A 144,179-nucleotide genomic window follows, 5' to 3' on the forward strand; every position below is an offset into this window, starting at 1 on the left:
TATCTCAACCAATCAATCTGTATGTGGGGTGAATATATCTCCCTGTCACACGTCTCTAAGAGCTCTATCTTGTCTACATGAACCCCTCCTAAATAACTAACACAATAGTAGAGGCATCATCTAACTGTTAAATTGAACTAATAATAATAACCTTGGATGACCAATCCCTTGGTCCCCCCACACATAGTGGCAGGGTTATTTTGCTCCTCTAAGTGTACAGCAATGGGGTCCTACACAAATTCATGCTGCAAGTGACGGGTGGGATTTACAACTGCATTCAATGCAAGGAGGGCTGCAGATGATGAGGGCAGAAAAGACAGTTGCTCTAAACCTCAATTTTGTAATCCCTCCCGCTCCCAGGGCACTGTTATCCGAGAGGAGATACAAATGTGTGGGGACGGGGAATACACCAACTCTTAAGTACTATTCCTAGGGGTTATAGTCCCTATCTATTTTAGTTATAGTCTACTAAGCTACAGGGTTCTACTAAGCTACAGGGTCCCTTTAATTATTATGCTAAACCATAAGGAGTGGTCATCCAGATCTCAGCAGAGTAACAGTGTAACACATGAACAATATTGATCCCCACAAGTAGTGCAGGAACCTGAGTAAAACATCCACAATCAGACAAAGAAAAACATCATCAGTAGTTATGAACAATCTCACCCATCTTCATATATTAATGGTACAGTGGTATCAGTCCAATAGGTCGATATTGTCCTTCAATCTGTATTCTGAGATGGGGAGAAACAAACAGCAATCTATTGATCTATAACTCAATTACTAGAGTCTCGCACAGCACAGTTCTTATCTTGGGGTAATGAGTTCCTCCTCTGTTTGCTTCTAGATCTCTGAGGGAGGGGTCGCCACTCCGGGGCCGAGGCCCATAGGCCTCCCTCAGCGTCTACTCTCTGTCGGGTCTCAGTTGGATCTTGTGGTACAAATCCCCATCTTTGTAGCAGTTCTCGGGCTTGCTGTGGGGAAGAGGCGGTGAACTGTTGTCCTTCTTTGGTGATGTGCAGCTTAACGGGGAAAACCCCATCTATAGTTTATGGCTTTATCTCTCAAAACTTTGGTAAAGGGCTGGTAATGACGACGTAACTGGAGGGTGTGTGGCGAGAGGTCCTGAAAGATCTGCACCTCAGCATACTGTTCTGGGAGTGTCTTATCTCCTGCCAAGGTCCTCAGTAGCTTCTCATGGAAGGTGTAGTAATGTAAGCGGGCTAGGACATCCCTGGGCTTGTCTCCTTCCGCTGCCCTTGGTCTCAGGACTCTGTGTGCTCTATCAATTAGAATTTCTTTTTCAGCATCTGAGCCCAGTATGGCCACGAACATCTCTTGCAGATATTTTTCTAGGTCTTGAGGGGGAAAGGTTTCAGAAATACCTTTCACCCGGATATTAATGCGGCGTGTTCTGTCCTCTAAGTCTGCCAGTTTAACCTCAAGGTCTGTGATTTGTTCCACCAGCCCTTGTGAATAGCTAAGCAGATTGGAGTGATCAATCATCAAGTCTTCTTGCTTACGCTCCAGGGCGTCTATCCCTTCTCCAATGGTCGCTATATCCCTTCTTAGGTCTGTGTGACCCTTTTCAAATTTTTTAGATAGGGAATCATGGTGTGTAGCTAGGAGCGATTTGATAGAGTCCATCAGATTGTTGTTGGAGGTAGCGTCTGCATGCGGCAGGTGGCCAGTAGATTGGGTTAATGTCACTCTATTGTGTATTTAATTGAGGCTACTCGTATAAGATGCTTCGTCGTCAGAACCAGTTTGGTGTCTTGGAGTGGGTTGGCTGAAATGATCAACCACTGTTCTTTTTGGGGTAGCATGATGTTTTTGTTTTCTCTTAAATGCTTGGGGCATTTTGTGTTTCTGCATAGACTATGACATATATGGAATAGAAATGTAGCACTATGAAAAAAACCCTCTATTTAGCTGACTGGGGCTTTGGCACTATGTTGTAGGTTACATATTCAGAACCAATTTGCGGTCAGGTTTAGAACGGAGTTACAGCTGATCTCGGGTTGGGCCACTTCCTTTTAGAGAATCATATGCCTAGGCCTTGGTTTCTGGCCTATCCCAATTCGCCAATGCTTGGGCTGATTATATGACTAATCAAAGGGCTTTGTGTTGCACCCTGTCACTTGTAGGTCTCAGTCCAGGCCCAAGGTCTCTCCCCCAGGGAGTTGCCCCCTAAGGACGATGTGGGAGCAGGAATGGGGGTATGATCCGCAGGCAATCAGGGCCGGCGGGAAAGGAAGGGGAGAAACCAGCACTGTAGTTCAATCCGAAGGGGTAGCCACAGATATCAGGACCTCAGTGCCCTCTCTCTAAGGCGGCAGGGGTGTAAGGCAATCTGGCTAGGGCAGTCTGGGGATATCGGGATCCTGTCTTGCAAGAAATCCTATCTGCCTCCAGTAGTGGTACACTCTCAGTACCGGAGTGGAACCCCGACCCCCCGGTTCGAAAGTCCTGCTGGGTATCCTAGCTAAAACTGTGTGAGGCCTAAAATGTCACTTTTGGGTTATGAGAGGACCATTCCCCTGCTACAGTCTGCTGAGCTTAGAGTCCAGTGAGGCTTCTCTCTCCTAGTGTCTCTCCTAATTTTATAGCTTGTCTGCTAATGTGATGTGGTCACTATCCCCTTCAGAGTGGAGTCCCAAGCCCCTGCTAGTGTGTTTAGTTCTGCTCGTAGTGCACACTAAATTCTGGGCTTAGATTCTCCCACAGCCCTTATGCTTCCCAGGGTCAATAAGACAAGTGGATTGATCTTTTATGTCATGGGCCATCATAGGCAAGCATCAGCTTGAGGAACTCCCCTGAGGCATAGGAGTGCTTTGATTGGCTACCAGGGTCTAAGGCTGTGAAGGCCATAATGCCACATGGGAGAGTAATTTTTTTGTGTAGTGGCAGCCGGTTAAATCAGGTCCTTTGGGAAGGTAGAGTGGGGATGTGTGGATCGTCTTACCGGCTATATGTAGTGTGGCAGCTCTACCGTTAGATCTCCTTCTCCACCTCTTACTCAGGATTCTCTCCGGACCAGTAGGCTCCCGACACAGTCAGAGACATATACGCCGGATCCTGTAGCTGCAGGGTAGAGGCGGTCCAAGAGTCAGTGAGGCTGAGGTGCAGATCAGGTGTCTAAAAGTCCTAACGGACCCTTGTGTCCTCGTATGGGTGATCTCCTTAGCATCCCAGGAACTGATCTGCCTCTTGGAGTAGGGGTGAAGCTGCAGGGAAGTTGGCGGACTTTCACGCCAGTTCTCTGATGGCGGCGATCTCTGTGAAGTCCCGGGCAGCAGAATCAGACAGTCTCAAGATGCGGGCGGGTTCTGTGTTTTACCCTTAACTGTTGCTCCGGAAAGAAATGTGATGCCACTTGCTCCGATGGAGCCTCAAACACAGGTTACCTCTTCGGTATAGATGGGCTGAACACTGGCCTGGAGTCTCGGGTCCGGAATGTAGGAGGAAGATCTGTCACTCATCAATGGCCTTAGATGTATTGATCTTCTGCTCCGGAGTGGATCCCCGACCCTCCAGAGCCAAGGGAGGCCACTCCTGCCCAGCAGTAATGAGACCGGACTTGTGTTGACCTTGTTTGGGCACTGTAAAGGTCCAGGCTCCACAAATATCAGTTAGGATTTCCTTCCCCAAAGTAATCTGTTAGGCTATCACTTAAATGGTCCCAGAAATGCGTTAAAAAGTAACTTTTGTGTATTTTATGACTGAGAGCTCCCTCACAACACGTTTGCTCTCTTTGGTGGTTAACTCTGCCCCCCCCCCCCCTTGAAAAAAGTTGTTTTATTACGCAGCCAGTCATCTACATTTTCCTGGGATGTTTCATGTGAGCATGAGAGTATTGTGTGTGCAGTGAGAGAGTGTAAGACATATTATATATGTATCAGCAGAGTACATTACTAATGTTATGTACTGTATGTATCAGCATAGAATATGAGTAATTTTATATATGTATCAGCATAGAACATCAGTAATTTTATATACGTATCGGCAGAGGATGCCAGGCATGTTATGTATGTATCAGCAGAGTGAAGCATGTTTAAAGTTACTAATCAAGCAGTGACATTTTTCTTTAAACACAAACACATTGAACAAATGCTTCTAATTATAGTTAAAATGTACTTTGGACATCTGAGCCACCCTCATGAGCCAGATATTGGGCTAGATTACAAGTAGAGTATAAACAATACCACGTACCCTGTTTGTCGGCCCATAGAAGTAAGGGTCTCGCCACCAGCGAGACCTCCCTGCCTCCTGCAGGCCTCTTGAAATGTAAAAAATAATCAAGCGTCATAGAAAGGAGTTAAGAGTAAGTGAAGAACTTTGCTATTTGACCTTCAGTTTAGCTCACCCCCATAGAAGTCTATTGTGTGAGGAATTTAGTGCACCTACACTATCCGATAATCAAATCTTAGAGTGCCTTAGACTTTAGCTCAAATGCTAATATGCTACTTTCAACTATTAATATGAGCACAAAAATAAAAGATTTTGATTTAACTTAAGAAATGTTGGTGCACAATAAAGCAAACATTTTGAGCTCCACTTGTAATCTGGACTATTGTGTGCAATGTAGCTATATGCCTTTGCTGCTCTGTGTACATTTTTTTTTTCTTTTCCCTCTTTTTGGTCTCTCTCAAAACAATACATAATAAAGTAGAGACTAGGGGGCATGCTACTTAAAGTGTGTATAGCCCCTCAGCACCCTCATAGATCTTACAAAACTTTAAAAAGGTAACTGAAAATCATACAGATATAGGTAAAGGTTATCCACAACTTTGTGATTAATATACTATGAGAGTACACATTGCTGCGTCCACATTATTATACACATATAAAGAAAAATACCATAAAGCACTAGCTGAGATACTACTTTCCAAGGGCAAACTGTGAATTTCTGCAATACTGGATCATCTTTATGCAAATAATGCTGAGAGCGTTATACACAGACTGACAATGCCAGTCATATTTATGGGGATACTCTATATTTATGTTGTTATTTATTATTTATTGAATCCTAACACACTCAATCATAGAACGGTTATGGTTTCTAGTAGAGTTTCATAAAGCCCTATCTTACATAATTCATGGATAAATTGTTTGAAATGTAAAGCAAATGGTAGTTTGCTGTGGAAAATAATACAGCTTTAATTGTAATTACTCTCAACATCAAAATAACTGGTATTCCTCATTCTCCCTGCAGATTAGAATTTCATGCCTACTGAATTGTTGTTTGAATGAATGGGCATATAAGACAAACCACTGGGGCATTCCAACATTTAAATGACATTACACAGTACATGAAATAAAAGCACTGTTATGGAAAATCCTTCCAGCATACAGATGGTAAAAAAAACACATTTACTTTAAAAGCATAATCCTGTAAGGCTAAACTCCCGGGAAGGATAGCAGTGTTCAACAAAGTTACATTTTGGAGATTAGTGTTTAAACTAGGGCTAAGGTGAGAATGTGGGCTTGATGAGAGGAAAATTACAACTACAGCTTAAAGGGACATGAAACCCAAAATGTTTATTTCATGATTTAGGTAGAACATACAATTTTAAAAAACTTTCCAGTTTACTTTTGTTTTCAAATTTGCTTCATTCTCTTGACATCATTTGTTGAAGGAGCAGCAATGCACTACTGGTTTCTAACTGAACACATGGGTGAACACATGGGTGAGCCAATAACAATCAGTATATATATATACAGACACCAATAAGCAGCTAAAACCTAGGTTATTTGCTGCTCCTGAGCTAGATAAACCTTTCAGCAAAGGATAGCACAAGAAGGAAACAAATTAAATAATAGAAATAAATTGGAAAGTTGTTTAAAAGTGTATGTTCTGTCTAAATCTTGAATGTCTAATTATTACTTTACTGTCCCTTTAAATGCAGAAGGAATGCAATTTACAGGGAAATAGCTTATTAGGTGCAAAACATCTATTAAAACTAGAATGCTCTGTGGGCTATATAGGACATGCAGTACTCTAAATGCACATGTATACGTGGTATGAATAGGGCAGCTACACAAGACGACCAGCTAGCTGCTCAATACATAAACTGGATCTGGGGATTTTCCTCATCTATAGCAGAAGTGCAACTTGGACTACTTGTACAACTTTATAAACGTTATACACATAAGGGCAGATTACAAGCCAAGCACAATGCTAGTGATCCAGAGCTTTAGGAACATTTGTATGCCATCCATACATCGCATTCTATTGGCTGTTCCGATCAGCCAATAGAATGCGAGCTCAATCTGATTGGCTGATTGGATCAGCCAATCGGATTGAACTTGAATCTGATTGGCTGATTCAATCAGCCAATCAGATTTTTTTAACTTAATTCCGATTGGCTGATAGAATCCTATCAGCCAATCGGAATTCGGCGGACGCCATCTTGGATGACGTCATTTAAAGGTACCTCATTCCAAGTTCAGCAGTCGGCCGGGATGGATGCTCCGCGGCGGCGGAGCGAAGAAAGAAGATTGAAGATGCCGCCGGAAGAATGAAGACTTTGCTGCCGCTTGGAGGAAGACGTCACCGGAGGAAGAATTCTTCTTTGCCGCTTGGAGGATGACATCGCCCGGATCGGATCAGGAGTTCGGCCCGGTGTGGTGAAGACAAGGTAGGGAGATCTTCAGGGGGGTAGTGTTAGGCTTTTTTAAGGGGGGTTTGGGTGGGTTTAGAATAGGGGTATGTGGGTGGTGGGTTGTAATGGGGGGGGGTATTGTATTTGTTGTATGCAAAAGAGCAGAATTCTTTGGGGCATGCCCCACAAAAGGCCCTTTTAAGGGCTGGTAAGGTAAAGAGCTTTGAAATTTGTTAAATTTAGAATAGGGCAGGGAATTTTTTTTATTTTGGGGGTTTATTATTTTATTAGGGGGCTTAGAATAGGTGTAATTAGCTTAAATATCTTGTAATCTTTTTTTTATTTTTTGTAATTTAGTGTTTGTTTGTTTTTGTAATTTAGTTTAGTTAATTTAATTGTATTTTTAGATAGATGTTTGTAGTTTATTAAATTTATTGATAGTGTAGGTGTATTTGTAACTTAGGTTAGGATTTATTTTACAGGTAATTGGGTAATTATTTTAACTAGGTAGATATTAAATAGTTAATAACTATTTAATAGCTATTATACCTAGTTAAAATAATTAACAATTTACCTGTAAAATAAATATTAACCCTAACATAGCTACAATGTAATTATTAATTATATTGTAGCTATCTTAGGGTTTATTTTATAGGTAAGTATTTAGATTTAAATAGGAATATTTTAGTTTATAAATGAATTAGATTAATTTAATATAAATTTAGTTAGGGTTAGATAGAGTTAATATAGTTAATATAAATACTATAGTAACTATATTAACTATATTAACCCTAATATAATTAGGGTTAATATAGTTAATATATATAATGTAATATCTATATTAACTATAATATACTTAGGGTTAATATAGATAACATAGCTGGCGGCGGGGTAGGTAGATTAAATTAGGGGTTAATCATTTTAATAGAGATGGCGGCGGTGTAAGGGGCTTACATTAGGGGTTAATAATTTTTATATAGGTGGCGGCGGTGTTAGGGGCTCACTTTAGGGGGTTATAGATATAATATAGCTGGCGGCGGGGTACGGGAGCGGCGGTTTAGGGGTTAATAACTTTATTAGGTTGCGGCGGGGTAAAGGAGCGGCGGTTTAGGGGTTAATAGCTTTTTTATTGTTAGGCTAGTGAGGGGAGATAGCGGATAGAGGGTTAGACAGTGCGGGCTATGTTAGGGAGGCGTGTTAGACAGTGCGGGCTATGTTAGGGAGGCGTGTTAGACAGTGCGGGCTATGTTAGGGAGGCGTGTTAGACAGTGCGGGTGTTTTAAACTTTAGTCAGGTTTTATAGGCGCCGGCAGTTTCTAACGTGGCGCAAGTCACTGGCGACGCCAGAAATTTGTACTTACGCAGATTTCTGGACATCGCTGGTTTGTGAGACTTACGGCACGTTAGCATCTGACGGCGACCTATATGGGATGGCTCGAGTTGCGAGCTGAAACTGCGGGCGACGCCGGTTCCCTCGCTTGCGCCGCAAACTGCGATCGATATCGGATCGCGCCCCTGATGTCAATGAGTAGTCATTGTGTAGTAGTATGTTGCAGCATCAGTCATCATGCAGAATATTTATGTAAAAAATCAGCAATGAATATACATTGATTTACGTATTATTATTTTTTTGCTATGCTTAAGCAAACATGTTATGGGGAAATAAAATATATTAAATTTAATAAAAACTAATTCGTTATACCTTTATAATAAGATTTGATCTGCACACAATGTCATAAACACCTGAACATAATTTAAACCTGCACAGATGCATACAATATATTTTTAAGCCTTATGGGATTGTGTGTGTTCAACTGCCAGGAAATGAACTGCATACAGTAAATTGAAGTGAATGCTGATTACTGTCCCTTGCTTATTCATGTGAAACAAAATAACTCAGCGCTGATGATGTCTCCTGCAGCGGTACCATCTCCCCTATTAGTTAGGTCAAATGGGAGCGGAATGACCCTACTGTCAAAAAGATTCTTCAGAGAAAACTCTACACTGTTGCTACTTCTGAAGCCTACAGTTCATAAAAGGCACCGTGCTGCATGCACCATGCATATTTGCATACTGTTACAACTTACAAGAGATAGTTGTGATGTTGTGAGACAGAAACCCAGCTTCCTAGTCCTACCTTACAAGCAACTTGAATTGAAGCAAGTCTTCTTGCAGGCAAGTGCCAAGCACAGCCGATCAGACGCAGTCAGTCAGATCAGTCACTCACGCAGCACAACAGACAGGCAGCAGACTAGAAAGATAGCAAGGAATTCAATTGGATACACAGGCAGCCCGACGAAATGAAGTCAGTCAAGTTACTGGCGGAGCGCGGAGTTAGAATTTTAAAAAAACTGCTTTTCTGCATTGGGTAGCAGCAGCAGCCTAAACTGTGCTACTAAAATACTCCCTCCACTCTGACTTCAACAGTGCTCACCTGCTGAGTCTGGCTACTCTTGTCGGTCTGCTTCTCTGACTGTGACGGCACACGCTGCGTGTCATCAGTGCAGTGCAACCGCGTATCAGTCAGAGTCAGCAGAGCAGCATATAGATAGCATGTGCTGTGCGTCCGCCGGCCCGAAATAATTTATTTATTAAAAAAAAAACTTTATCAAATAATGCAGTGGGCGGGACTTAGCTACCACGCGGCGTACCGGGCATTTGCCCAGTATGCCCAATGTTTAGTTCGGGCCTGCTTCTGAGTTATTAAACACCTGTGCAAACATATTTTCTTAAAAGTAATTGCATTTCACTTCCTACTTTCTTTAGTAAAGTGCTAAATAACATTTTCATGATATAGTATCAAATATTTGTTGTTCTTTTGCATGGTTTGTTGAAATGCATACATAGGTAGGCTTAGGAGTAGGAATGTATAACTGGAAGCTAGCTGGTGATTGGTGCCTCGACCCAAAGAGTGATGATTTCACTGGTAGTTAAGTACACTGGATGAATATAGGGCCCCCTAATATTATATATGCACATATATTAGTCTATTAAGAGGACACTGTCCAAACATGTGAAAGGGGTAAATACCCCAAATGTACATCAGACGACCGCTGCCTTCAATACACAATCCCTATGTGTGAAATATGTTCCACATAGATCTGTTAACGTAGCCTAACTATAATACTAATTGCTTGGTACTACTTGTTTTGGGCTTTTCCCTTAAATATTATTAGTGTTATATTAGTATTTTTAGTGTGTGTGAAATTTGTGCCACACTCGGATTAGGCAAACTATACTGGGTTTGTCTCTGTGTATATCTCTCTGGCCTGTTTGCTTTATATGTAATTAGGACTGTGTCCCCTCTATTTTAGTGGTTGAATTGTTTATACAGTTTTACATATCCGGTTGTGTGAAAATTGTTCCACATTTAGGATTAGGCCAGTAACTCAGGGTCTATTTGTTTGTTCTTTGTTTTCAATGACAGATTCTTTTTTCAAACTCAGGGAACAACCATGGGCTCCTCGTGCGCCCCCACCTACGCTAACATCTATCTAGGGTAGTGGGAACAGGAAATGGTATTCAATGACAAACTTACGAAATATACTGATAATGTAATATTATGGCTGCGTTACATAGATGACCTGCTGAATCTATGGAAAGGCAGCAAACATTTGTTTAAAGAGTTTTTGGACATTCTGAACTCTAATGACAAATTTAAAATTGACTTGCTCTATTAGTGCAAATGAAGTTCAAATTCCTGGATGTTTAATTAACAAATGATAGTACTGGACAAATTAAATCAGATCTCTATAGGAAACCCACGGCTACCAACTCTATACTGGAGTTTAGCATTTGCCATTCGTGGCACACTAAAAAGGCAATTCCTGAGACTGAGGAAGAACTGCTCAGACCGCAAAACATTTTTCTTACCATCCAAAGAACTTAGAGACAGACTTAAAACCAGAGATTATACTTGTAACGTTATTAAAAAAGCGTTCCATAGAGCGCTATACACGAACAGAAAAAACCTACTAGTAACCAAAAACAAAACCACTGGCTTTGATCAGAAAGTAAGGTTTATGACGTCTTATAATGAAAAACACAAAGAAATCACGAATATTTTGAATAAACATTCCGATATCCTCAGAACTGATGAGGACTTGAGAGATGTGGTTGGTGAATATGTGGCAGTTAGCTGGAAAAGAGCTCCAACTATTAGCAACAAATTAGTGAGAAGCCACTTCACAAGTAAGAACCAGAAACAAGCTTTCTCAGGAACCCACGGCTGTGGGTCAGATTCATTCACTTTATAAAAACATGCATAACCGGAAAGAAATACAGACGTTCCGAAAAGGTGTAAAAAAAATTGACAGATTTTGCTAACTGCAGAACCAAGAATGTTATATACTGTTTGCAGTGTGACTGTAATAAATACTATGTTGGGAGCACAACAAGAGAGGTACGCACCCGGCTGGTTGAACATATTAACAACATTAAAAATAGCACTGAGGATAGCAATAAAGGGAAAACCTTAACAACAGTAGCCAGACGTTTTCTTTAGCGTCATAACGCCAAACCATCAGCAAAACTGACCGTCCACCCTGTTAGCAAAACAGGGATACGGGGTGGTAATATCGAGCAGATGTTATTACAGGCTGGATAGTTTGGCTCAATTCTATGACACCTAATGGCATGAATGAAAATAATGGCTTTCCTATGAAAAGCTAGCTATGTTACTACTATACTGTTGGGCGTATATATAATTTGCAGATATCACTAACATCATATACCCTATACAATATTGGGCTCCAACAATATCTTGTGCTACTTTTTTTTTCTTTTTATATGTCTGATTAAATGCATATATAAACACTGGTTAAATAACATTATGTTCCCATGTACAGATAAATACTTGCGCACATTTAATGTAGGTTGATTACAGTCATAATACCTGCCTAACATTTGCAGGAATCTATGCTGTATGGTTTCATATATATATATATATATATATATATATATATATATATATATATATATATATATATATATATATATATATATATATATATATATATAATATGAGTAACTTTCACACCAGTGTTATTTGTTTAAAACTGCTATAAGGTGTTTGCCATAGCCACACATGTGTGACTGCTACTAACATCAATGACATGTAATAGGATTATGTGGTTTATTATGTGATAACCAAATATGGGATTTATTTCACAATAAGCTCTGACAATGTTTACTGTGTAATCTAACACACCCATGTCCTGTGATTCGTGAATTATAAATGCCATCATTGATGTCATCCTCTGTAATCACGTGACATGTTCACATGACTGAATGGACCAATTGGTTCATCATTTTATCGGATAGGCTAAGATAGGGGTGTCTACACAATACCCCATTCTGATTGGCCACTATATGCTATATAAGGGTAGGTAACCCTACATCCTGTTCGCCTTTGAAAAAGCTAGGCAAAATGTACATCAGGCAACCGCTGCCTTCAATACACAATCCCTATGTGTGAAATATGTTCCACATAGATCTGTTAACTTAGCCTGTTATATTAGTATTGTCCGTGTGTGTGAAATTTGTGCCACACTCGGATTAGACTAACTATACTTGGTTTGTCTCTGTGTATATCTATATGGCCTGTTTGCTTTATATGTAATTAGGACTGTGTCCCCTCTATTTTAGTGGTTGAATTGTTCATACAGTTTTACATATCCATTTGTGTGAAGACTGTTCCAAATTCAGGAACAGGTCAGTAAATCAGGGTCTATATATAGGCACCCCTTATTGGGGATTTACCCCTTTCACATGTTTGGACAGTGTCCTCTTAATAGACTAATATATGTGCATATATAATATTAGGGGTCCCTAAATTTATCACAGTATTTAACTACCAGTGATATCTTCACTCTTTGGGTTGCTGTTTATAGGTATCCATCTGTGCCGTTTTTAACACTATAATAAAAGCTGTCAAAAAGCCCTGCACTAACTAAACAGTCATCCATCTTGCTGCTATTCGGCTTTTTCCCAGCTTTATTTATATACTGTCACTAAGTACCGCTCCCGAATCCCACCGCAACTCTAATAAACTTATTAACCCCTATTCCACCACTCCCCCACACCCCCTATTCCTCCGATCCTGGAGCCCACCGCAACTAAATAAAGTTATTAACCCCTAAACCCCTGGCCTCCCACATCACTACCACTTACTAAACCTATTAACTCCTAAACCGCCAGCCCCCCACATCGCCATAAACTAAATTAACCTATTAACCCCTAAACCTAACAACCCGCTACTTATCAAGCCGTCAACTTACTTGCATTCGGCGGCACCAATATGCTCGCCTGACATCGCCTAACATTGCGGCCACGGACCTGAAAACGTTCTCCATATTTATAATAAAAGCTGTCAAAAAGCCCTGCACTAACTAAACAGTCATCCATCTTGCTGCTATTCGGCTTTTTCCCAGCTTTATTTATATACTGTCACTAAGTACCGCTCCCGAATCCCACCGCAACTCTAATAAACTTATTAACCCCTATTCCACCACTCCCCCACACCCCCTATTCCTCCGATCCTGGAGCCCACCGCAACTAAATAAAGTTATTAACCCCTAAACCCCTGGCCTCCCACATCACTACCACTTACTAAACCTATTAACTCCTAAACCGCCAGCCCCCCACATCGCCATAAACTAAATTAACCTATTAACCCCTAAACCTAACAACCCGCTAACTTTATATTAAATATTAACTCATCCCTAGCTTATAATAAATTAAAACTTACCTTTAGATTTAAATTAAACTATATTAAACTAATAATTAACCTACCCTAACTATTATACTAAAATTACATTAAACTATATTAAACTATTAATTAATCTACCCTATTAGACTAAATTTACATTAAACTATATTAAACTAATAATTATTCTACCCTAACTGTTATACTAAAATTACATTAAACTACAAATTAAATTAAATATATTATATAGTTAAAAACCTAACCCTACTCAAATAATTTAAATCTACTATTAAAAGTTACAAAGTTACAAAAAATAACAACTAAGTTACACAAAACAACAAACACTAACGCCTAGATTTAGAGTTCTGCGTTAGCTGTCAAAACCAGTGTTAGGGGCTCCTAACGCTGGTTTTGGGCTACCGCTGGTATTTAGAGTCGTGTAGGTAAAGGTCTAACGCTCACTTTGCAGCCGCGACTTTTCCATACCGCAGATCCCCCTACGCCATTTGCATATCCTATCTTTTCAACGCCGGTATTTAGAGTCTTGGCTGAAGTGAGCGTTAGAAATCTAACGACAAGACTCCAGCCGCAGAGAAAAGCCAGGAGTTAAGAGCTTTCTGGGCTAACGCCGGTTCATAAGGCTCTTAACTACTGTGCTCTAAAGTACACTAACACCCATAAACTACCTATGTACCCCTAAACCGAGGCCCCCCCACATCGCCGCCACTCTAATAAAAATTTTTAACCCCTAATCTGCCGACCGCACACTGCCGCAACCTACATTATCCCTATGTACCCCTAATCTGCTGCCCCTAACACCGCCGACCCCTATATTATATTTATTAACCTCTAATCTGCTGCCCCCAACGTCGCCGCCACATACCTACAATTATTAACCCCTAATCTGCCGACCAATCGGAATTAAGGTAGGAAAATTCTGATTGGCTGATGGAATCAGCCAATCAGATTCAAGTTCAATCCAATTGGCTGATTGGATCAGCCAATCAGATTGAGCTCGCATTCTATTGGCTGATTGGAACAGCCAATAGAATGCAAGCTCAATCTGATTGCCTGATTGGATCAGCCAATCGGATTGAACTTGAATCTGATTGGCTGATTCCATCAGCCAATCAGAATTTTCCTACCTTAATTCCGATTGGCTGATAGAATCCTATTAGCCAATCGGAATTTGAGGGACGCCATTTTGGATGACGTCCCTTAAAGGAACCATCATTCTTCGGGAAGTCGTCGGCCAGGATGGATGTTCCGCGTTGGCGGGATGAAGATGAAACCAGAAGAAAGAAGATTGAAGATGCCGCTTGATAGAAGACTTCAGCCGAGTGATGGACCTCTTCAGCCCCCGCTTGGATCAAGACTTCAGCAGGATGATGGACCTCTTCAGCCCCCACTTGGGCTTGGATGAAGACATCGCCCGGATTGGATGAAGACTTCGGACCCTCTTCTGGACGGATCAGTGATACCCGGCGTGGTGAAGACAAGGTAGGGAGATCTTCAGGGGCTTAGTGTTAGGTTTATTTAAGGGGGGTTTGGGGTAGATTAGGGGTATGTGGGTGGTGGGTTGTAATGTTGGGGGGGTATTGTATGTTTTTTTTTACAGGCAAAAGAGCAGAATTCTTTGGGGCATGCCCCGCAAAAGGCCCTTTTAAGGGCTGGTAAGGTAAAAGAGCTTTTCAAATTTTATTTTAGAATAGGGTAGGGCATTTTTTTATTTTGGGGGTTTTGTTATTTTATTAGGAGGCTTAGAGTAGGTGTAGTTAGCTTAAAATTGTTGTAATATTTTTATAATGTTTGTAAATTATTTTTTTATTTTTTGTAACTTAGTTCTTTTTTTATTTTTTGTACTTTAGTTAGTTTATTTAATTGTATTTATTTGTAGGTATTTGTATGTAATTAATTTATTGATAGTGTAGTGTTAGGTTTAATTGTAGATAATTGTAGGTAGTTTATTAAATTTATTTATTGATAGTGTAGTGTTAGGTTTAATTGTAACTTAGGTTAGGTTTTATTTTACAGGTAATTTTGTAATTATTTTAACTAGGTAGCTATTAAATTGTTATTAACTATTTAATAGCTATTGTACCTGGTTAAAATAAATACAAAGTTGCCTGTAAAATAAATATTAATCCTAAAAATAGCTACAATATAATTATTATTTATATTGTAGCTATATTAGGGTTTATTTTACAGGTAAGTATTTAGCTTTAAATAGGAATAATTTATTTAATAAGAAATAATTTATTTAGTTAGATAAAAATTATATTTAACTTAGGGGGGTGTTAGTGTTAGGGTTAGACTTAGCTTTAGGGGTTAATACATTTATTAGAGTAGCGGTGAGGTCCGGTCGGCAGATTAGGGGTTAATACTTGAAGTTAGGTGGCGGCGATGTTAGGGAGGACAGATTAGGGGTTAATACTATTTATTATAGGGTTTTTGAGGCGGGAGTGAGGCGGTTTATTGTTTAATAACTTTATTATAGTAGCGGTGAGGTCCAGTCGGCAGATTAGGGGTTAATAATTGTAGGTAGGTGGCGGTGACATTGGGGGCGGCAGATTAGGGGTTAATAAATATAATATAGGGGTCAGCGGTGTTAGGGGCAGCAGATTAGGCGTACATAGGGATAACGTAGGTTGTGGCAGTGTACGGGGTGGCAGATTATGGGTTAATAAGTGTAAGGTTAGGGGTGTTTAGACTCGGGGTACATGTTAGGGAGTTAGGTGCAGACTTAGGAAGTGTTTCCCCATAGGAAACAATGGGGCTGCGTTAGGAGCTGAACGCTGCTTTTTTGCTCAAACTGCCCTATTGTTTCCTATGGGGGAATCGTGCACGAGCACGTTTTTTAAGCTGGCCGCGTCCGTAAGCACCGCTGGTATTTAGAGTTGCAGTGGCGGTAAATTATGCTCTATGCTCCCTTTTTGGAGCCTAACGCAGCCCTTCTGTGTACTTTAAATACCAGCGGTATTTAAAAGGTGCGGGGGAAAAAAGCACGCGTAGCTAACGCACCCCTTTGGCCGCAGAACTCTAAATCTAGGCGATAGTTACACAAATATTTAAACTAATTACACCTAATCTAAGAGCCCTATGAAAATAAAAAAGCCCCCCAAAATAAAAAAAACAAACCCTAGCCTACAATAAACTATGAATGGCCCTACCAATGGCCCTTAATTTGGCATTGCCCCAAAGAAATCAGCACTTTTACCTGTAAATAAAAATACAAATCCCCCCCAACAGTAAAATCCACCACCCACACAACTATCTATCTATCTATCTATCTATCTATCTATCTATCTATCTATCTATTGGGTTATTGTAAAGCGCGGCTATTCACCCGTAAGGGTCTCAAGGCTCTGAGGGTTGCAGTTCAGTCGAAGAGCCAGGTCTTGAGGTCCTTTCTGAACTTAGTTAGGGCGGTAACTTGTCTGAGGTGCAGCGGGAGGGTGTTCCAAGTCTTGGCTGCCAGGTGAGAGAATGATATGCCTCCCGCTGTGGTTTTCCTGATGCGGGGGATGACAGAGAGGGCTTGGTCAGCCGATCGAAGTTGTCTAGCTGGGGTGTAGAAGGTAACACGGTGGTTCAAGTATTTGGGACCGATGTTGTGGAGGGCCTTGAATGCGTGGGTGAGAAGCTTGAAGGTTATTCTTTTGTTGATGGGGAGCCAGTGCAGGTCCCGCAGGTGTTTGGTGATGTGGCATTGACAAGGGATGTCAAGGATTAGTCTGGCTGAGGAGTTCTGCATGCGCTGTAGCTTCATGGTGGTGCCGGCATAGAGTGCGTTACCATAGTCCAGTTGGCTGCTGACAAGGGCATGAGTGACAGTCTTCTTGGTCGTGGTTGGGATCCATTTGAAGATCTTTTGCAGCAGGTGAAGTGTGTGGAAGCATGCAGAAGAGACAGCGTTGATTTGCCGGTCCATGGAGAGCGATGAGTCCAGGATGACGCCTAGATTTCGTGCATGGTCGGTGGGGGTTGGAGGGTGTCCGAGGGCTGTGGGCCACCAGGAGTTATTCCAAGCGGATGTGGTGGGAAAGAGGAGGAGGACTTCGGTCTTGTCTGCGTTCAGCTTTAGGCAGTTGTAGCTCATCCAGGTGGCGACTGCTGTCAGCCCTTCATGGACGTTTCTCTTGGCGGTGGTGGGGTCACTGGAGAGTGAGATGATTAGCTGCGTGTTGTCGGCATAGGAGACGATGTTGAGGTTGTGTCGGTCATGTCGACGGTGAGAGGGGCCATGTAGATGTTGAATAGGGTGGGGCTCAGCGAAGAGCCTTGGGGTACACCGCAGCTGATTTCTGTGGGCTTGGAGGTGAAGGGTAGGAGTCTAACTTTCTGGGTTCTGCCGGTAAGGAAGGAGGTGATCCATTCCAGCATCCTCTTCTTTCGACGTCTTCCTCAGAATGAAGGTTCCTTTAAATTACGTCATCTAAGATGGCGTCCCTTAGATTCTGATTGGCTGATAGATTTCTATCAGCCAATCGAAATTAAGGTTGAAAAAATCCTAATTGTCTGTTGCAATCAGCCAGTAGGATTGAGCTTTCATCCTATTGGCTGATCCAATCAGCCAATAGGATTGAGCTTGCATTCTATTGACTGATTGGAATAGCTATAGGTAGGTGTACGAATAGGTGTAAACATAACTTTTATTCTTCCATAGGAATCAATGGGATATTGGGCAGCAGCGAACATAAGCTTTCACTGCTTTCAGACTCCCATTGATTCCTATGGCATCCGCTGCCTCCAGGGCGGCGGATTGAAAACCAGGTACACTGGGCCGGAATAGTGGCGAGCGTACCTGCTAGATATTTGATAACTAGCAAAAGTAGTCAGATAGTGCTGAATTTGCATTCAGAACATCTATAATGACGTAAGCATCGATCTGTGTTGGACTGAGACCGGCTGATCATATGTTACGTCACAAATTTAAACTTTTGCCGGTCTGTAGGCTTTGATAAATGAGGCGAATCAAGCTCGCCACAATTACGCTGCAGAATTCCAGCGTATTTGCGGTTGACGGCTTGATAAATAGGCCTCTATATGTTGTTTGTATTATCCATCTCCTATGGATTTTTTTATTTCTTTGATCGTTATTAAAAGTTATATTTTAATGATAGGGGTGTCTACCTCCCCATACTCTCTATAATTGAGTGCTGCTATATGTGCTTCTTTTCCATTTATATTCACCCATTACTTTTGGCACTAAGCACACCCTCCATAAACTTCCTTTGTGGACTAATATAGGATACTTGTGTTACACACACTCTCCTTTTTCCCATGAAAGTAAAGCTGTTATGAATACATTACAAATGTTTAGTAAGGTGTTCCTCCTTTCCAAGTACTTTGCTTGGAAAAGCGAGCTTCAGTTAGAGATTGTACGTACTAAATCGCTATGCTCTGTGTGATGATAATTTAACTTTACCTTAAGATTCTATATCAATGGCCCTAAGACCCACTGAAGCTACATCACATATTTCCTGAGAGATTAACTGCTTGTTGGGTAATTGTGGCCAAGTCGGCACCACAGTTCATATTTGGTGGAAGTGTGTGCAGATTTGTCCTGTCTGGATTTAAATATTTGCCCGGTGGCATCTGTTTGCACCAAACCTCCAGCACTCCCACAAACTGACCTTTTTTATCAAGGGGCTATATACATTGCCTTTGGCCACTAGCCACATATGCATCTATTTACTTTTAGTTATGAAATTAGCTGTTGACCACAATTAATGTAATATTTGGCACAACTGGACTTACATCCTTAGAACTGTTCTGTGCATTAGATTAATAGGGAAATATGTGTTATTTAGCAGCAACAGGGGAGATATCAGCTGAAACCACCTAATCTTTTAGGTTGCATAAAAAACACCCTGGAATCATATTGTAATTTTTGCTATTGGGGCCTTGAGGATGTGACTTCCTTTTTTTCCCCCTACTCTTCATTCACTCTCTTGGGCTTCCCCATTACTTAGGAACAGGGCTCCCTTTCTGAACTCAGATTTAATATAGTTTTCATCCATAAAAATTGATAAAATAGAAACTCATTTAAAGGGACACTCAAGTCAAAATTAAACTTTCATAATTCGGATAGAACACACATTTTTAAACAACTTTCCAATTTACTTCCATTAACAACATGTTCACAGTCTTTTTATATTTACACTTTTTGAGTCACCAGCTCCTACTGAGCATGTGCAAGAATTTACAAAATATACGTATATGTCTAAAGATGTATATGTATGTATATGTATATATACAGTATATATATATATATATATATGTATATATATATATATACAGTATGTATATATATATATATATATATATATATATATATATATATATATATATAAATGTGAACATATGTAGTTATTTATATGTGCATATATGTATTTATAGACACATAGATACTTATGTACAAATATGTAGTCATATATACAATTGCATTGGAGCCCATTGCAGAAAAATAGATGAAAACCTAAAAAAAAATTATATTTAATAAAGTGTTATAGTATATACTGTAAATATTCCACATTCCAATGTTCTGCACATAGCATAATATAATATGTTCTATGTATTTATAAAGAAATATTCCTATATATAGCTGTATATATCTATACCTATTTATAATCATCTATATATATATATATATATATATAAAAATATATATATATATATCTAAGTATAAATATATATTGTATAAAAAAACATCAAATATATATATAGAAATATTTATTTAGGAATAAATAGAACAGTTTCTTCTATGTGAAGAACATTGGAATGTGAAATATTTGTATTTTCATACGCGATCGGGTTTGGGGAATATGTGAACACGCAAGTGATATTCTAACTTTGGCTTTTTGCATTCGTCGGGTTAGCACGCAAGTCAAAACAGTATAGACATATGGCATACTCTAAATACAATTTTGTACAATCGCATATGCATATAATTATATTGAAGAAGAAAAAAAAAAATAATAATATGGAAGAAAGCAACACTCTCTCAAACAAAGTTTAGTCTTATGGCTAAATATCTCTACAGAAAAACAAAGTGGACCAGATTACAAGTGGAGCACAAAATATCGCTTGCATGCAAGCAATATTAGTGCCCCACTTTGTAATACCAGCGCATTATAATGTGCACTGGTATTACAAGTTAATCGCAATGCGAATGCGAGCTCAGATTTGCATTTCTAGGAAGCATTGTGCTCACAAGAGCGCGTTTCCATAGGTTTTTTAGGCATTGAAAGAGGTAAGTAGTGCAGCGATGGGCAGCATTTTTTAATATATATGTGCATGAATATATAAATATATATTTATGTGTTTATATGTGTACGTATATACCCATATTAACACATAAATATATATGTATATAAGCCTATACATATATATTTATATTGCAGTCTAAGGAACACACAGTTCCTATAGACCGCAATGTAAAGGCACTTTTCAGTGCCGTTTTTTCTTAACACCCCACTCCCACCAAAGTTAAAGCCCCAAAACTGCCTACTGCCGGTTTTTTTTAGTAAAAAACTATAATGCCCTCTATTTTGAGGGCATTTGGGGAACTTTTAGAAAATTAACCATAGATCTAATCTCTAGTTAATTTTCAGAGCACTAATTGCTACCATGGGCTCGTGGTAGCAATAACCAGCCACTTTAAATGGCTAGTTAATTATCGCACTCCCGCAAACGGGCCAATTTGGCCAATTGCAGGAGCACAATAATTTAGCACTCCACTTATAATCTAGCTCAGTGTGTATAAAACAATATAAACATATGACAAATCAAAATAATGCACCTCCTTTTAATCATGGCCATTATAGAAACTAGGTTACACTGCAGGTATCTGATTGAGAGTTGTTGCACGTGTGCAAACAGGTCAGCACTGGAAGGTAGTGAAAAAAAAATTTCAACATAGCAGCACCCATGACTAGAGAGGTGGGGAATAACCTCAATACTTTGCCTATAAAGGGCCAGACTACGAGTGAAGCGCTATTTAACGCTCCCGCTCGAGTGTTAACTGCACTAGAAGTAAAGGTTTTAACTATGTATTTAGTGTAAATATTTCACATGCCAATGTTTTGCACATAGCAGAAAATGTGCTAAGTATTTTAAATAGATATCCCTATTTATATCTGTATATATATATATACTGTTATCAATAATCATGCATATATAAAATAAAATACACCAAAATACCATCAGAGTCAGCACTGATTGGCTAAAATGCAAATCTGTCAAAACACTAAGATAAGGGGGAAGTCTGCAGAGGCTTAGGGGCATATTTATCAGCGCATCATGTCCACCACACATCGATAAATGCCGACAGCATATGCTGTCGGCATTTATCATTGGACCACCAGTTCTTGTGAACTGCTGGTGCAATGCTGCCCACTGCTGATTTGCGGCCGCTAGCGGGGGTGTCAACCAACCCAATCGTATTATATCGGGTTGATTTCTGTCCGCGGCCTCAGAGCAGGCGGACAAGTTATGGACCAGCGGTCTTTAGATCGCTGCTTCATAACTTCTGTTTCCAACGAGCCTGAAGACTCGCCGGAAACAAGGGGCATCAAGCTCCATACAGAGCTTGATAAATAGGCCCCTTAGAAACAAGGTAATCACAGAGGTAAAAAGTGCATTAATATAATCATGTTGGTTATGCAAAACTGGGGAATGGGTAATAAAGGGATTAGCTATCCTTTTAAACAATACTAATTCTAGAGTAGACTGTCCCTTTAACGGGAGCTCTGAGTATGTGCTAACCCGACGAGCGTTAACTTGAATTGAGCTCAAGCAATCGCGTTTACTTTCAACTTCTAATATGAGTGATAAACCTATTATCGCTTGTGCGCAAATGTTAGTGCTCCACTCGTGATCTGGCTTAAAATGTATTTAGTGTTTAATGTCTCTTTTAATGTTGCACCATTATCTTTTCTTATTTTGAGGTTCAAGAAATTTTTTGAGATGATTCCAACCCAGTAGAGCCTTTATCAGCCTGGATGCTAATATTATTGATATCTCCCTACAATATTGCACCATCTATTCTCCTTTTTGTTTCTGAGGTCAGCAACATCATTGAAGCTTTCCTAAATACCTTCTAAATATGTATATGTATACAGTATATATATATATATATATATATATATATATATATATATATATATATATATATATATATATATATATATATATATATATAAAAAGTGGGGGGTATATTGTAGGGGGTAAGTCCCTACAAAACTTAGTTAGCGCAGGAAGTGGCTTAGGTTGCAGGGTAGGTAGGGGATTCAGTAGTGGCAGCCGTATATCTCAAAGAAAGGGGGGATGTCCTAGGATATCCCTCCAGTGGCAGAAATGGAGAGTGAGGGGTTTAGAGAAAAGCGCCTCTATAGGAATCTATTCCCACATTCCCTGTATAGGTTAATATACAAACAAAGTTGTTTAGTATAGAAAATATACAAGATTGGAATTTGTACTGTATAGAATTCCAACTAATAATACAATGTTATAATTTATAGTAATCACTAATTGTAGTTAGTACACTCAATTGTGTGTGTTTGCATATGTTCCATATAAATCACAATAACAAGGAAGTCCAGCCACAAATTAGATGTGGAAGAATAAATGTTGCAAATGCAATAAAGCTTAACACACTCTATCCAGTAGGTATTACACTTACTAGAACAAACCTCAATCGTATGAGGTAAGTTGCCGCCTCTTGTAAGTGAAAAACTTCAGGATTCCAGTAGTGTGGGTAGATATTTGGCCGTCTGTGTCTTGCCTTCTCCTCTCAGAGTATGGGTTCTGTATGCTGTATCTTTTCCTTCTCCTCTCAGAGTATGGATTCTGTATTCTGTGTCTTTGCCTTCTCCTCTCAGAGTATGGGTTCTGTGTTCTGTATCTTTGCCTTCTCTTCTCCGAGTATGGGTTCTGTATACTGGTGATGGAATTTCTCCAAGTTCCCCGCAGTATTTATATGGAAATAAAGGCAGAAGAGAAAAACATAGTGTAAAATCGTTTTTATTTAGATAAAAAGTAATATAAAAAGACAAGTGGCCACTCACATGTTCAATCCTCAAACATATGAGGTATGTAAAAGACACTCAGTATTAACCTGTGTTGCTCCACTTAAAGGATCTGGTGTGCAAGTGTTTTTCCTTTCAATTTCGCGGAAAATATCTTACAGAGATGTTTTAAAACCACAGATCCAGTGGTGTCCGTTTTTTTAGACTCAGGTAATACAGCATAGTAAAAGCAATAATATATGCAAAGTCAAGATGGTAAACTCATGGAGTCAGAATTGACTCCCAAAACAAACAAACAAAGTCTTGTAGTGAAATTCCCTAAGGATCCTTCGTTAATACATGCCAATGTCTTTTGAGGATCTTTTCTATTTCCCTGGCCCCAGTATTGTACGTGGTTATAAAGATGACTCCTGGATTGAAGTTTTTGTTATTTCTATTCTTGTTATTACATAACATTTTATTCCTATCCATCTTTTCCACCTTGGTGTATGCTGCTATTAGATCTTTCTCCTTATAACCTTTATGTAATAGTTTTGCTGTGAGACTAGTAGATTCTTCCTTGAAATCACCAATTACAGAAAGACCCCCAGTTACAAATAGAAACCCCACCAACCCCATTCTGGAGGCAGAAAACAAACCCCAAAAAAAGAGGAAGGGGAGAAGAAGAAGGGGCTGCAGAGAAGGACGAGTGGTCCAACTCAAAAAAACAAAAAGGGTCAAGATCAACAAAAATGTAGTAGAAGAAGAAAACTGTATAAAAATATTTAATCTTTCTACAAAAACACTGACAAAGATTGAAAATGATGTACTTCTAAAAGGTCTTAGTTTTGCACCCAAAAAAGGACCAAATGCCTTTGAATTATTCATTGATACACATAAGTTTATGAGGAAACTAACCCTACATAGACACTTCGAGAAAATAAAAAGAGATCGAATCAAAAATATGGAGAACATAAATGTAAAAAATCTAGACGATCAGGATTTAGAAACTCTAATTAATTTAGAAGAACTATTCCTAGAAGGAGAAAGGGTAGGAGCACAACAGGGATATACAATAAAAGACTCCAATATAGTTAAATTCAGTCCCCATACCAGCTTTAAACCTCCATCTACGTTCTTCCCAACCCAATCCAAAGGCTACCATATTGACTTAAACAAAATGTGTAATCAACATAAGATTAAATATGATAATTTAACCAAAAAAGAAAGAAACATCTTAAATCAACTTAAAAATAACACTGAAATTACAATTAGGGAAGCAGATAAAGGTGGCAGTATTGTTATACAGGACAGAGAAACATATATCAAGGAAGCAGAAAGACTACTTAAGGATGAAAATACTTATAAAAAGATACAAAATGATCCCACACCAATGTTTTCTAAGAAACTACAATAGTCATTTAGATACAGCAAAAACTGAAGGTGTACTCAATAATCAAGAGATGAAATTTCTAACCCAAGAAACACCTAAAACAGCCACTTTCTATCACCTGCCAAAGATTCATAAAGATCAGCAAAACCCACCCGGCAGACCAATAATTTCAGGAATAGGTTCTTTAACAACAAAACTTTCTGAATATGTAGACTCATACCTACAACCTTTGGTTCCAACTTTAAAAGCATACATCAGGGATACACCACATATTATAGAGCAACTGAGTAAAGTGGAATGGAAGAATAATTACAAATGGCTCACATTAGATGTAAGCACCCTATACACAAACATACCCCACAATAAAGGGATAGAGGCGATAAAATACTGGTTAAATAAAATAACAGATCTAGATGAAAAGAAGAAAGAATTTATCAAAGAATCAATCAAATTCATTCTTGAAAGAAATTATTTTAAATTTAATGAGGATTACTATGTACAGATTGGCGGTACAGCGATGGGGACTAAATTTGCCCCAAGCTACACCAATCTGTACATGGGTCTCTGGGAGGAGACGTTTATTTGGAACAACAATCCATACATTTCAAAAATAGTGACATGGGCCCGCTTCATAGATGACATTATTGTCATATGGAGTGGGGATGACATGGAACTAAAAGATTTTGTGACATACATTAATCGTAATGATTTTAACCTTACATTTACAGACAAAAGCAACAGAGAGGAGATAGAATTTCTTGATTTAATTTTATTCTCAGAAAATAACGTAATTCTAAGTAAACTGTACAAGAAACCAACAGATAGCAATGGCTATCTTAATGCCAAGAGTGGTCACCATCCCAAATGGATTAACAATATACCATTTGGACAGTATCAGAGACTAAAAAGAAATTGCTCAAAAAATAGTGATTTCAAGGAAGAATCTACTAGTCTCACAGCAAAACTATTACATAAAGGTTATAAGGAGAAAGATCTAATAGCAGCATACACCAAGGTGGAAAAGATGGATCGGAATAAAATTTTATGTAATAACAAGAATAGAAATAACAAAAACTTCAATCCAGGAGTCACCTTTATAACCACGTACAATACTGGGGCCAGGGAAATAGAAAAGGTCCTCAAAAGACATTGGCATGTATTAACGAAGGATCCTTAGGGAATTTCACTACAAGACTTTGTTTGTTTGTTTTGGGAGTCAATTCTGACTCCATGAGTTTACCATCTTGACTTTGCATATATTATTGCTTTTACTATGCTGTATTACCTGAGTCTAAAAAAACGGACACCACTGGATCTGTGGTTTTAAAACATCTCTGTAAGATATTTTCCGCGAAATTGAAAGGAAAAACACTTGCACACCAGATCCTTTAAGTGGAGCAACACAGGTTAATACTGAGTGTCTTTTACATACCTCATATGTTTGAGGATTGAACATGTGAGTGGCCACTTGTCTTTTTATATTACTTTTTATCTAAATAAAAACGATTTTACACTATGTTTTTCTCTTCTGCCTTTATTTCCATATAAATACTGCGGGGAACTTGGAGAAATTCCATCACCAGTATACAGAACCCATACTCTGAGAGGAGAAGGCAAAGATACAGAACACAGAACCCATACTCTGAGAGGAGAAGGCAAAGACACAGAATACAGAATCCATACTCTGAGTGGAGAAGGAAAAGATACAGCATACAGAACCCATACTCTGAGAGGAGAAGGCAAGACACAGACGGCCAAATATCTACCCACACTACTGGAATCCTGAAGTTTTTCACTTACAAGAGGCGGCAACTTACCTCATACGATTGAGGTTTGTTCTAGTAAGTGTAATACCTACTGGATAGAGTGTGTTAAGCTTTATTGCATTTGCAACATTTATTCTTCCACATCTAATTTGTGGCTGGACTTCCTTGTTATTGTGATTTATATGGAACATATGCAAACACACACAATTGAGTGTACTAACTACAATTAGTGATTACTATAAATTATAACATTGTATTATTAGTTGGAATTCTATACAGTACAAATTCCAATCTTGTATATTTTCTATACTAAACAACTTTGTTTGTATATTAACCTATACAGGGAATGTGGGAATAGATTCCTATAGAGGCGCTTTTCTCTAAACCCCTCACTCTCCATATATATATATATATATATATATATATATATATATATATATATATATATATATATATATATATATATATATATATATATATATATACATATATATATATATATATATATATATAGTATGTATGAATATGTATATATATATATACTGTATGTATGAATTTATATATATATATATATATATATATATTTATTTGTATATATATATACATTTATAAACATATGGGACATATCCTCTGAATGACTTTATTATTTCTTTTTACATTAATTTTTGTTATGCTATTGTTATTGTGATATTATACACTTTTTCTTTTTATAGTCAGCTATGGTTGTGACTGTTATAAATATATAAACTACATATACTAACAATATTGTTCTTAGTACAGAGCTCCACAGTAAAATAACAAAATAATAACTTATACAAGGAATATGACAAAATCATCTGTTTAAAAAAATGCACCTGCTATGCTATGTCTAACTTAGATTTTGAAAGATCTACATTGACTGAGCTTCAGCAAATTATCTACTGTCAAATGGAAAAAAATATATATCCAGGGAATGAAATTTTGTTTTTAAAACAAATAACAAGAGAATCACTTATTCTAATATAATAAAAAAAAAAGTCATAAAAAAACACACCTGCAATCTTATGTCCAAGTTAAATCTTGAAACATCCACAGGGAGTGTGATTCAGCTCATTAGCTGCGTTCAAAGGAAAAGAAAAGCTATCCTGGGCGTGAAATTTAAACCTAAGGGATTTTGCATAAAAAGGCATATATTAAAATTATGATAGGCATTTCGTTTCAGCATGTACTTAAAACAGCTACTGCTAGGATGGAGATTTCTGTTTTTAATAAGGATTGTAGCCGAAATAAAATACTACCCATCCTGCACCCTAGATGGGCAATATGACCTGCCAAGTATAATTAGGAAGGGGGATGTGGAACTTGGAGGAATATTTTCTATGCATAATATGGATGTTCCTCTAGACCTATCTTTCAGAAAACATCCAGGTACATTTAAATGTGTTGGGTAAGTATCAAAATTATTTTATTAATTAAATTAAAACATAGTGAGCAAATACATTATGTAGTTCTTGATCGAATTATTAAGGGCTAGATTAAAAGTGTTGCGCAAACGTTTGTGCTTTGATATTCACAATAGTTTGCGTGCAGGTTAAATTGCGCTCATATTACAAGTTGAGCACAATTGCGTAAGCGCTGTCTTGATTTAAGCTAGAATCATTACCACGATCTCAGAACTGTGGTTAAATGTTTTGCAAAATTAAGAAGTTGCACAAAACACATGAAAAATACATTACAAACTACAGTTACACTCATAATAACACTGTCTAAAAGAAATTATTTTAAAAAATATAGCACACAAAGTTATAAAGGCTCAAAGATAGGAGATCTCAGGCAAAGGACTTTAACATTGAGATACATACTTTACATGTTTAAAGATGTATATGTATGTGTATATGTAAACCGATATATAATCATGTATATATATATATATATATATATATATATATATATATATATATATATATATATATATATATATATATATATAAATAAAAATAAGTATATATATATATATATATATATATATACATATATATATACTCTCCAAAAAGCAGGCAGCTCACTGGTCTTTGCAATAAAACTCGAATTTATTATATCAGATTAAAAAACAAACGTTTCGGCACTGCATTGTGCCTTTGTCAATGTTATACAACAACAAGTACAAGGACAGAGTGCACCCAAGCACCCAGGATCAGCAGTGGACTGATCCTGGGTGCACTCTGTCCTTGTACTTGTTGTTGTATAACATTGACAAAGGCACAATGCAGTGCCGAAACGTTTGTTTTTTAATCTGATATAATAAATTCGAGTTTTATTGCAAAGACCAGTGAGCTGCCTGCTTTTTGGAGAGTATAGTTATGATATTAGCAGTGCACCGTGGCATTATTTAAAGTATGATTGTGCTATCCTATCCATGACATTATATATATATAGGTAAAAAATATATATTGTACCAAAATACCATCAGATCTATATAGAAATATGTTTTTATGAATACATGGAGCATATTCTGCTATGTGCAGAACATTGGAATGTGAAATATTCATATTTTCATGTTGTTTTAGTGCATATGAGAATAAGAGTTTGGGTCCATCTTTTTCTACATTGACATCTATGGAGGAAGAGGTTATCTTTTGCATGACAGTCTTATTGGGCTGGTAGTAACTTGCTTGTGAGTATCGGGTTTGCGCAAGCATAATAACTTTTTACTTTCAACACATAAAACCAGCACAACCTGACGCACGCAAAAAGTTTACTTCTAGCGCACCACTTGTAATCTAGCCCTTAATATCCAAAATTGTCAAAAAACTAAGAGAACTACCCAAAGGGTCAGAAAATAAAAATAAATTCTATAAAAACATTCCTTTCATGAACCTATGATTTTCAGTTTTATTTTTACAATAAATAACATTTGCTTTTAGTATAACTAATATAATAGTATGCTTTTCTGTTAATGATTACAAAAACAGGGTCTTATTATTTCCTTCCTTTTTAAATGTCCCTGAAAATATATTTTCACATATTCATCAAAATAACATCAGATATGACACACAATTTGTAGTCCATTCTCCACAAAAGACAAGGGGGACCATTTATCGATGTCTGGCGAACATGATCCGCTGATTAACATTGCACAAGCAGTTCTGGTGAACTGCTTGTGCAATGCCACCCCCCTGCAGATTCACGGCCAATCGGCCGCTAGCAGGGAGTGTCAATCAACCCGATTGTATAGGATCAGGCGGACTGATGTCCACAGCCACAGAAGCAGCGGACGAGTTAAGGAGCAGCGGTCTTAAGACCGCTGCTTCTTAACGCCTGTTTCCGGTGAGCCTAAAGGCTCAAGCGGAAACAGGGGTATTTGGCCCCATTCAGGCCAGGGGTATTTGGCCTTGTTTGGGCCATGATAAATCGGCCAAAAGGTGTAAAATGAAACTCCAACTGAATAGTAAAACCTTGAAAAAAGAAAAGTTTGCTTTTTTTTTTTTACGAGTAAAGAACAAATATACATTACAGAAAAAAATGCAATCTTTTTTGTTAAAACTTTGGGTTATAGACTAGTGAAAATATTATAGGTTGCAAATTCTCTTGATATAATCATTTATTTAGATATTGTTTTTTAAGGGAAATTTGTTAAAATCTCTAAAATATTCTTAATTTTAAAAAAATACTGTTAAAAGTGTTTTAAGGCTCAATAGCAATTTATTAATAACTTTTATTATAATTCATTCTACACATCTTTTAGTGATATCAATAGATATTCAACAAAGTAAACATTACATTTTAAAAGGGGATTAATATATTATTTATTTGTGGTTATAAAAGATAGGATTTTAAAAATGTATTACTGTCATAATAAATGTGTTTAAAACAGTACACAGTATTTGTCTATCAAGTTACACGGAAAACAATTTTTTTTAGTAATGTATTTGTGCACAAACATACACTTCCTGTTTCGAAATCATAGCAAACAGCTTTAACATTAACTTTTTAATGCAAAATATTTCCATATTTTTAATGTGTTGTATCATATGCATAATATAATGTGTTTAATGCTAAGAGACTATCATTAGGAGAGGAAGTTTTTGCTTGTTTGTTTGTTAATGTAAAACTGTATAAAACAACTATACAATTACTACTCTGCTTTTGATCACATGATTTTTACAAGGATCCAACACATAGTAACAGATGTAACTATTGGGATCTAAAGTATTTTATACATTTTACTGGTTTGCTACAATTATGTAATACTGAGATAGCTTATATTTTGTTTTCTTTTAAGCAGGGGAATATCTAGATATTGCTAAGCCTCAGGGCAAAAGCTGTGGCTGGCCCCCCATTTCATAGGCACTCTTTCTGGCTATTTGTAATCAGTAGACCTTGAGCTGGCAGCCAAATTGGAAAAAGAGTAGCTGCTTCTTTATGAATGACAGTCATCCTTCCATTTGAATAGTCTGTGCTAGATGATATGCCCAGCTTTCCTGTACAAATATGGCTGCATGTTTTTCTGTATAGAAACTCTGTGGCAGCCATCTTGGAAACCCTGCCACTATATTGTAACGGCTAATTCATACACTTTTCTTAAACTGTAAACCTGGTTTACAATCAGAGGGGCCAGATAGGATGCAAGTGAGGTGATGCCAATACTGATTGCATGGCCTAATGTGACACATAGAGGTGTGGCTCCAGTCTCATTTGGGACCTCTGAGACCACAGTAGTTATACCCTTTGTCTTTAACATGTTACAGAGTGAAGATATCTTGGGGTCAATGTATAACTGGTTATTTATTGATGTATTATTTACCTGAATTATTTTACAAGAATATGACATTAAAATCCATCTTCCTCCTGTATTAATTGGTTTTGTTTAGTCTGTTTTATGTATCTGTATTTCTCTTTTACATTGATTCATAGCCTCGGTGTACACAGATTTTAAAAATACATTTCCATATTATTATTAGGCTAATATTTGCTTTGAATAAATAAATATGTCTTGCATTTATTTTGTGTTTATCGTCTCTTTAAGTCATCAGATCGAGTTCTTTTCCCTAGTATCGATCAATCTGACGTGGCCTCTGTAAAATGCTACACTTATTGTGTCTATTCAGACCAAAGAAGCGAATAGGCTTGAAGCAGAGGTTTACTAAGCCTTAAATAATCTTAGATAGAAAATAAGCACCTTTTCTTTAATTACTAATGTAAAGAGGTATATTGTCTAACACAAAACTCTTTCAGTTTTAATTTAAGAAGTTTCCAGTTTGTACAGTCAATGAGGTTTGCCATTGAGGAAATAAACAAGAACATAAAATTGCTACCTAACCTGACCCTGGGGTACAGAATCTATGATGGATGCATTACTCATTATCAAGCAATACGAGCTGCACTGTCCTTGATTACCGGAGTTGGACATAATACTGACAATTGTACCCACCTGCCATTAACACCAGTAATCATTGGAGGTTCAAAGTCTACCCAATCTATTATCATTGCAAAGATCGTAGAGGTTTTCAACATGCCAATGGTATGCTTTAGTTTCATTTTTAATTGTATATTTTGATTTGAAATATAAAGTGTTTTTTTATTATTTTCTGGAACATTGTCATATAAAAGCAGATTTTATATTTATGAATAAATTAATTAATAGTTAATCAAAAGTCAAATCAGTAGAAAATATAGTTGTTTTTTTTATGTAACTTGTACCATATATAGCTGCTAAGTAGGACCTGCCAACTTGATTGTTTGAAAAATCAGATGCCATGTCAAGTCACAGGAATGTCCAGACCAGCTATATACAAATCCAATTTTAGCCCAGTTTAGCTGACTTTTCATCCGACTTGCCAAAACAGTTTTCTCATTAGCTGTGAAGTATTCCTTAAACTTCTTTAAAGTTCTTTGAAACACAATTCTAAACTAACTTGGTAACCAACACACAACTGAAACCCAAACATGTGTTAAATTAAAATATTGTAATAGTGTATTTTAAACACAATCATTTTATTAAAGGGATTCGATAGAGCTTCACATTTTAAACAACTTTCCAATTTGCTTTCATTATAAATTTTGATAGTTGCTATAGTTATATTTTTAAAGGGACATTAAACACTAAATACATTTTATAGGAATAGTATTGAGATTTTGCCCCACCCCCCTGTAGTCATGGGTGCCACCATGTTGAAATCTGTCATTTACTACATTCCAGTGCTGAGATGTTTGCAAATGTGCAGCAACTCTCCCTCAGATACAGGAAGGTGCTGAAACTTGCCTCCTTTCCATGGCATTATAGTGAGACAGGAACATGTGACAGGAATATGTATTGTTACAAACTCTGTTGCTATATAGTGCTCAAAACACGTACACTGTCTGAGTCAACCTAGGTTTGATCTTATGGAAAGGAACTAAACTTTATGGATACCAAGAGAAAGAAGTAAATTAAAAATATATAATAAAATACATTGGAAAGCAAAACATGCAGCCGACTTAGTGCACATGATATGGAACTGTCCCAGAATCAGACAACTCTTGATGAAAGTAGAATTTTGGCTAAAAAACATACTCACGGTTCTCCCTCTTGAGCTGACATTGCTATATAGTGTGTTTTTAGGGAAGGTTAGGGGAAAAACTACATCCTCAGTATAAAGTAATCAATATGACCATTCTTGCAGTCAGATATTTAAAGTGGATGTAAATTTTTAACATATTGACCTTCCAAATCTGTTCTTATGCACTCTTTTATTAATACCGCATACTTTTTTTCTTTAAATGTAGAAAAAATAAGTTAATATTTACGTTTGTAACTCGTCTCCGTTTTCAGGCAGAGCTCCTCCCATCCATAATTTCCCTTCTTTTCAGCGCATAACGTCTGGAGCGGTCCCACCCGCTCTCTGACGTATTACCCTTGCGCGTTCACGATGGCTCCTTTTTGTGCGCATGCGCTTCTAATTTAGTGCCGAATATGCGCATGCGTGTACTCTAGACTTCCTGAATTGCGCATGCGTTTCTAAACTCGCGATCGTGACTTCAAATCTTTGTGCGCATGCGTTGCTAGCGGGTATGTTATCAAAGCTTCGAAAGCCAGCTGAAGTTGTTTTACGCATGCGCTTATAAAAGACACATGCGCATAAATTCACAATGACGTTAAGAAAAAGGGGCTGGACGCCACGGGGTACGCCAAATTATTAGTTTAGGCAAATGTCAATCACTGTAAGAAAAGCGGAACAAAATGGCGGGCGGAGGGAGAAAGCAAGACTTTTTTAGTTATAGAGGTATATATATCGATATAATATTATGTTTTTACAAAATTGATGACTTAAACTTATGCTATTTTTGGATGATAAAGCAGTTGTGACTGTCGACTAGCAGTGAGTTTACATCCACTTTAATTTTCAAGAAGTGGAAGATGAAAACAATCCTATCTGTTGCTGAAGTCAAAAACCATTTGAGAAAACAATGTATATTAGAGCAGATAGATACCACTATGAATGATGAAGCGGATATCAGGAAGTTTTTCACAAAATGGTCAGTTTTTATTAAAACCCTACCTCCAGCTGAAATATACTATTTGATTTTTCCATTTAGGAACTCAGAATTAGTGTTATTGGGAGTATGGTAAGGATATTTTTCTTACCAAGTTATCCGGCCCAGCTGTGAGGGGAGGGGGAGAGGGGGGGAGGAGAGGGGGGATGGAGAGGAAGGAAGGGGAGATATATATTCCCCCCCCCCCTATTTTTTTTCCTACTTTCTCCTTCGTTCCCCTGGTGGAAGAGGGCACTCACTAGGAAGGGAAAAAGGAGGAGAGGGGGGAGGAGGTGAGAGGGAAAGGTGAAGATAAGACTGTTGGTCAACACATAGGGGTAATTCTGAAGTCCTGTGAATTACTGGAACAAGGTATAAGGAATTTGGATGGGTTAATTCATAAGGTAAACTTCCATGTTACTTGTATATTTTCATGCATACCCCTCATATATTCTGTGGACTACAATGTAAATATCAGTTTGCGATATTGGGTTATATTATGTTAGAGGGAAATTACTATAATTGGTGGCTCTTGGTTAGTTAACAACCAAGCAGGGAAGCGGGTGGCTGAGGGGCAGAGGGGAGGGGGGATATTGAAAAAAAGAGAAAATTGAACTGTTGGTAAACATCCAGGGGTAAACATGTAGTTCTTATGAATTATTAGTACAAAATGTCAGGATCTGGGTTGTGCTATCTTATAAGGTAGAACTTTCAGGTTTTTCTTTTTTGATTGTTTAAACTGTGGATCATAAAGAAAAGATCAGATTGTGACATAAATATAGCTGTACAATTTAGGTTGGAACTCAAATCTGCATAATTTGTATGTATTTTTTCTAATGTAAATATTGTGTTGTAGTATATCCCTTGTCCTTTATTCTTTTGTACCCTGAATCAGATTACCAACTTAAAAATAAATTTAAAAAAAACAAAAAAACATTGGAAAGCTTTTTAAAATTAAAATTAAATAGCATCTGAGAGCGTCACACTAAATGATAGAGACATCAAACTCAGCATAGAATCTATCAGCAGTTAAGTACTGTGTGGCATGAGGCAGCAGTGACTGCAACATATTCTAGAGGAAGAGTGGAGCAGTTCTTCAGGTAAGAATGCACTTTTTAGTTAAAATTTATCATAATTTTAAACAGTAAGTGGCAATGTAGCACCTTTTATTTCCCCTTCATCTTGAAAAGTTTCAAGTGGCATACCAAAATATACAATGAAGCTTAATTAAAATTCCTAGTCAACTGTAGATTTATTTCCTAATTGTTTTGGTCCATTACTATTGTAATTAGTATGTAACACTCATATGCAAAATATATAAGGGATATTACATCATTTTTAAAACTACTCTAGAGGGTTCTCAAAGAGGAAAATATAGATTACTAAATCTTAACTACTGAAAATGAATATTTAAATTATTAGTTCATTCTTATGTAGTATTGACATTGTTTTTCAGGTGTTTATATATATATATATATATATATATATATATCCTTTCTAAAACTAAATGGCTGAACCTCATAGGCCATCACATTTATTATGAATGCAATGAAATGTAAATACTAACGTCACTACATTAGATTCCATTAAAAAAAAAAGTCAAATTACACAAACAGAACTAGAATCAAATACAAGTTAAAACATTGGGGATGATTTATCATGTCCCGTACAGCCCCTAATGCCTCTGTTTTCGTGTGAGCCTTCAGGCGGTCTTAAGACCGCTGCTCCTTAACTCGTCCACCTACTCTGAGGCGGCGGACAGCAATCCGGTATACGATCGGGTTGATTGACACCCCCTGCTATCGGCTGATTTGCCGCAAACCTGCAGGGGGCGGCATTGCACAAGCAGTTCACCAGAACTGGTTGTGCAATGTTAAATGCCAACAGCGTATGCTGTCGGCATTTAGCGATGCAGGACAGACATAATTCACTATAGCGAATCATGTCCGTCCGGGGTATGATAAATCTACCCCTTAGGGTTAATATAAAAAAAAAAAATGATATACTTCTCAATTCATTATTTGTGTAATCAGAGCACAGTTTTAGGAACACTGATATTCTCTTCTTTTATTACTCTGGTGAAGGTAATTGTCACTGCAGTATTGTCACAGCTCACATTACCCACCCACTTTAACAATAATGGCTATGGAAGACAGTTATATAAATCATATTGCATGGGCTGACGTATTGTTTTGTACTACTATCCATCACACCTTCTAAAATGTCATACAGAAATATTACTACTGCAACATTTTTTCAATGGCTAACTGCATTAATGGTAACTATGCATTGGTGTTGCATTTTGCTGCACCATTTGCATCTTTGATGATCACAAGCAGGACTGAATGCCAAAGATTATATTACTTTAAAGGGGATGCCTTTTGTATTATTTATTAGCCATGATACAAGCTCATTAATATTGTCTCTCGTTCCAAAAGCTTAGAAGCAGGAGTGATGTGCTTTATAATAGAACTAAACTAGCAACATATTATCATTTGCAAAATTAGAAATAAAATGTCAGGTAAAGTTAGGTGTTTGCAAACTACCCTCTAACAAACATTCAACTGAACTTCATCCACAGATAAGCTACTTCTCAACTTGTGCATGTTTAAGCAACAAGTACGAGTATCCAACATTTCTTCGCACCATCCCCAGTGATTTGTTCCAGTCTCAAGCTTTAGCACAGCTAGTTAAACATTTTAACTGGTCATGGATTGGTGTAATAACTGAAAATAATGACTATGGCTCACATGCTGTTAGACTGTTTAAAGCCGAGGCTGAAGCGTTGGGAATATGTGTGAGCTTTACTGAAATTGTACCTACGATTATTTATCCAGGAACAATTTCACAAATTGTAAAAAGTATCTCCATACACAAAGCAAAAGTTGTTTTAATGGTCATGAGTGAAAATGTTGCAGCCCTGATATTTAAAGAAGTACTTTCTCAAAATGTAACTGGAATTCAATGGATTGCAAGTGAGTCTTGGGCTACCACAGAAATGTTTTTTAATGAAGAATCATACCCATATTTTGGTGGCACAATAGGATTTGCTATTCAAAAAGCAGAAATACCAGGCCTGAAACAATTCCTTCTTCAAATTCATCCATCACAGCAAACACACAACCCCTTCATAACTGAGATGTGGGAAGATGTTTTTAAATGTTCTCTGAAAAGTGACAACAATCTATCTGATGTGAGCAAATCACCATGCACCGGCACTGAAGATTTACACAAAAGTGACAGCATTTATCTGAATATGAATAATCTACGGATATCGTACAGTGTTTATAAAGCAGTTTATGCAGTTGCTCATGCATTGCATGATATGCATAACTATTTATTAAATAAAACCTCAAGCACGCCGTTCAGGTTGGATCTTTGGAAGGTAAGATAAAAAAAAGTACATCAAAGTGAGTTCAGTTAATTTGTCCAAATACAAAAAAACTAAACAATTTAAATTTACTTCTTTTGTCAAATTTCCCTTTATTTGTATTGTTTATTGAAACTTAACTCCTTTCTATGAGAGAATATTTAGAGCATGGACTTTAGCACTATGGGCTCCATTTATGAAGCTGTGATGTTAGCTTCTAAGCGCAATGCGAACAACAAGTTAAGAACCATAGGTATTAAAGGGAGAGTCAATATTAGATTTTTTGTTGTTTAAAAAGATAGATAATCCCATTATTACCCATTCCCCAGTTTTGCATAACCAACACAGTTATAACAATACACTTTTTACCTCTGTAATTACGTTGTATCTATGTAGACTGCCCCCTTATTTCAGTTCTATTAACAGACTTGCATTTTAGCCAATCAGTACTGACTCCTAGGTAACGCCCTCTAGTGGTGAAAAACTGTCAAAATGCCTTCAGATTAGAGGCGGCTTTCAAGATCTAAGAAATTAGCATATGAGACTACCTAGGTTTAGCTTTCAACTAAGAATACCAAAAGAACAAAGCAAAATTGGTGATAAAAGTAAATTTGGATCATGAAATTTTGTTTTGGACTTTAAGGCTGTTGTTTCCTAATCCGATCAAACTCACACTAGATTGATCTAACCAGGGTTATTGACTGCCCTAGCTCTGGCACATCTGGTTGTACAAGAGCAATGGGAGGGATGGCACAAGAGAGTTATGGTTCAATCATAACTATATCCATCACTGAGGCAGGCTCCTGTAGTCAGGTTCTGTGCATGGGAACCTAGTCTACCTGCATCTTAAAAAAAATAAAATACACACATATATATATATATATATATATATATATATATATAAACAGCAGGCAGGCCAACACTCACAGTTAATATTTCATCCACCCAGGGTGCTTCCAAAGTATTGATAATAGTGAAGAAAAGGGATGCACTCGCCAGGATTTTCAAAGTTACCATTTAATGTAACGTTTCAGAGTGTTACCCCCTTCGTCAGACAATACAAAATAACAATGGAACGTTACATTAAATGGCAACTTTGAAAATCCTGGTGAGTGCATCCCTTTTCTTCACTACTATATATATATATATATATATATATATATATATATATATATATATATATATATATATATATATATATATATATATATATATATATATATATATATATATATATATATATGAACAAAAAGAATGCAGACAACTTCTCCAATGTCCAATACTCGATTTATATATCTTTGTTAAAGGAATTTTACAAAAACACATGCACACTCCTGAGCATATCTAAATCTGCTCTCATGAGAGAGAGTTGAATTTCAACCAAGGATTTAAAGACTAAGAAGTATATTGTATAGAAGAAGGATACTAAATAGTTTATGTATTCACAAGCCATTAATAACAAAAAAATATTATTCATCTTTATTTGCTTTTACTTAATTGTAACTTTTTTCTTTTATACCAAAACTGTTTTCATGATATTCCAACTTTTCTTTTAGTTCAATGGGCAGTAAAGTCAATTTTAAACTTTAATGATTCAGATAGAGTAAGCAATTTTAAACAACTTTCCAATATATTTATATTAAATATTTTGCTTTGTTCTCTTGTTATCATTTGTTGATAAGTATACCTAGCTAGGCCTCAGGAGCAGAAATGCATTACTGGGAGTTTGCTGCTGATTGATGACTGCACATATATGTGTCTTGCCATTGGCTCACCTGATGTGCTCAGCTAGCCCTCAATAGTGCATTCCTGGTACTTTAACAAAGGATACCAAGAGAATTAAGTGCATTTGATAATAGAAGTTAATTGGAAATGTGTTAAAAGTTTGTGTCCTATTTGAATCATGAAAGAAAATGTTTTGGGTTTGGCCAGTGTTACATGAAAATTATTTGCGAACGACCCACTTAAAAATAGTAGCAGCGCTAGTACTACCAGCATTGCTACTGTGACAAAACCACCGGATTTGTCCATAGCCTCCTCCAGCAGATCTTAGCCTTTGAGCACTCTGCAATAAGTTAAAAATCGCCCTTTCACTTCCCTCCCTCCCCCTAAGAATGCTGGTTGGCTAGAAAATGTCACAGTTTCTCACTGTCAATCTACTCTGTTGCTCCTTCCTGGTTTGCAAGCATTGGATAATGCCTGCTTGCATCATAAAAACAGCATACAGCAACTGTCCTTGAATATTCGTTACAACATTTTCATCCCACCAGGTGCTGAACCAAAGAAGCTTACATTCCTGCTTTTTCAAATACAGATGCCAAGGGGATGAAGAAAAATTGATAATAGTAGTCAATTAGAAAGTTGCTTAAAATTGCATGCTCTATCTGAATCATGAAAGAAAAAAATATCAGCTCAGTATCCCTTAATATTGTTCTAATGGCTTCTCAAGTTTAATATACTCTTTCAGCTCGTAGAGCAGTATTAATATAGGTTCCTATTAACTTTGCTGTACATTAGCAATATATATTACATTACCTATTATCTTGTATTTGTTCAGTTATATAAATAATTTTATTTGTTCCCTAGTTGTTTCAATTTCTGAAAAATGTAAACTTCACAATGGGTGCTGGCGACAAAGTGAACTTTGACCAAAATGGAGATCCATATCCATCTTATGACCTTGTGAATTGGCAAAAATCAAATAATGGAGCCTTTATTTTTGCTCATGTGGGAACATTCAACAAAGATGAGAAGTTTATGGTAGATGAAGATAAAATTGTATGGCAAGGAAGTCAAAAAATGGTAGGGGCTATGTAAAACAATGTTTAGTTATCATTCTACTTTTAAAATACTTGATGCTGTTGGATGCTTCTCTTTAAAAACTATTATGATTTTTACATTATAAAAGAAAGGTTTGCAGTAAATTAATATTTTACTAACTGGTTTTATGTCAGCTGTGCATGTCGATCACATGCACATTAGAGTAGGGTTGCCATCCGTCCCTTAAAATACAGAACACTTATAAGTTACACATGCTGCAGGGTGTGCAGGGAGGAATATGAATAGTGCTGTCCAGAAACACAATACATGTTCCACCCTGCATACCCTGCAGCATGTGTAACTCATAAGTGTCCAGGAAAACATGGCTGAGGTGGCAACCCTACATTAGAGGGACATATAACCCCAAATTAAAATAGGGCAATACTCTCTTTCAAATGAGGGGTCTCATCCCCCCTATAATTAAATCAGATGAGGATACAGAGGCAAGTGATCACCATTTTTAACAGTGATCATCTGCATTCTGGAGCAGTGTTTCTCAACTGCGGTCCTCAAGTAACTCCAAAAGGCCAGGGTTTCATAATAGCTGAACCAGTGCTCAGGTGAAGTAATCAGCTGATCAGTAACCATGGTTACGAACCTGCTCTCACCCATCAGCTGATTATTTCACCTGTGCGGTTCAGCTATAATGAAAACCTGGCCGGTTGGGGGTACTTATGGACCGTGGTTGAGAAACAGTGATCTAGAGGGATAAATGACCCCTCATTTGAAAAAAGGGATTTACCCTCATAAATTGTTGTCACTTTTCCCTCTAGCAAATAAAATATGGAATTAAAGGTTCCGTACTTAGCAGTTAACAGTATTGTGATAACTGGATTACCTCAGCTATTATATATTTTTAGATAATACTGTTAGAAAAATAAATTAGACTAATGTATCTTAAAATCAAAAGGCTCTTCAGAATAATAAAACTAGGTTGTTTACTTTCATGTGACCCGCTGCTTCCAGTTATTAAAAAACTGATTAGGCTAAATTAGTTCATAGATTACATCATTAAGTTTCTCAAAACCAGTGTTTCAACATAGCAGATTTAAATTGTAATGTTTTCTAATTATATATATAAATTACATTATATGAACTGGGACACATTGATGTATCTGCTTCAATGGTTTTTCTAATTCATTAGTATCCATGAGCAACTACCCATGTAGCAATGCTAAAGAAACAAGTAGAAAATTACATTCAGTTTTTTAAGCAAATATGTAAGTTCTTCCAACCTTTAAAGTCTATCAGCTAGATTACGAGTTTTTCGTTTTGAGCTGTGCGGTGCTAACGAGCAGTTGTCTCTCACTGCTCACTTACCTGCAGCGCTGGTATTACGGGTTTTTACAAACCAGGCGTTAAAAGGCAAGAAGTGAGCGTTGAGCAAAATTGTGCTCCTTACCGCACTTCAATACCAGCGCTGCTTAAGTCATCGGTGATCTGGTCGTACGTGCTTGTGCACAATTTCTCCATAGGAATCAACTGGGAGAGCCGGCTGAGAAAAAGTCTGACACCTGCAAAAAAGCAGCGTAAAACCCCTTACACAGCCCCATTGGTTCCTATGGGGAAATACATTTTATGTTTACACCTAACACCCTAACATGAACCCCGAGTCTAAACACCCCTAATCTTACACTTATTAACCCCTAATCTGCCGCCCCCGACATCACCAACACCTACATTATACTAATTAAACCCTAATCTGCCGCTCCTGACACCGCCACCACCTTTATTATACTTATTAACCCCTAATCTGCTGCCCCCAACATCGCCAACACCTACATTATATTTATTAACCCCTAATCTCCCTCCCCCAATGCCGCTACAACCTATGTACACTTATTAACCCCTAATCTGCGGTCCCCAACATCACCGCCACTATAATAAACATATTAACCCCTAAACCGCCACACTCCCGCCTTGCAAACATTAGTTAAATATTATTAACCCCTAATCTGCTGCCCCTAACATCATCGCAACCTACCTACATTTATTAACCCCTAATCTGTTGTCCCCAACGTCGCCACCACTATACTAAATGTATTAACCCCTAAACCTAAGTCTAACCCTTACACCCCCTAATTTAAATATAATTTAAATAAATCTAAATAAAAAATAATATTATTAACTAAATAATTCCTATTTAAAACTAAATACTTACCTATAAAATAAACCCTAAGATAGCTACAATATAACTAATAGTTACATTGTAGCTATATTAGGGTTTATTTTTATTTTACAGGCAAGTTTGTATTTATTTTAACTAGGTACAATAGTTATTAAATAGTTATTAACTATTTAATAACTACCTAGCTAAAATAAATACAAAAGTACCTGTAAAATAAAAACTAACCTAAGTTAAAATAACGCCTAACCTAACCCTACAATTAAATAAATTAACTAAATTAAAAACAATTAAATAAATTAAATTAAATTAGCTAAAGTACAAAAAAACACTAAATTACAGAAAATAATAAACAAATTACAAGATATTTAAACTAATTACATCTAATCTAATAGCCCTATCAAAATAAAAAAAGCCCCCCCAAAATAAAAAAACCCTAGCCTAAACTAAACTATCAATTGCCCTTAAAAGGGCCTTTTGCAGGGCATTGCCCCAAAGAAATCAGCTCTTTTACCTGTAAAAAAAATACAAACAACCCCCCCAACAGTAAAACCCACCACCCACACAACCAACCCCCCCAAATAAAACCCTAACTAAAAAAACCTAAGCTCCCCATTGCCCTGAAAAGGGCATTTGGATGGGCATTGCCCTTAAAAGGGCAGTTAGCTCTATTGCATGCCCAAACCCTAACCTAAAAATAAAACCCACCCAATACACCCTTAAAAAAACCTAACACTAACCCCCTGAAGATCGACTTACAGTTCTGAAGATTGGACATCCATCCACAAGGAAGCGGCGGAAGTCTTCATCCAAGCCGGGCCGAAGTCCTCAACGAAGCCGGGAGAAGTCTTCATCCAAGCCGGGCGAAGTGGTCCTCCAGACGGACAGAAGTCTTCATCCAGACGGCATCTTCTATCTTCATCCATCCGACGCGGAGCGGCTCCATCTTCAAGACATCCGACGCGGAGCATCCTCTTCTGCCGACGACTAACAACGAATGAAGGTTCCTTTAAGTGACGTCATCCAAGATGGCGTCCCTTAGATTCTGATTGGCTGATCGAATTCTATCAGCCAATCGGAATTAAGGTAGAAAAAATCCTATTAGCTGATGCAATCAGACAATAGGATGGAAGTTCAATCCTATTGGCTGATTGTAATTATTGTTATTATTATTATTATTACAATTAATATTATTATTATATGCCGTGCATATTTTGTTCTATTTGTGTAAAGGTAGCATATATATGAAAATACATGTTGAACTATTAACAGTACTGTTTTAATTAGTAGAAGAAGTCAAGTTTTAGTACAAAATTCTGTATTTAAGTTTTAGAGGTTTTTGTAGATAAACTTAAAGATTGTCAACTCAAATAAAGTACTGTATAGCAAAATGTAAATACCATGCATGTGTGGTAGATATTCACTTAATATCAAATACTTTTTTTCACATTATAGTAGAAAAATGTGGGTAAAATGTTTTTACAAACAACAGACCAAAAGAGTGAAGTAAGTGGCAGCTAGTAATAAGGTAAAACGTAGCTTTTATTGAAAAAGCATATTAAAATGAGCGTAAACAGGACAATCCAAATAAAACCTCTGGCTGGTAGGCTGGCTTATGCATTTCGGCTGAATTCCGTAATCATAGCTAGCAATTACCAGTCACAGGTGCAATATATACAAATACATTGTTTCTCATTGGTTAAAAGAAACTTGTTGCTAATACAAATGTAACAGAGGTTTAAAGATACAGTGAGCACAAACGGACTAGGATAAAACAATAGTACCCTCATTATAGTTATAGATGGGTGCAGTTGAGGAATATTGAAAGATATAAGAGCAAAATCATCAGATATTACAGCAGTGGATATACGCTACCATATATACAGTATATATATATATATATATATATATATATATATATATATATATATATATATAAATATAGAAAGATCGGAGATGACGCTCTATCTAGAAAATATATATGTAAACCAGTGAATGTGGTTACTATTGCAGGTGATAATTTATCCCTATCCACATCAATGGATATATCAATTCAACAAAGTTCATATATTTATAAACAGACTAATCCATATATGTACATGTCAGATATATCAGACAGGTTAGTATATATACGTTTCAGACAGTAGAAAACATAAGATCATTAAAATCATTGAAATTAAATTAGTATTCATGCAGCACAATGAAACATAACATAGCATAAATTATCACTAAATAAATAAATAAATAAATATGTCTAAAGTAAAGAGTAGTTAGGTGCAAGAAAGTCCTTAATCCAAAGTGTTGGTATCTTGTGCCAGAGAGAGGGGTTCTACAGCCTTTCAGATGTGCACTTACTTGATATACCCTCAATCAGTATGAGGTAAGTGAATGGTATCAGTCAGGCACTCCCAGAGTATGGATCACAGTGTCGATGGATTTTGAATTCCTCAGGTCCCACTGATTGTGAAGACAGAAACTTCCAGTATCGCCATCAATACGATCTCCCTCCGTTCGTGTATAAACCGTTATTGTCACAGGCGAGGAGAGAAAACACAAGCCAGGGAGGGCTAATAGTGTTATACCGTTTATTATAAACAAAATACAGATAAGATGTAGTTTATTCAACTCACAATGTTTGACCTCAGTACAATGAGGTATCTCTCAATAGTGTTAAAAATAAAGTTTCTCCTGCAGTGGATCACACAGTTCATAGGCCAAAAAGGAAACGAAAGTGACCACAAAAAAAGATCCTTATCCGGGATAGGCCTTCAACCTCTAGAAATATCTAACAATTAAACCTTACGCGTTTCGAAGGGTAAGTAATCTTTTCCCTTCTTCATCAGAGATATATATGCGGTAAAGCGTCTCCCTGCTTTATACCACTATGAGGCTTCGATACTCACTGGGTGCCCCGTTTTTCCGGGTAGCAACGTGCTGCTGACGTCATTTATGTCATTACGTGAGAGGCTAATGTGTCACCTAAAAACTGGTAACTAGGGAAGCGCTGAGAAAATCAAGTATCTCTTCAAAGCTATAACGTTCCCAATGTTGTTACATGGAAACACTGACACCCTATTTCACAAAAAAAAAGATTTTACTATTACCTATATATCTAAAAACAGCATTATACATTTATATACTTACGATTAGTGCACCGCTATACACAATTGTAATAATTATTAATAAAAAATTATAAAAAATTAATAATGAATAAAAAATAAAAATTGACAGATTCTAAGAACAATTCATAAAAACAGTTCATAAAATATTTTCCATTTTACATTTGTCTGTGCAAAGAAGACTGTATAGAAAATACTTGTTAAGAACATATTTATACACATATTTCATATATATCAATTAATAAAAGTGCAGACATAGAATAAAGTTAAGAAAGAGAACATTAAGTTCAAATATCTTAATTAGATAAATAAATAAATAAATAACTTGAAAAGCACAGATCTATCCAAATATAAATATTAACATAAATAATTATTTTATACTATAGATTATTAAACTTTACTGATGTTAAACTTTATAAAAAGACTGCCACATCAATATCTTTATTTAAACCCCATGGGACTCTTGTGTTAAAGGCATGGATCCAATATGTTTCCCTTTGTCGAAGTAGGATCTCCCTATTACCCCCTCTTTTGCCAATATGGACCTGTTCTAAAATTGTACCTCTAAGGCAATTGGGGTCACAATTATGGACCAATTTATAGTGGTCATATAGATTATGTGACATTAGCCTCTCACATAATGACGTAAATGACGTCAGCAGCACGTTGCTACCCGGAAACACGGGACACCCAGTGGGTATCGAAGCCTCATAGCGGTATAAAGCAGGGAGACGCTTTACCGCTTATGTACCTCTGATGAAGAAGGGAAAAGATTACTTACCCTTCGAAGCGCGTAAGGTTTGATTGTTAGATATTTCTAGAGGCTGAAGGCCTATCCCGGATAAGGATCTTTTTAGTGGTCACTTTCGTTTCCTTTTTGGCCTATGAACTATGTGATCCACTGCAGGAGAAACTTTATTTTTAACGCTATAGAGATACCTCATTGTACTGAGGTCAAACATTGTGAGTTGAATAAACTACATCTTATCTGTATTTTGTTTATAATAAACGGTATAACACTATTAGCCCTCCCTGGCTTGTGTTTTCTCTCCTCACCTGTGACAATAACGGTTTATACACGAATGGAGGGAGATCGTATTGATGGCGATACTGGAAGTTTCTGTCTTCACAATCAGTGGGACCTGAGGAATTCAAAATCCACTGTGATCCATACTCTGGGAGTGCCTGATACCATTCACTTACCTCATACTGACTGAGGGTATATCAAGTAAGTGCACATTTGAAAGGGTGTAGAACCCCTCTCTCAGACACAAGATACCAACACTTTGGATTAAGGACTTTCTTGCACCTAACTACTCTTTACTTTAGACATATTTATTTATTTATTTATTTATTTATTTATTTAGTGATAATTTATGCTATGTTATGTTTCATTGTGCTGCATGAATACTAATTTGATTTTAATGATTTTAATGATCTTATGTTTTCTACTGTCTGAAACTTATATATACTAACCTGTCTGATATATCTGACATGTACATATATGGATTAGTCTGTTTATAAATATATAAATATATGAACTTTGTTGAATTGATATCACCATTGATATGGATAGGGATAAATTATCACCTGCAATAGTAACCACATTCACTGGTTTACATATATATTTTCTAGACAGAGCGCCATCTCCGATCTTTCTATAATTATTTTTATTTGAGATAAGTTTGGGGACTTATCTATTTTTATGGGGACTGGCCGCTATATTTTCTAGATTTATTTATATTATAGTAGTCCGGTATCCCTTACTGGTAGCACTTTTGGGGCTTACCTGTGGACCCTCTGTCCCTAGGTATTCTATAATTTGAACGATATATATATAAATATATATACTGTATGTAACAAAAGTGTAATAAGCTATATAATTGATTTCTAGCACAATGTCCCTAGGATCATGTATGTGTAAAACCTAAAGATGTGATAATATATATATATATATATATATATATATATATATATATATATATATATATATATATATATATATATATATATATATATATATATATATATATATATATATATATATATAGTAATATATATAGTTAAAGCTTCTAGAAAGATATATCTGGCAAAATGTAACTACTCTAACTAAATCATATAAATATCACACAAACGGTTATCCTATATATGACCAAGTTGCACATATACCCTGATATTTAAATATTGTTACTGTATATTTTACACATCTATTAGATATCAGAATATTCGAGATTCAAGAGAGAATAAATAAAATGTGTTTACAGTTATTTAAGGATAAGGACTACTAAACACAGTAGAATAGCATAATCAATAAATGCATAATAAAGAGAATGCAAAAGCACTTTTGATATTCAAATGAGTAGTAGATTTTATTTTTATGTCAGTTACATTTTCCTTCTTAATGCATCATGTGACAGCCATCAGTCAATCAATAAATGCATATATGTATATCATGTGAATCTTGCACATGCTCAGTAGAAGCTGGTATCTTAGAAAATGAGCATATACAAAGATTGTGCACATTTAGATAATGGAATTGAAAAGTTATTTTAAATTGTTTGCTCTATCTGAATCATCCTGCACAAATAAATTATTTTTCTATATCACCAATGACATCACTAGTAACATTATCTATATCTATATCATCATCAATGCCATCAGTAGTGACATCATCCATAACATCATCCTACACAAAGAAATCATACTTTCTAAATCATCAATGACATCGCTAGTGACATCAATGACATCAGTAAATACATAACCCATCACATCATTTTTCAAATCAGAAAGATTATATTTTGTAAAAAGTATAACTCACTAACAGCCACCACAACACAGCAATTTATTTCAGCTTTTTAACCTTATTTTCCTTAGCCTAGCCCATATCCTCATCTGTACACACAAGCATCTCCTCACTCCTCCATCTCATTTCCTTTCCCTCACACACAGCCTTCTGTGTTGTCCCTTCTATTAACCATCTCTACATCACACTTCATGACTCTCAATTACCTTAATTAATTTAATATGTAATCTGTAATCTATAAACTCACCCTTCCCACATTACTCTATTTTAACCCCTCCTTCCTTTTCTCATATGGAGTCCTGTCCTTCTCATCCTTTCCATTAATCTTTTTCACCCTCTTATTTTTATCTCTTATGCACATCAGTCTTCTCATCCTTTACCTTTTATTGTCCTTTTATTGCCCTTATTTCTCAGGCACACGCAGCATCTTCTGTCCTCTTTATTGTCCTTATACAACATATCTTGCTTAGTTTCTCAGACACACCTTACCTCAGAGCATCTTCCTAACCCTCTTACACAAATCATAAATCTATCCTTATTCTCTTAGGTCACAGTTAACACATTTCATACAATCAATTAAGTCAATATAAACAACATACTAAGGGGCCTATTTATCAAATGTCTTGCGGACCTGATCCAACATTGCAGATCAGGTCCTCAAGACATCGCTGAATGTGGAGAGCAATACGCTCTCGGTATTCAGCATTCACCAGCAGCTCACAAGAGCTGCTGGTGCAACGTCGCCCCCTGCTGACTCGCGGCCAATGGGCCGCCAGCAGGGGGTGTCAATCAAACCGATCGTACTCAATCGGGTTGAATTCTGGTGATTCCTGTCCGCCTGCTCAGAGCAGACGGACAGGGTTATGGAGCAGTGGTCTTTGTGACCGCTGCTCCATAACTTGTGTTTCTGGCGAGTCTGAAGACTCGCCAGAAACACGGGCCATCAAGCTCCATTTGGAGCTTGATAGATAGGTCCCTATATATTTCATTACATACATTTTTTGTCTAATGGAAATATTTATACATTTATACACATTGCTGTATATGATGGTACCATTAATAACATCATGCGTGATGTCATAAACACTATTGCACAATATAATCTATGATACATTGTAATACATGTTCCCACATTTCTCTGATGTGTAGAAAATTGTCATGGGTTATGTCTCTACTGGTGCCATTTATGATTAAAAAAATCTATTATCTGTAGGAGGATGTCATGGGTTATGTCACTACTGATGCCATTGATGATGTCAAAAGTGATGTCACTAGTAATGTTATTGATGATGTCATGAACAATGTAATGTGTTATGTAATCAGTGATGTTATTGATGATTCAAGCAAAGCACCCAGGGTGGGGGCATTTTACGTTGGGAATTTCCTTGCTTTAACATTTGATTAAGAACTTAAACTCATGTAAATGCAGCAGAACTGTCATGTCATGCAGTGCAATGGGCTTGTCTTTCCTTCGCATACAGAAACGCATAGAACATCCCTTATAGAAGTATAGCAAAATCTGCCTTTTAAGAATTTCACTATGGATCTCGGGAATGCTGGAGGATAATTATAGATCATCTCATCTCAATTGAGCAGAGAGATTTAGATCATCAGGCCCATAGAGTCTTTTGGTTCGCATGTGTTGAGTGTTGTTGATGAAGTGTTCCATTTTTTTCTTCAAAATCTGGTCACCCTATTATACAAGCTATTTTCTAAGTCAAGTACAAATATTTTAATTAACATCCTTAAATAGTAAGGCATACTAAGTAAACATAATCAAATATTTTTAAAATTACTGTTGAGTTAAATCTTATTATTTTGTACTGATAGTAAGAGAAAGTGCTTGTTAATAAATAAAACATTATTAGCAACACATTGCTCACTAGCTGATAAAGGTAACTCCTATAACTCTTTCAATGCACGTTGAAAGTGATGTGAAAATCAATGAAGTAATCAACAGAACTTGAGGAATCTTTGCCATAATATATGTAAGTGTGTGTGTGAGTGTGTTTGTGAGAGATTGTGTGTGTGAGACTGTGTGTGTGTGAAAGTGTGTGTGTGTGAGAGAGGGAGAGAGAGTCTGTGTGTGTGTGTGTGTGTGTGTGTGTGTATGTGTGTGTGTGTGTGTGTGTGAAAGTGTGTGTGTGAGAGATAATCTCATACATGTTTTATCCATTAGGAGGTTCATTTTAAAGGGACACTGAACCCAATTTTTTTTTTCTTTCGTGATTCAGATAGAGCATGAAATTTTAAGCAACTTTCTAATTTACTCCTATTGTCAATTTTCTTCATTCTCTTCCTATCTTTATTTGAAAAAGAAGGTATCTAAGCTTTTTTCTTGGTTCAGTCTCTGGACAGCACTTTTTTATTGGTGGATGAATTTATCCACCAATCAGCAAGGACAACCCAGGTTGTTCACCAAAAATGGGTCGGCATCTAAACTTACATTCTTGCATTTCAAATAAAGATACCAAGAGAATAAAGCAAATTTGATAATAGGAGTAAATTAGAAAGTTGCTTAAAATGTCACACTCTATCTGAATCACAAAAGAAAAAATTTGGGTTCAGTGTCCCTTTAAGCACCTCATGTTGAAAGTAAAATGTTTTTAATATTATTAAATTGATAGTAAACATTTTGTTTAGGATATAAAAGTGGTAAATTTGAAATATTAAGCATTGTTTAGCACCTAGTTGTTGCTTTTTTTTCTATGATTCAAGTCACCCAGAAGTAAAAACATCTAAAGCAGAGCACCATGAATGTTATCTGCTTGCTGTTTATAGGGCAAGTGGAACAGCAGCTGATTGGCTGTACTGCCTGTCAAAACTGTCTATATAAAACAGCTTAGGAGCATGGGGTAACCAATGAGATAAACACGAAGCCAGGGGTTTGTTAAGCAATAGATATAATTTCAAATTTCCCGCGGTCTCCAGAATATTTAATGTCAATGTTGATCTTTCTTCAACAGATTCCAATCGCCGAGTGCAGTGAAAGCTGCCCCCTTGGAAGTAGGAAGGCAGTCAAACCAGGACAACCATTCTGCTGCTTTGATTGTGTTCCTTGTGACCCTGGCAAGATCAGTAATCAGTCAAGTAAGAGGCTCAATTTTTAATATAAGAAATTCAAAGTCATTCATACACAGAAAAACAATATACAGGTGGCCCTCGGTTTACACCGGTTCAATTTGCGCTGTTTCAGAATAACACCCTTTTTTTCAGTCATGTGACTGCTATTGAAAAGCAGTGCACTAATTAAAATAGCCAGTAGGTGGAACTGTCCGCTTGTGTTGCAGCAAAGTTATGCAAGCTTAGCAGACTGAAATTAATCAGTGTACACAGATCACAGACCTTAGCTATCGAGCAAGAAGATCTAGCAGCCACTTCCCTATTATCTTTCTGTCCAGCTGCTTGAGGTGAGGGTGCCTAACTGCTTATTAATCACTCCAGATTGAAATGCATAGAATAGGTGCAGACCCAATTTTATCTAACATGCTAAGAATGTAGAGAAGTGTTTGCAGATAAAAGCAAGTAAAAAATGTTTTTGTTCATTAAACTTAGTTTGATTATATTTTCTGTATTGTATGATTATTTTATTAGCTTATAATGCTGTTTAGCATTTAAAGTCTTAATTTCAAAGCTTTAAAAATAATGTATTAGGTGTTAGTTATGCCAATTTTCAGAGGGGCCTGGAACCTAACTCCCTCACTTCCCATTGACTTACTTTATAAAATGGGTTTCAATTTACAACGGTTTCGATTTACAACCATTCCTTCTGGAACCTAACCCCGGCATAAACTGAGGGCTACCTGTATACATAACAATTAGAGTAAAAATACAAAACAATTATTTCAAACTCTCTTTGCAAATCAGTATGCACTGGTATGACTTTGCCTCTTTGATCTCATCACACATCACTGGTTTTAATATACTTTCAGTTTGTGAAAATCAGTTGTACTAAGGAGTTTTTATAAAATCAAGCTGTTGGGAATGATGCTTTAAAGTCAGTGAATAGGTTGCATATAGCAGATACGACAATGTGAATTATTGTATTATAATATTCTTGGTTACTTTAAGATTTTAAATATCCTGTTTTTTTAATCTGATAGGAAAAGAATCCCATTTGAAATATATTCTTGTAGAATTAATATTAAATTAAACAATAACAATATCATATCTGGTGTGGGCATGAAAATCATAATCATTGCAGTGATCTAGTCTCTTGCAGAAGCTAACTTATGTTTAAGTAAAAACATATGCAGAAATAATTACTAAAGCTGCCGTGGAAAAGTTAAAACATGGTAATAAATTAAATACATTCTGAAAGGAATTTATGAAGTTAATACATTTAAAGACACACATTGTAATTATTATAAAAATTGTTAAAGGGCATGAAATACTTAAAGATTAGCATATAAAGGGCTAGATTAGAAATGGGGTGCTAATTATTCATCACTCATAAGCATTAACTGCTCTCAAGGTAAAAAAAAATTAGCTCTGTCGGGTTAGTGCTGGTATTACAAGTTGAAATTAAAATGTTAGCGCACTTTTATCGCTCATGTGCTAACCTGACATTTCTCTAGATCAAGTGCAATATAAGCCAAAGGTGCATTAGAAATACTTTACAATCCTATGAGTTTCACTTAGAAGAAATTATTCTTTTTATTTTTAAATATATATTTTTATATACGTGTGTATTTTTGAAAAATACCCATATATCTATATGAATATATACACATATATATATACATATATATATACATACATACACATATTTAGCCATATCTATCTATATATATATATATATATATAAAGCTATAAATATGCTTTCACTGGATTTGAAACTCCGCACTCTTTATTAAAGTTGTGACGTTTCGGGGCGTTCACCCCTTCCTCAGACCTGAGGAACGCCCCGAAACGCCACAACTTTAATAAAGAGTGCTGTGTTTCAAATCCAGTGAGTGCATATTGATAGCTTTGTATTTGATGATTTATGCACCCTGGTCTTGGGACTTGGTGAGTGGGAGCGCGCTATCTTCTGTTTATTTTATATATATATATATATATATATATATATATATATATTTACCATGGACTTGTAATATCAAATTGCACGAAATTGCACCTCAAAAGAGGTGATAAGATACTATAAAATAATTCCAATTTTCTGAACAAAATTGCAGTATATAGCCTTATCTACCAAATAAAGTGTTAATGTTTTTTAAAAAGTTTACACTTGCCGTAGGTTTTTTTTTGCAAAACTACAAAAATGTTGTTATATCAAGATGTTTTAAATGTAAGCCCCTTAATAGCACACATTCTGCAAAATAACTTTCATATACACATGGGCTGAGCTCACATTAAAACCATAAGTCATTTCAATTTTCAACTGTTGTAAAGTGATATCAGTGTCAAAGAAGATACAATATTGTGGTAATGTGCTTTCCTTTCCTGTTTTATTATTTCTATTTACAATATATTATTTACCCTTTAATTCTGTGTACAGAATTAGAATAGGAGACTAAGGGCCAGATTATAAATGGTGCGCTAACAGTTACACGCGTGAGATATCAGGTTTATCATGGCTGTATGCACACATCAGATGTATCAGATGTTGAAAGTAAACACGATCGCTTGAGCGCAATTTAATTTAACGCACGTCAGAAAAGAGCAACCTCAGAGCTCTGGTTAACTGTTTCGCCAAACAAAAGAGTGTCACAAACCACATTAAAAATACATTGAAAAGCATTGTTATACTCATAATAAGACTTTCTAATTAAAAATTATTACAAAAAATATTGCACAAAAAAGTTATATGGGCTCAAAATATGAGGTCTCATGTGCTAGGGGGGAAAAGTCTGCAAAGGGCTTTAACATATATATATATATATATATATATATATATATATATATATATATATATATATATATATATATATATATATATTGAAGATTGGAGTAGCCGTGTTAGTCCAGTAGATAAGATGCTCAAAAAACAAAGTATTGCAGTATGCAGTGATACCTTTTTTATTGGACTAACATAATATTTCAAAGACAAGCTTTCGAGAGTTTTCCTCTCTTCCTCAGGTCTGAAGCAATACTGATCATTCTGATATAGATACACATCACATACAACAAATGGAAGGGAGGGAGGGGGTGAGAGGGGTGTCATAAAAGCAGAGAATGTGTCTGAAGGAGAAAATAGCTGAGAATAGCCAGAAAGAATAAATAAACAGAGGAGAGTAAATAGGCCAGATGAGAGGAAAAACAAAAGGAAAAAGAAACCAATATAGGACAATAAGATGAGAGATTATAGAAAGTTATGGTAGTGTGTGAGAAATCCAGAGTCTACATTAAGTCCTTCATTTCTGGTATTTAAATGTGTGATCATTTTCATCTCAAACGTCTTTCGTTCATGAGAAATTCCCTTTAATAATTTTAATCCTGAGGTTAAGGATGGAGTGACCAGTCTGGGTGAAGTGGTGACCAACAGGGGTACAATATTTATTTTCCTTGTGGTTTTTGATCGAGTGTCTGTGTAGATTCATTCTGAGATGCAGCTTTAGGCCAGTTTCTCCAATGTAGCAACCTCTGTCCCACACTGTACACTGTATCATGTACACCACATTAGCAGATGAGCATGAATAGGATCCTTTAATATTATATGACGCATTGTTGTGTCTGGCTGTGTTGTTGTCACATATATGTTGGCACAGTTTGCAGAGTGATTTGTTGCATCGTGCAGTGCCATTCTGTGTAAGCTTCTGTTCTGTGGTTAATATGCTGCGGACCAATCTCTGTCTCAGCAAATGATCAAACTGATTAGAAGAGAAACACAAATTAACAGTGACATATATTTTCTTACACGTTGTAAGAAAATGTATCTAATCCCTAATGGACTTCGAATTAAGAACCCACTTTCTACTACCTACAACTCACCATATGCTGAGAATCTCTGCAGACAGACTAGTGAGAAACTACGCAACAACCTAATTCACCAACTATATGAAAGAAAACAAAAAATACTCTATCATAAGCAGTCCTTATTTCAAGATCTTCAACAGGTTACATCCGAAACCAAAGCAATGGAAATAGAAATTGATTACTTCTACAGGAAACAACAACATAATCTCATCAGGAAAAAGAATAAGAAACTGGCTGGCCTCAAACAGCACAAAGAAAGCCCTAATGAAAGATCAACTGATTGCTCCATTGAAAAACCGCTTACTCCAACCAGAACTACCAATGACCCAAACCAAACTGAGCCTGCTAACTACCAAGAACAATTCACGGACAATACTGGGATTGTAAACCTCTCTAATCATCACCTTTCAATACCTGAAAAATCAGTCTTATCCAAGGGGCTAACATTCTGTCCTAACACAAATCTTGATCACATCCAGTTATATTCAGACTTGGAAGAATTGTTCAGAAGATTGAGACTTAAGGAATTCTTTTATGCCAAAAAAACCACGACCCTTAAACAGGATAATAATGGTAGGAAAAAGAACAAAGATTTTACACCGACAGCAGGACGTAACATTAAATTGGACAGTTACATTGAAAGTTTTCGCCTGAGAGTGGCATCCCTAGTCACCACACAAGAGAAAAAAATTGCTTACAACCTCTCACATATGGAAAGAAATGCCTTGAAAAATAATAACATCATCATCAAGCTGGCAGACAAGGGTGGATCAGTAGTTATCATAAATACCCAGGACTACACTACAGAAGGTTACAGACAGTTGTCAGATGTAAATTACTACAAAAAACTGGACACGGACCACACCAACGAATATTCAGCTAAACTCACAAAACTTATCAAAACATTTCCTAAACACATACAGCAATAATTAGAAAATCTGGTACCTTTCAATCCTCAGATGGGTACCTTCTACATGCTACCCAAAATCCACAAGCCAGGAAACCCAGGACGCCCCATTATAACAGGTATGGGAACACTCACTGAACAAATATCTGGCCTAATAGAAAACATTCTTAAGCCTCTTGTTATTAAGACAAATAGCTTTATACAGGACACTACAGACTTCCTTAATAAACTTAATCAGATAAATGAACTACCTGGAAACACTATACTAGTTACTATGGATGTGGAATCCTTATACAGCAACATCCCGCATAAGGATGGTATTGAGGCCTGCAGTAAATTTCTCTCATACCACCAACCTACACACAAATATGATAGTACAACTATTGCCCAGCTTATAGAATTCATACTCACGCAAAACTATTTCAGTTTTAACAACAATTACTACCTACAAATGACAGGGACAGCGATGGGCACAAAAATGTCACCCCAATACGCCAATCTTTTCATGGCGTACCTAAAATACAGATTCTTATGTACTCAGCCCCACAAACCTTATACATATTATCGTTACATCAATGATATTTTCATAATATGGACAGAAGGAGAAGAAAGCCTCTTAGATTTCCACAAATCATTTAATTCATTTCACCCATCAATAAACCTTAAAATGGACTTTTCAAATCATAGTTTGAACTTCTTGGACTGCACAATAACTGTCACCAATGGCATCCTTCATTCATCTATATACAGAAAACCCACAGACAGGTACAGCTACCTCCACAATTCCAGCTTCCATCCCAATCACACCAAACAAGGTATCATCTACAGCCAAGCTATCAGATATCACCGCATTTGCTCTGACACAAAAGACAGAGATCAGCACCTGAGTACACTGTAAGAGTAATTTAGGCAAAAGGGCTACAAGGAAAGGACAATATTTAAAAAAATCAAATCTGCCCTAAAAACACCACGGGAAAGGCTCCTACAATACAAATTAAAGGAAAACAAATCAAGAACCCCTCTAGTAGTCACTTACAACCCTACTCTGGAAGGAGTACGCAAAATTATTAAAGAGCTACAACCACTAATTTCAGAGGACCCCACACTCAAAAAAATATTTCCTGAACCCCCCATACTAGCATTCAAACAACCGCCTAACCTGAGACAGAGATTGGTCCGCAGCATATTAACCACAGAACAGAAGCTTACACAGAATGGCACTGCACGATGCAACAAATCACTCTGCAAACTGTGTCAACATATAAGTGACAACAACATATAATATAATATTAAAGGATCCTATTCGTGCTCATCTGCTAATGTGGTGTACATGATACAGTGTACAGCATGTGACAGAGGTTGCTACAATGGAGAAACTGGCCTAAAGCTACATCTCAGAATGAATCTACACAGACACTCGATCAAAAACCACAAGGAAAATGAATATTCTACCCCTGTTGGTCACCACTTCACCCAGACTGGTCACTCCATCCTTAACCTCAGGATTACATTTCTTAAAGGGAATTTCAAAGATTCTCATGAACGAAAGACGTTTGAGATGAAAATGATCACACATTTCAATACCAGAAATGAAGGACTTAATGTAGACTCTGGATTTCTCACACACTACCATAACTTTCTATAATCTCTCATCTTATTGTCCTATATTGGTTTCTTTTTCCTTTTGTTTTTCCTCTCATCTGGCCTATTTACTCTCCTCTATTATATATATATATATATATATATATATATATATATATATATATATATATATATATATACACATATACATTTATTTATTTATACTTTATGTATATTTATGTATTAACAGACATATATAAACATATAATTCAATAAATACATTTGTATAAATATATATATATATATATATATAAATATATATATATATAATATATATATATATATATATATATATATATATATATATATATATATATATATATATATATATATATATATATATATATATATATATATATATATATATATATAAAAAATATATATATATATATATATATATTCATATATAAGTGCATTGGAGCCCTTTGCAGTTAAATAGATGAAAACATGTTAAAGCATATGTATGCAATATTCATATTTAATAAGGTGTTATACTGTATATTTTCTGTAAATATTTCACAATCCAATGTTCTGCACATAGCAGAATATGTTCTTTGTATTTTTATATATATATATTAATATATATATATATATATATATATATATATAGATAGATAGATAGATAGATAGATAGATAGATAGATAGATAGATAGCTATCAGTATATATCTATACATACATATAATCATCTTTATGTATATATAGGTATAAATATATATTGTACCACAATACCATCATATATGTAGAAATACTTTTTTTAAATGATAGAACATATTCTGTTATGTGCAAAACATTGGAATGTGAAAAATTCATATTTTCATTTTGGTTTAAGCGCAAATGAGAATATAAATAGATATTCCTATATATCTGTATATATCTAGAGCTATATATAATCATACATACATATATATATGTATATATAGTACCACAATACCATCAGATATGTAGAAATATGTAATTCTGAATAAACAGAACATATTATGCCATGTGAAGATCATTGGAATGTGATGAAATAACATAATTTATGTAAGAACTTACCTGATATATTAATTTCTTTCATATTGGCAAGAGTCCATGAGCTAGTGACGTATGGGATATACAATCCTACCAGGAGGGGCAAAGTTTCCCAAACCTCAAAATGCCTATAAATACACCCCTCACCACACCCACAATTCAGTTTGAGGTATGGGATATCAATACCCAAGATGTGGAACTCCACGCAAGAGTCAATAGAGAGGGAGGGATAAAATTAAAAACAGCCATTTCCGCTGAAAAAAATAATCCACAACCCAAATTATAAGTTTATTCTATAATGACAAGAAAAACTTAAAACATCAGCAGAAGAATCAAACTGAAACAGCTGACTGAAGAACTTTTCTACCAAAAACTGCTTCTGAAGAAGCAAATACATCAAAACGGTAGAATTTAGTAAATGTATGCAAAGAGGACCAAGTTGCTGCTTTACAAATCTGATCAACTGAAGCTTCATTCTTAAAAGCCCACGAAGTGGAGACTGGTCTAGTAGAATGAGCCATAATTCTCTGAGGCGGGGTCTTACCCGACTCCAAATAAGCTGAATGAATCAAAAGCTTTAACCATGAAGCCAAGGAAATAGCAGAAGCCTTCGTAACCTTTCCTAGAACCCGAAAATATAACAAATAGACTAGAAGTCTTCCTGAAATCTTTAGTACCTTCAACATAATATTTCAAAGCTCTTACCACATCCAAAGAATGTAAGGATCTTTCCAAAGAATTCTTAGGATTAGGACACAAGGAAGGGACAACAATTTCTTTACTAATGTTGTTAGAATTCACAACCTTAGGTAAAAATTGAAAAGAAGTCTGCAAAACCGCATTATCCTGATGAAAAATCAGAAAAGGCGATTCACAAGAAAGAGCAGAAAGCTCAAAAACTCTTCTAGAAGAAGAGATAGCCAAAAGGAACAACACTTTCCAAGAAAGTAGTTTAATGTCCAAAGAACGCATAGGCTCAAAAGGAGGAGCCTGTAACGCCTTCAAAACCAAATTAAGACTCCAAGGAGGAGAAACTGATTTAATGACAGACTTAATACAAACTAAAGCCTGTACAAAACAGTGAATATCAGGAAGTTTAGCAATCTTTCTTTGAAATAAAACAGAAAGAGCAGAGATTTGTCCCTTCAAGGAATTTGCTGACAATAGTATTAATCACTGAGTCAGAGAAACCTTTATGACTAAGCACTAAGCATTCAATTTCCATACCTTCAAATTTAATGATTTGAGATCCTGATGGAAAAATGGACCTTGAGACAGAAGGTCCGGCCTTAACGGAAGTGGCCAAGGTTGGAAACTGGACATCCGAACAAGATCCGCATACCAAAACCTGTGTGGCCATGCTGGAGCCACCAGCAACACAAACAATTGTTCCATGATGATTTTGGAGATCACTCTTGGAAGAAGAACTAGAGGCGGGAAAATGTAACAGGATAATAACACCAAGGAAGTGTCAGCGCATCCACTGCTTCCGCCTGAACATCCCTGGACCTGGACAGGTATCTGGGAAGTTTCTTGTTTAGATGAGAGGCCATGAGATCTATCTCTGGAAGACACCACATCTGAACAATCTGAGAAAACACATCTGGATGGAGAGACCACTCCCCTGGATGTAAAGTCTGGCGGCTGAGATAATCCACCTCCCAATTGTCTACACCTGGGATAAGCACCGCAGAGATTAGACAGGAGCTGGATTCCGCCCAAGCAAGTATCCAAGATACTTCTTTCATAGCTTGAGGACTGTGAGTCCCACCCTGATGATTGACATATGCCACAGTTGTGATATTGTCTGTCTGAAAGCAAATGAATGGTTCTCTCTTCAACGGGGGCCAAAACTGAAGAGCTCTGAGAATTGCACGGAGTTCTAAAATATTGATTGGTAATCTCGCCTCTTGAGATTTCCAAACCCCTTGTGCTGTCAGAGATCCCCGAACAGCTCCCCAACCTGAAAGACTTGCGTCTGTAGTGATCACAGTCCAGGTTGGCTGAACAAAGGAAGCCCCTTGAACTAAACGCTGGTGATTTAACCACCACGTCAGAGAGTGTCGAATATTGGGATTTAAGGATATTAACTGTGATATCTTTGTATAATCCCTGCACCATTGATTCAGCATTCAAAGCTGGAGAGGTCTCATGTGAAAATGAGCAAAAGGAATCGCGTCCGATGCTGCAGTCATGAGGCCTAAAACTTCCATGCACATAGCCACTGAAGGGAATGACTGAGACTGAAGGTGCAGACAGGCTGCAACCAATTTCAAACATCTCTTGTCTGTTAGAGACAGAGTCATGGACACTGAATCTATCTGGAAGCCTAAAATGGTGACCCTTGTCTGAGGAATCAAGAAACTCTTTGGTAAATTGATCCTCCAACCATGTTTTTGAAGAAATAACACTAGTTGATTTGTGTGAGATTCTGCAGAACGTAAAGACTGAGCTAGTACCAAGATATCGTCCAAATAAAGAAACACAGCAATACCCTGCTCTCTGATTACAGAGAGGTGGGCACCTAGAACTTTTGAAAAGATTCTTGGAGCTGTTGCTAGGCCAAATGGAAGAGCAACAAATTGGTAATGCTTGTCTAGAAAAGAGAATCTCATGAACTGATAATGTTCTGGATGAATCAGAATATGAAGGTATGCATCCTGCAAGTCTATTGTAGACATATAATGTCCTTGCTGAACAAAAGGCAGAATAGTCCTTATAGTCACCATCTTGAAAGTTGGTACTCTTACATAACGATTCAAAATTTTCAAATCCAGATCTGGTCTGAATGAATTTTCCTTCTTTGGGACAATGAATAGATTTGAATAAAACCCCAGACCTTGTTCCTGTAAAGGAACCGGCATGATTACCCCTGAAGACTCCAGGTCTGAAACACACTTCAGGAAAGCCTGAGCTTTTACTGGATTTGCTGGGATACGTGAGAGAAAAAAATCTTCTCACAGGAGGTTTTACTCTGAATCCTATTCGATACCCTTGAGAGACAATGCTCTGAATCCATTGATTTTGGACAGAATTTATCCAGTACCTGGCTTATTCCATTCCTTAGAAATCATATCAGAAATAGCATCAGGAATAGTAAAAACCTCTAGAGTAACCACAGGAGGTTTAAAAACAGCATTTAAATGTTTACTAGTCTTAATGTCAAGAGGACTAGCTTCCTCAATATCCAAAGTCATTAACACTTCTTTTAACAAAGAATGAAAATACTCTATTTTGAACAAATAAGTAGATTTGTCAGTGTCAATATCGGAGGAAGGATCTTCTGAATCAGAAAGATCCTCAACAGAGGAGGATAAATCATTATGTTGTCGGTTATTTGAAATTTCATCAACTTTATGAGAAGTTTTAAAAGACCTTTTATGTTTATTTGAAGGCGGAAATGCAGACAAAGCCTTTATGACTAAGCACTAAGCATTCAATTTCCATACCTTCAAATTTAATTATTTGAGATCCTGATGGAAAAATGGACCTTGAGACAGAAGGTCCGGCCTTAACGGAAGTGGCCAAGGTTGGAAACTGGACATCCGAACAAGATCCGCATACCAAAACCTGTGTGGCCATGCTGGAGCCACCAGCAACACAAACAATTGTTCCATGATGATTTTGGAGATCACTCTTGGAAGAAGAACTAGAGGCGGGAAAATGTAACAGGATGATAACACCAAGGAAGTGTCAGCGCATCCACTGCTTCCGCCTGAACATCCCTGGACCTGGACAGGTATCTGGGAAGTTTCTTGTTTAGATGAGAGGCCATGAGATCTATCTCTGGAAGACACCACATCTGAACAATCTGAGAAAACACATCTGGATGGAGAGACCACTCCCCTGGATGTAAAGTCTGGCGGCTGAGATAATCCACCTCCCAATTGTCTACACCTGGGATAAGCACCGCAGAGATTAGACAGGAGCTGGATTCCGCCCAAGCAAGTATCCAAGATACTTCTTTCATAGCTTGAGGACTGTGAGTCCCACCCTGATGATTGACATATGCCACAGTTGTGATATTGTCTGTCTGAAAGCAAATGAATGGTTCTCTCTTCAACGGGGGCCAAAACTGAAGAGCTCTGAGAATTGCACGGAGTTCTAAAATATTGATTGGTAATCTCGCCTCTTGAGATTTCCAAACCCCTTGTGCTGTCAGAGATCCACAAACAGCTCCCCAACCTGAAAGACTTGCGTCTGTAGTGATCACAGTCCAGGTTGGCTGAACAAAGGAAGCCCCTTGAACTAAACGCTGGTGATTTAACCACCACGTCAGAGAGTGTCGAATATTGGGATTTAAGGATATTAACTGTGATATCTTTGTATAATCCCTGCACCATTGATTCAGCATTCAAAGCTGGAGAGGTCTCATGTGAAAATGAGCAAAAGGAATCGCGTCCGATGCTGCAGTCATGAGGCCTAAAACTTCCATGCACATAGCCACTGAAGGGAATGACTGAGACTGAAGGTGCAGACAGGCTGCAACCAATTTCAAACATCTCTTGTCTGTTAGTGACAGAGTCATGGACACTGAATCTATCTGGAAGCCTAAAATGGTGACCCTTGTCTGAGGAATAAAGAAACTCTTTGGTAAATTGATCCTCCAACCATGTTTTTGAAGAAATAACACTAGTTGATTTGTGTGAGATTCTGCAGAACGTAAAGACTGAGCTAGTACCAAGATATCGTCCAAATAAAGAAACACAGCAATACCCTGCTCTCTGATTACAGAGAGGTGGGCACCTAGAACTTTTGAAAAGATTCTTGGAGCTGTTGCTAGGCCAAATGGAAGAGCAACAAATTGGTAATGCTTGTCTAGAAAAGAGAATCTCATGAACTGATAATGTTCTGGATGAATCAGAATATGAAGGTATGCATCCTGCAAGTCTATTGTAGACATATAATGTCCTTGCTGAACAAAAGGCAGAATAGTCCTTATAGTCACCATCTTGAAAGTTGGTACTCTTACATAACGATTCAAAATTTTCAGATCCAGATCTGGTCTGAATGAATTTTCCTTCTTTGGGACAATGAATAGATTTGAATAAAACCCCAGACCTTGTTCCTGTAAAGGAACCGGCATGATTACCCCTGAAGACTCCAGGTCTGAAACACACTTCAGGAAAGCCTGAGCTTTTACTGGATTTGCTGGGATACGTGAGAGAAAAAAATCTTCTCACAGGAGGTTTTACTCTGAATCCTATTCGATACCCTTGAGAGACAATGCTCTGAATCCATTGATTTTGGACAGAATTTATCCAGTACCTGGCTTATTCCATTCCTTAGAAATCATATCAGAAATAGCATCAGGAATAGGAAAAACCTCTAGAGTAACCACAGGAGGTTTAAAACCAGCATTTAAATGTTTACTAGTCTTAATGTCAAGAGGACTAGCTTCCTCAATATCCAAAGTAATTAACACTTCTTTTAACAAAGAATGAAAATACTCTATTTTGAACAAATAAGTAGATTTGTCAGTGTCAATATCGGAGGAAGGATCTTCTGAATCAGAAAGATCCTCAACAGAGGAGGATAAGTCATTATGTTGTCGGTTATTTGAAATTTCATCAACTTTATGAGAAGTTTTAAAAGACCTTTTACGTTTATTAGAAGGCGGAAATGCAGACAAAGCCTTTATGACTAAGCACTAAGCATTCAATTTCCATACCTTCAAATTTAATGACTTGAGATCCTGATGGAAAAATGGACCTTGAGACAGAAGGTCCGGCCTTAACGGAAGTGGCCAAGGTTGGCAACTGGACATCCGAACAAGATCCGCATACCAAAACCTGTGTGGCCATGCTGGAGCCACCAGCAACACAAACAATTGTTCCATGATGATTTTGGAGATCACTCTTGGAAGAAGAACTAGAGGCGGGAAAATGTAACAGATGATAACACCAAGGAAGTGTCAGCGCATCCACTGCTTCCGCCTGAACATCCCTGGACCTGGACAGGTATCTGGGAAGTTTCTTGTTTAGATGAGAGGCCATGAGATCTATCTCTGGAAGACACCACATCTGAACAATCTGAGAAAACACATCTGGATGGAGAGACCACTCCCCTGGATGTAAAGTCTGGCGGCTGAGATAATCCACCTCCCAATTGTCTACACCTGGGATAAGCACCGCAGAGATTAGACAGGAGCTGGATTCCGCCCAAGCAAGTATCCAAGATACTTCTTTCATAGCTTGAGGACTGTGAGTCCCACCCTGATGATTGACATATGCCACAGTTGTGATATTGTCTGTCTGAAAGCAAATGAATGGTTCTCTCTTCAACGGGGGCCAAAACTGAAGAGCTCTGAGAATTGCACGGAGTTCTAAAATATTGATTGTAATCTCGCCTCTTGAGATTTCCAAACCCCTTGTGCTGTCAGAGATCCACAAACAGCTCCCCAACCTGAAAGACTTGCGTCTGTAGTGATCACAGTCCAGGTTGGCTGAACAAAGGAAGCCCCTTGAACTAAACGCTGGTGATTTAACCACCACTTCAGAGAGTGTCGAATATTGGGATTTAAGGATATTAACTGTGATATCTTTGTATAATCCCTGCACCATTGATTCAGCATTCAAAGCTGGAGAGGTCTCATGTGAAAATGAGCAAAAGGAATCGCGTCCGATGCTGCAGTCATGAGGCCTAAAACTTCCATGCACATAGCCACTGAAGGGAATGACTGAGACTGAAGGTGCAGACAGGCTGCAACCAATTTCAAACATCTCTTGTCTGTTAGAGACAGAGTCATGGACACTGAATCTATCTGGAAGCCTAAAATGGTGACCCTTGTCTGAGGAATCAAGAAACTCTTTGGTAAATTGATCCTCCAACCATGTTTTTGAAGAAATAACACTAGTTGATTTGTGTGAGATTCTGCAGAACGTAAAGACTGAGCTAGTACCAAGATATCGTCCAAATAAAGAAACACAGCAATACCCTGCTCTCTGATTACAGAGAGGTGGGCACCTAGAACTTTTGAAAAGATTCTTGGAGCTGTTGCTAGGCCAAATGGAAGAGCAACAAATTGGTAATGCTTGTCTAGAAAAGAGAATCTCATGAACTGATAATGTTCTGGATGAATCAGAATATGAAGGTATGCATCCTGCAAGTCTATTGTAGACATATAATGTCCTTGCTGAACAAAAGGCAGAATAGTCCTTATAGTCACCATCTTGAAAGTTGGTACTCTTACATAACGATTCAAAATTTTCAGATCCAGATCTGGTCTGAATGAATTTTCCTTCTTTGGGACAATGAATAGATTTGAATAAAACCCCAGACCTTGTTCCTGTAAAGGAACCGGCATGATTACCCCTGAAGACTCCAGGTCTGAAACACACTTCAGGAAAGCCTGAGCTTTTACTGGATTTGCTGGGATACGTGAGAGAAAAAAATCTTCTCACAGGAGGTTTTACTCTGAATCCTATTCGATACCCTTGAGAGACAATGCTCTGAATCCATTGATTTTGGACAGAATTTATCCAGTACCTGGCTTATTCCATTCCTTAGAAATCATATCAGAAATAGCATCAGGAATAGGAAAAACCTCTAGAGTAACCACAGGAGGTTTAAAACCAGCATTTAAATGTTTACTAGTCTTAATGTCAAGAGGACTAGCTTCCTCAATATCCAAAGTAATTAACACTTCTTTTAACAAAGAATGAAAATACTCTATTTTGAACAAATAAGTAGATTTGTCAGTGTCAATATCGGAGGAAGGATCTTCTGAATCAGAAAGATCCTCAACAGAGGAGGATAAGTCATTATGTTGTCGGTTATTTGAAATTTCATCAACTTTATGAGAAGTTTTAAAAGACCTTTTACGTTTATTAGAAGGCGGAAATGCAGACAAAGCCTTTATGACTAAGCACTAAGCATTCAATTTCCATACCTTCAAATTTAATGACTTGAGATCCTGATGGAAAAATGGACCTTGAGACAGAAGGTCCGGCCTTAACGGAAGTGGCCAAGGTTGGCAACTGGACATCCGAACAAGATCCGCATACCAAAACCTGTGTGGCCATGCTGGAGCCACCAGCAACACAAACAATTGTTCCATGATGATTTTGGAGATCACTCTTGGAAGAAGAACTAGAGGCGGGAAAATGTAACAGATGATAACACCAAGGAAGTGTCAGCGCATCCACTGCTTCCGCCTGAACATCCCTGGACCTGGACAGGTATCTGGGAAGTTTCTTGTTTAGATGAGAGGCCATGAGATCTATCTCTGGAAGACACCACATCTGAACAATCTGAGAAAACACATCTGGATGGAGAGACCACTCCCCTGGATGTAAAGTCTGGCGGCTGAGATAATCCACCTCCCAATTGTCTACACCTGGGATAAGCACCGCAGAGATTAGACAGGAGCTGGATTCCGCCCAAGCAAGTATCCAAGATACTTCTTTCATAGCTTGAGGACTGTGAGTCCCACCCTGATGATTGACATATGCCACAGTTGTGATATTGTCTGTCTGAAAGCAAATGAATGGTTCTCTCTTCAACGGGGGCCAAAACTGAAGAGCTCTGAGAATTGCACGGAGTTCTAAAATATTGATTGTAATCTCGCCTCTTGAGATTTCCAAACCCCTTGTGCTGTCAGAGATCCACAAACAGCTCCCCAACCTGAAAGACTTGCGTCTGTAGTGATCACAGTCCAGGTTGGCTGAACAAAGGAAGCCCCTTGAACTAAACGCTGGTGATTTAACCACCACGTCAGAGAGTGTCGAATATTGGGATTTAAGGATATTAACTGTGATATCTTTGTATAATCCCTGCACCATTGATTCAGCATTCAAAGCTGGAGAGGTCTCATGTGAAAATGAGCAAAAGGAATCGCGTCCGATGCTGCAGTCATGAGGCCTAAAACTTCCATGCACATAGCCACTGAAGGGAATGACTGAGACTGAAGGTGCAGACAGGCTGCAACCAATTTCAAACATCTCTTGTCTGTTAGAGACAGAGTCATGGACACTGAATCTATCTGGAAGCCTAAAATGGTGACCCTTGTCTGAGGAATCAAGAAACTCTTTGGTAAATTGATCCTCCAACCATGTTTTTGAAGAAATAACACTAGTTGATTTGTGTGAGATTCTGCAGAACGTAAAGACTGAGCTAGTACCAAGATATCGTCCAAATAAAGAAACACAGCAATACCCTGCTCTCTGATTACAGAGAGGTGGGCACCTAGAACTTTTGAAAAGATTCTTGGAGCTGTTGCTAGGCCAAATGGAAGAGCAACAAATTGGTAATGCTTGTCTAGAAAAGAGAATCTCATGAACTGATAATGTTCTGGATGAATCAGAATATGAAGGTATGCATCCTGCAAGTCTATTGTAGACATATAATGTCCTTGCTGAACAAAAGGCAGAATAGTCCTTATAGTCACCATCTTGAAAGTTGGTACTCTTACATAACGATTCAAAATTTTCAGATCCAGATCTGGTCTGAATGAATTTTCCTTCTTTGGGACAATGAATAGATTTGAATAAAACCCCAGACCTTGTTCCTGTAAAGGAACCGGCATGATTACCCCTGAAGACTCCAGGTCTGAAACACACTTCAGGAAAGCCTGAGCTTTTACTGGATTTGCTGGGATACGTGAGAGAAAAAAATCTTCTCACAGGAGGTTTTACTCTGAATCCTATTCGATACCCTTGAGAGACAATGCTCTGAATCCATTGATTTTGGACAGAATTTATCCAGTACCTGGCTTATTCCATTCCTTAGAAATCATATCAGAAATAGCATCAGGAATAGGAAAAACCTCTAGAGTAACCACAGGAGGTTTAAAAACAGCATTTAAATGTTTACTAGTCTTAATGTCAAGAGGACTAGCTTCCTCAATATCCAAAGTAATTAACACTTCTTTTAACAAAGAATGAAAATACTCTATTTTGAACAAATAAGTAGATTTGTCAGTGTCAATATCGGAGGAAGGATCTTCTGAATCAGAAAGATCCTCAACAGAGGAGGATAAGTCATTATGTTGTCGGTTATTTGAAATTTCATCAACTTTATGAGAAGTTTTAAAAGACCTTTTACGTTTATTAGAAGGCGGAAATGCAGACAAAGCCTTCTGAATAGAATCAGTAACAAATTCTTTAAAATTCATAGGTATGTCATGTACATTAGAAGTTGAAGGAACTGCAACTGGCAATGTACTATTACTGATGGATACATTCTCTGCATGTAAAAGTTTATCATGACAATTATTACAAATGACATTCGGAGATATAATATCCAAAATCTTACAATGCACTTAGCTTTGGTAGAACTGATGTCAGGCAGCAAATTTCCAACAGATACTTCTGAGGCAGGATCAGATTAAGACATCTTGCAAAAAAAAGAAAAAACAACATATAAAGCAAAATGATCAATTTCCTTATATGACAGTTTCAGGAATGGGAAAAAATGCAAACAGCATAGCCCTCTGACATAGAAAAAGGCAAGATGCAAATAGCAATGGGGTAATAAATAAATGAAAAATTTGCCGCCAAGTATGATGCACAATGTAACTGAGAAAAAATTTTGGCGCCAACAACATCCGTAAATGACACACTTGCATCACTAACGACGCAACCATGTGTAAGACTTGCGTCAATGGACATACTTTCGTGCCAAAGAAATTTCTCGCACCAAGAATGATGCAATAAAGTCTAGCATTTGGCACACCCGCGAGCCTAGTACTGCCCGCAATTTGTAATAAAAATGTAGTCAATCAGAAAAAAAGACTAAAACCCCAGGTAAGAAAAAATATTTCTTAATATGTTTATTTTCCCCAAATATGAAACTGACAGTCTGCACAAGGAAATACATGAACCTGACTCATGGCAAATATAAGTACAATACATATATTTAGAACTTTATATAAAAGCATAAAGTGCCAAACCATAGCTGGGGTGTCTTAAGTAGTGATGTCGTGAATAGTTTGCCGGCGAATAGTTCCCGGCGAACATAGCTTGTTCGCGTTCGCACCGGGTGAACAAATGCGATGTTCGATCCGCCTCCTATTCGTCATCATTGAGTAAACTTTGACCCTGTATCTCACAGTCACACATTTCAGCCAATCAGCAGCAGACACTCCCTCCCAGACCCTCCCAGCTCCTGGACAGCAGCCATTTTAGATTCATTCTGATCCTGCATTCCTAGTGAGAGGATGGATAGTGTAGCTGCTGCTAATTTTATAGGGAAATTCATAGCTAGGCTAGTGTATTCAGTGTCCACTACAGTCCTGAAGGACTCATCTGATCTCTGATTTAAGGACAGCACCCCAAAAAGCCCTTTTTAGGGCTAGAACATCTTTTTTTTTTTGCCTGTGTAATTTTGACTGTGAAACATCAGTCTGCTAGTGTAATCGAATTGCAGTTGCCTGCCTGCCTGCCAGCGTGTGTGCCAGGCCCACTTGCTAAGTGCCACCACTCATATCTGTTGTAACAGTAGCGTAAATTTTGTAAAAAAAAAACTTTTTTGACTGTGAAACATCAGTCTGCTAGTGTAATCTAATTGCAGTTGCCTGCCTGCCAGCGTGTGTGCCAGGCCCACTTGCCAAGTTAGTGCCACCACTCATATTTGTTGAAACAGTAGTGTAAATATTTTTTTAAAAAAACTTTTTTGACTGTGAAACATCAGTCTGCTAGTGTAATCTAATTGCAGTTGCCTGCTTGCCATTGTGTGTGCCAGGCTCACTTGCCAAGTTAGTGCCACCACTCATATTTGTTGTAACAGTAGTGTAAATATTTTAAAAAAAAACTTTTTTGACTGTGAAACATCAGTCTGGTAGTGTAATCTAATTGCAGTTGCCTGCCTGCCAGCGTGTGTGCCAGGCCCACTTGCCAAGTTACTGCCACCACTCATATTTGTTGTAACAGTAGTGTAAATATTTAAAAAAAAAACTTTTTTGACTGTGAAACATCAGTCTGCTAGTGTAATCTAATTGCAGTTGCCTGCCTGCCAGCGTGTGTGCCAGGCCCACTTGCCAAGTTAGTGCCACCACTCATATTTGTTGAAACAGTAGTGTAAATATTTTTTTAAAAAACTTTTTTGACTGTGAAACATCAGTCTGCTAGTGTAATCTAATTGCAGTTGTCTGCCTGCCATTGTGTGTGCCAGGCTCACTTGCCAAGTTAGTGCCACCACTCATATTTGTTGTAACAGTAGTGTAAATATTTAAAAAAAAAACTTTTTTGACTGTGAAACATCAGTCTGCTAGTGTAATCTAATTGCAGTTGGCTGCCTGCCAGCGTGTGTGCATCACTAACGACGCAACCATGTGTAAGACTTGCGTCAATGGACATACTTTCGTGCCAAAGAAATTTCTCGCACCAAGAATGATGCAATAAAGTCTAGCATTTGGCACACCCGCGAGCCTAGTACTGCCCGCAATTTGTAATAAAAATGTAGTCAATCAGAAAAAAAGACTAAAACCCCAGGTAAGAAAAAATATTTCTTAATATGTTTATTTTCCCCAAATATGAAACTGACAGTCTGCACAAGGAAATACATGAACCTGACTCATGGCAAATATAAGTACAATACATATATTTAGAACTTTATATAAAAGCATAAAGTGCCAAACCATAGCTGGGGTGTCTTAAGTAGTGATGTCGTGAATAGTTTGCCGGCGAATAGTTCCCGGCGAACATAGCTTGTTCGCGTTCGCACCGGGTGAACAAATGCGATGTTTGATCCGCCTCCTATTCGTCATCATTGAGTAAACTTTGACCCTGTATCTCACAGTCACACATTTCAGCCAATCAGCAGCAGACACTCCCTCCCAGACCCTCCCAGCTCCTGGACAGCAGCCATTTTAGATTCATTCTGATACTGCATTCCTAGTGAGAGGAGGGATAGTGTAGCTGCTGCTAATTTTATAGGGAAATTCATAGCTAGGCTAGTGTATTCAGTGTCCACTACAGTCCTGAAGGACTCATCTGATCTCTGATTTAAGGACAGCACCCCAAAAAGCCCTTTTTAGGGCTAGAACATCTTTTTTTTTTTGCCTGTGTAATTTTGACTGTGAAACATCAGTCTGCTAGTGTAATCGAATTGCAGTTGCCTGCCTGCCTGCCAGCGTGTGTGCCAGGCCCACTTGCTAAGTGCCACCACTCATATCTGTTGTAACAGTAGCGTAAATTTTGTAAAAAAAAAACTTTTTTGACTGTGAAACATCAGTCTGCTAGTGTAATCTAATTGCAGTTGCCTGCCTGCCAGCGTGTGTGCCAGGCCCACTTGCCAAGTTAGTGCCACCACTCATATTTGTTGAAACAGTAGTGTAAATATTTTTTAAAAAAAACTTTTTTGACTGTGAAACATCAGTCTGCTAGTGTAATCTAATTGCAGTTGCCTGCCTGCCATTGTGTGTGCCAGGCTCACTTGCCAAGTTAGTGCCACCACTCATATTTGTTGTAACAGTAGTGTAAATATTTTAAAAAAAAACTTTTTTGACTGTGAAACATCAGTCTGCTAGTGTAATCTAATTGCAGTTGCCTGCCTGCCAGCGTGTGTGCCAGGCCCACTTGCCAAGTTACTGCCACCACTCATATTTGTTGTAACAGTAGTGTAAATATTTAAAAAAAAAAACTTTTTTGACTGTGAAACATCAGTCTGCTAGTGTAATCTAATTGCAGTTGCCTGCCTGCCAGCGTGTGTGCCAGGCCCACTTGCCAAGTTAGTGCCACCACTCATATTTGTTGAAACAGTAGTGTAAATATTTTTTTAAAAAACTTTTTTGACTGTGAAACATCAGTCTGCTAGTGTAATCTAATTGCAGTTGCCTGCCTGCCATTGTGTGTGCCAGGCTCACTTGCCAAGTTAGTGCCAGCACTCATATTTGTTGTAACAGTAGTGTAAATATTTAAAAAAAAAAACTTTTTTGACTGTGAAACATCAGTCTGCTAGTGTAATCTAATTGCAGTTGGCTGGCTGCCTGCCAGCATGTGTGCCAGGCCCACTTGCCAACTAGTGCCACCAATCATATTTGTTATAACAGTAGTGTAAATATTTAAAAAAAAAACTTTTTTGACTGTGAAACATCAGTCTTCTAGTGTCATCTAATTGCAATTTATCTAAAAAGGGGCAGTTTGCAGAGGCTTAGATACAAGATAATCACAGAGGTTAAAAGTATATTATTATAAATGTGTTAGTTATGCAAAACTGGGAAATGGGTAATAAAGGGATTATCTATCTTTTAAAACAATAAAAATTCTGGTGTAGACTGTACCTTTAAATGGGGAGTTTGGTCTGTCACTGTGAAGCGGGCATAACCCTTACACTACATGATCGATACAACATCATACCTGATGTTTTGAAGCACGTTATTCCAAACTATTTAGGAATGTTAGGTGATTTATGCCCTTTATGGCTTAAAACCAGACTCTGCATCAACTATGTAATTTTCCATGCGAGTTTTGCCATGGATCCCCCTCCGGCATGCCACAGTCCAGGTGTTAGTCCCCTTGAAACAACTTTTCCATCACTATTGTGGCCAGAAAGAGTCCCTGTTGGTTTTAAAGTTTGCCTGCCTATTGAAGTCAATGGCGGTTCGCCCGGTTTGCGAACAGTTGCGGAAGTTCGAGTCCACCGTTCGCAAACCGAAATTTTTAGGTTCGCAACATCACTAGTCTTAAGTAATAAAAAACATACTTACCAAAAGACACCCATCCACATATAGCAGATAGCCAAACCAGTACTGAAACAGTTATCAGTAAAGGTAAGGGTATATGAGAGTATATCGTATATCGGGCTTCAAAATGCAGAGAAGCGCATATCAACGTAGAAATCTAAGCACAAACTTACTTCACCACCTCCATAGGAGGCAAATTTTGTAAAACTGAATTGTAGGTGTGGTGAGGGGTGTATTTATAGGCATTTTGAGGTTTGGGAAACTTTGCCCCTCCTGGTAGGATTGTATATCCCATACGTCACTAGCTCATGGACTCTTGCCAATTACTTTATTTATTTTCTTTAATATTTCAAAATGTTATTGCTGAAAAGAAATCAAAGTACAATATTATGACTATTATTTTAGTGCGACCAAATTAAAAAAATTAAAGGGACAGTAAACCCCAAAAAATTATTTCATTATTCAGATAGAGAATACAATTTAAAAAAAATGTTTCCAATTTACTTCTATTATCACATTTGCTTCATTCTCATAATATTCTTTGTTGAAGAGATACCTAGGTAGGTAGCGTGCTTGTGCCCGAAGCAATACATGACAGGAAATAGTGCTGCCATCTAGTGCTCCTGCTAATGTTTAACATTGTTGCAAAACTGTTGCCATATAGTGCTGCAGGCACGTGCACACTTATGAGCTTACATCCCTGATTTTCAACAAAGGATAACAAAAAGGAAAAAGAAATATAACAGAAGTACATTTGAAATTTTTTTTTAAAATTGTATGTTCTATCTGAATCATGAAAGAAAAAATGTCTATCTATATAAGTTGATAAACCAAGCCAGGTGCTTTTTTTTTAACTATTTATCTATTTTTTTATAATTGCACACAGATTCTTTGGAATGTATAATATGCCCCCTTGAATTCTGGTCAAATAAACTGAGAGACAAGTGTGTGCCAAAAGAACTGGAATATATTTCTTTTAAAGAACCACTGGGATCACTGTTATCCACTGGGGCATTACTTGGCCTTTTTCTAACAGCATGTGTTACCACTATTTTCGTCTATCACCGATATACTCCGCTTGTTAGAGCAAACAACACTGACCTCAGCTTCTGTATACTGCTGTCTATTGGACTGTGTTTTCTTTCATCAATCACATTTTTGGGACAACCAACAGAATTCTCCTGTATTCTCCGTCACACTGGATTTGGTATCACTTTTGCACTTTGCATATCATGTATCTTAGGTAAAACCATTGTAGTACTTGTAGCATTTAATGTACAGCACCCTGATAGCAAAGTGCAGTTATTTTTTAGCCCTGCAAAACAAAAAATACTTATTTGCCTTTCCACTATATTTCAGTTTGTTGTCTGTACTGTATGGAACATCATATCACCACCACGACCTGTAAAGAGAATTACTTATGATACCCCTACCATTATTTTAGCATGTGATACTGGCTCATACATGGCTTTCTCCCTTGTCCTTGGGTATATTGGGATCCTAGTGGGCGTATGTTTCACGTTTGCTTTCTGTGCTAGGAACCTGCCATATCAATACAACGAGGCCAAATTCATTACCTTCAGCATGGTGATTTTTTCTGCTGTATGGATAACTTTTATTCCTTCCTATTTGAGTTCCCCAGGGAAATATTTGGAAGCTGTTGAGATGTTTGCAATACTATGTTCAAGCTTTGGACTTCTTATATGCATATTTGCTCCAAAATGCTATATTATGTTGCTGAAACCAGAGAAAAATAATAGGAAATACATGAGAAGCAGATCAAGCTCTTGAATGAGTTTAGATACACTGTAAAACAAATATATTTATGGCCTCATAGATATATAATTTAACATGATTTAATGTTGACAAGTGGAAATTCTCCAACCTAGGTTACTGTTTCTTGCAGGGCTATGCAAGGTTTTACAAAATGATCTATGTTCCTCTGCCATCTGTGTAGTTATGGGAGTCCTGCTAAATTTCCCCAGAGGAGCATTGACAGCTAACATGCATTTCCTTTTAGTTTTAAAAACGTTTAAACATCTGAAACTTAGTCTTTTTTCATGTAAAAAAGTAAATAAATTAGTCATTTTAAAAAAAAATTAAAACACTTTTTCATAAACACCAGTAAGTATTTCTAAAGCTTTTTATAGTAAGGACCCATGCAGGGCTAACAGTTTGCGCTTAGTGCTCAAAACGGAAAATGTAAATATTATTTGGTTAAAAAATTAAGAGGTAATTGTACATACTCCAGAATGGGACAAGCTGGTATCAAATCTATTTATCTGTTTTCAGGAAATTATTTTATAACATTATAAGGGCTTCCCTACCTGAATACAGATGACTAAGGCCCTGATGAATGAAACGTCCACAATGTGTCGATATATTGTGGGATCGAGATTGCTGGTGAAATATTGAAAACTGATGACTAGTCTCACAGATACCCCACATTGAAGTTTCAGAAAAAACTAAGACACCTACTAGATATAGGAGTTGAGAACTTGATTGTCACCAAGAAAACTAGTGAATATGTCTACATTGAATACCCTAGAATCCCAGTATTTAAGTTCCTACCTAAGGTCCTACCTGTTTGTGTAAAGGGTCTTTTCATATGCAAAAGAAGGGGGGGGGAGGGAGTGTCTTATTTCCCACTTACAGTGGGCTTTTCAAATACCTTTTCAAGACAGCTAAACTGAGAGCTTCTAAGTAAGTTTTTAAACAGTTTTATACAGGATTTTTATATCAGTATCGCTGCATCTTATTCTTTATAGCAGTGTCTATTAGATGCAGTTATATGAAAATGAGTGTATACTGTCCCTTTAAATCCATGGTAAATTGAGTATAATGAGACAAGTTCAGGCTCTTTTTCCAACAACTATGAATTTTTGTGGGTATTATTAATGAACTGGGATTATTCTCATATTATTGTCATTATATATGTATTTTTTTCATTTAACTTTTACAATTATATTTATTACAGCCTTTAATGAGTTATTATCTTTTCTAATCCCTTAGTTCACACTTCCTTTTTTCCTTACCCTATATATACACATTTGTTCTTTACAAATATAATAGGTAAATATGTTTTCAATAACAATGTATTCAAATAAGTTTTCATTTTTAACTATGTATTTTATGTGTATCTTTTTTGTTAATTATAGATATTTTTTTCTTTTTGATATTATGCAAATGTGTAAATTAGGTGGTGGGTTAATATGTTTATTTTGATTTGTATTAATTATGCCATGTGATTGGTTCAGGCGAATACCTCCAGTTACAATTTAATGCAGGTAGATACACCTGTTTTCCCGTTCTGATGAAGTGCCCTTGAGGCAGGAAACGCATCAGCTGCAGTACCTGTCTGCTGTGCCCTTGGATTTTATATGCAGTATCCAATAAAGTGGACGTTTTAACTGAGACCTCTCTCCTGGCTTATTTTCTCGTTGGTATTCTTTGCACTGAGATTGCAACTATATGTTTGCTGAATACAGATGACTAAGGCCCTGATGAATGAAACATCCACAATGTGGCGATATATTGTGGGATCGAGATTGCTGGTGAAATATTGAAAACCGCTGACTAGTTTTACAGATAGGCGTTTTACTATAAATCACAGTGGATGGTGATGCTGGCGATATATTCAAAGCAACATCGCCACCCACATTGAAAGTTTATTAAAAATTATCCCTTTACACAGAATTGTATTGCAATATAATTTATATGTGTAAACTAAATATGTATTTTAATTATTGTCATATCTTTAAAATTCGTGGTTTTTGTTTTTGCCGTGTTCTTATCCTTTTATTAGGTAGAAGATTTCGTGTTTGTGATATTAATATTTCATAGAAGACAGAAGTCGCGGCTTTCTTGATTTATTTCTTTATTCCTGACATAAGTTCTCACTGTTCTCAACGTGTTATAATATTGCAAACACATTGTAATAAACTAGACAGTTATCTTGACAAATGTCAGCATTCTAGATTTGGTGGCTTTCTGGGGGATCTTCAAGGCTCTCCAGATCTACAAGGAAGTGATCTTCAAGGCTCTCCAGAGTTGGCACAATCACAGACAGGAACATTTTATTTAGTTACAATAGGACAATTCCTTATGTCAGTCATCATGAATGAACCCACAGTTCTTTAGAGATGACCTTGCTTCATCAAATAGTGGAAGAGACCCATCAGAGGACAAGATTATGCGTGGAGTGCTATCATTTGCGCAGAAGAGATATTGTGTTTTAGTGCCTGTTTGCACACAAGTTAAATTCTGCTCATATTACAAGTTGAAAGTAAATGTGAATGCTTGGGCAATTACCGCGTCTTCAGTGCTCTGGTTAACTGTTACGCTCAAATAAAAAATTATGGTGGAGATAAAAATCTGAGATTAAAATCCTCCATGTCTCAAAAGTTAATCAATACATTTTGTTTGCATAGGAAATTAGAACATCCAGGCAGGTTATGTATTTTATGCAGGGAACTTGCCTGGATGTACTAATTTCCTATGCAAAATATTTTGTATTGATTTACTTTTGAGACATGGAGGATTTTAATCTCTGATTTTTATCTCCACCATAATTTTAATGAATTTTGATTTAACCCTGAAATGAGCTTAACCGAAGCAGCAACCAGAAATCTATCTGCTACTGACGAGTTCTAAAAAGAAAGAAACAGGCTGTCTAGTAGTGTCTAGTAGTGGTTTCTGTATTGCTGCAATCACCCTATTAAGGGATCACTGTGTTAAAACAGTATTTGAAGCACAAAATCTGAGATTTTGCATATTTTACCCAGAATCCTCTTGTGCATTGGTAACAATGTACATGGAGTTTAACTGGGGAATAGCAAGCGGGGAACTTGCCTGGATGTGCTAATTTCCTATGCAAAAAAAATTGTATTGATTTACTTTTGAGACATGGAGGATTTTAATCTCAGATTTTTATCTCCAACATAAATTTAATGAATTTTGATTTAACCCTGAAATGAGTTTTACCGAAGCAGTAACCAGAAATCTATCTGCTACTAACGAGTTCTAAAAAGAATAAAACAGGCTGTCTAGTAATGGTTTCTGTATTGCTGCAATCACCCTATTAAGGGATCGCTGTGTTAAAACAGTATATGAAGCAAAAAATCTGAGATTTTGCATATCTAATTTGCATATCTTACTGAGAATCATCTTGTGCATTGGTAACAATGTACATGGAGTTTTACTGGGGAAAGCAAGCGTGGAACTTGCCTGGATGTGCTAATTTCCTATGCAAAATTTTTTGTATTGATTTATATATATATATATATATATATATATACATATATATATATATATATATATATATATATATATATATTTATATGTATATATATATATATATATATACATATATATATATATATATATATATATATATTTATATGTATATATATATATATATATATATATATATATATGTATATATATATATATATATATATATATATATATATATATATATATATATTATATATATATATATATATATATATATATATATATATATATATAAAATATACAACAGAAGTGAGTACACCCCTTGGCAATATAACTTTAATATTAAATTGTTCAAAATTGTATCACCTCTCAATAATTGTATTATTTCTAAGTTGATAAGTAGAGTATTTCCTTTTATAAACAATCAAAAACAAATACGTTACAAAGATTATATTGAAAATACTGGCCCAAAAGTAGAAAGTTAATGCAACAAAAGTGAATACACCCGTGGTCACTGACACACAAGTTAGATCACTGAAACAAAATTGAGTACACCTGCAATTTCCAATTAGCCTATTGCATGAACATAGTTACCAAAACATTCTAATTTTTGGGCCAAAAGGCTGTGTCTATCTGCAAGTTTGCATCATGGCTTCACATGGAAAACAATCGCCAGAGGAATTGAAAAATCTGATTGTGAGACTTCACAAAGATGGAAAAGGATACAGGAAGATTGGTGATCAACTAAAAATCTGTCAAAATGCAGCTGCAGCATTAATCATGAGGTATAGAACGATACACAGTGCCAAAAATCAGAGCCACAGTGGTTGTCCTCCTAAAATGATGCCACAGACAGTGCGCTACTTGTACAATCTAGGCAATACAATATACAATACAATATACAATATAGGCAAGTGCTTCAGATTTAAATCAAGGCAAGTGCTTCAGATTTGGCTCAGGGATTATCGATAGAAATTGGAGCTTCTGTGACAGCTCAGACAGTGCTAAGGATATTGCATAATGTCAACTTCTATGGACAGCATCCAAAGAAAAATCCCTTGCTTGGTCTTCGGCACAAAATTGCAAGATTAAACTTTGCTAAACAACATGAAAAGCCTGATGAATACTGGGCGCACATTCTTTGGTAAGATGACCAAGACCAAGATACAATTTTTCGGCTCAGATGGGGTGCAGCATGTTTGGTTTGAACCTGGTCAGGATTATTACAGTGAATGCATAGTCCCAACAGTGAAACATGGAAGTGGTAGTGTGCCGATATGGGGCTGCATGACTGCAAAAGGTGTTGAGGAGATGACATTTATAGATGGCACCATGAATGCCTGGCATATACCAAAATACTGGCTGACAAGATAACTCCTAGTCTCCAGAAATTTGGCAGAGGATGAATATTCCAGCATAATAATGATCCAAAGCACACTGCCAAAATCACAAAGGAGTTTCTAAAGGAGAAAAAAGTGAAAAATATGAACTGGCCAAGTATGTCACTTGAATGGAATCCAATAGAACACCTTTAGGGTATTTTAAAGAGAAAGGTAAAGGAACACAACCCCCCCAGCAAAGAACATCTGAAAAAACTTATCTGAAGAATGGCAGAACATCTCTCCAGAAATTTGTGGGACACTAGTATCCTCCATGCGAGGAGGATTGAGTCAGTCATCAAAAATAAAGGTGGATATACAAAGTATTGAAAAAATGCACTGACTTTAGTTGCATTGAGTTCCTGCTGTGGGGCTTGTATTTAAATATAGTAAATTTAAACTGTTAGTTTTTTACTTTACATAAGAGCAAATACCCTACTGTAAAACTTAGAACAATTTTGAATCATTTGACATTTAAGAGATATTGCACCGGGGTCTACTCACTTCTGTTGTATACTATACATATATATATATATATATATATATATATATATATATATATATATATATATATATATATATATATATATATATATATATATATATATATATATACTGTATATATATATAAAATGAATCATCTGAAAATCTGGATTCAGTGTGTATCCAACTGGATCTTTAAAATTGCAGGCACTCAGAGAAAAGTTCCAACACCTTTATTGTGTTCAAAGAAACCACATAACCTTTCGGCCCCAGAGGCCTTGGTCACATGTACAGACAAAACATATATCCAACATACCCCTAGAGTAGTTACCTATATATCAAACTGCGCCCGTTGTCATGACAACGCCATCACACATCACTGCTCAAACTCATTTGTTTGAGGAGAGGAAGCCCACAGTCCTATTTAAAGAAGCAGCTATAATCCACCATCGTATTTAGTCCCCTAGGTGTAATTGTATCCAATTCATGAATCCATCTTGATCCCTTCCTTAGCAAGGCTCTAGCTCGATCCCCACCATGTCTGGATCTCGGGATGTGGTCGATCAGTATAGTTCTTATTGATGAGATTGCATGACCTGCTTGTTGGAAATGTCGGGCCACAGGTTGATCAGATCCACCTTTTTTCAAATGCTTATCTGATAGCAGATTTATGGTTTGCCAGACTCTCTCTAAACATGGTGATGGTTTTACCCACATAGTTTAAAGAACATGGACAAATAATAATATATATTACATGATCCGATGTGCACGTCAGGCAATGGCGAATGTGGAACATATGATTAGTATGTGGATGGTGAAACCGATTACCTGTGATCATGCTATTGCATGTTGTACAATTTCCACACCTATGGCATCCTTTTTTGCCTTGTGGTAGCCAGTTACTCTTTTGGTAACATTGAACCGGGTCCGTCTTCACCAGAAGATCTCTCAGATTCCACAATCTCTTATACACCAATTTAGGTGGTGGAGTATCAACAAATGTAAGCTCATGTCCAATGATAGGATAGTCCAATGTTGCTTAACAATCTTCTGGATGGAAGACCCATGAACTCTGACGGAGATCCAACTTTCTGACACTGGGCCCTACATTGCACCACAGAATTCTTTGGTAGTCTTCAGATTTCAAAATGCCATGCACACAATCAAGACATCCAGTGCCTGAAGCAGTAAAGCAACCCCAAAACATCAGTGAACCTCCCCAGTGTTTGACTGTAGGGACTGTATTCTTTTCTTTAAAAGCCTCATTTCTTTTTCTGAAAACAGTAGAATGTTGGGCTTTTCCAAAAAGCTGTAATTTTGTTTTGTCTGTCCACAGCACATTCTCCCAAAGGGATTCTGGCTTCCTCAGGTAAGTTTTGGCAAACTCTAATCTGGCATTTTTATGTTTCTGTGTATGCAGTGGGGTCCTCCTGGGTCTCCTACCATAGTGTCCCTTTTCATTCAGATGGCGATGTATATTGCGATCTGACACATTTGTACCCTGTGCCTGAAGGTCAGCTTGAATTTGTCTGGAAGTTAATTGAGGTTCTTTATCCACCATTTGAACAACCCTTTGTTGCAATCTTTGATCAGTTTTTCTCTTTTGTCCACTTCCAGGGAGATTAGCTACAGTGCTATGGGCTGTAAACTTCTTGACAATGTTGCGCACAGTGGACACAGGAACATTAAGATCTCTGAAGATGGATTTGTAACCTTGAGATTGTTCATGCTTTTCCACAATTTTTGTTCTCAAATTCTCAGACAATTTTTTGCTGCTCTTTCTCTTCTCCATGCTCAGTGTGGCACACAGAGGCACACTAAAAAAAAAAAGGCTGAGTACATTTTTTACCATTTTAACTGGTTGCCGGTGTGCCTTTTATATTGTCAGCACCTGTTAATTGAGACATATGAGTTTAATTACAAATTACAGGAGCATTACAAACTTGGAATACAATTATATCTAACAATTTTGAGAAGGTGTCAATAATTTTGTCCAGACCATTTATAGGGGGATATCTATCAAGCCATCAACTTTGTTGAATTCGACGGCACCAATACGATCGCCTAACATCGCCTAACATCGCGGCCGCGGACCTAAATACAATCTCCATATTTATAAAAAAAGCTGTCAAAAATCTGCGCACCATGTACGGGGCATTGAGCATCGGACTGTTGTTAACTAACAGTCATCGATCTTGCGTCTATTCAGCTTTTTACCAACTTTATTTATACCCTGTCACTAAACACCGCCACTATACTAAAATGTTTAACCCCTATCCCACTGCTCCTGGACCCCACCGCAATTAAATAAACAAATTAACCCTTAAAATCCTGGCCTCCCACATCACTACCACTAACTAAACCTATTAACCCCTAAACCGCCAGCCCCCAACATTGCCATAAACTAAGTTAAGTTATTAACCCCTATTCCACCGCTCCTGGCCCCCACCGCAACTAAATAAATGCATTAACCCTTAAAATCCTGGCCTCCCACATCACTACCACTAACTAAACCTATTAACCCCTAAACCGCCAGCCCCCAACATTTCCATAAACTAAATTAAGTTATTAACCCCTAAACCTAACAACCCACTAACTTTACATTAACATTACCACATCCCTATCTTATAATAAATTTAAACTTATCTGTAGAATTAAAATAAAATATATTAAACTATTAATTAACCTACCCTAACTATACTAAAATTACATTAAACTAGCAATTAAATTAACTATATTACATATTAAAAAACCCTAACCCTACTCAAATTATTTAAATCTACTATTATAAATTTCTAAATTACAAACAAAAATAAACGCTGTTACAAAAAATAAAAAACACTAAATTACGAGAAAAAAAACACAGTATCAAAAATAAAAACGAATTACACCTAATCTAATAGCCCTATCAAAATAAAAAAGCCCCCCAAAATAATAAAACCCCCTAGCCTACAATAAAATACCAATGGCCCTTAAAAGGGCCTTTTGTGGGGCATTGCCCCAAAGGGCATTGCCCTTAAAAGGGCATTTAGCTCTTTTACATGGACATACCCTACTCTAAAAATAAAACTCACCCAAAAAACCCTTAAATAAACCTAACACTAACCCCCGACGATCCACTTACAGTTATCGAAGTCTGGACTTCCATCCTCATCCAGCCAGCGAAGTCATCATCCAGGCTGCCTCTTCTATCTTCATCCGGGCGGCAAGAAGTCTTCATCCGGGTGACCTCTTCCATCTTCATTCAGCTGGTGAAGTCTTTATCCAGACAGCCTCTTCTATCTTCATCCATCCGGCGCGGAGCGGGTCCATCCTGAAGACATCTGAAGACATCCGGCGCGGAGCTCCACTTTAATACGGTAAATTGGAACTTGAATGCAAGTGACATCATCCAAGATGGCGTCCCTTGCATTCCTATTGGCTGAAAGGTTCCAATCAGCCAATAGGATTAGAGCCGCTAAAATCATATTGGCTGTTCCAATCAGCCAATAGGATTTGAGCAGCTCTCATCCTATTGGCTGTTCCAATCAGCCAATAGGATGAGAGCTCAATTTCGTTTTTTTATTTTTGATACTGTGGTTTGTTTGTTTTTGTAATTTAGTGTTTTTTATTTTTTGTAACTTAGCGTTTATTTATTTTTTTATTTAGTAATTTTTAATATTAGACTTAAATAATTTGAGTAGGGTTAGGGTTTTTTAATATGTAATATAGTTAATTTAATTGTAGTACAGGGAGTGCAGAATTATTAGGCAAATGAGTATTTTGACCACATCATCCTCTTTATGCATGTTGTCTTACTCCAAGCTGTATAGGCTCGAAAGCCTACTACCAATTAAGCATATTAGGTGATGTGCATCTCTGTAATGAGAAGGGGTGTGGTCTAATGACATCAACACCCTATATCAGGTGTGCATAATTATTAGGCAACTTCCTTTCCTTTGGCAAAATGGGTCAAAAGAAGGACTTGACAGGCTCAGAAAAGTCAAAAATAGTGAGATATCTTGCAGAGGGATGCAGCACTCTTAAAATTGCAAAGCTTCTGAAGCGTGATCATCGAACAATCAAGCGTTTCATTCAAAATATTCAACAGGGTCGCAAGAAGCGTGTGGAAAAACCAAGGCGCAAAATAGCTGCCCATGAACTGAGAAAAGTCAAGCGTGCAGCTGCCAAGATGCCACTTGCCACCAGTTTGGCCATATTTCAGAGCTGCAACATCACTGGAGTGCCCAAAAGCACAAGGTGTGCAATACTCAGAGACATGGCCAAGGTAAGAAAGACTGAAAGACGACCACCACTGAACAAGACAGACAAGCTGAAATGTCAAGACTGGGCAAAGAAATATCTCAAGACTGATTTTTCTAAGGTTTTATGGACTGATGAAATGAGAGTGAGTCTTGATGGGCTAGATGGATGGGCCCGTGGCTGGATTGGTAAAGGGCAGAGAGCTCCAGTCCGACTCAGACTCCAGCAAGGTGGAGGGGGAGTACTGGTTTGGGCTGGTATCATCAAAGATGAGCTTGTGGGGCCTTTTCGGGTTGAGGATGGAGCCAAGCTCAACTCCCAGTCCTACTGCCAGTTTCTGGAAGACACCTTCTTCAAGCAGTGGTACAGGAAGAAGTCTGCATCCTTCAAGAAAAACATGATTTTCATGCAAGACAATGCTCACACGCGTCCAAGTACTCCACAGCGTGACTGGCAAGAAAGGGTATAAAAGAAGAAAATCTAATGACATGGCCTCCTTGTTCATCTGATCTGAACCCCATTGAGAACCTGTGGTCCATCATCAAATGTGAGATTTACAAGGAGGGAAAACAGTACACCTCTCTTAACAGTGTCTGGGAGGCTGTGGTTGCTGCTGCACTCAATGTTGATGGTGAACAGATCAAAACACTGACAGAATCCATGGATGGCAGGCTTTTGAGTGTCCTTGCAAAGAAAGGTGGCTATATTGGTCACTGATTTGTTTTTGTTTTGTTTTTGAATGTCAGAAATGTATATTTGTGAATGTTGAGATGTTATATTGGTTTCACTGGTAAAAATAAATAATTGAAATGGGTATATATTTGTTTTTTGTTAAGTTGCCTAATAATTATGCACAGTAATAGTCACCTGCACACACAGATATCCCCCTAAAATAGCTATAACTAAAAACAAACTAAAAATTACTTCCAAAACTATTCAGCTTTGATATTAATGAGTTTTTTGGGTTCATTGAGAACATGGTTGTTGTTCAATAATAAAATGAATCCTCAAAAATACAACTTGCCTAATAATTCTGCACTCCCTGTATAATAAATAGGGTAGGTTAATTAATAGTTTAATATAGTTTATTTTAATTATACAGGTAAGTTTTAATTTATTATAAGACTAGTCCTAAAGCCCATTCACACGGGCCATTCTTTGCAGTACAGCGGTCCCACGCCTTGCTCTCTTTCTCCCCCTTTCTTTTGTGCTCTCTCCCCCTCTATTTTGTGCTCTCTCCCCCTCTCTTTTGCACTCTCTCTCTTGCTCCACCTCTCTTTTGCTCTCTCTCTCCCCCTCTCTTTGGCTCTCTCTCTTCCCCCTCTCTTTTGCTCTCTATCCCCCTCTCTTTTGCGCTCTTTCCCCCTCTCTTTTCCGCTCTCTCCCCCTCTCTTTTGTGCTTTCTCTCGCTCCACCTCTCTTTTACTCTCTCTCTCTCCCCCCTCTCCTTCGCTCCCTCTCCCCCCTCTCTTTTGCTTTCTCTCCCCCCTCTCTTTCGCTCTCTCTCCCCCTCTCTTTTGCACTCTCTCCCCCCTCTCTTTTGCATTCTCTCTCTCTTTTGTGCTCTCTCTCTCCCCCTCTTTTGTGTGCTCTTTCTCCCCCTCTCTTTTGCGAGCTCTCTCTCCCCCTCTTATTTGCGGTTTCTCTCTCCCCCCTCTTTTGCGCTCTCTCCCCCCCTCATTTGTGCTATCTCCCCCTCTCTTTTGCGCTCTCTCTCCCCCTCTTTTGCGCTCTCTCTCCCCCTAACTTTTGCGCTCTCTCCCCCCCTTTCTTTTGCGCTCTCTCTCCCCCCCTCTCTTTTGCGCTCTCTCTCTCCCCCTCTCTTTTGCTCTGTCTCTCTCTCCTTTTTTTTGCTCTCTCTCTCTCCATCCCTCTCTTTTGCTCTTTCTCTCAATCCCTCTCTTTTGTTCTCACCCCCTCTCTTTTGCTCTCTCTCGCCCCCCTCTCTCCCCCTCTCTTTTACTCTGTCTCTCTCCCCTCTCTTCTGCACTTCCCCCTCTCTTCTGCTCTTCCCCCTCTCTTTAGCTCTTTCCTATCTCTTTTTGTCTCTCCCCCTCTCTTTCTATTTCTCTCCCCTCTCTGTTGCGGTGACCGTGTCTGGTCACACCCGACCACGCCCCTGGCCACACCCGGTCCTGTCAAGCAATGCCCATGACCCCGCCCAGTCATGCCCATTTACCAGTCAGCCATGTTCACTTTCGCCGCAAACAGCATGGATTGTCACGTAAGGCCAAGTGTGTTTGTCCTTGTGCTGTCTCTACTACGCATGACAGCTTCGGACAAACAAACTTGGCCTTTTATATAATAGGATAGGGATGTGGTAATTTTAATGTAAAGTTAGCTGGTTGTTAGATTTAGGGGTAAATAGCTTAATTTAGTTTATGGCGATGTGGGGGGCTGACGGTTTAGGGGTTAATAGGTTTAGTTAGTGGTAGTGATGTGGGAGGCCAGGGGTTTATACATTTATTTAGTTGCGACGGGGTTCGGAAGCGGCGGGATAGGGGTTAAAAACTTTATTTAGTTGTGGTGGGGTCTGGGAGTGGCGGAATAGGGGTTAATAACTTGATTTAGTTGTGGTGGGGTCCGGGAGCAGCGGAATAGGGGTTAATACATTTATTTAGGTTGCGGCGGGGTCCGGGAGTGGTGGGATAGGGGTAATTAACATTATGTAGGTGGCGGCAATGACAGGGCGGCAGATTAGGGGTGTTTAGATTTGGGGCTTATGTTGGGGTGTTAGGTGTAAACGTAACTTTTATTCTACCATAGAAATCAATGGGATATCTGGCAGCATCGTACATAAGCTTTCGCTGCTTTCAGACTCCCATTGATTCCTATTGCACCCGCGGCCTCTAGGGTGGCGGATTGAAAACCAGGTATGCTGGGCCCGAATAGCGGTGAGCGTACCTGTTAACTATTTGATAAATGGCAAAAGGTGTCAGATAGAGCCAAATTTGTATTCGGAACATCTGTAATGACATAAGCATCGATCTGAGTCGGATTGAGACTGGCGGATCGTATGTTACATCACAAATTTCAACTTTTGCCGGTCTGTAGGGTCTGATAACTAGGTCGAATCAAGCTCGCCACAATTACGCTGCAGAATTTCAGTGTATTTGCGGTTGACAGCTTGATAGATATCCCCCTTGGAGTTTTGCGTGGAATGTGTCAGATTTGGCAATTTTTCTCTCCACTTTATTGTGTCATACCAATACAAACAAAAGAAATAAACATGAGAATGCCTAAACATTTGTAATTGCAACAATTTTCTGGGCGAAGTGGTGCATTATCTGACAGAAATGCAGGGGTGCCAATATTTTTGGTCATGATTGTATATCTGTATATATAATCATGTATATATATATATATATATATATATATATATATATATATATATATATATATATATATATATATATATATATATATATATATATATATATATATATGTATATATAAATACTGTATATATATATATAAAAACACAGGAATAGACTGCATGTCTCACCCATTGGGGTAGTGTAGAAACCTGCATTTTACTTTGGGATTTGGAATTTACAATACAGTGCAAATGAAAAAATATATATATAAAGACTTTTTCTCAGGCTGTGACACGTATCAAACCTACTATTTGACTTGTGACTCTGCCTTGGAGTCTAAATAAGTTCTTGAAGGAGCTTCAGACCCTTTCTTTTGAATGTATGCATGGTATAGATCTGCAAATCTTGACCAGGAAGGTTTTCTTTCTGCTATCAATCTCTTCAGCTCGCTGTGTCTCAGCATTCTGGTCTGTGTTATAAGCCACCTTTGCTGATTTTTCATCAGGATAAGGCTATTCTCAAAACAAACTAACACCTAGATTACGAGTTTTGCGTTAGAGACTGTGTGGTGCTAACGAGCAGTTTATGCTCACCGCTCACTTACAGACAGCGCTGGTATTACGAGTTTTTACAAACCAGTCAAGAAGTGAGCGGTGAGCTGGTGTAACGTGCTTGTGCACAATTTTCCCATAGGAATCAATGGGGAGAGCTGGCTGAAAAAAACTCTAACACCTGCAAAAAAGCAGCGTAAAACTCCTTAACACAGCCCCATTGATTCCTATGGGGAAATACATTTTAACTACACCTAACACCCTAACATGAACCCCGAGTCTAAACACCCCTAATCTTACACTTATTAACCCCTAATCTGCCGCCCCCGACATCGCTGACACTTACATTATAATTATTATCCACTAATCTGCTGCCCCTAACATCGCCGACACCTACATTATATTTATTAACCCCTACTCTGCCGCCACCAATGTCGCCGCCACCTACCTACACTTATTAACCCCTAATCTGCCGCCCCCAACTTCGCCGCCACTATAATAAACATATTAACCCCTAAACCGCCGCACTCCCGCCTTGCAAACATTAGTTAAATATTATTAACCCCTAATCTGCCGCCCCAACACTCCTAACATCACCGCCACCTACCTACATTTATTAACCCCTAATCTGTCACCCCCAACGTCGCCGCCACTATATTAAAGTTATTAACCCCTAAACCTAAGTCTAACCCTAAACCTAACACCCCCTAAATTAAAAATAATTAAAAGAAATCAAAATAAATATTCCTATCATTAACTAAATTATTCTTATTTAAAACTAAATACTTAACTATAAAATAAACCCTAAGCTAGCAACAATATAACTAATAGTTACATTGTAGCTAGCTTAGGGTTTATTTTTATTTTACAGGCAAGTTTGTATTTATTTTAACTAGGTAGAATAGTTACTAAATAGTTATTAACTATTTAATAACTACCTAGCTAAAATAAATACAAAAGTACCTGTAAAATAAAACCTAACCAAAGTTACAATTACACCTAACACTACACTATAATTAAATTAATTCCCTAAATTAAATACAATTAAATAAAATTAGCTAAAGTACAAAAATACACTAAATTACAGAAAATAATAAACAAATTACAAGATTTTTAAACTAATTACACCTAATCTAATCCCCCTAACAAAATAAAAAAGCCCCCCCAAAATAAAAAAAGCCCTACCCTACACTAAATTACAAATAGCCCTTAAAAGGGCATTTGGCGGGGCATTGCCCCAAAGTAATCAGCTCTTTTACCTGTAAAAAAATTACAAAATCTCCCCACACTACCCACACAACCAACCCTACTCTAAAACCCACCCAATACCCCCTTAAAAAAAAATAACACTAACCCCTTGAAGATCACCTTACCATCTACCATCCGGCGCGGAGCGGATCCATCTTCAAGACATCCGAAGCGGAGCATCCTCTTCATCCAACGGATAACATTGAATGAAGATTCCTTTAAATGACGTCATCCAAGATGGCGTCCCTTCAGTTCCGATTGGCTGATAGAATTCTATCAGCCAATCGGAATTAAGGTAGAAAAAATCCTATTGGCTGATGCAAACGGCTAACGGCTAACACTGAATAAAGGTTCCTTTAAATGACGTCATCCAAGATGGCGTCCCTTCAGTTCCGATTGGCTGATAGAATTCTATCAGCCAATCGGAATTAAGGTAGAAAAAATCCTATTGGCTGATGCAATCAGCCAATAGGATTGAGCTGGCATTCTATTGGCTGATTGGAACAGCCAATAGAATGCCAGCTCAATCCTATTGGCTGATTGCATCAGCCAATAGGATTTTTTCTACCTTAATTCCGATTGGCTGATAGAATTCTAGGGACGCCATCTTGGATGACATCATTTAAAGGAACCTTCATTCAGTCTTAGCCGTCGGATGAAGAGGATGCTCCGCGTCGGATGTCTTGAAGATGGACCCGCTCCGTGCCGGATGGATGAAGATAGAAGATGCCGTCTGGATGAAGACTTCTGCCCATCTGGAGGACCACTTCACCCGGCTTAAATGAAGACTTCTCCTGGCTTCGTTGAGGACTTCGGCCCGGTTGGATGAAGACTTCTCCCGGTAAGGTGATCTTCAAGGGGTTAGTGTTAGGTTTTTTTAAGGGGGTATTGGGTGGGTTTTAGAGTAGGGTTGGTTGTGTGGGTGGTGGGTTTTAATGTTAGGGGGATTTGTAATTTTTTTTCAGGTAAAAGAGCTGCTTACTTTGGGACAATGCCCCGCTAAAGGCCCTTTTAAGGGCAATATGTAATTTAGTAGGTAGGGCTTTTTTTATTTTGGGGGGCTTTTTTATTTTGTTAGGGGGATTAGATTAGGTGTAATTAGTTTAAAAATATTGTAATTTCTTTATTATTTTCTGTAATTTAGTGAGGGGGGGTTGTACTTTAGATAATTTTATTTAATTGTATTTAATTGTATTTAATTTAGGGAATTAATTTAATTATGGTGTAGTGTTAGGTGTAATTGAAACTTAGGTTAGGTTTTATTTTACAGGTACTTTTGTATTTAATTTAGCTAGGTAGTTATTAAATAGTTAATAACTATTTAGTAACTATTCTACCTAGTTAAAATAAATACAAACTTGCCTGTAAAATAAAAATAAACCCTAAGATACTTACAATGTAACTATTAGTTATATTGTAGCTATTTTAGGGTTTATTTTATAGGTAAGTATTTAGTTTTAAATAGGAATAATTTAGTTAATGATAGCAATATTTATTTGGATTTCTTTTAATTATATTTAAGTTAGGGGGTGTTAGGTTTAGGGTTAGACTTAGGTTCAGGGGTTAATAACTTTAATATAGTGGCGGCGACGTTGGGGGCAGCAGATTAGGGGTTAATAAATGTAGGTAGGTGGCGGCAATGTTAGGGCCGGCAGATTAGGGGTTAATAATATTTAACTAATGTTTGCGAGGCGGGAGTGTGGTGGTTTAGGGGTTAATATATTTATTATAGTGGCAGCGATGTCCGGTTCGGCAGATTAGGGATTTAAAAAAAAAAATTTGTGTTTGCAATGCGGGAGGGCCTCGGTTTATGGGGTTAATAGGTAGTTTATGGGTGTTAGTGTACTTTTTAGCACTTTAGTTAAGAATTTTATGCTAACGTGTTGTAGTGTAAAACTCTTAACTACTGACTTTAAAATGCGATACCAGTCTTGACAGGAGAGGGTCTAACTCTCACTTTTTGGCAGACTCGTAATACCGGCCCTATGCAAGTCCCATTGAAAAAAGAGGATACGCAATTTACGTAAGTGGATTTGTGGTATTTCCAAGTCTGGCCAAAAAAGTGAGCGGTGAGCCTGTAACTTCAAGACTCGCAATACCAGCGGGCGTTAAAAAGCAGCGTTAGGACCGACCAACGCTGCTTTTTAAGGCTAACGCACAACTCGTAATCTAGCCGTAAGACTTCCTTCAAGTGATGGTAAACTTGAGTAAACTTCACAGAAGCATTTAAATAAACGATAAATTTAAACCTAGGATTCATTCGTTAATATTTTTTTTTTTTTTTAAAAAAAGGTTACTATATCATTACCTTTTTTCTCCGCCTAGCTCCGATATGGCTTTTTTTATTCACATGACGTTTAATAACAATTTCCAATTGATATGTGTGCTGATCAGCATTAAATGATAAAAACAAATACACCCCATTGTTGCAATGCACATGCAGTTGTTTCTTACTCGGCTCGCTGACTGTGTTTTCGCACATGCGCTATCGGCATATAAGGGAATCCCTGCTTACGGCACAGAAAGCCAGGGTTTACTCGTAAACTTGGATATTAGAAATATTGTAGCCGTTCTAAAACTCTAGAAAGAGTAAATTAAATCAGTATGAAAGGATTTAATTTTGAGCCTTTAATGAAAAGTATTCAAAATGTTTAAACAAAAGTGCTAAACTTGATTTTTATTTCATAAATCATCATACGATTATGAACAATTTCATTTTATTATACTTTATGCATGTAATCCATTATAACAATTCTTTTGCAGGTGCTTTGATAAGAATATAAATATAAATTGTTATGTTATATAAGACGACTATAATTTTAAAATTAACGACTTTTGATATACTTTTTTTTAAAAGTGTATATTCCCCTGTTAAATAAAATAGTTTTTGAATTATGATTGCTCCAAGTTTAGCCCAACAAATAATGACAATGCTCGTTAGAAAGGGGTATTTACACTCAGCTCTCTATGCATAACTATAAATTTCTAAGACCCAACAATGTATAATGTAATTATACCTTTTTAATATATATTATTACTAATTTTTTAGTTCATAACTTATATATTCTACCACACTTGTTAATAAAGGGGAATCACACTCTCTAAATGCTGCAGCACACTCCATCGAATTCCGCTCCTGTCTGATCTTGAAGTAAATAATACATTTTGTGAATTATTTTTTACATTGGAGCAGATGAAGAGCTATTGTGCATGCGTGACTGTGACAATTTTGGTAGCTCACATTCCTTGTGGGACCACTGCTTACATAACACACTACCTGCTACTGGGATTGTAATGGGACAAAGGAAGATGATGACCAGGGTAGGAGATTTAATCTCCAGCAACGTAAACGTTTTTTCACTGTAAAACAATCAAATTGTGGAACTCATTACCTAAGATGGTAGTAAATGCCAATACCTTATATACATTTAAAATGGTTTAGATACATTTCTGACTAGAAACAGAATTCAAGGATATGATTGCTTGTGTTAAATGGGTCACCTTTTTAATAGGATTAATTTAAGCTCAACTGGAGCTTTTATTGTAAGTATATTAAAAGTGATATAGGTCTTTTTTTAATCTAATCTACTATGTTACTATGTAAGTATGCTTTGGTCTCATGAGCAAGGTAAGTATGCTTGGTCTCTGGAGAAAGGTGAGCATACACAGGTATCAGGTAAGTATGCATTGGTCTCAGGAGCAATGTGAACATACACAGGTGTCAGGTAAGTATGCTTTGGTCTCAGGAGCAAGTTGAGCATAAACAGGTATCAGGTAACTATGCTTTGGTCTCAGGAGCAAGGTGAGTAAGGTAGGTAAGGCAATAACTCAGCCCAGAGTGACGGGCTGGGTACGTTTTTATAGGAACTCCCACACCTGAGTCCTCCAGGTTTGAGTTCTTATAATTGGAACATGGCCCCTTTACATCTAGGCAGCATGCTGCTGCGCGCGTCTAGAGAGCTGCAGCCACAGCTGAAAACTGAAAGCTGAGACCGGGTCCCTCTGACCCTTTAAATATTCTCACAAATATGGATCAATATATACATATTAAATGGGATATATCAGTTTATTATTGAGAATTTAATTGAATTGAAAAATGTTTAAATAGTGATTTAAATAGATATGGTATATGATAAGGTGTTGGAATTCAGAAAGGGATCAAATGTGTATATGTATGTGTGTGTATTTGCATATGTATACATATATGTGTGAATGCATATATGTGTATGTGTGTGTGCACACATACATACATGCATACACACACATATATATATATATATATATATATACTGTATATACATACACACATACTGTATATATACACACATACACAAACGTATATATATATATGTATGTGCGTATGTGTTTGTATGTGTGTAAAGGGTTCACAGCCTAATGTCATTACATGTTGTAAGGTGGGGAATACAATTTGTTTTGGTTCACAGCAGGAAGCAACAAAAATAATGGTCGGTATCTCAGGCTTTTATATGAATAAAATACATTTTGAAGCAAACAGTAATTAATTGTAGATGAAAATACATACAATTCAGCTAAAAGATGGTGAGTTCCTCTTCGAGTAAATGTTTCTAATGAAAAGACCATGGTGGTATTTACAAAATAATGATAAAGAAGAAATCTTGACAGTTATATTGTAGATGTCTTGAAGGGCTGTGTACAGAAAGATAATATTACCATAGGCGTGCACACAGGGTGTGGAGGAGCTCTGTAGCATTTCAAAGGGACAGTAGGAGGGTCAAAAATCTCTCCTGACCAACTCCATGCCCATCACACAGCGCACCCTCTCTTTGAGAGGTGTCCGTGCTGGGTCCTTTGCTGGATCCTGGCTCTTGTTTTGCCAGACTTTCTGCAAGATTTGCCGGCACGCACCAGCCAATCAATGAGAGAAGCAGGGGATATGACGTAATGTCATATTCCTTTCCCCTCCTTAAAGTGCATCAATGTCACGCGTCAAAATTATCAGTAAAGGGACAGTCAACTCAAAATGTTGTATTGTTTAAAATATAGAGGATCCCTTTATTACCCATTCACCAGTTTTGCACAGAAAAAATGGTTATATTAATGCACTTTTTACCTCTGTGATTACCTTGTATCTAAGCATCTTCTGACAGTCCCCTGATCACATGACTTTTTATTTATTTATTATCTATTGACTTGCATTTAAGCCAATTAGTGCTGTGTTGTTCCCTTCAAGGTTAGAGTACAGGGGTTTTTTGGGGGGAAAAGGTACATGGAAAAAGTAAGAGTTAAGTGGTTTGGACATGGAAAGGGGGTGAGAGAAGGGGCATGGAAGGAGGGAGAGAGAAGAGGCATGGAAGGGGCAAGAGGGAAGGGGAATGGAAGGGGAGAGAGAGAATGGGCATGGAATGGGGGGAGAGAGAATGGGCAGGGAAGGGGGAGAGAGTAGGGGTATGGGAATTGGAGGGGGGGAGTGTGAAGGATTATTTTGGATCCAGTATGAAGACTGGGCAGGATACCCCTTTAAGCACTCTTTCCCTTCAAATGATACATTATATATGTGTTGTGTGTTTCACTGGGATAAAAACAATTACTTTATTTCTTCATATTTAAAATGGGTCAAAACACAATTAAAAATAAAATGTCTGAGGCTAATAGTATCAAGGATTGTATCTTAAGTCAAATCTTTGTTCCAGTGTCTAGTATATATGCACCCTGAAATACTATGTGGCCTCACTACTTAATATTTTATAAATAAAGGTTGGATTGGTATACCAGTTATTGTTTGTAACTTCAATATCAATGGAATCACTGTGACTAAGTAAGCATCTTATTCTTTGTTGAAAAGATATTTACAGGCCCGAACTGGCCATCAGGCATGTCTGGCAAATTCCCAGTGGGCCGACAAGTTAGCTGGGCTGACCGGGTAAGCTTAGCCCATCCCACCAGTCAGTAAAAAGCATGGCCTGATAATTAAAGTTCCCAAGTGGCCTTAGGGCACCCCAGCAGGAGGCAAGCAATTTTGAGCCAGGGGGCCATGTTGCAGCATTTACTTTTACTTAATAATTACACTGCCTTAATTGGCTCTAGCCTCTGCAAAATGGGCTAATAGTGTGTGCCGCATATGCCCCCTCCCAATACTGGCTCAACGGACATGCAAATGTTTGGGTTTGAGCAAGTTATTCAGAGTGGCGTGCTGAGGGACAGAAATAGAGCTGCAGATATAACTGGGCAAGTAAGACAAAACCCTAATCCAGTCCTAGATTTTCCCTCTGGCTCCATAAAGTTTAATGCTGGGCTTTCTGGCAAAGAAATGTTGGTGTCCTGGACCCCCCTCACATCGTCTCCTGTGTTACTGAATGGCTGCCTGCTATTGGTATAACTGTGTGCACGCACCACTTGCCACACTGTTCAGAAAGGAGCTTCAGAAATTTATTGCAGGCTGAAGCAGGAAAGGATATCCATGGAAGGAGGTGGAGCTCTCCTGTAAGGGATTTTGACCTGGGGGAGAAGGAGACCCTGGGTTGGTTGTTGTCAGGTAGCAAAGTGGTGGAGCGTAAGGGTTGCTCTAGTTACGGAGCTGAGTGGGAAAGAAGCAGGCACATGTGAGGTAATTTAATAGTGAAAGCATCTACCACTGCTATTTTCCTGCACAGTTCCTTGTTATGGCAGCCCTAGAGGAGATGTTAGCACAGCTCAGGGAAGCAGCTGAACATAAGGGGCCTAGTTGGCTTGTTGGGAGGATTCAGATGCTATTGGGCCAAGTAGAGGAAGTGGAGGAGGAGCCAGCTCTGGTGAGGTCACGCCCGGCACAGAGTTCCAGGCCTCCTTCTATGCTAAGTCCTGATGATGTGTGGAGTGCTGTCAGAGGTAGACGGCGCAGTTCCAGTGCTGGTAGGAGACTCAGACCGAGTAAGGCTGTGAGTGAGAATCAGAGCACAGTGGTGTCAGCAGCTGTTAAGCCTGGGAGCGTCGGTGAGAGGGACCTGGTGGCCTCCAGTAACCTGGCTAATAAGGGTAGAATTGAGGGGGCAGAATATAGCCCAGAGGGGCCTGAGAGGAGGCAGGAGAGTTTATTAATTGGGAGAAGGTCGGACCTGAGTTACGGTCTAGTGGGGCCTGAAGTTGAGAGGGCTGTAAAGGGAATTAGTGGCAGACCTGTATCCCTGTCAGTATATGAGGGCATTAATGAGGGTCACAGTTTTTTAGATTATGCTAATCAGGGAGATGAGCTTGATGTTAGGGGTCAGGGGTTAGTGAACCCTGTTGGCCTAATTGATAGGGATTTTGAGAGGGGTTCCATTCTTTCTGTTTCTGGGAGTGGCTTCCATAAGGTTATCCCTGAGGATGGGGATGACATTGATTTATGGGAAGACATGGGTGATATGACCATACACCTAGACTCCTCTGGGGATGAATATGTTCCACTCACTCCATGTCAGTGGGGGCCTGGGGGTCACTTAGGCTAGGCAGAGATTCAGGGGAGGGTTCCTAAACAAGTGGGATTCTGAGTTCTGAGTTAGAGTCAGGGGGCTCCATTCCAGGGGGTGGGCCAAAAAGGCAGAAGCTAAAAAATTGGCGACACGGCCAGAAGTTGCTTATGGCCTTCTTCATAGGAGGGGTGACAGTAATGGCCCAGAAAGGGACTCTCTGGGCCGCCTGCATCGCTCATGGACAGAGTTCATCAGGTAGGACACAGAGGACGGCGTCCCACAAGAGGAACGTACTAATGAGCTGAAACATGATAGGGGGGTGAGTATGGCCTGTGGCTTATGTCAGGGCCTGCAAACACAAACTGGTAAGGGGGCTATCAATGTTACAAGAGGTTCTACTTATGCTATGGGACAGCCAAGAAGGTCAGGTGTGGGTGGGGCTACATTGAGGGGAAGGCCTGGTAGGAGGTACAGAGCTGAAGAGATTTGTTCAGGGGAAGCAGGGGCTACAGTTCCTAAAAGTGGGAGAGGGATTTCTACGGTTGGTGCTACCAGACTGACTGCAGAGCAAGGGAATTATGTGTTTTTCCCCCAATAGGGGGAGTTTTACATGTCCCTATCTTGCAGGATCAATCATGGCAACTGCACCAGTCAAGGCTGGTGGGAAGGGGTGTAGATGTTGATACTGGTAGCAGAGTTCATGGGAACATGGTGCCACACAGAGGCGGGTTCCAGAAAATGATGAAGTCTATGGCTGAGGCCAACCCGGTCTTGAGCACACAGGAAAGAGATTCATGCACAGGTGAGTGTGGGTCTAGAATGTTAAAAAATGTGACAGGGGATCCAGAGGTTATGAGTATGAGTGCTGGGGATCATATGTCAGGGACGATAGTAGCTGGTCTGAAGGAATTATTGGCTGTAGTAGCGAGAGCATGGGTTCGATCTGCATCTTTAATTGGAAGCAGTGTTCCTGGGGGTATAGTAGTATCGAGTCAAGGATCTACTGGGACTGTGTCAGCTGGGGGTCTGTTAGCACATTGGTAATGGTTGGTGTTGGTACTGAAAAAACGCCTGGAGGGCCGGACCTAAAAGATAGCAAAAACTGCTTTGTCACGGTCTTGCCTCTGCTCTATTGGCCCTTTGGGTATGCACTTGACGCCAGAGGTCAGGGAGAAGATGTTTAAAAGAGAATTCATTGAGATTTTTTTACTTCTCCCTCTGGATCAGGCTTTTGTCATCTATGCCAGTGTGTTGGCAGGCAAATTTCCTTACCAAGGCACGGCGCTTTTTTGCTATCTCGATGAGATAGCTGCTGCACAGAGGACCTACGGGGGCATGACCTGGTGAGCAATTTAGACAGCGCTTATCAGTAAAGCCGAACATGAAATGGGATGATAGAAACATGGCGCTGCGGTTTAAAATTATGACACCCCTATGGTCAGCACAGCCCTTTCATGCGGGGGCTGGCGGCCAATAGTCTGGAGGGTTGTCAGCGACACTTAAGAAAGGCTTCTGCTTCACCTTTAATGAGAAAGTATGCAATTGGGGGGCCTTATGCAACCTTAGACATGAGTGTTCAGGGTGTGGGGGTTCACACTCATTTACTAAGTGTTTCCATAAAAGCAAAACAGGACGGAACCTTGAGCTGCCTGAAAAAGGGAGCAACCCCAGTGAGGGTAAGCATGATGGAATGGTGGCTTGCCAGATACGCTAAAAGACAGAGGTGAAGGGAAAAAGCTTAATTATTTTTGCATGTGTTCGAGTTTGGCTTTGTGATTCCATCTTCTGGGGGGATTGAGCACTTCAAAGGTTATCTAAAATTAGCAAGGCAATGGCCCAGGGTGGTTTAGGAAAAACTTGATAAAGAGGTTTCTCTGGGGCGTATGACTGGTCCCTCGAGTATCCACCTTTCTCAAACTTGCAGATTTTTCCACTGGGTGTTGTCACCACCTATCTTTCCAAAAAGGGGGGTCTGTGAACAATGGCATCCTAGAAGAAATGGTATTGGTATCTTATGCTTCCTTTGATCTGGCTATAAGTATTGTGAAGGAAGCGGGGCATTTGGCCCTGCTTGCAAAAAATGATATTGTGGTGGCTTTCCGGCTCCTGCCGGTTCATTCTACATCCCAGAATTTGTTTGGCTGCTATTTAAATGGTTACTATTATGTAGACTCTTGCCTGCCCATTGGGTGCTCCATCGCGTGTTCTATATTTAAGTGCTTCAGCACATTTTTGGAATGGGTTGTTTGTGTCCTGTCGGGATTTAAGTCGGTGGTTCACTACCTCAACAATTTTTTGTTTGTAGGTCCGGCAGGGTCCTAGGTTTGTGTAATTTTGCGATATGTGTGCTATCAGGTTGCAAGGGAATTTGGTATTCCCATTGCTCAGGAAAAGTCTGAAGGTCCGGTTACGGCCCTTAATTATTTTAGGTATTACTTAAAGTGCATCAACGTCACGCATCAAAATTATCAGTAAAGGGACAGTCAACTCAAAATGTTGTATTGTTTTAAATATAGAGGATCCCTTTATTACCCATTCACCAGTTTTGCACAGAAAAAATGGTTATATTAATACACTTTTTACCTCTGTGATTACCTTGTATCTAAGCATCTTCTGACAGTCCCCTGATCACATGACTTTTTATTTATTTATTATCTATTGACTTGCATTTAAGCCAATTAGTGCTGTGTTGTTCACTTCAAGGTTAGAGTACAGAGGGGTTTTTTTGGGGAAAAGGTACATGGAAAAAGGAAGAGTTAAGTGGTTTGGACATAGAAAGGGGGTGAGAGAAGGGGCATGGAAGGAGGGAGAGAGAAGAGGCATGGAAGGGGGAAGAGGGAAGGGGAATGGAAGGGGAGAGAGAGAATGGGCATGGAATGGGGGGAGAGAGAATGGGCAGGGAAGGGGGAGAGAGTAGGGGTGTGGGAATTGGAGGGGGGAGTGTGAAGGATTATTTTGGATCCAGTATGAAGACTGGGCAGGATACCCCTTTAAGCACTCTTTCCTTTCAAATGATACATTATATATGTGTGTTGTGTGTTTCACTGGGATTAAAACAATTACTTTATTTCTTCATATTTAAAATGGGTCAAAACACAATTAAAAATAAAATGTCTGAGGCTAATAGTATCAAGGATTGTATCATAAGTCAAATCTTTGTTCCAGTGTCTAGTATATATGCACCCTGGAATACTATGTGGCCTCACTACTTAATATTTTATAAATAAAGGTTGGATTGGTATACCAGTTATTGTTTGTAACTTCAATATCAATGGAATCACTGTGACTAAGTAAGCATCTTATTCTTTGTTGAAAAGATATTTACAGGCCCGAACTGGCCATCGGGCATGTCTGGCAAATTCCCAGTGGGCCGACAAGTTAGCTGGGCTGACCGGGTAAGCTTAGCCCATCACACCAGTCAGTAAAAAGCATGGCCTGATAATTAAAGTTCCCAAGTGGCCTTAGGGCACCCCAGAAGGGGGCAAGCAATTTTGAGCCAGGGGGCCGTTTTGCAGCATTTACTTTTACTTAATAATTACACTGCCTTAATTGGCTCTAGCCTCTGCAAAATGGGCTAATAGTGTGTGCCGCATATGCCCCCCTCCCAATACTGGCTCAACGGACATGCAAATGTTTGGGTTTGAGCAAGTTATTCAGAGTGGCGTGCTGAGGGACAGAAATAGAGCTGCAGATATAACTGGGCAAGTAAGACAAAACCCTAATCCAATCCTAGATTTTCCCTCTGGCTCCATAAAGTTTAATGCTGGGCTTTCTGGCAAAGAAATGTTGGTGTCCTGGACCCCCCTCACATCGTCTCCTGTGTTACTGAATGGCTGCCTGCTATTGGTATAACTGTGTGCACGCACCACTTGCCACACTGTTCAGAAAGGAGCTTCAGAAATTTATTGCAGGCTGAAGCAGGAAAGGATATCCATGGAAGGAGGTGGAGCTCTCCTGTAAGGGATTTTGACCTGGGGGAGGAGGAGACCCTGGGTTGGTTGTTGTCAGGTAGGAAAGTGGTGGAGCGTAAGGGTTGCTCTAGTTACGGAGCTGAGTGGGAAAGAAGCAGGCACATGTGAGGTAATTTAATAGTGAAAGCATCTACCACTGCTATTTTCCTGCTCAGTTCCTTGTTATGGCAGCCCTAGAGGAGATGTTAGCACAGCTCAGGGAAGCAGCTGAACATAAGGGGCCTAGTTGGCTTGTTGGGAGGATTCAGATGCTATTGGGCCAAGTAGAGGAAGCTGAGGAGGAGCCGGCTCTAGTGAGGTCACGCTCAGCACAGAGTTCCAGGCCTCCTTCTATGCTAAGTCCTGATGATGTGTGGAGTGCTGTCAGAGGTAGACGACGCAGTTCCAGTGCTGGTAGGAGACTCAGACCGAGTAAGGCTGTGAGTGAGAATCAGAGCACAGTGGTGTCAGCAGCTGTTAAGCCTGGGAGCGTCGGTGAGAGGGACCTGGTGGCCTCCAGTAACCTGGCTAATAAGGGTAGAATTGAGGGGGCAGAATATAGCCCAGAGGGGCCTGAGAGGAGGCAGGAGAGTTTATTAATTGGGAGAAGGTCGGACCTGAGTTACGGTCTAGTGGGGCCTGAAGTTGAGAGGGCTGTAAAGGGAATTAGTGGCAGACCTGTATCCATGTCAGTATATGAGGGCATTAATGAGGGTCGCAGTTTTTTAGATTATGCTAATCAGGGAGATGAGCTTGATGTTAGGGGTCAGGGGTTAGTGAACCCTGTTGGCCTAATTGATATGCATTTTGAGAGGGGTTCCATTCTTTCTGTTTCTGGGAGTGGCTTCCATAAGGTTATCCCTGAGGGTGGGGATGACATTGATTTATGAGAAGACATGGGTGATATGACCATACACCTATACTCCTCTGGGGATGAATATGTTCCACTCACTTCATGTCAGTGGGGGCCTGGGGGTCACTTAGGCTAGGCAGAGATTCAGGGGAGGGTTCCTAAACAAGTGGGATTCTGAGTTCTGAGTTAGAGTCAGGGGGCTCCATTCCCGGGGGTGGGCCAAAAAGGCAGAAGCTAAAAAATTGGCGACACGGCCAGAAGTTGCTTATGGCCTTCTTCATAGGAGGGGTGACAGTAATGGCCCAGAGAGGGACTCTCTGGGCCGCCTGCATCGCTCATGGACAGAGTTCATCAGGCAGGACACAGAGGATGGCGTCCCACAAGAGGAACGTACTAATGAGCTGAAACATGATAGGGGGGTGAGTATGGCCTGTGGCTTATGTCAGGGCCTGCAGACACAAACTGGTAAGGGGGCTATCAATGTTACAAGAGGTTCTACTTATGCTTACTTATGGGACAGCCAGGAAGGTCAGGTGTGGGTGGGGCTACATTGAGGGGAAGGCCTGGTAGGAGGTACAGAGCTGAAGAGATTTGTTCAGGGGAAGCAGGGGCTACAGTTCCTAAAAGTGGGAGAGGGATTTCTACGGTTGGTGTTACCAGACTGGCTGCAGAGCAAGGGACCTATGTGTTTTTCCCCCAATAGGGGGAGTTTTACATGTCCCTATCTTACAGGATCAATCATGGCAACTGCACCAGCCAAGGCTGGTGGGAAGGGGTGTAGATGTCGATACTGGTAGCAGAGTTCATGGGAACATGGTGCCACACAGAGGCGGGTTCCAGAAAATGATGAAGTCTATGGCTGAGGCCAACCCGATCTTGAGCACACAGGAAAGAGATTCATGCACAGGTGAGTGTGGGTCTAGAATGTTAAAAAATGTGACAGGGGATCCAGAGGTTATGAGTATGAGTGCTGGGGATCATATGTCAGGGACGATAGTAACTGGTCTGAAGGAATTATTGGCTGCAGTAGCGAGAGCATGGGTTTGATCTGCATCTTTAATTGGAAGCAGTGTACCTGGGGGGATAGTAGTATCGAGTCAAGGATCTACTGGGACTGTGTCAGCTGGGGGTCTGTTAGCACATTGGTAATGGTTGGTGTTGGTACTGAAAAAACGCCTGGAGGGCCGGAGCTAAAGATAGCAAACACTGCTTTGTCACGGTCTTGCCTCTGCTCTATTGGCCCTTTGGGTATGCACTTGACGCCAGAGGTCAGGGAGAAGATGTTTAAAAGAGAATTCATTGAGCTTTTTTTACTTCTCCCTCTGGATCAGGCTTTTGTCATCTATGCCAGTGTGTTGGCAGGCAAATTTCCTTACCAAGGCACGGTGCTTTTTTGCTATCTCGATGAGATAGCTGCTGCACAGAGGACCTACGGGGGCATGACCTGGTGAGCAATTTAGACAGTGCTTATCAGTAAAGCCGAACATGAAATGGGATGATAGAAACATGGCGCTGCGGTTTAAAATTATGACACCCCTATGGTCAGCACAGCCCTTTCATGCGGGGGCTGGCGGCCAATAGTCTGGAGGGTTGTCAGCGACACTTAAGAAAGGCTTCTGCTTCACCTTTAATGAGAAAGTATGCAATTGGGGGGCCTTATGCAACCTTAGACATGAGTGTTCAGGGTGTGGGGGTTCACACTCATTTACTAAGTGTTTCCATAAAAGCAAAACAGGACGGAACCTTGAGCTGCCTGAAAAAGGGAGCAACCCCAGTAAGGGTAAGCATGATGTAATGGTGGCTTGCCAGATACGCTAAAAGACGGAGGTGAAGGGAAAAAGCTTCATTATTTTTGCATGTGTTCGAGTTTGTCTTTGTGATTCCATCTTCTGGGGGGATTGAGCACTTCAAAGGTAATCTAAAATTAGCAAGGCAATGGCCCAGGGTGGTTTAGGAAAAACTTGATAAAGAGGTTTCTCTGGGGCGTATGACTGGTCCCTCGAGTATCCACCTTTCTCAAACTTGCAGATTTTTCCACTGGGTGTTGTCACCACCTATCTTTCCAAAAAGGGGGGTCTGTGAACAATGGCATCCTAGAAGAAATGGTATTGGTATCTTATGCTTCCTTTGATCTGGCTATAAGTATTGTGAAGGAAGCGGGGCATTTGGCCCTGCTTGCAAAAAATGATATTGTGGTGGCTTTCCGGCTCCTGCCGGTTCATTCTACATCCCAGAATTTTTTTGGCTGCTATTTAAATGGTTACTATTATGTAGACTTTTGCCTGCCCATTGGGTGCTCCATCGCGTGTTCTATATTTAAGTGCTTCAGCACATTTTTGGAATGGGTTGTTTGTGTCCTGTCTGGATTTAAGTCGGTGGTTCACTACCTCAACAATTTTTTGTTTGTAGGTCTGGCAGGGTCCTAGGTTTGTGTAATTTTGCGATATGTGTGCTATCAGGTTGCAAGGGAATTTGGTATTCCCATTGCTCAGGAAAAGTCTGAAGGTCCGGTTACGGCCCTTAATTATTTTAGGTATTACTATTGACTCAAAAACAATAGAGTGCAGACTTCCTCCAAAAGAAAATATCTGATTTGGTGGGCATGATTCAGTGTTTTTTGGTGGTAACTAAACTAACTTTGTGGGATATCCAGTCTCTTCTGGGTAAGCTGAATTTTACGTGTAGGATTATCCCCATTGGGAGGATTTTCTGTAGAAGGCTAGCCTTAGCCACTGCTGGGCTTGTGCAGCCTCACCATTTTGTGCGGTTATCAAGGGAACATAAGAATGATCTCCGTGTATGGGTGAGGTTCCTGGGTGAGTTCAATGGGTCGGCCTTGCTCCAGGAAAACAGGGTTTCAAACGAAGGGTTGAATTTTGTGACTGATGCTGCTGATGGGCACGGTTTTGGGGCCTTTTTCCAAGGGCATTTGTGTGTGGCTGCTTGGCCGGAATCATGAGCTTCTGATGGCCTTACTCGGACCCTTATTTTTCTGGAACTTTTTCCAATCATAGTAGCTCTGTTTGTCTGGGAGGAGGATTTGATGAATAAGTCTGTCCTTTTCTATACGGATAACATGGGAGTTGTATCTGCATTGAAAAGTCTTTCAGCTTCTTCTCTTCCTGTGGTACGGTTTATAAGGTTATTGGTCCTAAAGTGTTTGAAAATGAAAGTGTCTGTTAGGGCAAAACATATCCCTGGTACGAGTAACTCAATTGCTGATGTTTTATCTCGTTTCCAGCAGCAGCAGTTTCAAGAGTTGATGCCACAAGCGGATGCAGTTGAGCGTAAGTGTCCGGAGCAGCTGTGAAGGCTTGGGAAGGAGGATTGGCTGGATTTGTGAGAGCATCTGTAGCCCCTGGTACTTGGTTGGCTTATTCCAGAGTTTGGAGTGAGTGGGAAGAATGGTTATCTGATATGGGTGTTTGCAAGAAAAAGAATGATCTGCTGGGGTGTTTGTTGGAATGGATGTGGCATTGGGGTCGCATAAGCTTATCTTCAGCGGCTATAGATAAGAGATTGTCTGCTTTGGCTTTCAGGTTTAAGTTATTGGAATTGGTTGATGTGACCAAGGTTTTTTGGGTTAGGCAGGTCCTGAAGGGTTTGAAGAAGAATGGGAGGTAGAAGGCCTATTACATTTTCACTTTTGGTAATGGAATACACTAAGTGCCTGCTGATAGGGACCTCTGGTTTTGATAAAATGACCCCTAGTGGTCAACTAAATAAAAAAATTATAGGTGGAATACCAAAGGGATATGTTTAACCCCTAATCCCTCAAAAATACTCTGAGCCTACAATGGTCCTTTATGACTCTAAATATGAACCAGATTACTCAATTCAAGCTGTCTTTCTCTTTGCCATTATGGAAAACCCCATAGTTAAACATTAGACCCAGTAAGTAACAAGAAAAAACCAAGAGAGGAATATCAAAAGGATATGTCTAACTCGACCATGAGAGGAATATCCGAAGGATATGTCTAATTTCACCAATTCCCCATAACTCCTCCTAGCCTCTATTGGCCCCTGATAGCTAAAATAAGAAGTAAATTATAAATGTGTCTTTTCTCCTTACCCATATCGAGACTCTACAAGTAAATGTGAAATTCAATATAGGAAATAGCCATTAATATGGTTAATTAATCCATCTCCATTTGGAGTCTATTCCACTCTCTCTTACATTGATTAAACTCTTTGTTAAGTTTAAACTGTATTTAAAGAAGTAGCATACTATACTATTTGTCTCTTCCCTGGATCATAAAGTCCTTATTGGTTTTATTATACCTCCCTGCACTACAAAACCCCCTGCTGTGTTTATATTGTACTATAAGCACTACTAATAACCAGCAAACTACACTATTCGTTTCTTTTCTGTATATAAAACTACACACTTTAAGGTATAGACCTTCCGACAAGATAGGTATATAAAAACACTGAACGCCAATATTCAAGTGTCCCAATCAAAAATGAAGTGCAAAATATGTGCCAAAAATAAAAATAATGGGTAAATTCCTTGAGAAAAGCTAAAAGTGTAAAATGTGAAATCCGCTGATGAATAGCTTGTAAAAACTATGGCCTAGATTTGGAGTTTGGCGGTAAAAGGGCTGTTAACGATCCGCGGGCTTTTTTCTGGCCGCACCATAAAATTAACTCTGGTATCGAGAGTTCAAACAAATGCTGCGTTAGGCTCCAAAAAAGGAGCGTAGAGCATTTTTACCGCAAATGCAACTCTCGATACCAGAGTTGCTTACGGACGCGGCCGGCCTCAAAAACGTGCTCGTGCACGATTCCCCCATAGGAAACAATGGGGCTGTTTGAGCTGAAAAAAAACCTAACACCTGCAAAAAAGCAGTGTTCAGCTCCTAACGCAGCCCCATTGTTTGCTATGGGGAAACACTTCCTACGTCTGCACCTAACACTCTAACATGTACCCCGAGTCTAAACACCCCTAACCTTACACTTATTAACCCCTAATCTGCCGCCCCCGCTATCGCTGACCCCTGCATTATATTATTAACCCCTAATCTTCCGCTCCGTAAACCGCCGCAACCTACGTTATCCCTATGTACCCCTAATCTGCTGCCCTAACATCGCCGACCCCTATATTATATTTATTAACCAGTAATCTGCCCCCCTCAACGTCGCCGACACCTGCCTACACTTATTAACCCCTAATCTGCCGAGCGGACCTGAGCGCTACTATAATAAAGTTATTAACCCCTAATCCGCCTCACTAACCCTATCATAAATAGTATTAACCCCTAATCTGCCCTCCCTAACATCGCCGACACCTACCTTCAATTATTAACCCCTAATCTGCCGACCGGAGCTCACCGCTATTCTAATAAATGGATTAACCCCTAAAGCTAAGTCTAACCCTAACACTAACACCCCCCTAAGTTAAATATAATTTTTATCTAACGAAATAAATTAACTCTTATTAAATAAATGATTCCTATTTAAAGCTAAATACTTACCTGTAAAATAAACCCTAATATAGCTACAATATAAATTATAATTATATTATAGCTATTTTAGGATTAATATTTATTTTACAGGCAACTTTGTAATTATTTTAACCAGGTACAATAGCTATTAAATAGTTAAGAACTATTTAATAGTTACCTAGTTAAAATAATAACAAATTTACCTGTAAAATAAATCCTAACCTAAGATATAATTAAACCTAACACTACCCTATCAATAAAATAATTAAATAAACTACCTACAATTACCTACAATTAACCTAACACTACACTATCAATAAATTAATTAAACACAATTCCTACAAATAAATACAATTAAATAAACTAGCTAAAGTACAAAAAATAAAAAAGAACTAAGTTACAGAAAATAAAAAAATATTTACAAACATAAGAAAAATATTACAACAATTTTAAACTAATTACACCTACTCTAAGCCCCCTAATAAAATAACAAAGCCCCCCAAAATAAAAAATTCCCTACCCTATTCTAAATTAAAAAAGTTACAAGCTCTTTTACCTTACCAGCCCTGAACAGGGCCCTTTGCGGGGCATGCCCCAAGAAGTTCAGCTCTTTTGCCTGTAAAAAAAAACATACAATACCCCCACCCCAACATTACAACCCACCACCCACATACCCCTAATCTAACCCAAACCCCCCTTAAATAAACCTAACACTAATCCCCTGAAGATCTTCCTACCTTGTCTTCACCATCCAGGTATCACCGATCCGTCCTGGCTCCAAGATTTTCATCCAACCCAAGCGGGGGTTGGCGATCCATAATCCGGTGCTGAAGAGGTCCAGAAGAGGCTCCAAAGTCTTCCTCCTATCCGGCAAGAAGAGGACATCCGGACCGGCAAACATCTTCTCCAAGCGGCATCTTCGATCTATCTTCTTCCATCCGGAGCGAAGCGGCAGGATCCTGAAGACCTCCAGCGCGGAACATCCATCCGGACCGACGACTGAACGACGAATGACTGTTCCTTTAAGGGACGTCATCCAAGATGGCGTCCCTCGAATTCCGATTGGCTGATAGGATTCTATCAGCCAATCGGAATTAAGGTAGGAATTTTCTGATTGGCTGATGGAATCAGCCAATCAGAATCAAGTTCAATCCGATTGGCTGATCCAATCAGCCAATCAGATTGAGCTCGCATTCTATTGGCTGTTCCGATCAGCCAATAGAATGCGAGCTCAATCTGATTGGCTGATTGGATCGGCCAATCGGATTGAACTAGATTCTGATTGGCTGATTCCATCAGCCAATCAGAAAATTCCTACCTTAATTCCGATTGGCTGATAGAATCCTATCAGCCAATCGGAATTCGAGGGACGCCATCTTGGATGACGTCCCTTAAAGGAACAGTCATTCGTCGTTCAGTCGTCGGTCCGGATGGATGTTCCGCGCTGGAGGTCTTCAGGATCCTGCCGCTTCGCTCCGGATGGAAGAAGATCGAAGATGCCGCTTGGAGAAGATGTTTGCCGGTCCGGATGTCCTCTTCTTGCCGGATAGGAGGAAGACTTTGGAGCCTCTTCTGGACCTCTTCAGCACCGGATTATGGATCGCCAACCCCCGCTTGGGTTGGATGAAGATCTTGGAGCCAGGACGGATCGGTGATACCTGGATGGTGAAGACAAGGTAGGAAGATCTTCAGGGGATTAGTGTTAGGTTTATTTAAGGGGGGTTTGGGTTAGATTAGGGGTATGTGGGTGGTGGGTTGTAATGTTGGGGTGGGGGTATTGTATGTTTTTTTTTACAGGCAAAAGAGCTGAACTTCTTGGGGCATGCCCCGCAAAGGGCCCTGTTCAGGGCTGGTAAGGTAAAAGAGCTTGTAACTTTTTTAATTTAGAATAGGGTAGGGAATTTTTTATTTTGGGAGGCTTTGTTATTTTATTAGGGGGCTTAGAGTAGGTGTAATTAGTTTAAAATTGTTGTAATATTTTTCTTATGTTTGTAAATATTTTTTTATTTTCTGTAACTTAGTTCTTTTTTATTTTTTGTACTTTAGCTAGTTTATTTAATTGTATTTATTTGTAGGAATTGTGTTTAATTAATTTATTGATAGTGTAGTGTTAGGTTAATTGTAGGTAATTGTAGGTAGTTTATTTAATTATTTTATTGATAGGGTAGTGTTAGGTTTAATTATATCTTAGGTTAGGATTTATTTTACAGGTAAATTTGTTATTATTTTAACTAGGTAACTATTAAATAGTTCTTAACTATTTAATAGCTATTTTACCTGGTTAAAATAATTACAAAGTTGCCTGTAAAATAAATATTAATCCTAAAATAGCTATAATATAATTATAATTTATATTGTAGCTATATTAGGATTTATTTTACAGGTAAGTATTTAGCTTTAAATAGGAATAATTTATTTAATAAGAGTTAATTTATTTCGTTAGATAAAAATTATATTTAACTTAGGGGGGTGTTAGTGTTAGGGTTAGACTTAGCTTTAGGGGTTAATACATTTATTAGAATAGCGGTGAGCTCCGCTCGGCAGATTAGGGGTTAATAATTGAAGTTAGGTGTCGGCGATGTTAGGGAGGGCAGATTAGGGGTTAATACTATTTATGATAGGGTTAGTGAGGCGGATTAGGGGTTAATAACTTTATTATAGTAGCGCTCAGGTCCGCTCGGCAGATTAGGGGTTAATAAGTGTAAGCAGGTGTCGGCGACGTTGAGGGGGGCAGATTAGGGGTTAATAAATATAATATAGGGGTCGGCGATGTTAGGGCAGCAGATTAGGGGTACATAGGGATAACGTAGGTGGCGGCGATTTGCGGTCGGAAGATTAGGTGTTAATTATTTTAAGTAGCTGGCGGCGACGTTGTGGGGGGCAAGTTAGGGGTTAATAAATGTAATACAGGGGTCGGCGGGGTTAGGGGCAGCAGATTAAGGGTACATAAGTATAACGTAGGTGGCGGTCGGCAGATTAGGGGTTAAAAATTTTAATCGAGTGGCGGCGGTGTGGGGGGACCTCGGTTTAGGGGTACATAGGTAGTTTATGGGTGTTAGTGTACTTTAGGGTACAGTAGTTAAGAGCTTTATGAACCGGCGTTAGCCAGAAAGCTCTTAACTCCTGCTATTTTCAGGCGGCTGGAATTTTGTCGTTAGAGTTCTAACGCTCACTTCAGAAACGACTCTAAATACCAGCGTTAGAAAGATCCCATTGAAAAGATAGGCTACGCAAATGGCGTAGGGGGATCTGCGGTATGGAAAAGTCGCGGCTGAAAAGTGAGCGTTAGACCCTTTAATCACTGACTCCAAATACCAGCGGGCGGCCAAAACCAGCGTTAGGAGCCTCTAACGCTGGTTTTGACGGCTACCGCCGAACTCCAAATCTAGGCCTATTTATCTTGTAAAATAGAAATAAAAATATCTAGGCTTGAGAATAGATTTGTTTCACAAGTCCATATGCATGCAATACATAACGACTAAAGGTAAAGTGACTCAGCCACAGTTGGTTGAAACAAATTAATATTCAATGCTATTTAAACACCTTTAAGATGAAGAATCTATAACATCTATAGGCGAGATAAGCCTCGATTGATTAGACACATTCCTCTTCTCCCTATACTTTTAAGATCAACTAGAAAACGATATAAGTTGAGACTCCCTTTATCATAGTTATAATATAGAGATATGTCTAAGAAATTATCTACTTGCATGATCGATTCTCTGGACTGTCTGTAAAAATCTCCACTCTAGTAACTAATCTGTATTTAGATAAAAGGAAGAAAAATCAATACAATCTAAATTTTTCACTCTTGAATTTTACCAACTTGTTTCCAATTTTTATTTAAGGTTGATAAATCAGAAATATACCAAACTTTTTCAAAATGAAGATAAATACCAACAAGAATGCAAACAAGAATCGAGCATTAAAACTCTGGTGGAAGCACATTTTATTAGGTCTATATGTATAAACGAAACAAACTTATTTTAACAAGTCCATTCACTTCACTGCAACAAGTATATTCCGCTCTTCGTGAAGCCGATCTATAACAAAAGGCTTTCTTCTAACATGAATGTTATAATCTAATATGATAACAGATTGTCAAATTGTAGTGCTTCTATAATTACCCAATTAGACATCCGGCTTACAACATACCTTTTAAGCCAGCCAATTAGAAACCTTACATGATGACATACCCTTATAACAGCCAATAACAACTGCATAATGGAATAGGCTTGCGATAACCAATGAGAGTGAATAAATATCGGCTCATTGAAAAACATTGGTAATCACTACATATGCTCTCCTTTACACACTCTGATATAAGAACTATATTTATAAAGAGATTCAAGAACCACTATATCTGTCAGATTAATACATTATAGCAAATAATGTTATTTACATAAACCGGAACTTTTAAGGAAGTATTTCCGGTTTACGCAATAGCTGTCAATCACTAGCAGGGTATTTAAGAAGCCCTGTTTTAACTAAAAAACAATCTTGATAAAGGTCACTATATAACCGAAACGCGTTGACTGGTAAGAAGCATTTTAATATTACCCCTTTTAAAAGCATTCTACACTATTAGAAACATAGAAACATAGATATTGACGGCAGATAAGAGCCATAGGACCAGCAAGTCTGCCCGACCTTACCTAACAGTATAAACTTATCTAGTTCGTAGGATAGCCCTATGCTTGTCCCATGCATTTTTAAAGTCCCCCACAGTGTTTGTTGCTACTACCTATTGTTATTTCTTTTTTAGCAGAAGGACTATTTTCTGAACTAGAGTTGAAATATCCCTCCGCCTAAGAAAGCATTCTCACACAGAATATGGGAACTGAAATGTGACACGTAGCTTAGTTTTTGGAATAACGCATATTCTACATTCATCTTAAAGTCACCTCACCTGTGGATTTCTCTCAACATCCAAAGTTATAAACTAAGGAAAGACTGTTTATTAATTAGAATTTTTAGCATCTTCATTTTGGTACTGCTGTGACATTTGCAATCCGGGATTTCACTTATTCATCAGCGGATTTCACATTTTACACTTTTAGCTTTTCTCAAGGAATTTACCCATTATTTTTATTTTTGGCACATATTTTGCACTTCATTTTTGATTGCCACATTTAAAGATTGTTTATTGGCTCACGTTACTGATTGTTGCCTTTATTTTCCACGGACTGTTTGTTTTCTAGTTTTATTCTATTTTCCAAATACTGTGCACATGTGGAAACTTATATTATTTATTGTTTGCCCCTAAACACTTTTATCATATCACCTACTGTGCAGAGGGATATATTTTGTATTGGTATTCACCTTCCAAAACAATTGAATCAGCGGTCCATCTACAAGCACTATCAGAGCATAATTTTATGCACCTTTCAAACATTTGCGCAAGTGATAATTAACAGTTTACCGGATGCCAAATTTGGGAATTAATTTACCCACCATCTTCACATAGCACCCTAACGTGCACACACTACTCCATATAGCTTTCTTCAGATCTTGCATAGGTAAAACATTAATACCACTCACTGCATCACCATTTGAGATATCCTTTCAATAAGCCATTAGTCACTACTTTAAGTGGATGATATTATTGTTTGTCAACTTAATTGTCTTATTGCTTATTGTGATCAGTATTGTAATTTTTTATATCTGAATCTTTGTATTCGAGTTGCTGCAATATCTGCACTTGGGTTGCCAAGTTAACGTTTTATTGTAAATACATGGATCCATGTCTTTTGTTTTGTAACTTTTAACCTATATGTTATGTTGTAATTAACTTTTACACATTTTTAAAAAAATGTTACATTTTTCATATATTGTTGTGGAACTGTATACATACTCTCATTTAGACCTAGCCTCCACTAGTTGGTGCTTTGATATATTTCTGATTTTTAAAACATTTTCACTTTTGAGTCAGCTTTTGAAAGTCTTTCCTGGGATTTGTTCATACCCTTTTGAAATCAGTCTGTTCCGTACTGCCTTTATTTTGTCAATTTTTGGAGCATTCCATATTTCGGAATTGGTGAGCGGGAACAGGCGGGTTCCAGGAAGTTTGGGAGTAAATTTTTTGTGGCATCTGAGTCAAGGGTGGAGATAATTTTGAGAAAGAGCAAAACCGATCAGTTTGGAAAGGGAATAAGTGTGGTTCTTTTTCACAGTGGTTGGAAAGTTTGTCCCTGCAAATGTTTGTTAGAATTCTTTAATTTACGGCCTCAGCAGGGAGGCCCATTATTTATTCATTAGGATAGGAGTTATTTGTCCCAATTTCAGTTTAGGGCAGTTCTAGTTAAAGCTCTGGAAAGAGTGGGCTTGGATCCTTCCGAGTTTGGATCACACTCTTCCCCGATCAGGGCTGCAACGGAGGCATCTGTGATGGGCTTGAGTGAAAAAGTAGTTAAACATATAGGGAGATGGGGCTCTGGGACTTATCAGGGTTATATTCCCCTTGAATTGAGAGTGTGAGGTAGGGGATTTTCCCCTTATTAGATTTTCCCCTTATTATCTTCATTTTGTATTATAGGTCTGAAAAGAATTTGGGTGATGAGGCATTCCTTCATCTATTAGGCCAGGAGTGCAGCAAAAAAGGAGAACAACCTACAGTTAGGATGCTCCACAGATTAGTGGGAGGTAACATGGTTTGGAGTTAGGGGTCTACGCTGGGAAAGGTTATTACTGTTATTTGTGGACTATTGTAAACAATTTCCACATCCAGATGTACTGATAGTGCATGCTGGTGCCAATAATTTGGGGTTTATGTCCCAGCGGGAGTTAGTCAGGAATATTAAAAGAGACTTGGAGAGATTGCAGGACTTATACCCTAATTTGAGAATCGTTTGGTCTGATATTATTCCCAGGCTGGTGTGGAGGTCAGCATGGGACCATGCTAGATTAGATAGAAGCAGAAAGAAGGTCAATAAGATGATTGGGTCTTTAATTAGGAGGATAGGTGGACCAGTGGCCCATCATCCAGATTTGGAGGAGGTGGGTCAAGGGGAGTTCTATTTGGGCGATGGGTTTCACCTTCATGATTTTGCCTGCAGCTTTTTATACTGGACTTCAAAGAAGCTTTAAAGGAATTATGGAGGTTGGCGGGACTGGACTGATGGAATCAGGCCATTCGTTGGCAGGGGTGCTAGTTCTTTCCCAGTCAAGAATATAATATGGCCAAGTTAGAAGGGTTTTGTAACTCCATGGGGTGGGAGTGCAGGTGGTGGACTTCTAGGGGAAAGGGGTTCCCTAGAGCCAGGTGGAAATAGTGATTTAACAGGCTCAACAGGTATCAGGTTGGATCCAGTGGAATGATGGCCATATTACTAATGGGTTTATGGTGTTTTAATAACATTCAGGAAGATTATGAGTTGTGCATTCATGTTTAAACGCTGAAAAAATGGTAATTTCAGCATTAAAACTGCAACGCAGCCATTACGATTCTTGTCGGTATAGCTGTACCGCAAGCCTTTTAGCCTGTACTGCAACGTCAGTCCCGCACTCGCAAAAATTATGTTTTGTCATGGGATTCCCATAGCACTGCCATTATATATAACAACAAGATCCGTACCGCCATCTGAGACCAGCAGTTATGAGTTTTACGCAACAAAACTGTTACACAAAACTCATAACTAAAGTGTTACAAAGTACACTAACACCCATAAACTACTTATTAACCCCTAAACCGAGGCCCTCCCGCATTGCAAATACTATATTAAACGTATTAACCCCTAATCTGCCGCTCCCGACATCGCTGCCACAAATAAAATTTATGAACCCCTACTCCGCCGCTCCTCGACATCATCACCAATAAAATAAAACTATTAACCTCTAAACCGCCGCCCTCCCGCATCGTAAGCACTATTTAAATATTATTAACCCACTATACTAAAGTTATTAACCCCTATTCCGCCACTCCCTGACACCGCCGCCACTATAATAAACCTATTAACCTAAGCCGCAAGCCCCCCACAACGAAATACAGTATACTAAATTAAACTATTAACCCCTAATTCGAAAGCCCCCCACATTGCAATAAACTAATTTAAACAAGTATCCCCTAAACCTAACGCCCCCCTAACTTTATATTAAAATTACAATTTCCCTATCTTAATTTAAATTAAAACTAACCTGTCAAATTAAAAAAATAAGTTTAAACTAACAATTAAACTAATATAACTATTAAACTAAAATTAAACTAACTACCAATTAAAGAAAACTAAAATACACATTAAAAAATCCTAACACTACTATAAAGGTATCAAAGTATACAAAGTATCTAAATACAAAAAATAAAAAATACTAAATTACAAAAAATAACAAACACTAAATTATGAAAAATAACAAATGAAATTATCAAAAATAAAAAAGAATTACACCTAATCTAATAACCTAGCCTACAATAAAAAAAAAACCTAGCCTACAATAAACTACCAATAGCCCTTAAAAGGGCATTTTGTAGCACATTGCCCTAAGTTCAACAGCTCTTTTACCTCTAAAAAAAAGACCCCCCCCCAACAGTAAAACCCACCACCCAAACAATAACTTAGAATAAAAAAACCTAAGCTACCCATTGCCCTGAAAAGGGCATTTGTATGGGAATTGCCTGATTTGAACACCCAATAGAATTTCAGAAGCTCTCATCCTATTGGCTGTTTTGAACAGCCAATAGGATTTCAGTAGCTCTCATCCTATTGGCTGATTTGAATTTCCAAAATCAAATCAGCCAATAGGAATGCAAGGGACGCCATTTTGAAAAGGCTCCCTTGCATTGAAGATTCAGTATACAGCGGCGACCGTATGAAGAGGATGCTCCGTGCCGGATGTCTTCAGGATGTACCCACTCCGTGCCGCCGAGATGTAGATAGAAGACACCGCCTGGATGAAGATAGAAGATGCTGCCGGGATGAAGATAGAAGATGCCGCCTGGATGAAGATGGAGCCACCTGGATGAAGAAGGAGCCTCCGGGATGAAGATCTTTCAAGCGGGACTTTAGCAACTGTGAGTACCCAAAGAGGGGTTAGTGTTTTTTTAAGGTTTTTTGGGTGGGTTTTTTTTTAGTTTAGGGTTTGGGCTTTTCTTAAAAGCGTTAAATGCCCATTTCAGGGCAATGCAATAGAGCTAAATGCCCTTTTCAGGACAATGGGTAGATTAGGTTTTTTTAGATAGTTTTTTTTATTTTGTGGGTTTGGGGGGTGGGGGTTTGTAATCTTAGTGGGTCTTTGTATTTTTTTTCTTCAGGTAAAAGAGCTGTTTAACTTAGGGCAATGCCCTACAAAAGGCCCTTTTAAGGGCTATTTGTAGTTTAGTATAGATTAGGTTTCTTTTATTTTGAGGTGGTTTTTTTAAAAAAATGAGTATTAGAATAGGAATAATTGTTATTATTTTGGATAATTTGTTTGTTATTTTGTGTAATGTTTTTTTTTTTTTCACTTTGGGGTGGGTTTTTCTTTTTGGAATAGCCATTTTTTATTTTTAATGGCAGCAAAAGAGCTGAATGCCCTTTTAAGGGCAATGCCCATACAAATGCCCTTTTCAGGGCAATGTGTAGATTAGGTTTTACTTTATTTTTATGTTGTAGGTTTGGGGGGTGGGGGTTTCTATACTGTTAGGGGGTGTTTGTTTTTCTTTGTGGAAAAAGAGATGATATCTTTAGGGCGATGCCCTACAAAAGGCCCTTTTAAGGGCCCACAAAAGGCCCCTTTAAAGGACCAGTCAACACTGTAGATTTGCATAATCAACAAATGCATGATAAGAAGAAAATGCAATAGCACTTAGTCTGAACTTAAAATGAGTAGTAGATTTTTTTAAATAAATTGCAAAGTTATGCCTATTTCCACTCCCCCGTATCATGTGACAGCCATCAGCCAATCACAAATGCATATACTTATATGCTGTGAATTCTTGCACATGCTCAGTAGGAGTTGGTGACTCAGAAAGTGTAAACATAAAAAGACTGTGCACATTTTGTTAATGGAAGTAAATTGGAAAGTTGTTTAAAATTGCATGCTGTGGCCTCTAGTTATCAAGCTCCGTAAATTGCTTGCATTCGCCGGCCCAATACGCTCGCCTAAACTCGCCTCACATCGCCGCCGCGGACCTGAATACGCTCGCCAAAGTTATTAAAAAAGCTGTCCAAAAGCCGCGCACCAAGTACGGGGCGATGAGCAGCAGACTGTGATAGTTATCACACATCGATCTTGCTGCTCTTCGGCTTTTCTACAGCTTTATTAATACCCCTGTCACTAAGCACTCACACTATACTGTTCTACCCCCTATACCGGTGCCCCCGGAGCCCCCTGCAACTAAATAAGGTTATTACCCCCTAAACCTCCGCTCCTAGACCCCGCCGCAACTATAATAAATGTATTAACCCCTAAACCGCCGCTCCCGGACCCCGCCGCCACCTATATTATACCTATTAACCCCTATCCTGCCCCCCCATACTGCCGCCACCCATAATAAATTTATTAACCCCTATCCTGCGGATCCCGGACCTTGCCGCAACTAAATAAATTGTTTAACCCCTAAACCGCCGCTCCCGGACCCCGCCGCCACCTATACTATACTGTTCTACCCCCTATACCGGCGCCCCCGGAGCCCCCACAACTAAATAAAGATATTACCCCCTAAACCTCCGCTCCTAGACCCCGCCGCAACTATAATAAATGTATTAACCCCTACCTCAATCAGATTGAGCTTGCATTCTATTGGCTGTTCCGATCAGCCAATAGAATGCAAGCTCAATCTGATTGGCTGATTGCACCAGCCAATCAGATTTTTCCTACCTTAATTTCGATTGGCTGATAGAATCCTATCAGCCAATCGGAATTCGAGGGACGCCATCTTGGATGATGTCACTTAAAGGAATATCCATTCGTCGGGTAGGCGTCGTTGGAAGAGGATGGCTCCGCGTCGGCTCGTTTGAAGAAGGCTCTGTTCTGGATGGATGAAGATTGAAGACGCCGCATGGATGAAGACTTCTATCGGATGGAAGAGCTCTTCAGCGCCCCTTGGATGATGACTTCGGCCGCTCCGGATGTCCTCTTCGGTTCCATCAGTGGCCGGCTGGCTGAAGATGACTCAAGGTAGGGAGATCTTCAGGGGGTTAGTGTTAGGTTTTTTTAAGGTGGGTTTGGGTGGGTTAGAGTAGGGGTATGTGGGTGGTGGGTTTTAATGTTGGGGGGGTGTATTTTTTTTTTACACGCAAAAGAGCTGATTACTTTGGGGCATGCTCCGCAAAAGGCCCTTTTAAGGGCTGGTAATAGAGCTGTTAACTTTTGTAATTTAGAATAGGGTAGGGCATTTTTTATTTTGGGGGGCTTTGTTATTTTATTAGGGGGCTTAGATTAGGTGTAATTAGCTTAAAAATCTTGTAATATTTTTTTATTTTTTGTAACTTAGTTTTTTTTATTTTTTGTACTTTAGTTAGTTTATTTAATTGTATTTAATTGTAGGTATTTGTAGTTAATTAATTTATTTAATGATAGTTTAGTGTTAGGTTTAATTGTAACTTAGGTTAGGATTTATTTTACAGGTAATTTTGTATTTCTTTTATCTCTGTAGTTATTAAATAGTTAATAACTATTTAATAACTATTCTACCTAGTTAAAATAAATACAAAGTTACCTGTACAATAAATATAAATCCTAAAATAGCTACAATGTAATTATTAATTACATTGTAGCTATATTAGGGTTTATTTTACAGGTAAGTATTTAGTTTTAAATAGGAATAATTTATTTAATTATAGTGTAGTGTTAGGTGTAATTGTAACTTAGGTTAGTTTTTATTTTACAGGTAAATTTGTCTTTATTTTAACTAGGTAGCTATTAAATAGTTAATAACTATTTAATAGCTTTTGTACCTAGTTAAAATAAATTGAAATTTGCCTGTAAAATAAAAATAAATCCTAAAATAGCTACAATATAATTATTAGTTAGATTGTAGCTATATTAGGATTTATTTTAAAGGTAAATATTTAGTTTTAAATAGGATTAATTTAGTTAATAAGAATAATATTTATTTAGATGTATTTAATTAATATTTAAGTTAGGGGGGTGTTAGGGTTAGACTTAGGTTTAGGGGTTAATCATTTTATTATAGTGGCGGCGGTGTGGGGGGCAGGATAGGGGTTAATACATTTATTATAGGTGGTGGCGGTGTAGGGGGGGCAGGATAGGGGTTAATAAATTTATTATAGGTGGCGGCGGTGTAGGGGGGGCAGGATAGGGGTTAATAGGTATTATGTAGGTGGCGGCGGGGTCCGGGAGTGGCGGTTTAGGGGTTAATATAATTATTATAGTTGCGGCGCGGTCCGGGAGCGGCGGATTAGGGGTTAATAAGTTTATTAGAGTGGCGGTGGGCTCCAGGAGCGGCGGTTTAGGGGTTACCATGTTTAATATAGGTGGCGGCGGTGTAGGGGGGCAGATTAGGGGTGTTTAGACTCGGGGTACATTTTAGGGTGTTAGGTGCAGACGTTTCCCATAGGAATCAATGGGATGTCGGGCAGCAGCGAACATGAGCTTTCGCTATGGTCAGACTCCCATTGATTCCTATGGGATCCGCCACCTCCAGGGCGGCGGATTGAAAATCAGGTACGCTGGGCCGGAAAAGTGCCGAGCGTACCTGCTAGTTTTTTGATAACTCCCAAAAGTAGTCAGATTGTGCCGAACTTGCGTTCGGAACATCTGGAGTGACGTAAGAATCGATCTGTGTCTGGCGGATCGTTGCTTACGTCACTATATTCTACTTTTGCCGGGCTGTAGTGCTTGATAACTACAGCGAATCAGCCTCGCCACAAATACGCTGCGGAATTCCAGCGTATTTGAGGTTGACGGCTTGATAACTAGAGGCCTGTATCTGAATCATGAAGTTTAATTTTGACTTGAGTGTCCCTTTAAGGGCCCTTGGTAGTTTATTATAGATAAGGTTTTTTTATTTTGGGGTGTTTTTTTTTTTTTTAAAGGGTATTAGAATAGGAATAATTTTTATTGTTTTGGATAATTTCGTTTGCTACTTTTTTGTAATGGTAGTTTTTTTTTATTTTTTGTAATGTTAGGTTTTAGTGTAAGGCAGCTTAGGTTTTATTTCACGGGTAAGTTTGTATTTATTTTAGCTATTAAGTTAGTAAATAGTTAATAACTATTTACTAACTAGTCTACCTAGTTAAAATAAATACAAACTTACCTGTGAAATAAAAATAAAACTTAAGCTAGCTACAATATAACTATTAGTTATATTGTAGCTAGCTTAGGTTTTATTTCACAGGTAAGTATGTATTTAGTTTTAAATAGGTATTATTTAGTTAATTGTAACTTTAATTTAGCTCTATTTTGATTATGTTAAAGTTAGGAGGTGTTAGGGTCAGGGTTACGGTTAGGTTTAGGGGTTAATATAGTTTAATTTAGGTTGTTGCAATGGCGGGGGCTGGCGCTTTAAGGGTTAATAGGTTTATTTAGTGATAGTGATGTGGGAGGCCAGAGGTTTAGGGGTTAATAACTTTATTTAGTGGCGGCGATATCAGTGAGAGGAGGAATAGGGGTTAAGAGATTTATTATAGTGTGGGCGATGTTGGGGTGCAGGGGAATGGGGTTAATAATGTTAGTATAGTGGCAGCGATATCGGGAGTGGCAGATTAGAGGTTAATAGATTTATTTCAGTGGTGGCGATATCAGGAGCGGCAGATTAGGGGTTAATAACATTATGTAGGTGGTGGCGATGTCTGGGCAGCAGATTAGGCGTGTTTAGACGTGGGGTTTATGTTAGGGTGTTAGGTTAAAACGTAACTTTTTTTTCCCCATAGACATCAATGGGCCTTCGTTACGTAGCTTTTCATTCTGCAATCGCAGATGTTAGGTTTTTTTCTAACCCGCTCTCCCCATTGATGTCTATGGGGAAAGCGTGCACGAGCACGTCAAAACAGTGCTTGTATTTTGTGTGGTATGGAGATCAACGCAACCATATTGCACGCACATGCCGGCTGTTTCAAAGCTTGTAATGGCAGCGCTATAGAGGGTGAAATAACGCAATACCCTCTAGCGCACATAACTCATAATCTAGCTGAATGTTATATATGGTTTAGGTTATATGTAAAGCAGCTATTTATAGCTGTTAAAAGGTTATTTATCTATCTATCTCTCTCTCTATAAATATATATATATATTTATATTTAATAAAGGTGCTGCGGCCAATTTGTACCAAAGTAAAGAGTCTGGTGTCTTTATTATTTGGAGGTATGGGGTTTGTGTTTAGTTATAAGGATTAAATGGGGCCGGTAAATTGGCGATTAAAAGGTCAAGGATATCCCTGGAAAGACGCAAAGCTCGCCTCTAAGGGATTTTGACCTGGGGGAGGAGGAGGCCCTGGGTTGGTTGTTGTCAGGTAGGAAAAGGGTGAAGCTTAGGGTTGCACTACTTAAGGGGCTGAGTGGGAAAGAAGTAGGCACTTGTGAGGTAATTTAATAGTGAAAGCATCTCCCTCCCACCCACCCTTTTGTAGGCATACATTTTCAATTTTTATTGTCGCAGCTCTTAGGCAGGGGGTGCTAGTTCTTGCTCAGTCAGGAATATATTATAGCCAAGTGAGAAGGGTTTTAAAATGTGTCTCTCCACGGGGTGGGAGTGCAGGTGAAGGACTTCTAGGGGCAAGGGGTTCCCTAGAGCCAGGTGGAAGTAGTGATTTAATCGGCTCAACGGGTAACAGGTGGGGTCCAGTGGATTGACGGCCATATTACTAATAGGTGAATCAGCACCTCTTGGTCCAGTTTATGGTGTTTTAATAACTCTCGCCTAGAATACGAGTTTTGCGCTAAACAGGGTGCGAAAATAATGCCAAAAAATGCGTTATTACAATAGGAATGTAAGGTACGCTAATTTGAAACGGCTACCTTGCATTCAATTTCAGTGTACGGTGGTGACCGTATGAAGAGGAAGCTCCGCGCAGAATGGCATCGGCTTCCTGGATAGCTCTGCTCTGCGCCGCCAGGATGAAGATAGAAGACACCCCTGAGATAGATGACGGTGTCCCCGCCTGGATGAAGACTTCTCGCCACCTGGATGAAGATGGATGTCCAGACTTCAGGAACTGTGAGTAGATTTTATGGGGTTAGTGTTAGATTGCTTGTTTGTTTTTTGTCTTTTTTGGGGTGTTTTTTTATTTTTAGATTAGGGCTTTGGGCAATTTTAAAAGAGCTGAATGCCCTTTTAAGTGCACTGAAAAAGAGTGAATGCCCTTTTAAGGGCAATGCCCAAACAAATGTCCCTTTAGGGACAATGGATAGCTTAGTTTTTTTTTAGACTTAGGTTTTTTTATTTTGGTGGGTTGGTATGGTGGTGGGTTTTACTGTTAGGGGACTTTTATATTTTTACAGGTAAAAGAGCTGTTTAACGTAGGGTAATGCCCTACAAAAGGCCCTTTTAAGGGCTATTGGTAGTTTATTGTAGGCTAGGGGGTGTTTTTATTTTGGGGGACTTTTTTATTTTTATAGGGCTATTAGATTAGGTGTAATTGTTTTTATTTTTGATAATTTAATTTATTGGTTTTTGTAATCTTAGTGTTTTTTTATTTTTCGTAATTTAGTGTTTATTATTTTTTGTATTTTTAGATTGTTTAAATTTCTTTGTAGTGTTTTTCTAAATTTGTAATTTCGATTTTTTAATTGGTAGGTTTTTTTATTTTATTTGAATAGTAATGTTAGGTTAATTTATAGTTTAAATTTAGGTTTATTTTATTTCACAGGTAAGAATTTATTTATTTAAATATAGTTATATTGTAATTTTAATTTAAAGTTAGGGGGGTGTTAGGTTTAGGGGTTAATAGTTTAATTTGAAGTTTTGCAATGTGGGGGGCTGGCGGTTTAGGGGTTAATAGGTTTATTTAGTGGCGGCGATGTGGGAGGCCGGAGGTTTAGGGGTTAATAGGTTTATTTAGTGGCGGCAGGGGCGTATTATGGCGTAGGCCAACAAGACCGGTGCCTAGGGCAGAAGATTTGGGAGGGCCAGCACATCTGCTCTATCCTCTCTCTAAAAGTAACCACACAGTACAGTGAGCAATAAAGTGCAGGCTTTTACAGAGAAGACAAAGCACATGCGCTGATTAATGTCTTTCTTTACAGGCAGTGCTCCTTTAAACCGTTGCTTCATTTAGAGCCACCTGCATTTTTGCAGTGGAAGTGTTCTTGGTGAGAAACTTGACCGGGGATATGCTTACAAGGTGAGGCTGGAGGAGAAGACCTTGTGCCGATATGCTGCCTCCCCTTGTCAGCTGTGGTGGGAGGCCGGAGGTTTAGGGGTTAATAATTTAAATATAGTGTTGGCAATGTCGGGGATCAGTGGTTTAGGGGTTAATATATTTAAATAGTGTTGTCAATGTGGGTGGCAGATTAGGGGTTAATACGTTTTAAATAGTGTTTGTGATGCGGAGGATGGCAATTTAGGGGTTAATAGGTAGTTTATGGTTGTTAGTGTACTTTGTAGCAGTTTAGTTATGAGTTTTGTGAAACATTTTTGTTTCGCAAAATCCATAACTACTGCTCTCAGGTGGCGGTATGGATCGTGTTGGTAGAGGCTGTAACGCAAGGATTTTAGCCTGAACGTACAACCTGTAATACTGGCACTATGGAAATCCCACACTCAAACGTCATTTTTTTGAGTGCGGAATGGACGTTGCTAACAGAACATATATTATTACTGGTTTATAACAGTGTGGCAAGTGGTGCGTGCACACTGTTATACCACTAACAGGCAGCTCAGTGTTAACTGTACTGTTGCCAGAACAAGATAACATGCAGAGCTACCTTGGCTACCAGGGAGAACTACAGTGCATTCCCTTACAATGCACTGTAGTCCTTTTTGGTAGTCATGGGATTAAATTACACTTTGTTATCCTAGGCACTGGTAGAGGTGAGGAGGTAATGTGGGAAGGGCTTACTCTTCTGCCTTTATTGATTTACAGACCTTAGAAACAATGTCTAGACACTGGAGAAGTAGGTCTGTGTAAGACTGTTACTGTCTTTATATATATATATATATATATATACTGTATATGTATATGTGTGTGTGTGTGTATATATATATATATATGTGTGCGTGTTTGTATATTATATATACATATGTGTTTGTGTGTGTATATATATATATATATAAATGTGTGTGTATATTTATATATATATATATATATATATATATATATATATATACAGGGAGTGCAGAATTATTAGGCAAGTTGTATTTTTGAGGATTAATTTTATTATTGAACAACAACCATGTTCTCAATGAACCCAAAAAACTCATTAATATCAAAGCTGAATAGTTTTGGAAGTAGTTTTTAGTTTGTTTTTAGTTATAGCTATTTTAGGGGGATATCTGTGTGTGCAGGTGACTATTACTGTGCATAATTATTAGGCAACTTAACAAAAAACAAATATATATCCATTTCAATTATTTATTTTTACCAGTGAAACCAATATAACATCTCAACATACACAAATATACATTTCTGACATTCAAAAACAAAACAAAAACAAATCAGTGAACAATATAGCCACCTTTCTTTGCAAGGACACTCAAAAGCCTGCCATCCATGGATTCTGTCAGTGTTTTGATCTGTTCACCATCAACATTGCGTGCAGCAGCAACCACAGCCTCCCAGACACTGTTCAGAGAGGTGTACTGTTTTCCCTCCTTGTAAATCTCACATTTGATGATGGACCACAGGTTCTCAATGGGGTTCAGATCAGGTGAACAAGGAGGCCATGTCATTAGATTTTCTTCTTTTATACCCTTTCTTGCCAGCCACGCTGTGGAGTTCTTGGACGCGTGTGATGGAGCATTGTCCTGCATGAAAATCATGTTTTTCTTGAAGGATGCAGACTTCTTCCTGTACCACTGCTTGAAGAAGGTGTCTTCCAGAAACTGGCAGTAGGACTGGGAGTTGAGCTTGACTCCATCCTCAACCCGAAAAGGCCCCACAAGCTCATCTTTGATGATACCAGCCCAAACCAGTACTCCACCTCCACCTTGCTGGCGTCTGAGTCGGACTGGAGCTCTCTGCCCTTTACCAATCCAGCCACGGGCCCATCCATCTGGCCCATCAAGACTCACTCTCATTTCATCAGTCCATAAAACCTTAGAAAATTCAGTCTTGAGATATTTCTTGGCCCAGTCTTGACGTTTCAGCTTGTGTGTCTTGTTCAGTGGTGGTCGTCTTTCAGCCTTTCGTACTTTGGCCATGTCTCTGAGTATTGCACACCTTGTGCTTTTGGGCACTCCAGTGATGTTGCAGCTCTGAAATATGGCCAAACTGGTGGCAAGTGGCATCTTGGCAGCTGCACGCTTGACTTTTCTCAGTTCATGGGCAGTTATTTTGCGCCTTGGTTTTTCCACACGCTTCTTGCGACCCTGTTGACTATTTTGAATTAAACGCTTGATTGTTCAATGATCACGCTTCAGAAGCTTTGCAATTTTAAGAGTGCTGCATCCCTCTGCAAGATATCTCACTATTTTTGACTTTTCTGAGCCTGTCAAGTCCTTCTTTTGACCCATTTTGCCAAAGGAAAGGAAGTTGCCTAATAATTATGCACATCTGATATAGGGTGTTGATGTCATTAGACCACACCCCTTCTCATTACAGAGATGCACATCACCTAATATGCTTAATTGGTAGTAGGCTTTCGAGCCTATACAGCTTGGAGTAAGACAACATGCATAAAGAGGATGATGTGGTCAAAATACTCATTTGCCTAATAATTCTGCACTCCCTGTATATACATATACGTATATACGTGTGTGTGTGTATGTATATATATATATACTGTATATATATATATATATATATATATATATACACTATATATATACTGTATATATATATATATATATATATATATTTACATACACACACACATATATACATATACAATATATACCAACATGGGCTGCTCTTGCATAAAATGCCCGGGCCTAATTTTGGTCCCAGTCCGGTCCTGGATATCTAGTTAGGTAGCATGCACATGTCTCGAGCACTACATGACTGGAAATAGTGCTGCCATCTAGTGCCATCTTGTTAACCCCTTAACGACACATGATGTACAGGGTACGTCTTACACAAACTGGTCTTTAAAGACCAGCGATGTATGTTAGGGGTTTAAAGTGGCTGGAAGCAAACCTGATCGCTTCCAGCTGCTTTCAAGGTATTGCAGTGATGCCTTTATATTGAGGCATCACTGCAATACCTTTTCTGACACACTGATGCACTCTGTGGCCCTCTCTGCATCGACCAGCGATGGAGCCAATCGTTGGTGGGTGGGAGCAGCTGCAGGGAGGCGGGTGGGTGGCCCATTACTGGATCACTTCCGGATTAGACCCTGGTGCGTGCGGGAGCCCAGGCGATCTGCACCGATTGTGGTGTTGGTGGGAGCGGGCAGGGCTGCCATCAGGGGGTGACAGGGGTGACTCCTGTCAGGGGCCCAATGGGCCAGGGGGGCCCCATGAGGCAAGAACTAAAAAAAATATATTTTTTTTTAATTTTGCCAGCCACCAGTGGGTACGACAGCAGAGTGCTAATTGAGCATGGGAAATGTTATTACAAGGAGTAAAGTATTAGCATTTGAGAGGATTTCTGGGTGTGCACTAAACCACTATGCACAGTGTGAGACAGACTTGGCACTTTGTTTGTACAGTGTGTGCCTGAGTCAGACGGCAGATCACTTTCATTTGCAGAAGAGGTAGGACTTATTTAGCAAATGTTTTTTATTTCTTTGTGCAATTTCGGATTGTAACTTCAGTGTGGTAGTAGTTGTATGGTGGGGCCAGGGGTCCATAAAAACAATTTTTTTTTAGCAGCAGTGTATTTATGATTGTTTGATAATGTTGTAGAAATTCTATATTTAAAACCATGCAGGAATGTTTCCTCCTCAATACAAATGGTAGGTGCTCTTTTGACAGATATGCATTTATATATATATATATATATATATATATATATATATTACATTCCAGTTTACTGCCCCTTTATGCAAGGACTTTCAAGATGTATGTATTTTTTTCTGTGGATCTCTCTGTGAGGGTGGGTGTGTATGTCTTTGTGCATTTTCTGTGGATGTATGTGAGAGTGTGTGCATATGTCTTTGAGTTTTTTTCTATGGGTGTCTCTGTGAGGGTGCGTGTATGTTTGTCTTTGTGTATTTTCTCTGGATGCCTCTGTGAGGGTGGGTGGGTGTGTATGTCTGTGTTTTCTGTGGATGTATCTGTGAGGGTATGTGTGTGTATGTATGTATGTATGTGTTTTCTGTGGATGTCTTTGTGAGGGTGTGTGTTTTATGTGGGTGTCTCTGTGAGGGTGTGTGTATGTCTTTGTGTGTTTTCTGTGGATGTCTCAGTGAGGGTGTGTGTATGTATATCTTTCTGTGTTTTATGTGGGTGTCTCTCTGTGTGTGTATGTCTTTGTGTGTTTTCTGTGGGTGTCTCTGTGTGTGTGTGTGTGTATGTCTTTGTGTGTTTTCTGAGGCTGTCTCTGTAGATGTTTCCTTGGGTGTATATGTGCAAGTTTGCGTTTGTGTGTGTGTGTCCATTGTCTGTTCCTTTTTAGGACATTTTGACCTTACTACTGATTATTCACATCTTTTTACAGACTTTGAGACTAATGAGACCTTTCCGGAATTCACCAATCCACCATTTAACCTTTAAATTATTGTTTAGGCAGTTCAGGGCCCTTCCTTTCAGTTACTGCATGCTGTTGTCATCATTTAGTTGGCATCTTCCTTTACAAAAAGATAATCAGAACCCCATATTTTGTTTTCTAAATCTCCTTTTTTTACAAAACTGTAGTTTACCTCATTATTTGTCAGATCAATGTAAACAAGTGCTGAGTGTCTGTTTGGGTGTTTTTGTCTGAGTGTGTTTCTTTGCATGTCTGCTAGAGTGTCTATATGTGAATCCTTATGTGTGAGTGTGTGTGTGTGTGTGTGTGTTTCAGTGTATGAGTGTGTCTGTGTGTTTGTATGTTACTACCTTTACAACATTTCCAAGTTTAAATAGACACTTAAGAATAAAGTGCATATACGTTTTAGTCACTTGGTCAAAAATTGCACATGTCAAAGGAGGGGGGGGCCCTGATCAATGGTTAAGTCAGGGGCCCCATAATTTCTAGTGGCGGCCCTGGGAGCGGGTGGTGGGAGTGGTAGTGGGAGAGGGGGGAAATGATGTCCAAAAACAGGATCTGGGAGAGGGGAGGGGGTATTGAGGGGGGACAGCTACACTACAGAAACATAAAAAAAATTATTTGGTACCGAAAATGGCACCAAATAGTGAGAGAGGGAGGGTTAGAGAGCTGTTTGGGGGTGGCTCAGGGAGGTTGGGTGGTAGGGGGGGATCCTACACTGCAGAAAATATATAATTAAAAAAAAAAAAAACACAAACTTTTTTTTATATACTGGCAGATTTTCTGCCAGTAGTTAAGATGGCGGGGAGTGGAGTGGGGTGGGGGAGGGAAAAGAGCTGTTTTGGAGGGATCAGGGGGTGGGATGTGTCAGGTGGGAGGCTGATCTCTACACTAAAGCTAAAATTAACCCTTCAAGATCCCTACAAGCGCCCTAATTAACCCCGTCACTGCTGCGCATAATTCAAGTGTGGTGCTCAGCAGTATTAACGGCCTTCTAATTACCAAAAAGCAATGCCAAAGCCATATATGCCTGCTATTTCTGAACCAAGGGAATCCCGGAGAAGCATTTACAACCATTAATGGCGAGAAAAACGGTATATAATATGTGTGGGTACAATAAACGAGTAAGAGGAAAATTACAGCTAAACACAAACACCGCAGATATGTAAAAATAGCCCTGTTCCTTGAGGGAAAGAAATTGAAAATGGCCTTGTCCTTAAGGGGTTAATGTGTAACTTTGTTGCAAAACTGCTGCCATCATGTACTACTGTTTCATGCTTTCCAACAAAGGATAACAAGAAAATAAAGAAAATTTAATAATAGAAGGACACGGGAATGTTGTTTAAAATTGTATGGCCTAGATTTAGAGTTCGGCGGTAGCCGTCAAAACCAGCGTTTGAGGCTCCTAACGCTGGTTTTGGCCGCCCGCTGGTATTTGGAGTCAGTGATTAAAGGGTCTAACGCTCACTTTTCAGCCGCGACTTTTCCATACCGCAGATCCCCCTACGCCATTTGCGTATCCTATCTTTTCAATGGGATCTTCCTAACGCCGGTATTTAGAGTCGTTTCTGAAGTGAGCGTTAGAGCTCTAACGACAAAACTCCAGCCGCCTGAAAATAGCAGGAGTTAAGAGCTTTCTGGGCTAACGCCGGTTCATAAAGCTCTTAACTACTGTACCCTAAAGTACACTAACACCCATAAACTACCTATGCACCCCTAAACCGAGCTCCCCCCACATCGCCGCCACTCGATTAAAATATTTTAACCCCTAATCTGCCGACCGCCACCTACGTTATACTTATGTTCCCCTAATCTGCTGCCCCTAACCCCGCCGACCCCTGTATTACATTTATTAACCCCTAACCTGCCCCCCACAACGTCGCCACCAGCTACTTAAAATAATTAACCCCTAATCTTCCGACCGCAAAGCGCCGCCACCTACGTTATCCCTATGTACCCCTAATCTGCTGCCCCTAACACCGCCGACCCCTATATTATATTTATTAACCCCTAATCTGCCCCCCTCAACGTCGCCGACACCTGCCTACACTTATTAACCCCTAATCTGCTGAGCGGACCGCACCGCTACTATAATAAAGTTATTAACCCCTAACCCGCCTCACTAACCCTATCATAAATAGTATTAACCCCTAATCTGCCCTCCCTAACATCGCCGACACCTACCTTCAATTATTAACCCCTAATCTGACGACCGGAGCTCATCGCTACTATAATAAATGGATTAACCCCTAAAGCTAAGTCTAACCCTAACACTAACACCCCCCTAACTTAAATATAATTTACATCTAACGAAATAAATTAACTCTTATTAAATAAATGATTCCTATTTAAAGCTAAATACTTACCTGTAAAATAAATCCTAATATAGCTACAATATAAATTATAATTATATTATAGCTATTTTAGGATTAATATTTATTTTACAGGCAACTTTGTAATTATTTTAACCAGGTACAATAGCTATTAAATAGTTAAGAACTATTTAATAGTTACCTAGTTAAAATAATAACAAATTTACATGTAAAATAAATCCTAACCTAAGATATAATTAAACCTAACACTACCCTATCAATACATTAATTAAATAAACTACCTACAATTACCTACAATTAACCTAACACTACACTATCAATAAATTAATTAAACACAATTCCTACAAATAAATACAATTAAATAAACTAGCTAAAGTACAAAAAATAAAAAAGAACTAAGTTTCAAAAAATAAAAAAATATTTACAAACATAAGAAAAATATTACAACAATTTTAAACTAATTACACCTACTCTAAGCCCCCTAATAAAATAACAAAGCCCCCCAAAATAAAAAATTCCCTACCCTATTCTAAATTAAAAAAGTTACAAGCTCTTTTACCTTACCAGCCCTGAACAGGGCCCTTTGCGGGGCATGCCCCAAGAATTTCAGCTCTTTTGCCTGTAAAAAAAAACATACCATACCCCCCCCCCAACATTACAACCCACCACCCACATACCCCTAATCTAACCCAAACCCCCCTTAAAGAAACCTAACACTAAGCCCCTGAAGATCTTCCTACCTTGTCTTCACCATCCAGGTATCACCAATCCGTCCTGGCTCCAACATCTTCATCCAACCCAAGCGGGGGTTGGCGATCCATCATCCGGTGGCTGAAGAGGTCCAGAAGAGGCTCCAAAGTCTTCCTCCTATCCGGCAAGAAGAGGACATCCGGACCGGCAAACATCTTCTCCAAGCGGCATCTTCGATCTTCTTCCATCCGGTGCGGAGCGGGTCCATCTTGAAGCAGGCGACGCGGATCCATCCTCTTCTTCCGTTGTCTCCCGATGAATGACGGTTCCTTTAAGGGACGTCATCCAAGATGGCGTCCCTCGAATTCCGATTGGCTGATAGGATTCTATCAGCCAATCGGAATTAAGGTAGGAATTTTCTGATTGGCTGATGGAATCAGCCAATCAGAATCAAGTTCAATCCTATTGGCTGATCCAATCAGCCAATCAGATTGAGTTCGCATTCTATTGGCTGATCGGAACAGCCAATAGAATGCGAGCTCAATCTGATTGGCTGATTGGATCAGCCAATCGGATTGAACTTGATTCTGATTGGCTGATTCCATCAGCCAATCAGAAAATTCCTACCTTAATTCCGATTGGCTGATAGAATCCTATCAGCCAATCGGAATTCGAGGGACGCCATCTTGGATGACGTCCCTTAAAGGAACCGTCATTCGTCGGGAGACAACGGAAGAAGAGGATGGATCCGCGTCGCCTGCTTCAAGATGGACCCGCTCCGCACCGGATGGAAGAAGATCGAAGATGCCGCTTGGAGAAGATGTTTGCCGGTCCAGATGTCCTCTTCTTGCCGGATAGGAGGAAGACTTTGGAGCCTCTTCTGGACCTCTTCAGCCACCGGATGATGGATCGCCAACCCCCGCTTGGGTTGGATGAAGATGTTGGAGCCAGGACGGATCGGTGATACCTGGATGGTGAAGACAAGGTAGGAAGATCTTCAGGGGCTTAGTGTTAGGTTTCTTTAAGGGGGGTTTGGGTTAGATTAGGGGTATGTGGGTGGTGGGTTGTAATGTTGCGGGGGGGGGGGTATGGTATGTTTTTTTTTACAGGCAAAAGAGCTGAAATTCTTGGGGCATGCCCCGCAAAGGGCCCTGTTCAGGGCTGGTAAGGTAAAAGAGCTTGTAACTTTTTTAATTTAGAATAGGGTAGGGAATTTTTTATTTTGGGGGGCTTTGTTATTTTATTAGGGGGCTTAGAGTAGGTGTAATTAGTTTAAAATTGTTGTAATATTTTTCTTATGTTTGTAAATATTTTTTTATTTTTTTGTAACTTAGTTCTTTTTTATTTTTTGTACTTTAGCTAGTTTATTTAATTGTATTTATTTGTAGGAATTGTGTTTAATTAATTTATTGATAGTGTAGTGTTAGGTTAATTGTAGGTAATTGTAGGTAGTTTATTTAATTAATGTATTGATAGGGTAGTGTTAGGTTTAATTATATCTTAGGTTAGGATTTATTTTACATGTAAATTTGTTATTATTTTAACTAGGTAACTATTAAATAGTTCTTAACTATTTAATAGCTATTGTACCTGGTTAAAATAATTACAAAGTTGCCTGTAAAATAAATATTAATCCTAAAATAGCTATAATATAATTATAATTTATATTGTAGCTATATTAGGATTTATTTTACAGGTAAGTATTTAGCTTTAAATAGGAATAAGTTATTTAATAAGAGTTAATTTATTTCGTTAGATGTAAATTATATTTAAGTTAGGGGTGTGTTAGTGTTAGGGTTAGACTTAGCTTTAGGGGTTAATCCATTTATTAGAATAGCGGTGAGCTCCAGTCGGCAGATTAGGGGTTAATAATTGAAGGTAGGTGTCGGCGATGTTAGGGAGGGCAGATTAGGGGTTAATACTATTTATGATAGGGTTAGTGAGGCGGATTAGGGGTTAATAACTTTATTATAGTAGCGCTCAGGTCCGCTCGGCAGATTAGGGGTTAATAAGTGTAGACAGGTGTCGGCGACGTTGAGGGGGGCAGATTAGGGGTTAATAAATATAATACAGGGGTCGGCGATGTTAGGGCAGCAGATTAGGGGTACATAGGGATAACGTAGGTTGCGGCGGTTTACGGAGCGGCAGATTAGGGGTTAAAAAAAATATGCAGGGGTCAGCGATAGCGGGGGCGGCAGAATAGGGGTTAATAAGTGTAAGGTTAGGGGTGTTTAGACTCGGGGTACATGTTAGAGTGTTAGGTGCAGACGTAGGAAGTGTTTCCCCATAGGAAACAATGGGGCTGCGTTAGGAGCTGAACGCTGCTTTTTTGCAGGTGTTAGGTTTTTTTTCAGCTCAAACAGTCCCATTGTTTCCTATGGGAGAATCATGCACGAGCACGTTTTTGAGGCTGGCCGCGTCCGTAAGCAACTCTGGTATCGAGAGTTGCATTTGCGGTAAAAATGCTCTACGCTCCTTTTTTGGAGCCTAACGCAGCATTTGTTTGAACTCTCGATACCAGAGTTGAATTTATGGTGCGGCCAGAAAAAAACCCGCGGAGCGTTAACAGCCCTTCTACTGCCAAACTCCAAATCTAGGCCTATGTTTTTTCTGAATCATAAAGGAAAAAAATATGTGTTTTATGTTCCGTTAAGAAAGTGTATATGTGTATGCATTATATTGCTTTGCTGATTGCATTGCTATTTCTGCCTGCTGTTCATTGGAATCCAGAGATGAGGACATGTCAACCGTTCCCCACATCACTTTCTGCACAATGAGCAGTGTTTCCCAGTGACAAACACATCCAGCCTCTGTACATTCAAAGACCTGGCAGGCAGGCCATGTGTGGTGACATCAAGTTGTATATGTGATAGAATCTGATATTCTAAGTCCAAGTGAAAAAATGGACTGTCAACTTAATTATCACTCATGGAACAATGACAAAGCAGAGTTGGCAGAAATCCAGGCTGGTAACATGGTGAGAGTCTTTTTTTATGGTAGGCAACTAACTCTGCTTTTTATATAGCAATCAATGCACAATTAAGGGTATTGCATCTCATCAACCATTAAATATTAAAAAAAAAGTGACTTACTTTAACCTTAGATCGCATTGACTTCTGGTTAAAGAAAGATAATAATTACACTTTAACTTTCTCCCATAAGAAAATAAAAATTTCCAGCCACAATTTAAAATTCTTTCACTATGGATATGTATTATGCAGAGTGTAACACACAATAAAATGTAATCGTTTTAAACTATATATCTTTGGAATTATTATTGAAAGGATATGATTTTAAAACTAGAGACACTGTAATGCTATGTGTTTAACCCCTCAAAAGGGTTAATCTAAATCACGTAGTTAAAGCCCTGTTGAGAAATGCATACTAGTGTACAACTTATTCTCCAATATGAATGCCCACTAGCTGATGGGAACAGTTCCATCATTTGTACATCTGTATAAAAACAATCGGCTAGATTACGAGATTTGCGTTAAAGGCTATGCGGTGCTAACGAGCAGTTTATGCTCACCGCTCACTTACAGACAGCGCTGGTATTACAGGTTTTTACAAACCCGTCGTTAAAAGACAAGAAGTGAGCATTGAGCAACATTTTGCTCATTACCGCACTCCAATACCAGCGCTGCTTAAGTCAGCGATGAGCTGGTCTAACGTGCTCGTGCACGATTTCCCCATAGGAATCAACGGGGAGAGCCGGCTGAAAAAAAGTATAACACCTGCAAAAAAACAGCCTTTAGCTCCTAACGCAGCCCCATTGATTCCTATGGGGAAATAAAATGTATGTCTACACCTAACACCCTAACATGAACCCAGAGTCTAAACACCCCTAATCTTACACTTATTAACCCCTAATCTGCTGCCCCCGACATCGCCGACACCTGCATTATATTATTAACCCCTAATTTGCCACTCCGGACACCGCCGCCACCTACATTATACTTATGAACCCCTAATCTGCTGCCCCTAACATCGCCGCCACCTACATTATATTTATTAACCCCTAATCTGCCGCCCCCAATGTCGCTGTCACCTGCCTACATTTATTAACCCCTAATCTGCCACCCCCAACGTCAACGCCACTATACTAAACATATTAACCCCTAAACCTAAGTCTAACCCTAACCCCCCTAACTTAAATATAATTTAAATAAATCTAAATAAAATTACTATAATTAACTAAATTATTCCTATTTAAAACTAAATTCTTACCTATAAAATAAACCCTAAGCTAGCTACAATATAACTAATAATTACATTGTATCTAGTTTAGGGTTTATTTTGTATTTTACAGGCAAGTTTGTATTTATTTTAACTAGGTAGAATAGTTACTAAATAGTTATTAACTATTTAATAAACTACCTAGCTAAAATAAATACAAAAGTACCTGTAAAATAAAACCTAACCTAAGATACAATAACACCTAATTAAATACAATTAAATACAATTAAATAAAATTAGCTAAAGTACAAAAACAAACAAACACTAAATTACAGAAAATAATAAACAAATTACAAGATTTTTAAACTAATTACACCTAATCTAATCCCCCTAAATAAAAGCCCCCCCCCCCCCAAAATATAAAAATCCCTACCCTACACTAAATTACAAATAGCCCTTAAAAGGGCCTTTTGCAGGGCATTGCCCCAAAGTAATCAGCTCTTTTACCTGTAAAAAATTTTACAAATCCCCCAACATTAAAATCCACCACCCACACAGCCAACCCTACTCTAAAACCCACCCAATACCCCCTTAAAAAAGTCTTGAAGATGAACCGCTCCGCGCCAGATGAATGAAGATAGAAGATGCCGTCTGGGTGAAGACTTCTGCCCATCTGGAGGACCACTTCTGCCAGTCTGGAGGAGCACTTCTGCCAGATTCGTTGAGGACTTCGGCCCGGTTGGATGAAGACTTCTCCCGGTAAGGTGATCTTCAAGGGGTTAGTGTTAGGTTTTTTAAGGGGGTATTGGGTGGGTTTTAGAGTAGTAGTAGTCAGCTCTTAGAATTTATGGAATATTTAAAAACCAATTAATTTAAAGTAGCCCTGACTTGGAATTATAGTAAAACCAAGGTAGAATTCCTTGACCTCGAAATTTATATTGAAAATGATATACTAAAATCTAAAAATTATTTTAAAAGTATAGATATCAATAATTATATTCGTCTTGACAGCTGTCATCAAAGGCATTGGCTAAAAAATGTACCAAAAGTTCAATTTGTTCGCTTAAGGCGTAATTGTAAAGATAAAGAGGTATATAGGGCTCAATCAACAATTCTAAAAGAACGCTTTTTAGAAAAAGACTATTGAAATACATTCTTAGAAGAAAAAATAGAAGAAGTAATAAATATGGATAGGACTGAGTTATTGAAATATAAAACTAAAGATAAAAATAATATGGAAGGGTTACATAATAATCTTGCTAATAGATTGGTTTTCCTACACAGTACACAAAGTAGTGAGTTGAGGAAGATAATTCAGAAACATTGGGGCATTCTCTCAAGGGACTCTAGTCTAGTTGAATTTTTGGGTGATGGCCCAAACGTGATGTTCAGGAAAGTTCCTAATCTAAAATTACAACTTTCCCATGGCAATAAGGAATTGGTCAAAAATGGAGCCACAAAAAATTGGCTGCTACCATCCCAAATGGGTTTTAGAAGATGTCAGTATTGTAATGTATGTAAATTGATGAAAAAGACCCCAAAATTATGTAATAAATTTTATTCAGCGGACCGTAAGAAAGAATATGACATTAATCAGTTCATTACCTGCAATAGCAAAAATGTTATCTATTTGTTACGTTGTTCATGTAATCTAATCTATATAGGACGTACCTCCAGACTTTTAAAAACCAGATTTAACAAACATATTTACAACATTGAGAAGGGATACCAGAATCACACTGTGTCTGCACACTTTGATAGAAAACATAATAGGAAGATAGGTGATCTAGAATTTTTAGGTATTAGAAGATTGGAACATAATTAGAGGGGAGGTGATATTCAGAATAGTCTGGGTCAGTTAGAAATGAAGTGGATACATATTATGGACAGCTTCATACCTAATGGACTAAATAAGGATTTCGAAATCCATCACTTTTGGTTGTATTGACAAAAAGAACTAGGAATGTAATATATAATAATTGTGAATTACACATTTCTTATATAAAATAGGTACACGAACATTAACACGAATCTAAGAGTGTGTATATATATATAAGTCAAACATGGATTCTAATTTAAGGTCACTACATAAGATACATTGTTACCTTTGGATGTATTTGGTCCGAATATGTATATATGTACTACTTGGGTATTAATATAAATATTCCTACATAAATATCTGTAACAACGAAGTTAATCACTTATTATAAAAACAATGTGTAAACTTGATACTCTGTGAATGTGTAAACCCCTCCCAGTGAAAATTGCGCCAAAACAGTTACCATAGTGATCCTCAACAACATTCTAGTCATGTGATGAGTGTTACTCATTAATTAATGCTATTAAACAAACTATACAATATCCACACTCAAACATAATAAATATCATCTTAAAAATCATACTAAGCATTACATCAAAGCACATGTGTACAAGCTTATATTATAGAGCAGTCTATACAAGTTACCATATATAGTGAACAAACAGGTATAGTGAAAACATATCATATTGATGGGTTTACAAATATAAGGAGAATAGCATATATATTCTCATACTCTCAAAATAAGTGAAATAAATAAATATCTGTGTGTCCCCTAACACATATATTGTATCCCTAAACAGGTGTGATGGTAACTGTATCAAGTGTATGTAAAAAGTGCACAATGTCAGCCCCCTGGAAAGTCTGAATATAACAACTGGTTAAACAATCTAATCTACAGTGTCTCTATCAGATAATACTAGAAGATAGTGTAATAGATACTGTAATAGATACCATGGGCAGAGGTACAAGACCTTAACTAGTTATTATTCATAAATGTACTATAGATTGTAAATAGAGTATTCATATTTCCTTGTATGGCACAGGCAGGATAAGACAATGTGACTATGATTACAGCCTCAGGCTCATATATCAAACCAATATATGTAAGTACATTATATCGCATCCCTATTAACTTGTAAAAAACCCACCTGATGAGCCACTTTCATGTAAAATCGTAGCACAAACAAAGCACGCCTGGGATAACAGCGTGGCCGCACGATGTGCATCTGAGATGCAAACAGCCGGCTCAGTGTGATGACGTCATGTGACTCCACGCTGTACTAAGTACCCGGTAGTCATGGTGACGTTACACACTGCTAGACTGGATCCGGCAGGGAGAATGCCCTTACTGACAATGTATACTAGGAGCACAGCCCAGATTTACCCAATAGCCGTGTGAATTAAATGCTAAGTCAGAATAACTCCAGGCAATCTATATTGTAAATGCAGTTGTATGCATACTGCATGGGTGAGTCCCTCACTGAAGACACCATATAATCTTAATAACCTCTAAGTTAAACGCCAACATAGTGCTGAAAAAGCCTCAACACTACATATCTACATATCACATAGAACAAGATGAAAAAGATATAACTAGAAAAAAATATAAATACACAAAATATAACAGTGGAAATGATAGAAATAAAGATGAATAAAAATGAAAATAAAATGAAATAAAATATAATAAAATAAAATAAAATAAAAATAAAAATAAATATAAATATAAAAATAATGATAATAATGAAAATCAAAATAAAATAAAATAAGAATAAAAAATAAAAATAAATATAAAACATAAACTAAACTACGATAAAATATCATACCACAAATTAAACAATAAACTGAAAATGCAAACTACAGATAAATGTTAGGATGAGAGTAGAGCCAAAGGGGGTAGAAAAGAGTAAGAGATCACAGACAAAGAAGAACAAAGAGAGCCAAAACCACCCCCATGTGATAAAAAAGAAGAAAAAGCCAAAGAAGAAAAAAAGCCAGAGAAAAAATCCGGAAAAAATCAGAAAAAATAAGCAAAGAAAAAGAAAAAAGAAAAAAGAAAAAGAAAAAAGAATATGCAAGAGAACAAAAGCAAACCCCAAGGTGAAACAACAAGACAAAAAGACAAAGTGGCAAAATAGAGAGGTTAAATGTAGGGATGAATGGATCGTCAACTCTCATAGGTGGAACTCAAAAAATAAAGTCATACAATCTGTCTTCTAATCTGTCTTATTCATAAGCATCCACTTGAATTCCATATGGTTCTCCAATTATTCATAGAAAACAATGCCAATCTAAGTTCACATTCAGTCCCATTGGGCGTATGGTATTAAGGCGGAAGATCCACTTGGATTCTACTTGCAGTAATTTATTGTCCCGGTCCCCACCCCTGGAGGGAATGGGGACATGGTCTATGAGCTTAAATCTTAGATCCTGTACATTGTGTCCACTAGTTGCAAAATGGTGTGCCACCGGTTGTTCGCTCCCGTGGTTTTTGATGGCTGTTCTGATGGCCGACCGATGGTTTGCCATGCGGGTGCGGATGTCGTCAACTGTTTTCCCTACATAGAATAAACCGCATGGGCAGTTGATTAAGTAAACCACATATGTCGTGGTACAGGTCAAATAATGTTGTATCTTAAAGGTTACATTCGTGTAAGGATGACGAAAATTAGCCCCCGGAATCATCGCATGACAGGTAGTGCAACCACTGCAACGATAGCATCCCTTCTTATTCGAGGATAGCCAGGTTTTTTTATCATAGCAGTGTTTGGGATCTGTTATCACCAGTTGGTCCCTCAGATTGCGGTTTCTCTTGAACCCCACTCTTGGACTTCCCCATTCGCCAAATGGAAGAACTGTGTCATCCTTGATGATATGCCAGTGGGTCCTTAGACACTGTCCTATGTTCTTTATATCTGGGCAGTATCTGGTTACATATGTCATCCTTTGAGAATCATCCCTTGTGTGTCCCTCCTTGGGATCTTCCTGTTCCTTCATGCATTCCAGAAGATAGTCCCATTTGTAGCCCCTAGCAAAAAATCTCTTTGCCATTTCTTGTAGCTGTATTTTCATGACCTCAGAGTTACTATTATTTCTGTTTACTCTTGTCATCTGGCCCCGTGGTATAGCCCTTAGTAGTGATGTAGGATGGCAGCTATGTGCATGTAGTACTGAATTCCTATCTGTAGGCTTCTTGTATAATGTCATTCCTACAGACATGCCATCTCGAAAGATACATAGATCCAGGAACTCCACCTTCTCTTCACTGCAGCTCATCTTGAACTGGATGGGATGGTTCAACCCGTTTAAATGGTTGAACCATTCTTGTAGGGAATCCATGGGGTGGGGACCGGGACAATAAATTACTGCAAGTAGAATCCAAGTGGATCTTCCGCCTTAATACCATACGCCCAATGGGACTGAATGTGAACTTAGATTGGCATTGTTTTCTATGAATAATTGGAGAACCATATGGAATTCAAGTGGATGCTTATGAATAAGACAGATTAGAAGACAGATTGTATGACTTTATTTTTTGAGTTCCACCTATGAGAGTTGACGATCCATTCATCCCTACATTTAACCTCTCTATTTTGCCACTTTGTCTTTTTGTCTTGTTGTTTCACCTTGGGGTTTGCTTTTGTTCTCTTGCATATTCTTTTTTCTTTTTCTTTTTTCTTTTTTCTTTTTCTTTGCTTATTTTTTCTGATTTTTTCCGGATTTTTTCTCTGGCTTTTTTTCTTCTTTGGCTTTTTCTTCTTTTTTATCACATGGGGGTGGTTTTGGCTCTCTTTGTTCTTCTTTGTCTGTGATCTCTTACTCTTTTCTACCCCCTTTGGCTCTACTCTCATCCTAACATTTATCTGTAGTTTGCATTTTCAGTTTATTGTTTAATTTGTGGTATGATATTTTATCGTAGTTTAGTTTATGTTTTATATTTATTTTTATTTTTTATTCTTATTTTATTTTATTTTGATTTTCATTATTATCATTATTTTTATATTTATATTTATTTTTATTTTTATTTTATTTTATTATATTTTATTTCATTTTATTTTCATTTTTATTCATCTTTATTTCTATCATTTCCACTGTTATATTTTGTGTATTTATATTTTTTTCTAGTTATATCTTTTTCATCTTGTTCTATGTGATATGTAGATATGTAGTGTTGAGGCTTTTTCAGCACTATGTTGGCGTTTAACTTAGAGGTTATTAAGATTATATGGTGTCTTCAGTGAGGGACTCACCCATGCAGTATGCATACAACTGCATTTACAATATAGATTGCCTGGAGTTATTCTGACTTAGCATTTAATTCACACGGCTATTGGGTAAATCTGGGCTGTGCTCCCAGTATACATTGTCAGTAAGGGCATTCTCCCTGCCGGATCCAGTCTAGCAGTGTGTAACGTCACCATAACTACCGGGTACTTAGTACAGCGTGGAGTCACATGACGTCATCACACTGAGCCGGCTGTTTGCATCTCAGATGCACATCGTGCGGCCACGCTGTTATCCCAGGCGTGCTTTGTTTGTGCTACGATTTTACATGAAAGTGGCTCATCAGGTGGGTTTTTTACAAGTTAATAGGGATGCGATATAATGTACTTACATATATTGGTTTGATATATGAGCCTGAGGCTGTAATCATAGTCACATTGTCTTATCCTGCCTGTGCCATACAAGGAAATATGAATACTCTATTTACAATCTATAGTACATTTATGAATAATAACTAGTTAAGGTCTTGTACCTCTGCCCATGGTATCTATTACAGTATCTATTACACTATCTTCTAGTATTATCTGATAGAGACACTGTAGATTAGATTGTTTAACCAGTTGTTATATTCAGACTTTCCAGGGGGCTGACATTGTGCACTTTTTACATACACTTGATACAGTTACCATCACACCTGTTTAGGGATACAATATATGTGTTAGGGGACACACAGATATTTATTTATTTCACTTATTTTGAGAGTATGAGAATATATATGCTATTCTCCTTATATTTGTAAACCCATCAATATGATATGTTTTCACTATACCTGTTTGTTCACTATATATGGTAACTTGTATAGACTGCTCTATAATATAAGCTTGTACACATGTGCTTTGATGTAATGCTTAGTATGATTTTTAAGATGATATTTATTATGTTTGAGTGTGGATATTGTATAGTTTGTTTAATAGCATTAATTAATGAGTAACACTCATCACATGACTAGAATGTTGTTGAGGATCACTATGGTAACTGTTTTGGCGCAATTTTCACTGGGAGGGGTTTGTTTGGCTTTATATGTCCAGTCACTTGCAGTTTGTTTTTTTGCCTGAGGAAGGGGAGTGTGTCCCCGAAACGTCACGCTTATTAAAGTTTTTTTGAGGAAAAGACCAGTGAGTGCCTTCCTTTACCGTGTATATATATATATATATATATATATATGTACAAAAATCTATTCGGATAAAGTAAAAGATCCATTGCATTGGTAGAAATTAGTATCACAGCAACACTTCAAACAAGATGCCCATTTTCAAGATGGAGGAACAGACTTCAAGTTTCCATTTTTCGTCATCAATTAGAGGTTTAAAAAGACTCACAGACATGCGCACTTTATTCCTTGAAAAAGCTGATCTAGCGAAATGTACGTCAGAATTGACACTCTCTTGTGCGTCTTTACATCTGCCTATACACCTGGGACTGAGAAGTGGTGGTTTTAAGCGGTTAAGATTCTGCTTGTCCATCCATCTCCATCCAGGACTGGCATCGACTCTTTTGAGTAATCCTATAGTTATTATTACTCAGTTACCCATTGTAAGAGGTGTGGTGAGGGCATTTGCGATGCTTTTTATGTATTTTAATAAATATTTGTTTTAAGAGATTTGCCTGAGAGTACTGTTTTCCCACCAGTATAAAGTGGGAGTGCGCATTTCCCTGAGCTTGGTCATAAGCTCCAACAAATGTGAGTAATCACTCGTTAAACAAGCAGAACTGTTTCATTACAAGTGGTTACAGAGTCACACTATGTTGTATATTTTGTTTCCTTTTCCTTGAGAATACACAGAGGATCGCAGAAGAGTGGAGAGACCCTTCCTAAAGGAATAAACATATCCTTATATATGAACTTTTATTTACGGTTCACTTTTTGTATTCATTGTCACATTTATTTTCTGGGTTTTAAAGTAGGGTTGGTTGTGTGAGTGGTGGGTTTTAATGTTGGGGGGGATTTGTAATTTTTTTTTACAGGTAAAAGAGCTGATTACTTTGGGGCAATGCCCGCAAAAAGGCCCTTTTAAGGGCTATTTGTAATTTTTGTTTAATCTTTTATTTCTATCAAAATTTCTCAGTAAAGCAATACAAAAACAGGTTTTCAACAGTATGTACAATACATAGGACAAAATTAGGTACATATTCATTTCTATCTTTAAACATTTGTGCGCATATGATATATCATAAAGTCTCTTTATAAATCCTCTTCACTACACATTGAATGATCGGTAGGTGTTAAGTCATGGGTGTTACCTGACATCCGTATAGGTCTCTTACAGTCTGACTTAGCTACTTTAGTCAAATTATACTATCCACGTAGGATCTAATTTAAGGCCTACCAAGCCTGAATTTCAAATAATACTTAAGGTCAGTTCGGTTTTAGGTAGAGTCCAGACAGTCAGGAGTGTGAGTTACTTCCAGAAGCTGGTGTTATTGATAATTAACTTCATGTATGGAGGATTGAGTCTTACCCGAGCGTACGAATATATTCAATGTATGTCAGTATATGTCGTTACCACATATGGTACTTATATACCCCCAAAACGATCTAGGTCTCTTTAGCGCTATAATAAGATTCCCAAAAAAACATCATCTCAGCGTAAAAGTCCAGTTTATCTACTGTATAATAAAAATATCTTTCTAATGACAGGTTCCTTTCCATTTGTGTTTTCCACATCGGCAGAGTTGGTGTGGCCTCAGACTTCCACAACCTCGGAATTATTTGTTTAGCGCTGCATATAGCTAAGTGGAAAAGAGAAGTGTGTTGCTTAAAATGGAATTTGGGTAGAATATGAAATAAATATGTGAG

General features: G+C 38.3%; 1 protein-coding gene across 1 annotated transcript; it reads left to right on the forward strand.

The window, feature by feature from the left end:
• Positions 1 to 27,682: 27,682 nt before the first annotated feature.
• On the forward strand, positions 27,683 to 75,101 carry LOC128657431 (extracellular calcium-sensing receptor-like). Its single transcript, XM_053711783.1, has 6 exons — positions 27,683 to 27,906; positions 31,695 to 31,980; positions 36,553 to 37,356; positions 39,928 to 40,143; positions 51,175 to 51,298; positions 74,197 to 75,101. Exons 1-6 carry the CDS (start codon positions 27,683 to 27,685, stop codon positions 75,099 to 75,101), a joined length of 2,559 nt encoding a protein of 852 aa, XP_053567758.1.
• Positions 75,102 to 144,179: the final 69,078 nt, after the last annotated feature.

This window comes from Bombina bombina, chromosome 4, assembly GCF_027579735.1.
Source record: "Bombina bombina isolate aBomBom1 chromosome 4, aBomBom1.pri, whole genome shotgun sequence".
Lineage (NCBI taxonomy): Eukaryota > Metazoa > Chordata > Amphibia > Anura > Bombinatoridae > Bombina > Bombina bombina.

What these genes read in the sequence shown, in the direction of transcription:
- LOC128657431 (XM_053711783.1), top strand. Translation starts at nt 27,683, where the DNA reads ATGTACTTAAAACAGCTACTGCTAGGATGGAGATTTCTGTTTTTAATA. An exon ending in GGTACATTTAAATGTGTTGG is followed by an intron (nt 27,907 to 31,694) that starts GTAAGTATCAAA and finishes AAACTCTTTCAG; the next exon opens with TTTTAATTTAAGAAGTTTCC. An exon ending in CAAGATCAGTAATCAGTCAA is followed by an intron (nt 51,299 to 74,196) that starts GTAAGAGGCTCA and finishes AATTGCACACAG; the next exon opens with ATTCTTTGGAATGTATAATA.